The sequence below is a fragment of the Rhamphochromis sp. 'chilingali' genome, assembly GCF_963969265.1.
Source record: "Rhamphochromis sp. 'chilingali' genome assembly, chromosome: 17".
Lineage (NCBI taxonomy): Eukaryota > Metazoa > Chordata > Actinopteri > Cichliformes > Cichlidae > Rhamphochromis > Rhamphochromis sp. 'chilingali'.
The window spans coordinates 8279154-8423332 of NC_137944.1; the positions used below are offsets into that span (position 1 = coordinate 8279154).

Genomic DNA, 144179 nt, shown 5'->3' on the forward strand with positions numbered 1-144179 from the left:
TCTGGCTCCACACAGGTTTTTGGCCCTAAAACCGATGCATTCTCCTGTCTGTATTTTACCCACTACCAACACTTCAGCTGTGTATTTGTAAGTTTATTGGCTAAATCCTCCACTGTGTCCAACCAACTAGTTCTAAACATAGCCTACCTGATAATGGTTAGCAGAACAGTGGGTTTTTCTAAAAACAGCTCCTGATGGAGATTTTGCTGAGGAGATTGAAGCATAGCAGTAAAGTTAGAAGCAGTAAAATCAAAACAAATGGCTGAAAAATGCTATGACTCCAAACAAAATGATACAGTAAGCAATTTCTTCCCCCTAGAATAAAACATATTGAATCATTAGGTGGACGACCTCATCTGTTTGATTGTTTTGATCATGTAAGACAACAATCTGGATTCCTGATCTAGGTTTTCTTCTTGAAGACAACAATAAATTCACACAGTAGCCACTGTCTAGCTTGTTCTTGGCAATCAGGTACAATTAAAAAGCCATCTGTCCTGGTTAAACAACTCTTCACTGACTAATCACTTGTCAGATAAGGGGGAGGGGAGGATTATGTAACAAATGAATAAAAATGCCCATAATCTGCTGGATATGGCAACTGTGTGTTTAACTGCTGTCAGCAGCAGAGCATTAGTTTCCTCTAACAATTTGTTTGGTTCTTCTGTGTCTCTGATTCACCAAGTGAGTGCTGGATAACAGTTCTCCTGTGTTCTAAGCTTCACCTTCTGCTTAAAAACCCAAAGTCAATTGCTGCTTTTCTCTTGTGGCATTCTGCCATAAGCTCCAAGCACTCTTGATTAAAAGGGGAGCACTATTGATTTTCTTTTTTTCAGTTTTTCAGGCAGTTGCCAGAGCCCAGATGACTATATAGTCTGGGGAAAGAAAAAAAAAACCTGGCTGAATTTCCCGAGGTTATACAGCAAGGGCACCAATTTTCTGAGAGTCCAATATCAAGCTTGCATTGCTTATTATTGCGATTAAATGCGATATTTGTTTAATTCTACTATCAAGTTGGATTTGATAGATTTATGTAGGTATTTGTTTTTAATCCCTATCACTAATGAAGTTGAAAATTGTGTGAGTCTTAACACTGATGACCTTTTATACCTAAAGTAAAGTTACACACACTTGGATATTAGTTATATTTGCTAAAAAGCAAAAAACTACAACTGTTTGATGGTCCTAAGCAAAATTTTCCTGCTGCTTTCTGAACAGTAAAGTTGTTAAATAAAACCAAATACCGTTCTGTTAAAAGAAGTCCAAATGCAAACAAAACAAAAGAAAAATTGAGTGAAACTGCCAATAACAAAAACTATAATCCACCAAATGTGTTTATCACATCTGAATTTCACAAACTTGACAAAACAAAGAAATGTGTTCTTTCCACAGTACTACATTCATGTAGACTTCCAGTATAGAAAAGCTAAGCATACAGTATTTATCATTTTGTTTTCATTTCACATATAGTTTTTTTTTAACTATATGTTTAAATGTATTTATAGTTGGAACAGCTACAACAGCTAATGTTTCACTTTAGGACTGGCGTTTTTCATTAAAGATGATTTTAGCATTTTTTGGCTCTCTAATGCTAGTCAGCGGCTAAATTCCACCACTAAATGAAAAGTGCATTCAGTCTTGTTAGCATTATCTTTAGCTTCAGTTTCACAGCTGCTCACTTCCGGCCTACCCAGCCTTCGCAGTGTTGCCAACTCCTCAGTAAGGAAAACCGCTATTGGCTGTCCTAAAAGTCGCTAGAATTCGCTAAATGCATAATTATTTGCATAATTGGTCATGCTAATGTAATTGTAACCTCGGTTGTAGGTTTATGTCTCATTGTGGAAGAGACATATAGTGAGTTAAAAACGTCCTAAATGCATTTAGAATTTATTTAGAACTACAAATTAACTTTCTTTTAACAATTATTGTTTTTTTAATGTCACAATTCCAACCCTACTCCTTTATCCAGGTTTGGACTGGCAAAAGTGTCCCGAAATAGGCACTCTGATAGAGTTACTTTGTGTGTGTGTGTGTGTGTGTGTGTGTTTATAAGTAGTTTTAACCCTTGTGATCCACAAAACAACATAACAACAAAAGAAGAACTGACTGCGCTACAGTCAGTGCGGGAGCAGCGGCTTCGCTCATGCGCGATTCATTTGCAGTTTGGACGCATAGATGTGAACATCTGCTGCCCTGACAGCAGCTGAGGGAGGACTATCCTCCGCCCGTGAGCGCTTTGGCACGGGCGAGGTGCCCATGGCAGCACCTGCTGCTTGTTGAGAGTAAGAGCGATACGTGCTTTCCTGTCAAAAAGTCGTCATAAATGAGTCTCCCATAACACCAGAAAAAGTCACCAGATTTGTCGCTAGTCGCTTTTTAGAAAAACGTTGCTGAGGGGGTCTGAAAACTTGCTAAATATATCGACAAAGTCGCTAAGAAGGCAACACTGGGCCTTCGGAGGACCCGGCCCACGTAGACCGCGAAGACCGGGTCCTCAGGAGGATGCAGCCTATGAATTTGGACACACCATTACCAAAGACATTGTGTGAGACACCAGTAGTTATTCTAAAACTGCACTACTTTACACCCCAGAAACAACAATAGCATGTTCTGTAAGGACTTTTGCTACAGTGTGGAGTTAGCGAAACCTCCTCTGTTATCTTACTCTTTAGCTCGTTAGCTAACAATGCTGTAGCCTTTTCGCTCACGTGAAATGAGGCCACATTTGAAGCTTGTGTGTATGTTTGTTACTTCTCAGGGTGTAAAAAGATTTCCTCGATGGTTTAAAAAAAAAACTAGAGGGTCTCATCTGACTCCAGATCACAAGTTGCCTGGTCATGTGGCGAGTCTCATGGCTGGATCATCCCAAAATGCCTTCTCTTTCTCTCTCCTTGCGCCGTCTGTGCATGTTGTCTCATTGAGAGCAGGAGGTCTTCATTATCCAGGCTGGACACATGATCTTTCTGCTGAATCTCTGAGGAGCGCCAATATCTGTATCGTGTTTCCTTTACAACTCTCTGAGATGAGTGCGTTGGTGTGGCTACACAAACAATCGATTCGTGAAATATGATATAGTAACAAATTCTGGTAGTAAACTGAGTATCAGAAGACTGTGAGGCTATTGATTCACAATATCACATCATATAGAAGGGACAGCAGTTGCCAGGATCAATAGACCTATATACCCCAGGGAAATATAAAAAAAATAAACAGCCTTATGAATAAAAACACACTGCGGCATGTAATTTTGTCAAAGCCAAGGCATTTTTTTGTGCAATTGTGGTTAAAAGGGGTTTTCTTTTTTCCACAGAGAGATCTGTGCCTATGAGCCAAGCAGTTCCTGCCTCCTCTGACATATTTTTGGGCAACATAGCCCTGTGAGACATGTCAGCATACCTGTGCATGCTAACGAAAGCTGTCTTGCAAGAAACCGCGTCATAGTCTTTGGTTTTCACTTCAGAAGATCTAAGAACCTAACACCAAAGAATCAACTGCACAACAGGCAGGAAACATAAACAGTGTGTCTGCCTGAGGCCCTTCAAGGTAATAACAAGGCTTTCTTCAGCGCTACAGGCTAACATGCCTTCTCCAGGTAAACTGATGAGTGAACATGATTATGAAATCCACATTTCATCACTCTCCGGCTGCTCCTTTGCTATCTTGACGATGATTATTAGGAGAATTACACGCAGGCAGCACATGTCATTAGGAGGCACCATAAAAGAAGAGAAGCGGGCAGAGGTGTTTCACATAAAGGCCATATGGGTTTCTGCATCTTTTTAAGTGATGGTAATAAAACTTAGTCACCACCTCCAGAAAACCCCTGGCCAATAGGAGCCCACTGAACAAACTTTTTATGTGCCCTCCAAAAATGCTTGAGCATCCCCTGTGCCACTCCGGTTAATCCCTCAACATGCGCAGGTAGGACCGACTTCTAGGGAGGGAATTTCATGACCGCGGCTCCTTCTGCTTCTGCATCTCGACTGAGCGTGTCTCGTCACGGAGGGGGTGTGAAACATGGCCCTCAAAGTCTCCGGTTTGAGGAGGTAAGTATCTCAAATATCTGTCTTTCGGTCAGGGCTCTTCATAATTTTTTTTTTTATTATTTCCAAATTTATGCAGAGCCATTTCACACTAACTAATAATAAATTTGTAATCTTTATTTAGTAGGAGGAAATGGCTCCATTTTCTCTTTCTCATAACTTTATGGGTGTAATAAGAATCGTCTGAGCATAAATTAAAGAAATTAGACGTTTGTCTTTTAATCCAACCACATCTATGCACACGTCTTCGCTGTTTCCCTTCCGGCTGTTAGGATAAAAGAGTTCTTATCTGAATAATACTACCGGCTTCAACAGCACTGAACATTTTCACATAGATACTGTACTCCTCAAAGTTTTTATCCACACGTTTCCTGCTACAGTCAACTTGAATATGACTGAACCACATGGCCAGTTGCTTCATGGCCAACAGCGATCCATTCTTGGGTAATTAACACAAATGGGAGAGCATTAATTATGTCAAGAGTTGGCAAGCTGGCTTGCTCTCAGCATTTTGGGAGTGCCTAAGGGGTACTGAAACATGCACAACAGCAAAGGGAAAGTCTGTCACTTACAACCATGTCAAAAGCCAAAAGACGATGAATCGGGAATTCAGTCAGGAGTTAAAGGAGAGGGCACATCATTACCTAACTGAGCTGAAAGAATGATTACATGAAAGGATTGTTCTAGGAATATAACAGAGGCTTTGTCTTGTCTTCTGATGGTAGAGGTAGGGTTTTCTTATATATTTCACTTCTAACCCGTTTATATTTTTTCATCAATTTTTATCAGTTTCGTCAGTGACAAAGTAGCACATAAAAGATTTATTATTAAAAGGGAGTTTTTCATTCCCAACATCTCTATGAAGCGAAGCTTTCTCTTTCTTATATTTCTGTTGTTGTTTACAGAACTGTAGGAAGAAGCTAAATATAGTCAGATGGAAGACAAGCTTGATGAACAGTTATAGGAAGAAATCCTCCAAGGAAAACAAAGAAAAACTCAAATCATGCTTCAAAGAAAACACTTACCTGTCTTAGAGGAATTCTCTGACATGCAGGGCTATAAATTTACTTGCTTTCTTGCTGAGAGTAAGATGAAGAATCAATACTACTCTTTTACTCACAAGAAGCCAGTTTCGGAAAGATAGACTGTTGAGTGTTGCAAGATCAAACTAGGTACACTTTATGTGAGTGTGTCTGAATTCATCCATTGCACTGTAAACGCACATCTATCCACTGCACAAAGTTGTTGTGTGTCTTAAGTAGGATTAAAACTTTAAAAAGTAGAATTGAAACCTTAAACTTAGCTGATAAAGCTGCTGCTTTAAACTGATTAGATATTTCTGCCACAATAGAAAATGTTGGTGTGTCATGCAATATTTATCACGGTACTTTAAAGAAACCTACTATTAACAGCACATATTTCCAGTAGCCTGTCCTTTTTAGCTTCTGTTGTAACTACAACAACTGAACTCTGACTGCTAGATTTAGACATGGTTAACTTAGTTAGGAAAGGCTGAAAGATTGAAAGCAAGGTGAACGATTGCTCAAGTCTTGGCAAATTTTCCGCAAATGTCAGGCCCTTTAAAGTAAGAATAAAATCATACATTTGAGCCCCATATAGCTGCACTAGTCTAGAACAGTGATGGATTGGTGCTTAAGACAGACAGCCCACTGGGGCTCTGAAGATGCTCCTTTAACGTGAAGGGCATAGTGTTTGAGACCACACCTCTGAAGAGGCCTTGCTGACTTAGCCATTAGTCATTTCTTCAGACACTACACACACACTGGTACATATTCCTCAAGCAAACACACACATTAGCAGGAGAGTTCACACTCTAGAGGTGGGTTACGCCCTCAGTAACATCACCCCAACCTCATCCATTTCTCAGCTAGACAAGCTGCAGCATTTGCCTTCAGAGGAGAGGCCTCACTGTCTCTATCAGTCATGTTGATGACGGATTCAGAATAGCTGTAGAAAGCTTTCATAACGCAGGACACATAGAGGAAGCTAAAGCGGCCGAGTGTGATAATACAAGTGTGAACAAAATGTAGCACTGCTCAGACACTTCAGCTGTGAAAGATAACCTCAAAAAGCTGTGTAGCTACTGCTACTGGCGACCGTGGCTCAGGGGGTTGGGAATCGCATCTGTAACCGGAAGGTCGCCGGTTCGATCCCTGGGCTCTCTGTCCTGGTTGTTGTGTCCCTGGGCAAGACACTTTACCCTACTTGCCTACTGGTGTTGGCCAGAGGGGCCGATGGCGCGATATGGCATCCTCGCTTCTGTCAGTCTGCCCCAGGGCAGCTGTGGCTACAACTGTACACTCCACCAGTGTATGAATGTGAGAGTGAATGAATAGTGGTATTGTAAAGCGCTATATAAATCCAATCCCTTATTATTTATATCAGCCACCTTTGGCAATATTTAAGTAAATAGAGAGATACTTCAACTGAAAGTTTTGGTGAAGTATTTCATTGATGCTCGTATAAGTAATTAGTAAATATGCACATAAGTTCATGCCCTCATTGAGAAAGCTCTCCATATGAAGGATTAGAATTTGCCTCGGAGACAGCCGGGCAGAAATGATCTGATTTAAGTTAAGCACGAGTGGATGGAGCCATTGAAATACAGTTTGTTTGCCTGCATAACACATGATGATGCCCTCTGAGCATAGCGATGAAAAGATCAGCTTACCCCTGACTTGTAGTAATGGTTTTGAGGAAATAGTAAGGCTGCTTATTTTCTGACATCATTAATTCTCTAAATGAATTTGCTAAATGGTTCCAGTGTGAAGCTGACTGCTGGCCGCTTGTTGACATTCTAGACATACAGTTTTTGAGGTAACCTTGTGATGCATTTACTAACAGAATATATGTCTGATATATGACAAAAAGGTTATCTATCACTTTATGTCACCAATAGCTAGTTTGCCTGTAGTCAAACTAGAACATTTCATTAGAACAATGAAACTATGCTTATAAAAAACAGTTATGAACAAACCGATTCTAGACATCTGCATACAACACACAACCTTTGCAGAGGTCACGTCAGTGGCTCATACACTGTCTCATACACTTTAGTATGACTGGAAGTGTTTTTAAAAACCTAGCTACCTCCCCCTGGTGGCAATTAAAATTAATCCCGCTTTAACGCCCCTCCATGTTCATGTCAATTTTCAAACTTGGAAGCTGCTTACAACTTTTTCATTCAGCTTACACGGTAACACATTTGACATATAAGGAGCTTAACCAACTGTTTCCCAGCCTTTTGGAGCTGGGAAATATTGATAGTTGATAGTTTTTTCCCGCGCACCAGGCATAGTGTAATTGTTTCGATTTGTCCCTGATATGCTGCTTTCTTCTGACCACTACTCATGCTAGGGCCTTCATCTGGGTCGGATTTTCTCCAGGATCCAGGTCAGACTGATTACTTTTCTTTTCAACTATTTAACTATTTATCTATTGCTATTATGTGCTGTGTTGTTCTACTCACAGCATGACTATTACGTAATTGCTTCTTCCTCTTCTTCTGTTTTACTGGCAGTTGGCAACCCATTTAATTAGAGCAGGTAGTTGTACTGCCCTCTAATGGAAGAGAGTGTAATTGCTCTGCCTGTTTCTCACGTGGGTCGCTTAGAGCAGCGGTCCCCAACCTTTTTTGTGCCACTGACCAGTTTATGTCTGACAATATTTTCACAGACCGGTGTAAATACAACAAAATAAAACCAGTACCGTTGCCAAAAAAAGAAGATTTAATCATAACACAGAGAAAAAGACCCAGGGAAACGGAGTTAATGATAAAAGCATTTAAAAAATAACGATAAAAACCCTGAAAACCATAAATTTCACACCCGAGCCTCAACTCTCGCGGCCTGGTACCAAACGACTCGTCCCGGGGGTTGGAGACCGCTGGCTTAGATTACCAATCAGGTGAAACCAGATAATCTCCCACGGTACTCTTGATCATTTCTCATGGCACACCTATGTGCTGCGGCACAGTGGCTGGAAAACACTGGTTTAACCCCTTATTGAAATAAAACTGAAATGACTGTAGTACCTTTAAATTTACCATAGATCACTGTAATTACTGTAACGCAGTGAGATGACTGATTTATCTATGGCTCCGAGGTTTGGATTTCTCCAAATTAAATATAGTTGATCTTCAAATCATGTCGCAAAAATCTTTGTTCCATTCAAAATCTAAAAGGTACTTGTCAAACAATTTCTCCAACTTCATGCACCATCAACATCACATACAGCATTTTTCTTTTTCTCCTTTATCTTAACTGCAATGCAAAGAAAACACAGAGGTCACCTGCTACATGTTATTCATGTGTTGTGTTATAAACTCAGTCAAAGAGACCTGTGAGTGTGATACTGATGTTTCTCCATCATTCCTGAACAGAAAGCAACCGTGCCATCTATTGATGTCGGCTTACTCCCCCATCTGTGTGGCTCTTCTGTCCTTCCTCCTCACTCCAGCTTTTGGTCGTAAGTCACATTGCAGCACAGTGTGGAGTCACCTGACACAACACAAATCAGAGTCCCATATCTTACATGGATTACACCATTGCTGTGACTCTGTCTTATAAACACAAAGAAATAAGGTTACTGTTAACACCCCAATGCTGACCTTTGATAAGTCAGACTCATCATTAGAAGTCACAAATCAAAAGCCATAAATAGTATATTATTGACATATTGTGCCGGTCTGTGTGGTGGCAGTACATCGGATTAAACGTGCACTCTGATAATCGCGGCAGACTCACTCCCCGCTCTTGTTTGGGGCAGATTGTGCACCGCTTTGTGGAATTCGCCTCATTATCCAGGCGCACACATGCAGATGCACGTGGCATTTTAAACGTGGTTCATCTCCAGCTCGTTGCACTAATGACGGGCTTTCTGAGCGTAACGCTGCGGCAAGCAGTAACTTTTAACAACTTGAGGCCCACATGCACAGTCAGATAAGTATTTAGTGGTGGTAAATATCTCATTTCTCAGCAGTTTTAATGGGGATGTGGGAACGACTTCCAGATGTGTTGTGTTCACGCCGCTCGCTGTCAATGAGCTGAGTCAGCTCATTGACTGGGGAGCCCCTCTGGCTCTCACCATCTTCGTTTCCCAGAGTTATTCACGAGGATTTCCTCCTGAACAACTGCACTGTGAGGAGTCAGGATAGCGCCCTCCTCTGGCACATCACACAAATAGATTTTCTGTGACGATGAAAGTGTTTTTCACTAGAAACTCTATCAACTGTAAACCTGTTGTGATGTAAAACCTGTCCATTATTTTATTATGAGCATACAATTATAGAATAAATGTGTAATATTAATGATGAAAGCAGAAACAGGATGGTGGTGGGATGTTAGCAGGTTGTAATTTTGATAAATTGCTTCCACATTACCCCGCTAAAATGTTCCTAATGACTTGTGGCTTTTTCTGCCTGTTGTAGTTTCTGACCTTGGTGAAATATTCTGAACAGGGCGCTGAGAGATCTGTATTATAAATTTCAAACACTGCTTTGATTAGTCTGAACTGCAACTGTCTTAATGCTCAATCATCCAGCTAAGTAAATCCCAAAAGGCTGATTCTGTTTATCTGGATGTAGCATTTTCAGCTACATCCAGATGAACAGAATGAACCTTGTGATGTTAATCCAGACCTTGCTTCTCCTTTGTTGCTGTCTATGACAAATGAATGAACGTGGCCAGTATTATATATTAGCCTTGCCACATTTAAAGCAAACAACAAGTGCGGCAGGATTTTTTCTTTTCTTTTTGTCCCATCAGAACTGGACCTGAACAGACTGGATGGAGATTCTGTCTGCCCGCCAATAAGAAGTGGCCAAGATGACCTTCCAGGTAAAATACTTAGTGGGACACTCTTTGAAAATATACAACAGAAGCTTTAAAACAACAAATCCAAGTCTAGAAAATCCCAAAAGGAGAAAAGGAAGGCGGTGAGTTTAATTGGAGGAACAGGGTGGGCTGCCTAATGCCTCAAGATTTCAAATGAGGCAAATAAAATGTTCCACTTGAGTTTAACAAAACTGTAGAACAATACAAACTCAGCAGCTTGTAACCGCTTGGCACTGCTGCTCTGTTCACTCCTACACATCTGCTCACATGCTGCTCTGTGGTTTTAAGTTATTTACAATAAAGTAAAAAGCGTCTTTGTTTACATCCTGTTCATAAGGAAGAGTTTACACTTTAAATGTATGGAAAGACTATTTGGCAAGGATTGGAAATCAGCCTGCCCCATACAGTGAATGCACCTCATTAATATTTTATCCATGCAAGCTCCTGTAACTCCTGCCAAGTTAAACTGTGTCAATGTAAATACAACAAACATATGTAGTAAATGTACAGAAGCTGAAGCGACAACTGATTCGCTGCCTTGTCATAAGATCATTTCAAAACAGGCTGCACTGCACATGAAAGCTGTTTCTACAAACGAGCTATACAACAAAAGTGCTGATCACTACTTTATGCATGAATGTAACAGGAATGGTGTGACACAAAACCGCTAGCAATTATATTATTAGTGTGAGTAGATGTGGAATCACAGACAGTAAAATCAAAATGATTGTTATTGAAATGTTTAAACTTACATTAGTGCTCATGTTATGTGCAGTGCTAATGCTAATGCTATTGTTGTTCTCTTCACACTAATGGGATCAGCACTAATACTGCAAACCCAGTTCTGTTCTGAATATGTTGGAACATTATGCAAAATGTAAATTGAAACAGTATGCAAAGATCTGCAAATCTCGCAAACCAGCGGTTCCCAACCTTTTTTGTGCCACGGATCAGTTTATGTCCGACAATATTTTCACGGACAATATTTATGTATTGCTATTACGTGCTGCGTCATTTTACTCACAGCATGACTACATAATTGCTTCTTCGTCTTCTTCTGCTTTACTGGCAGATGGAAACCCGTTTAATTAGAGCAGGTAGTTGTACTGCCCTCTAGTGGAAGAGAATGTAATTGCTCTGCCTGTTTCTCACACGGGTAACGGGCAGTTTATGTCCAACAATATTTTCACAGACTGGCCTTTAAGGTGTTGTGGATAAATACAACAAAATAAAACCATTCATAACACATGGGAAAAGACCCAGGGAAACCGAGTTATCGATAAAAACGATTACAAAAAATAACGATAAAAACCCTGAAAACCATAAATTTCACACCCGAGCCTCAACTCTCGCGGCCCAGTACCAAATGACTCACGGGCCGGTACTGATCCGTGGCCGGAGGGTTGGGGGACGCCGTTGTAAACCCATGTTTTATACACAATATGTGATATTTGCTGCTTTTTTAATATTTCCAGCCTTTTACTGGCTCATCTAAATGTTTTTGAGACGTGTTGCTTCCATCACATTCAATCCTGCCATCGTGTCATTATCCCATGTAGGGTTTGATCTGATCACTCAGTTCCAGCTGGATGTTATTCCCCTGAAAGGTGTGAGGAAAGTGGATGGCTCCACAAACCTCCAGGTGGCCTACCGCCTCGACAAAGAGGCCAACTTCCAAATTCCAACTATGTAAGTAAAGCAGGGGCATCTTTAAAGAAGCTGATTTTTTTAAATGTCTAACAGCACCAGCCCTCATGCAGGTGTTGCATTATTACAGGTCTGGCACAGATGTTGCTGCTCGGCGAGCGGCGTATAATTGTTTGAGGAAAAACATGTCAGGACGTATTTGGCATCTCTTAGAAACACAAAGAGTCAGAGTATTTTTGGATGTGTTTGAGTGAGTGCAGAGAAATAGCAACTAAGACCCTGATTGAAGCTGTTTTGTCAGGATAAGAGAAAAAAAAACATAATTCACCACTTTAATAACTTTAAGTTGTACTTACCTTCAGACGTTTAGGTATGAGTGTACCATAGCATGTACTGACAACAGTTCTGGCTTCCTGTGAGGATCTTTGCTAGTTTGTAATTAAAGGTTAGCTGTAGTAATCTGGATGTTTAAAGGACAACTTTTTTAAACATCATTTTTTAACCATGATCTGCAAATGTTACCATGTTAACCATCATTTCCAGTAATAGGCACACAGATTGTGTTACTTGCCCATTTGTTTGTGTGGTGGGAAGCGTGAGAAGGGCTTCAATATTTCCCGTGGGCTGTCACGTTTTGTTTTAATGCTTCTAGTGTAATTACTCCTGTCAGTCCTTTTAATAATAAAACACAACTATAGTGGGCATTATTTGAAGGCTAAGTGGAATCCTACCTGGGAGACTAAGAAGTCACTCTCGGGGGCTTTCATAATGGGTCGCAGTCACTACACCAGTTCTCTGACAATCCAATATAAGTAAGCACTTGGCAATAGTGGGAAGCCACAGATAACTTTTAACGGGAACAGACCTACAGCAGGGTGGCCGAGTGGTTCAGTGGTTTACACTGTTGCCTCACAAGTCCTGGGTTTGAGTCTGTTAGCATGGACAATATTCTCTGCATTGTCTCCCGCTACTCCTGCTTCCTGCCACAGCCCAAAGCCATTGTTTGTGTCTCTGTTTATGGCCCTTTGTTAGACTGAGTACCTGTCCAGGGTGAACCCCACCTCCTGCGAGGGGTTTGTCTGCTAATATCACATCATACCTGAAATACCAGTTAGGCACTTGGCACATGGAATAGTTTAACCTCCACCTTTCTTGATGAAGATTTATGGGAGAAGAAATGCTTTATTTATGCCAAAGGTTGGGTTTACTGTGGTAAAGCAGACAAAACATGAAAAACAACTTAGCTCCATAAAATAAATATGTCAGTGTCACAACCCAAACAGTAAAGAAGGCATTCAGTAATAACAGAAATAGAAAATACAAAAAAGTGGAGTGGGTAAAGAGTATAAAAGGTAATAAAGAATATGATACAATAAAGAGCTGAAATCTGAAATGAATGCAGGTGTTGTGGCAGCAGAATTGAAGTAGATGTTAGAGAAAGTGTTCAGCTGCATGTCCAGATGGCCAGGATCCTGTCAAAAATGGACATATAGTAAACCTGGGCACCTGATCATTACAGCAACTAAACGATCAAGATTTCCCCGGTGACATAGCCTCTTAACATGGACCGACTCACTGCAGACACGTGTCGGGTCAAGATTACAGCTGGGGTTTCTTCTAGCCACATGCTCATCAGTCCGTTTTATTTAAAAACCACTTGAAGTCTTATGTTTAAAGATCTTAACCCTAACCCCAGATGCCCAATAACCTGGCAAATGTTACATGTTAATTTCCAGTAACTTGTCCTAGAACAAAATGTTACGTAAGCAGAGATGCCTCCTGTTGTTTCCCAGCTTGCCCGCTCCAGTCTGTTTTGGCTAATCTGTTCCTGGAGGCCAGCTTTCCTTTGAAGCTCTTATGTAAGTTGCTGGCACCCTGCATCTATGCCCCTTGGTTCAGTCATGCTAAATGTAAATACTTGTTTTTCCCCCCACCTCACAAGTCCAGTCGCACAAGCTGTGCTTTGAAGTCTTTGCTTCAGCTGCACTCCTGCTCTTGTCGTCTGCAGGGCAAAGGCAGCACATACTCGCAGCACTTAGCTGAAGAGAAAGCTCTTCATTTGTTTTATTGGGTTTTTATTACCTCACCTTAGTTATTTACTAGGTGGTAAAAGGCTGTAGTGCCCATCTATGAATGCACCACCCACTGAGATGTTGGTTTGTCAAAAACACAGAAAGCACCAGTCTGGATGCTAACCAGGGTAGCATATTGTGACTGAGCTACTGATTTATGCACTGAGACAGCCTCCCTCACAGTATCTGATTTTTGATATAATAGCAGAATTTAAAACCTCTCTTTGTTTCTTTGAAGTGTGTGCCTTTAATTTGAATCTCAAAGACAATGACGACAGGGCTTTGAGTTATTTTTACCCAAGTCTTGCACTTGATTTGATGGTAGTTTTGCTAAGTGCTGATCATAAATTAACTCTGACATCGGAAATATTTTGAGTGTTTTAACCCGGCTGGGTGAGTGGCGGTGCATTTTGGTGTGATTCGCAGAAACCAGAAGATTTGAACCCCTGCTCCTCACTTCTCCCTCAGACTCAACTTTCCTCGTGGCTTCCCAGATGAGTACTCCTTCATGACGACCTTCCGCATGATCAAGAACACCATGAGCAAGGTGTGGAACATCTGGCAAATAGTTGATGAAGATGGCTACAAGCAGGCCGGATTACGCCTGAATGGCGACGAGCAGGCTCTGGAGTACTTCCTGACAGGCCCCGATGGAAATCTGCAGACAGTCACATTCCCCGGCCTTTCTGTGCTCTTTAACACAAAGTGGCATAAGGTGATGATTGGCGTAGAGCACGACCAGGTCACGCTGTATGTGGATTGCCAGCCTGTTGATCAGAAACCCATCAAAGGCAAAGGCTCCATCAACACAGAGGGAGACACTCTTATTGGCAGGCTGGATGCTGATCCCAACGCCTCCGTAGTGGTAAGCAAGTATGGAGAACTGCCTGCTCTATTTAATAATCTTCACCCTCCTTACGAGCATTATCAGGGAAATTGTGCTCTTTGAGAACAACACATTCAGGTTTATGTGTGTGCTGAGCTCTGCTATAATTCTAAAGTGCTGCTGTCACGGCAATTCTGCTCAGCTGGGTCCCAGTAGGAAAAAAGGATGGGGATTGGGGGGGGGGGGGACTTAATCCCTGCAGAGAATCACATTGGTGGAAAAGCAAGCTCAACAACCCATATAGACAGCATTGATTCCAAGCTACAAAGAAGTAACAGCACCACGAAGAAGCATTTCAAAGCCCTTTCTTTTCTCAGTTTCATTTATGAAAATAATTCCACATGTTACCATGTCTTTTTTACAGTTTGAGCTCCAGTGGATGCTGATACATTGCGACCCAAAGAGAGCCCAGAGAGAAAGCTGCAATGAGCTGCCTCCCTCTGAGGTACAGTAGCAGAGACAAGGATCTGCTCAGCATCTGTTGTGGTTTGTGGTTTTACTCAGGTTGATGGAGCTTCCAGTATTTTTGAAGGGAAGCGGCAGAAATGCTGAGACAGAGCTGCAGAAGTGTAACAAACACCTCGCCAAGCAGTTTTACTCTTTAGCTCTTTATTTTTTATTGTCAACATTGAGCTGTTGTCCTACAAACATTTGTTGGAGGAAGAGCTGTTTAGGAGCTACTTTAAACCTACAGACTGTATATATAAACTGTGACACCACCCACTGGTGCCTGGACTTAGCATTTTGAAGTAAGGGTATTGGTTGCAGCCATATTGGCCTTCCTTTTTGTTGCTTGGTTAGCAAAGCATATCCACAGTTAACTGCAATATTTAAAGGGGAGTTAACGTCAATAGGTGAAAAACAGCCTTAAAACAAATGTATGTATTTAATGGAGAAACCAAACAGCCATCTTTATGCGGTTTTATTAGCGGAAAAGGGGTAACTTTAACCCTGTTACACCAAGTGCATCGTAATTGATACATGAGGCTTTGAGCCCTTTATTATATTATCAGTGTGATTTTTTTCTCCTGAAAATCTGATGTATACAGTCAGACACTACTATGAGCAATTAACTGCACAGGATGTGGCAAGAAAGAGGGGTTTTTTTTTTGTTTGTTTTTTAAAAGCATAATTAAAACGTATACGTAAAAATAAAACTAAAGTATAGGAATAGTTACTCCTTGTGCAGTTGACTTTTTCAACTGCACAAGGAGTTTTCCAACCCCGGGAATATTACTCTCTGCCTCAACAATGTGTCCCAGTTATTCTCTGTTTATAATTTAATTTATAATTAAATATTATGTTTCATTTCTACTGTGATTAATGAGATGGCTGCCTGCGATGAAAATGCCACTCTGCAGTCTCACATTTCGTGCTCTGTGAACTCTGCCGTGCAATGAATTAGGATTAGTGAGAATTGTTTTTATTTTTTTTTAATTTAATCACTTTCATCAAAATGTGACTGATTGTACACCCTGTGGACAGATTCATTTCCTGCCCTGGTGCACTCTATTAGCTCTCAGGCTAACACGGGGAGTGTGGGTACTGTTTACGGGGCTTTGTATTTAAATGACAGCATGACATCACTCACTGCCGTTGTTGTGAACCAGAGCGCTTTTGCTGACACTTTTGGTGAGGGTGGTGTGACTACTTTCACTAACTCTCCCTTTATCTGATTTCTCTTGCTTCTTCAGATGTATGCCAATGCTGAGGTATTTATTTTTCATCTCTACTTTCTTTTTGCTTTGTGATTTTAAACCAATAATCTGTTTCAGTGCTTCAGTTGCCTAATTGCCTTAATGCTTTGTTCTATATCTAATAAATGGTGGTGATATTATTTGTTTTTAGCATTGCATAGGTTGACCATTCTTACATTTGTACATCAAATCATGTGCCCAGAAGTGACTTAAAACCAGGTGGCACAGAGATAATTTCCATAGATTATAACTAAATCTGTGAAGAAGAAGCCTTTACGCTGAAAAAGACTTTATCTTCTCTTCTACACAAGTGTTTAGATTGAACGTTTAAATTCAGTTATCTAGCATTTCTCAAGTTTTCTGTGATAATATGTTAATTGTTTGTTTGTCTCTTCTGTCAGCCTGAAAAATCAATCCCAGGCCCCCCAGGTACCCCTGGCCCAGAGGGCCCCCGAGGGCCAGCAGGAGAAAATGGCAGAGATGGAAGAGATGTAAGTATTTCCTACTTCCATTAGCACAGAGTGAGTATTTTTCTCTCTTATTTGACTTCTTTTATTTATCTCTCCAGGGTCTTCCAGGGCCTCCTGGCAGTCCTGGCGCTCCTGTGAGTATTAAACGCAAAATGATATACTGACGACGTACCTCGAGGCTGCGTTCTCCCTCTCAATGTGTTTGTTTGTCATATGATACCCCAGGGAAATGATTCACGTCGCGGCTCAGTTACACAGTTTCAAAACAGATTTGTCTGACACAATATGACTCGGCATTGCTTACTATGATAACACTTCTTTGTAGACCAATCCTGTTACTTCTGTAGTGTGTCTCCAGTGAGAGAGTGTTGAAATAATCTGGGTAAATTAACTTCAGAACATCCACCTGGTCACTGACAGCTAACAGTTATTCTGGCAAAGTTTTCTACACTGAAAGTGTAACATGACCAAAGTCAGTCTGAAACCCTGATACTTTATCAGGACCTCTAACCTCTTGAATTACAGGACTCAGTGTGGGAACTACCCTCAAGTGGCTGTTAGAGGAGTTGCAGTTTTTGGATCTTTCTTGATGGCTTCTTTTTTTCACCCTGGAGGTTGCTCCTTAATTACAATCCATTCCAATGTTCATATATACTAACTTTAACAGTGCACACAGTGGTTAGAATTATCTCTTAACAACAGCAATGGGATGTGACATAGAGAAGAGGTTGGTGTGGATGAATGGGTCAACAAAACATTGGACTTTAATTCAAATACAATGTAAACGGAATATCAGTATAAATCTCTTTAAGACAAAAGTCTGGATTTCAAATGGAAAGCATCAGTGATGCTGTAGTAATCAGCAGCTACTAGGTCAATTCTGGTTTTTTGAAAAACATGCACAGTGCAGCTTGGTAAGTTACGAACTTAAAGGCACTTGTTACATCTTATTTTTTGTTGACAAGGGCCTGTGTTCATAAATACTTAATATCCAAGGGCTTCAACAGGAAAAGGGTCAACTTGGGTTAACATAAAGTTTTTTTTTAATGCTTTTCCTGTTTGGTACAGCCAAATTAAAAAGCTTATGAAAGAAGAGTTGTCAGGCCAAAATGCATCTACTGCTTCTACTTTAACTTCTAATCTTCTGAAGATGTGGTTGGTTAGCATATGGCTAAACACAGCAAAACCCAAATGCTAGAGATCTGTTGGATAGTAAGAGGTTAAATAGGTTAGTGTCACAGAATGCGGTGGCAGACTGTGGAGTAGCAGTGAAAAGGAGGACCCAAAATACAGGACTCTTATAATGAACAGTGGATTTATTTACAGTGAGTGGAAAAACAACATGGCTATATACAAATCCCAGCACTGTGGCCCTGTGGCGATTCTCCCTGAATCCAACATAGTGCAGATGTCCATGAAAGGTGAAAAGTAGCAACTCTAAAAACTCCTGTTCCCAACACCGTGACTCCAAAAGTACTCTGCTCTCCGATTCCCGGTAACACACAAACGCACTCAGGTTAGCAGGATTAAACGAGTTTTGACTCCAGGATCAGCGCTGACTGGAGCTCAGCCACACTCTTAAATAGGGCGCTCTTAACGAGGCCATCAGCTGCAGTTGGTGATGGCTGAGAAGCGGCAGGTGTGGCAGCTTCCAGCGTGGGAACACTTCCGGGTCGCAATCCCTCAGCAACCCAAAACATCCAGGAATATGAATGAACATAAACACACACAGGGAGACGGAGGAAAAAGGATACACAACAACCAAAACACTACATACGGAAAAATAGACATAAATACAGAAATACATGAGGCCTGGGTCCCTAGGCCCAGGCCATGACAGGCTGCGTCATATGGCTGCCTCTCACAGACGTTTTTTCCTGTTAAGAGTTTTTTTATTCCCACTGTCGCCAAGCGTGTTCTCATAGGGGGAGGGGTGTCCAAATTCATGAGCTGTATCCTCCTGGCGCTGCATTTATAGACCGATTATGTCACAGCGACGCGACAAAGGCTGTCCAAATTCGAAGACTCGTCCAAATGCAGCTGACAAATGCGTCCTCCTTTTCCCCAAATTTGAAGGATGGGTCGGGTGTATCCTTCGTCTTCCACCATATCCCAGAATTCATAGTGCGCCCCAGCCAATTCCAGTTTCCAACAATGGCATCAGCTACTTAGTTTTAATATTACTCTTATTACTCTTTCTGAGTCTGAGATATTTTTAGGCGAGAATGTAGCTGTGTAAACTTCAAATATCTGCTTGGTTTATCAAGACATCACATATTTGCAAAAGTGCTCCGATGTTTTCAGAGACGTCTGTTACCCACCAGCTCGATAGCTAGCTGGGGCGAGAACACCAAACTCCCGGCACATCGTTTTCAAACTCCCGCGGTCTTTTGCTACTCAGGTTAAACATGATATATAAGTCACTTAGATAACTTATAAATGTTATTGTTTGGCTTTTTTCAGTGTTTTATTTGTTTGTGAGTAAATCGGTTTGGCTGAGATTAAAGTTATAGTTTTAACACAGCTGAATAAATGTCAAACAGAAAACTGATTAAACAGAAGTGTGAAATGATCGAGAATTTACGCCAGTGTCCTGTTATATTTTAGATAGAAAGATGCAGGAGGGAGACAGCTGCTGACGCAAAAGGCTAGACCGTCCAATTTTGCAGCCGCTCACTTCCGGCCTACCCGACCTTCGGAGGATCCGGCCCACGTAGACCGTGAAGGCCAGGTCCTCAGGAGGATGCAGTCTATGAATTTGGACACCCCCAGGGGGTCATTTGCTTTTTGGGGTTTTCTTTGTATTATTGCAGGGTCTTTACCTGACACTAGGAAGCGCCTTGAGGCAGCTACTGTTGTGATTTGGGGTTATATGAATAAAATTGAAGTCTTAGTGTTGCAGTATACTTATCTTTCTTCTACCAGTTTAATTTGATCACAAGTAGCTTTGTCACAAATAAATCAATTTCCTCCATTAAACGAATGGCAAAAATAAAAAAAAGGGGGAGTGCTCAGTAGGTAGCGTGGGTGGGAGTTCTCATATGATGTGAATGCCACTTAATGTGCTGCTATAAACTACTTAATATAGCAGTGAAATCTTGACTATGATGCCCTGTTTTCTTTCATTCAATAATAACTGAGATGTCTTCGTGACTTTATAATAAAAGTGTACAACAATTAAGTTTCCCAAGAAGAGTAGGCTTTCTACTAAAATATTAGCATTTATGCTAAAAGAGAAATTTAGGAATAAAGGCATGCTAAGTAGCAGACACAAGCCTGGTTCAGATAAAGGCCTCATGTTAAGCAGTGCCTTTGTCATTCACAGTCACGCCTCCTTTGTTTCCGACATAGCCTTACACAAGCTCATCTTGCGGTTGATCGTCGAGTGCGGCCCACCTTTCATTGATTAAATGTTGACTGGCTCTGCCTCTGTGTATCTAAGCAACGGGGCAGGAAGATGCAGGAAGAAGATAAAACAGTTTTATTCTTGTTGTGTCTGTTTCCTAGGGCAGCAAAGGAGAGCAGGGGGAGATCGGTCTTCCTGGACAGAGAGGCCTGCCTGGTCTTCCAGGACCTGCTGTAGGAAACAGCACCTGACACACATTTTTTAATACCTGCCAGTGCTGCCTGTTTGTGTGTGTGTGCGTGTGTGTGTAAATATATGTATATGTTTCAAGCTAAGGATAAAAATGTGCTCGCTAAAAATTGTTACAAACATTCTGTGTTGTAGTGTGTAAGGATGCCACATTAATTTGACTGTATGTTGACTATCTGCAGGGTTCAGCTGGTCCAATGGGTCCCAGAGGGCCTGTAGGAGAGAGAGTGAGTCAACATTTACTTTGATTCAAATCAATGATTTACAGGAAATAATTGACAATGTACTGATTTTCTCTGCTTTTCATCACAGGGACTTCCTGGCTTTCCTGGACCTCCAGGTCCTGCTGTAAGTGGAAAGAATTCTCATTTAAAGCAACATATGCATATGGAAATGACACTAAATGACGACGATGTGATAAATGCTCCTTCTTCTGTGTCTCCTTTCCAGGGTCCAGCAAGAGAAGGACCTCCTGTATGTGTTTGCTACCGATGTTGATGTTTTGTTTCTCACATGTACATGGCCTTACTGGTGAATTATCTGGTTTCTATTCATGTCTGGCAGGGACCTCCTGGAAAACCAGGAACCCCAGGAGATGAGGGGAACATTGGACCAGAGGTCAGAATGTTTTTGTGGAATAGGTGTACAACATAAAGTCAAGTCCCATAAAAAGAGCTCCCACAGCTTGCTTGTGGAAGCATGTTATTGCAACCCATAGTTGTACTTTATTGCAACAATGATGTTGGTGAGAATTATGACAGGAGCTACACTGTTGAAGCTTGTGCATCAATGCCACGCTGTTTGGGGCAGCCATGTATGAAAATGTGTTTTTGTGGAGGTAGGAGGTAAAATGATTTTGAGACATTACTGCTCCAGCAATGTCTCAACTTCATATTGTCATAAGTTGGCTGTGCGAGCTGTTTATTGTGGACCCAAACACAAGATGCAGGAGTAAACAGGTAATGCTCATAAGTGCAAAATTCCAGGAACACACAAGGAACCAAGCAAGGGAATCCAAAAAGATAGAAATGAACAGGAAGCACGTATTATCAAGGAAACTCAGAGCAGGATGAATGTTAGGGTGTCACGCAGCTATGAGGGATGACACAACAATGAACAAGCGGAGACTGAGACAATAATAACAGGTAACAGATGGGACACACAGCTAGAGACATAATAAGATGGGTGGAAGTTAAAAGCAGCACAAAACTCAGAGAACGCCCCTTGCCAAAATAAAACAGGAAGTGCAACACGAATCAGCAGGGGGGATAGGATTACCTCGACACAGTGGTAGGATAGAAAGAGCACACAGGTGTGCGTAGAAAGACAAAGATGAGACAGAAGGAGGAAGTGAATAAAAACACAAAGGGAACAAGCTAAAAGATAATGTGAGAGTGACCAAACTAAGAATAGTAGACTCAAATAACCAGACTTGAAAATCAACCATAAAGAACCCACAAAAAAAGGATGTAAACGAGACTTTAACACAAGGGCACAATAACCAGGAAAGCAAATACGGGTTAACTAAGGAACACAGAAGCCAAAACCAAAGATAACCTCAAAGAATGACTTCAAATAGCAAGAAAAATACAAACAGGAAATGTAATAATACATAACACCAAGAAAAAGAGAATACTACTTTTTAAAGGCAAACAAACAAACCCAGAATAAAAATCAAAAGAATAAAGAACTAACTGAAAACCTTTTAGTACTTTTAAAAGACATCTTATCAGTTCCAAAACAGCCACTACATCAGAGAGGACCTACTCAGCTTAAGAAGTATAGGCCTATCTCTAAGCTTCCATTATTATCGAAAATTCTGGAAAAAGTAGTTGCAGATCAACTTACCACTTTTTTAGAAAAACATGAAATTTATGACAAATTTCAGTCGGGTTTCCGTAAAAGTCACTCAACAGAAACCGCATTACTTAAAGTCTCTAGTGACATTATGATGTCAGCTGACTCGGGAGCATCCTCAGTCATGGTTTTGGTGGACTTGACATCTGCCTTTGACACCATTGACCATACCATTCTGATTAACAGGATCCGGGACGTAGTCGGTGTGTCCGGTCTGACTTTGAAGTGGTTTCAGTCACACCTCTCCAACAGATCTTTTAGTGTTTTTGCGAATCGGTTTATGTCACATTCTAAAGATCTGACATGTGGGGTACCGCAGGGTTCAGTTCTGGGTCCTATTCTTTTTCTTTTGTACATGTTACCTCTAGGACTCTAGGACTCTAGTAAGGCAGTTCCCTGAGGTGTCTTATCACTTCTATGCTGATGATATTCAGCTCTATTGTTCTTTTAAGCTGATGGAAGTCCATAAACTGTCCTCTTTAATTAAATGTTTAGCTTCCATTGAACAGTGGCTTGGTGACAACTACTTACAGTAGAACTCTGAGAAGTCAGAAACATTAATTATTGCCCCCGACAACCAGATATCTCTAATCAAACAGCATCTTGGTTCTCTTGGCTCATCTGTTCACCTGAGCCTCAGGTACCTTGGTGTGATCTTTGATTCTGCCATGTCCCTAGAACAAAACTCTCGCCAGTTAATTAGGAATTGCCTTTTTCAGCTAAGAAACATCTCCAAACTGCGAACTTTGCTGTCTAAATCTGAGTTAGAAATGGTTAGATGGTTGGCTCGCTTAGATTATTGTAACAGTCTTTTTCTTTGTTTGAGCAAAAGGAATCTTGACTGTCTCCAGTTAGTCCAGAATGCTGCTGCAAGGCTTTTAACTAAGACACGAAAAAGAGAGCACATTACACCAGTGTTACGTTCATTACACTGGCTTCCAGTACATTTCAGAATTCATTTTAAACTCTTGGTACTGACTTTTAAAGCTTTGAATTGTGATGCCCCTGCTTACATTTCTGATCTTTTAGAACCCCGCGCTCCCTCTCGAAGCCTGAGATCATCTAATCAAAGGCTGTTGGTAGTCCCTCGAACATATTTTAAAACCAGAGGTGATAGATCTTTTAGAGCGGTGGCCCCCAGGTTGTGGAATGCTCCATCATTACGTTGCCTTGATTGTATTTATTCTTTTAAAAAGCAGCTTAAGACTCATTTATTTAGATTGGCTTTTAATTAGATTTGTGCTGTGTGTTTTATTATTAATGTATTTTATGTATTTCTGTTTTATATTACTGTGAAGCACTTTGTGGTTTTTAGTGCTATATAAATAAATTGATTTGATTTGATTTGATTAAATGTGTTATTGCAGGGTCCACCTGGGCCTAGAGGAGGACCTGGGGTTCCAGGGCCTCCTGGCCCTCCTGGCCCACCAGGGCGTGTGGTAAGAACCTGATCCAACACTGGTTTTATTATCATGTGAGACTTTATTATTTCATACATTTCCTACGTTATATACATACATGGTACAACAGCGCACATGGGGTTGTCTACCAATCAAGGTTGGTGGTTCGATCACCGGTACTTCCAGTCTTAGTTCTTAGCGATGCTAACAGCACACATTGTAACTAGCCCTTTCCTTGCGGACAAATCTCGTCCTGAGCTCAGATCTCTGTATGAAATCACGAGCATGTGATGGTCCCGCATGCAGCCGTCTCTTTTCACACATTCAAATCTGGAACATAGATTTCTGTGAACGTCTAACCCCCTGTGGCTGTTTTAGATCTCACTCTGCTGTGTTTTAGGGACCGCCCGGTGCCAGCAATGAGGGAAGTGGGGAAGCTGTGAGTGTTTTTCTGTCTTATATGCTGCCAAATTTTTCCTGGATGCATGGCAATTGGAGTGGTGACAGTGAATTTGTGACCAGAATGAGTCATGTTAAAAAGAGGCTGGTAACAGCCACGCTTGTTGAGTATCTGACTGGCTGTGTATGTTTATAGTGTCCTGCTGCCTGCCCTGCTGGACCCCAGGGGCTGCCTGGGCTACCAGGGATGAAGGTGAGGAATGTTAATGAAGGATGTTCAGTGATTCAGCTAATTAAAAGCCAAACCAGACATTTAAATTAGTATTCTTGTCAGACTGGGAGAGGTTTTTTAAATGTTTAGGTTATCATGGGACTGCAAAAAATCTTCATTTCTATTCCATCTAATATCATTCTGCAAGGCGTAGCTTTAGACTTAAAGTTTACTTAATAGGCTGTGAAGCTCAACATCTCATCATCCTCAATAAATATGGAATGACTAACATCAATGCATCGATAAGTGTCAGCAAGTCAGCAAGAATGAACTGTAGAAACTCAGACTCTGACGATCAGGTCAGGACATTATCCAGAGTTGTCCTTTCTCACATGTAACTCAAAGAGACTGTATATAAAAGATGGATTCAGATCTCTGGATGTCACTATTGTGCCAGCACCCACTGATTTTTTGATCTTAGCATGACATTAGCCAAATGTTATTTTTTCTGAGCCATATGTCACCATATTTTGATAAGCGAGTGGCATGCTAATTTGTCAGCTAACATTATCAACCGTGTTTACCAAACGAAGCACAGATATACATAGCTATAATTAGGGCTGCATGCCACGTTAATAACATAATGGAAATCCACACAACAAAGTTGAAGCATAGAGTTAATGGATAAGCAGACGATTTTATTTAAACCATTTTATTTGTCAAATAATTGCACTGAAACTGCTCCAAAAGGTACCAACAGCAAAAATAAGGACTCCTGTTCAGTGATTTGTTTTAGTGAAGGTGTGGCTTTGCAGACAGCGATCAGCTGCGTATGATTCAGAAAATAATCTGGAAACATTCTGTAGAACCCACAACAGCTTTTGTACCGTGCTGTAAAAATAGATAGATAGATAGATAGATAGATAGATAGATAGATAGATAGATAGATAGATAGATAGATAGATAGATAGATAGATAGATAGATAGATAGATAGATAGATAGATTGATTAATGATGTGATTGTTACCTTTAGGGACACAAAGGTCTGGATGGTGTGCCTGGAAAGGACGGCGTTCCTGGAGAGAAGGTACAAGCAGAGTGAAAACCAGACAGAGCATACAGTACATACAGTAGTTACCTTGTAGCAATGAGCTATGTTTCTCTACCAACAGGATACCAAGAACCATTTGTACACATGCTACAATCCACCTTCACAAAATGTGATGTTAATGTGTTTACACTTGCGGTTTTCCACAGGGGGAATCAGGAAAGCAGGGTCCTCAAGGACCACCAGGTCACATGGGAGATGATGTAGGGAAGCTTCTCCCTTGGTTACACTGTATTAATATTAATGAAATTATGTCTCCCTAAAGATATAAAGTGATAAATATCTACAAAATAAAATCTCTTTTGTCCTTATAGGGACAAAGAGGACCCATCGGAGTCCCTGGAACCGCAGGAGAGAAGGGAGACAGAGTACGTTTAACAGAGATGACACAGACATTTGGACCTTTGTACATGTAAATGAAAGCTAACTCTTCTCCATTCTCAGGGCCCACCTGGCTTCAACGGTGTCCCAGGACCCACTGGTCCTCCTGGAGCTCCTGTAAGCAGTCTTAGTTTGATCAGCTCCACGGCCTCTGATCTTCTGGCATTTGCTCTAAGAGCGAAAAAGGGATGTACTTTAACCTGTAACTAACTTTCTCTCAGGGTGTGGAGGGAATGCGTGGACGTCCGGGTTTGCCGGGGCCTAAAGGCGAAGATGTGAGTCCTGCTCTCTACCTAAGATGATTTATATAACAAATCATAATTCGAAAAGCATTTAAAAAAATGTGATTTGATCTTGTTTAGGGAGCCATGGGAGCTCAGGGATCACAGGGTCCTCCAGGGGAAAAAGGAGATACTGTAAGTAAGCTGGAAGATATAAAGTAGAAGTGGAAGAAAATGGATGAATGGTGAGACATTTATTTTTAGCACAGCATTGCTTAATATATAGTGTTTTTCAGGGAGGGCCTGGAAATAATGGCTTAGATGGAAGTCCTGGAGTTGATGGCGCCAAGGTAACCGTTATCCCCTGTGATCTTTTTACTAATAAAAGTGCATCATACTAAACTAAAACTCAATAATTGTCTGGGAGACATGGAAAGATTGAATTGGATGGGCCTGTTTGTAAAATATACAAGACAGAAATACATCAAATCTACAAGCTAATGGTGACACGTGGCCAAGAAAGGCTGACTCAACCAAAAATCTAAGAGTATACAAGTATTCAGTTAATTAATTAAGAAAGAAGGAAACACATCAAATATTATTATTGCATATTGCTATTAATGTTTGTTTTTATCAGGCTTGAAATGTCTGACAAAAAAATAACGATTAAAAACCCTAAAAACCATGAATTTGTGAATGAAGTGGGGACCGCTGGTCTACAACATATGGTGTCCCCCCCCCAAAATTTACCAAATTATTCTGCTGAATGCATCATGGGTGTAGTATGGCGTCCATTGGACTTTTGGCTGGCGCCATGTTGGTTTCTTTGGAAAAATCGTTGAACACACATTAAACAAAAGTAAACTTGTATACCGCATACAACAATCTGTGCACACTTTGCATCTCCTCAACAGGGAGAGCCCGGCACTCCTGGAGCTGTTGGTGTCAGGGGGATTGTGGGTATTCCAGTAAGTCAAACTTAATTTTTGTACATTCTGTTAAACCTGTAATTGAATTATATCCTCTGTGGTTACGATTTCCAGGTGTTAGCGTTTCATTGGGAAGCTAGTGACGCTGGTAAATTAAAGGAGGACGAGCTTCTCTCTGAAGCAACAAAGCTGGTCAGCTAAATAAAACATTAAAGTCAAACAACCTGCAGGAAGGGCAAGGGCACACCTACTGTTGCCTGTAAGGCTGTGAGATGAGAGGATACAGATGTGACTTGAATGGTAAATGTGAATTCACAAACAGCACAGTAGATAAAAAGACAGTGTTTTTACTATAGGCTGTGTGACTTATTTCCAGTGTGCTTTTACCTAAAGATTTTTATTACTATTGTTTCTCAAACAGTTATAAGTGTTACAAATTGATTTCCTGTTAATGTTAAGCAACGTTTTATGCTACTTCACTGCTATGCTAATTCCCTGATCCCATTTCCTGTTAATGTTATCTATTGCTTCTCACAGAAACAGACGTGAGGCAATGACACAAACATTTTCAGTTTGTTTTCATGACATGTTTTTGTTCCTAGGGTCTGCCAGGGAAGTCGGGAGTAGCTGGAACCCATGGTGAAAAGGTAATTGGAATAATCATCCATTTAATGAGGCATGTCTTTATAGCACATCCCTAATGTTATTGCAGCTGACAGCTTCAGTAGAACACTCTCTTTGAGGTTTGAGCTGACTTATTCAGTGCAATTCCTGCTGTGGATTTAGGGCAGCACTGGTGCAGAGGGACCTGTCGGACCAGCTGGACTTCCTGGAAAAACTGTGAGATTACGCTACCCACAGAACTCTATCCATGAGCCTCTAATTTTACAGATATTTTTCATCAGTTATCTTGGTTCTGCAAGTGATATTCACACTCATTCAAATTCATTTGGATATTTTTCCCATATAGGGTGGGCCTGGAAAAGATGGAGCAGATGGAAAACCTGGAGATAAAGGAACAACTGTAAGTTGACATTTTGTCCCCATTGCTTCATGATTTTTATATTTAAATTAAAAACAAGTCACACTTTTAGACTTTTCAGGTACGTTAGTACCAGCACATTCATGTGCAAACTGAAGTTGAGGTTTTACTGCTTCTTGATGTACAGGGTCAAACAGGAAAACAAGGACCAGTTGGGCCTGCAGGTCCACCAGGAATCCAGGTGAGATCCTGTCCATCCATCCATCTGCTCCCAGCTGGGCATTCCCAGAAAACATTCAAAGAGAAACACACAGGAGCCATCCTGACTATTTGTCTAAACCACTTTAGCTGGCTTCAACCAAAGTGAAGGCGCAGTAGCTCTACTCTGAACTCCATCGATGTGTGTGAGCTCCTCTCTCTATCACTAAGGCGGAGTAAACCCGTTTTAGCTGCTTGATTGGCCTGATGACATCAGTGTTGTCTCATCGTTCAATTCTATGTTCCAGAAGCGAGTCTTTTTGTCTTATTGTCCCAGGCACGCCTTTACAGCTTTACAGAGGAACAGAAACTTTGATGACGTCTCTGGAAGTTCAATTCAATTCAATTTATACAGCGCCAAATCACAACAACAGTCGCCCCAAGGTGCTTTATATTGTAAGGGAGACCCTACAATAATACATACAGAGCAAGCATGAACCACCTGCAGACAGGGCCAAGGAAGACAGGATAAAAGGAAGCTGACATGCTGTGGAAGAGAGACTGAGATTAATAACAAGTATGATTCAGTGCAGAGAGGTCTATTAACGTTAGGGGTGGGTTTTGATTATCGATTTATCGATTGCAATCAATTCTAGCTTGGATAATGTGATATCGATTCATTAAAATCCTGAATCAATTTTTAAATATAAATTCATTTTGCCCGAAACGCCAGAATCTCAGGTTAAACCTCCAAAAATTTCGACAACCAACAAAAACTTTAAACAGTAAATGACAGCAGTACACGGATTCTGCACAAAGACGTAAACACAACAAAGCGCGGACCCGGCGCATCAGAATCAGTGAGACGTCTGCTTTCTCACCATGGACATGCTGTCGGGACTGAAAGCCGACAGCTCACTGATTCTGATGCGTCGGCGGCTCCGCTCTTTGTGTTTGTCTTTTTTGCGCTCGATTCTGAAGCTGCAGGTTTGATCTCTCTCCAAACAACATTGACTGAACCAGCAGCAGAAGAAGATCCAAACTAGCTTCACGTTTCGCTTCACATAAACATCGTCATGAATTCCCTCTTACTTTTGCTGTTTTGCTTCCACCACGATAAAAATCACACTTCATACAGAGCTCTCCGTCTCTCTCTCTCTGTTTTCTGCATTATTCACTTGCTTATTACCCACCAGTCTACCGTTGTGTACAGAGCTGTCTGCCACTGTTTTTTTTTTTTTTACTTTTTTAAATTATGCAAAATTGCAAAATGCTCAGCTGTGTCTTTAATAAAACCTCTGTAACTTTGCTCTGTTTCACTTCAGCAGCATCAGGTAATGTTCAGATGTTGATTTATGGTTTTCTTTCTTCTTTGTTCTACTGCAGAGTATTTTTATCTGCTATAAAATCCCAGGCCAGGAAAATCTCCTTCATGTTTTTCTGTTTTATCCTCAGTTACTTTGACACAAAGGCATCTGCTGAGATCTTTATACCTTTGATTAAGTCTCACAAGTGTCAGCTTTGTTTTTATAGATATAAAAATATGGATATGTACTAATAAGTGATCAGAAATATAATATTTCTGACTGTCTGAGGCAAAATTTCCCAGATTCAAAACGAATCAATCGAATCGAATCAGGACCTTGTGAATCGGAATTGAATCGATTCTAGAAATCAGTGACGACACCCAGCCCTAGTTAACATATAGTGAGTGAGAAAGGTGACTGAAGAAGAAATACTCAGTGCATCACAGGAATCCCCCAGCAGCCTAAATGGAGATGTGTCTGTAACAGCTAATGATGAAGAGTTAGTTTCTGCAAAATTCACAAATGACATCATGTAAAAAGGTGAATCAGAGCAGGTGTTAGGGGTGGTAAAACAAAGCTACTTCAGCTGTCTCAACCCTGTTGCTCTGAACACACAGACATAAATATGTTTGTTGTATTTTCAGGGTGAGAAAGGAGCTAAAGGTAACCCCGGCGCCAAAGGACTGAAGGGCCATACTGGGCACAAAGGTGATCTGGTGAGACAAATTTCATTCTTTACCAAAGCTTAGAAATCTTATAATAAGAGTTTAGTGAAGAACATAATGTGTTGTTTAGGGACCTGTTGGACCAGTAGGACCGAAAGGAAGTCAGGTGAGTAATATTGTAATTTCCAGTTTATCTGCAAATGAACCTTAACGGTTCGTCCAGTAATTTGACTTTTTTGCTCAATCTGTTGTAAAACAGGGGGACAGAGGAATGCAAGGAGATCCTGGGATAAAGGGAGACCAGGTATTTGACTCATATGCTTAATTAAATGCAACAAAAATGTATTTTCTGTCGCTGGATTTGAGAGATGTTGATTTATCTTTATGTGTGTGTCTCAGGGCCCTCCTGGTGTTCATGGAATCAAAGGAGAGGTATGCATAAACAGTAGTCTGCTATAAAAGCTTGCCTAAGGAGCTTTTTACATGGAAAGTGTTTCATGACTTCTAACATTGCAAGCTTGGATTGTATATACAAACAAACAATTTAGAGCATTTGAATAGGTACTACAATCAATTCCCACCTTAGCATATGGTATAAAAAGCTTACAGAATGTTATTGAAGCTATTCGAACACTGAGTTGTGTATTGTTCTGGCACACAAGCTATCTTAGCTGATAGGGGCAGTATCCTACTGCTGACACATACAGCCTTGGTTCATAATGATTCGTTTTCACCATTAGCGTGGGGAGAAGGGCCAAAGAGGAGTTACAGGAGCCGATGGCAGACCAGGCCAGCCAGGACACGAGGGTTTGACGGGTCCAATGGGAGCTCGAGGGCTGGAAGGAGAGTCGGGCCTTCCCGGAGCACCAGGCCCGAGAGGTCTACCTGTAAGTGACACATTTAACCAGTATATGAAATGCATACACTTAAACCACATAGCAGACATGCTAGTGGTTCTAGAGATGGCAGCACCTGATCCACCAGTTTGGTTTGGAATAATCTCAGCAATTATTTCTAACGAATGAAACTGACAGAAACAGTGCAAATGCAACTGTTGGCTGCATCAACCCTTTGCAGTAACTTTGCAGTAATAGTATTCGTGATTTCACAGGGGCCAAAAGTGAGTGACGAGAAGCTTCGGGAAATGTGTTCAGCTGTTGTTGAAGGTGCCGTTTGTTCACCTTAATAAAACCTCACATTGAACCCAATGAAGGGTTGAGCAGTTAAATATTAAAACCTATTTGTTGTAATTCATTTAGAGCAATTAGCTGAATTTATGAAAGAACTCTCAAAAAAGCCAGCAGCCATTGGTGCCCCTGGTACTCCTGGACCTGCAGGTCTTCCTGGACTCCCTGGACCAGCTGGAGCTGCAGGGGCAGCAGGAGCTCCAGGCCCAATGGGTCCCAAAGGGCCTCCAGGCTACTTTGGACTTCCAGGCGCACCAGGACAAAAAGGTCAGTATGGCATTTCAAATGTTTTCACCTTTAGTAAAAACTGAGCCTCGGTTTTTAGCATCCTTTACTTACAGCTGTAAGTGGGTTGTTCATTATGTATGCGTTTCACCCACACCATGACAGATAAGCTGCGAGGCTGTGATAGCCTTTTGCTTCTTCTCTATTTTCTTGGAGACCTTCCAATCCTAGAGTGGCTGTAGTGGAAAAAATTAAATGAAGCCTTTAGAGAAAACAATGCTGTCAGCTCTGGCAGTATGCCTTTGTCTTTGCCAAAGCAAACGCTGAAAGACGTTATGCAGAGAGCTCTGAGGATGGAAGAGAGTCACTGATGCATAACATTATACAATCAATGATGCACTAAACAGGGCGGAATCAGAGTGGAGTCATTAAGTTTCCTAATTACGTGCCTATAGCTGTGCCTCTCCATTTCATCTCAGCATCAATGTGCGTGTCCCTGTGCAGGTGATGCCGGGGAGAGGGGAGACAAGGGAGACAGGGGAGAGGATGGTGTGGGAATCAAAGGAAGCCAAGGCGCACCAGGTGCACCAGGTAAGGATTCTTGTTGTAATTAGAGCAGAGCGCTGGTCACAGTAAACAGGGGGTCTTCGAAATGTCAAACTGAGCTAAAAACTGACTTTAATTTTTAATTCTCATTAAAAGTGCAGTTTTTGTAGCACGTTAGAGAGATAGCCCTCACATATAAATATAAATATATATACTGTACTGTATAAAAGTCATTCAACTTGCTCAAATACAGGCTTTATCTCACAGCAGGACAATTTATTTGTCAGATCATTCCATTTAAAATGCTCCACAAATCACCAACAGAAAGTACCACAGTGTAGTGACCACTATAGAGCTCCGCTGTGGGGCTCTGGAAGTAAAGATTTCATAGGGATTTTGATATTTAGCCATTATTTTATAGCCGTCCAAAGCTGTTGTATTACTTGAACTGATAGTAGACGCATAAATCTAATTGACATCAACCTTGTTTTTTAAAAATGCAATGTGAAATGTCGTAGAAAAAATAGTATGTTACTTTATTTAAAAAAGACCCTCAATAAAGCTTCGATAGCTCGCTATTCATCACTGATCAAGGACAACAGTAACAACAGCAGAGAGTCAGGGCTCTGTTGGGCCAACTATTCTTTTAACTATTCCTTTAAGTAGCAATGACTTCATTCATTTCTTTACAAATAAAATTTTAAGCAGTAAAGAAAACATTACTGTTATTCGCAGCCTTTCATCTGATGTACCATTAAGTACAGCAACTTTAATATGTTTTCATCTGTTAACAGGCCACAGGTTGTACCGCCGGCTTTTAAAGTGGTGATAATTAAACTACTTACAAAGCCCAACCTCAGATGTAAAGATCCCAGCCTTTACCTACTAGTTTGGCGTCCCCGGCACTGGAAAGAACAGCTGAGCCTAGTTCTTGTAAAAGGAAGTTTTTCCAAGTGGAAGCTGATGGGGCGTTTCTGATTGTTGTTCCATTGTAAGGTCTTTACCTTACAGAATAAAGCACCTCGAAGCAACTTTTGTGAAATTGAAATTGAATTGAAAAGTCCTACTCTACCCAAAAACTGACATCTCTGCAACATCTCCTTTTGGTGGAGCAGTTACTATGGAAACCAGAAAATTTCAGGTTGACTAAACTGCAAGAACAGTTAATACAGCGAGTTACAGAGCGCTGTACTTACTGAGAGCTAGGCCATACTTTACCACACACACAATTACACTGTTATAATTCAATATATACACAACAATGAAAAGGATACCATTTAAGAAGGTTAGAAGACATTGCTCTGGAAACTGGGATTTGCAATGGATTATGGGATGAGTAGTTCCTTCACCACTAAAAGTAATTGTTTACACAATCTTATACCTTTTCCTGTTTTTTTTTATTAGTATTTTTATCCAGGGAGGGGCAGCCTCTCTCAAAGTAGCAAAAGTATATTGTTTAGGGTCATACTAAGACAGGATGTTTCTAATTGTACCAACATTTATGCCAGTGAAAGACACAACGTACTAGAGACTTGTTTAATGTGTGCATCAAAGAACGAGTGAGTCTCAAATACCAGCTGAGCCAGATCAGCTGATTTAGTGTAAAACCTGAAAACACGACCTGGTGTAACAAATGTCGATAATGCTTCTTTTTTCTTTTGCTTGCCTGTTAGCCCATCATCTTATTTTTTAAACTGGAAAGATCCCAGTTCACCCCGTCCATGCTAGATATCTGAGAGAAGTTATGTGAAATATACTTTAAAATGAATGAAGGATGATTTCTGTGAGATATGGATCACATATGGATCACGTGTGTGTGGCTGTTTTAGTAGGTTGTTAATGTGCACCCGCAGTTTGACTTGTCTTAGTGTTGTGTCATTCATATTCAGATATTGACCACTTTATTCCTGGAATCCTAGAATTAAATGAACAGATGGTTAGGGTTAAGAAAGGGGAAGGTTCTACATTATACTGTTCTATGTGGTAATATGTGGTGATGAGATTAGTGTGTAATATTATAAAATGTAACAAAAGAAAAGTTTAAAAAAAAGATGAAGGTATAACATAGTTTTATCTAAATATCGAAACTGCACATCATCCACACCTTTATGTCTTTAAGGCATGGCTGTAACTTAACTAAATCATTTGTGTCGTCTACTTTCATAGATAAATATACCTGGATGCCATCTGCATAGCAGTGGTTATTTACCTATTGCCTTTATAAACTGCCAAAGAGTAGCATGTGTGACATGAAAAGTATTGTTCCTGGTGCAGAAGCCACTATATCTGACTTTTGCAGATATGGTTTCTTTACAAAATACCATTTTTCACTTTAAGTTGACATAATACTTAACATGTTTTTGTTTCCTCAGGTGCAACCGGCGCCCCCGGCATTGGAAAGGATGGTAGAAACGGAGACCGTGGTGAGACAGGTAGTCCTGGTATCCCTGGACCTGTTGGTCCAAGGGGGCTCCCAGGGTCTCCTGGCTTTTGTGACCCATCAACCTGTATAGGCAGACATCCTCCACTTTATATGGTTGGTGGGAAGAAATCCATTGGCTACAAAAACCCATGACACACCCCAAGCTCACTGAAACACTCCAAATCTCATCCTGCCAGTGACCACATTTCAGGACTTGTCAAAGCACGGTGATCTTTGGAAGTCTCCATCTGAACCATGGAACGAAGAGACGGACAGGGAAACAGAAGTGAGGCACAATTGGAGATTACTGGACAGATGTTAACTAACCCAACATTCAAAAACCGCTGTTACTCATCCTGGAGCAACTTCTGACTGATGGCAGGTCCAGGGCACACAAGTCACCCACCACAGTCATTCAATATCAATTCTGCTCTTTTAGCTAATATTAAAGTCTATTATGTGACCCATATTGAAGCGATCATGAGCCAATCTTATAGTGAAGCTAGGTTTTACAAAAAAAAAAACCAAAACCTGATACTAACATCAGACATGAGATTATATCTTCAACCTGCTATTTAATTTAGGATCATACATTTGTTCCCCTCATTTTGTCAAATCGATGATCTTGTTCAAATGCTGCAATAAAGTGTTGTGTTTTGAAAGTGTGCCATCATGAAATTCCACAGCCTTTTTTGTCCAGACAAAAAGTCCCCGGGTTATTATGGATATAATGTTGATTCAGCAAGGCATTTCACAGTTGCCTGGTTACAAAGGAAAGTCAACACCATCCTCACCTCTGTCTGCACAACACAAATACACTCACAGATCAAATATGACTTTTATGTAAGCGGTTAGGAAGGAGTCGGCATAGGAGCCATTCCAAGGACAACCCTTTCATCTAACAGATGTTATCGTGGCTCGGAGACATCGTGTTTATAGATGTGTACTGTAAGTGAATGGATGCTCAAGGTTCATGAAGCTTGGTATAGGAGAAGAGTGCAGCATGATTTCTATAATCAGGTTTAGACATAAAACATGATGGATGTCTCCGTCTTGGAATTGATTATCATGCATTAGTGACAGAGCAGGGCTGGAGCTCTTGAATGAATAACATAAACATTTTCATTGTAAAGAGATGAACATTCAATGAAACCGAATGGGTCTGCTTGTATTTCAGCATTACGTGAAAGAGCACGAGTACTGGCTTTTCAAATGACGAGGCAAAAGTCCGAGTTATAAAATGAATCTGTTCCAGTCTTTATTATACAGTACAGGTGTGGTTCGAATACTTACAATATGCTACTACTTTAAAATATCTTAGCACCGATTTATCAGGAAAATTTGGGAAAGGGTTGATAAAATGCAGTTAATTCATTACAACATGATTCTATTTGATCAAATCCTGATTAATTTAGCAGTATAACAGTACAAGTTACAGCCTCTATGCATTACAAATACTCTCCCTCACCAACGCTGATGCAACATCTGCTGATGTAACTGTAACGACCATTTACAAAACCACCAGACAGGTGGTTTGTTGCAATTTACAAATCGTTCAGTGGCAAATATGGGATAGGGAACATATGGAAATGGTAGAAAGTGCAGGTCACATAGAGCCATGTTGATTCTACACAGAATGCATGTTTTTGAAATTGCTGTCATGTACCGAAACTCTTAACTATAAGAGCTGCTCTGAAGGCACTGGTGGAGTAAAAGCTGAGACAAAAATAAGGAACAGGGTTAGCTTAGCATTTCTAAGTTAGCTATTTAGTCTACAGTTATGAATGACTCATTTTGGGGTATTAATGCAAGATAAATTCAAGCTAGCTGAATATCTAATCCTGCCAGAACCATGAACTAATGAACAAAATACGTAATTTTTAATTAGTTTAATGTTGCAGACATATGCAACAGCTACGGTAATATGTCAGACTTCTGGATTGAAGGATCCACAATCATGCCAGGGTTTAAACTCTGTGCTTGTAGCCGCACCAGTCAAAATGAACATTGCTTCCACATCTGAAAGTGAAGCCAGTGTGGAAGTGTCTTATACATGGATTCTTTGTCAGCGTATGGCTGCAAAAAGGTCCAGTTGTAAGGAAAGTCTATGAGGAAAATGACCTTACTGCTCACTTCATGACCTCCTTTAAGATGTTGATAATGAGTGTGCAGTCTCAATCTCTGGTTTACAGCCTTCTGCACACATGACATATATATTGTAATTTGCATTATAGAAAGAAACCAAGATAAAGCAGAGCGTGCCGTAAGGAATCGCCTACCCTGTTACTGAGAAGACACTGCTATATTTCTAAAAGTGATACAAAGGCTTTGCAAACTTGGCATCACCATGGCTATAATCTACAGTTTGCATCTACAGGCCTGTGCTAGATGGTTCATCCAATCATCTGCCAGGTAGTTTTCAAGAACGTGCAAGTTTTCCCCACAAAGACCGGAAGCTTTGTCTAACACGTGCGCTCTCTGTGGCTAGCTACACTGGCTGCTTGCTAGCTTTCAAGGCTAGGAACGCCCCTCTGGCACTGATACATTTTGCGAAGCTATATTTGATTGCTTGTGGAGTAAACATTTTTCTATTTGCAATATGACAATGATGTATTTCCATTTTCCAAAACTGACAGACTAACTTTAACTCAACTGTTTATGAAAACGGCTCTGTCTTCACTCTCTTCATAAATGATCTTGTGTTATGTAACCTGAGACAGAGATAATGACAAAGTATAATCAGCCATTAGATCATACTGTAAGATCTGTCAAGCTCACATTCAGATGCTTTTATTCGTCTTTATTTGAAGGAGTTTCTTTGTTCTTTTAAAACGAACATTATTTTTAATTGGTTCTAGATAACCAAGGTGTCTGAGGTTGGGAGGAACTCTAATTGGTCCGTGAGGGACATAAGATAAAGGGATTGTTCAAACTGTTACCACAACAGTCCGATCATCAAGATGCAAGAGATTGGCTCTCCAGTTTCAGGTTTCAGGGTACAAATAAGAACAGTGTGTGTTTTAGAGCAGGCCAGAGCTACAGGCACTTAATAAGCATCACAGAGACAGAGAGGAAGTGACAGGTTTAGGGAAAGCGGAGTGAAATAGGCCGCTTTTCAAGAAAGGTGAACAAAGGCTGCAATTACACCACCTCCTCAAAGCTGTTTGCTGTTCAGGTCTATGTGTAGCTCAGAGAGAGTGACCGGAGCCGCTTCATTAAACATGAAAGCACAAATTTAACAGCGACACTGTTTGCTGTCTCATCTTCTGGAACAAATCATTACATGGCATATATTCATGGTCAAAAGAGCAAACTTAAATGAAGTCCTTACAAAAACACAAAAAAACCCTAGATATCCACCCTTAAATGTCACATGCACAAATACAAACAAGACTTCTGGAATGAAATCCTTCAAATCTCACCAAAGCATGAAATGACATTGCAGAGATGCTAATTTGTGGGTTGTGACAAAGAGGCCATTCCTGCCGCCTTCAGTTTATTCCCAGAATAAAATCGTGTTTCCTACCTGTCTAAATGAACCAAACAAACTGCACTATTTTAAAGGCGCATTTCTCTAAAAGACATTTTATTTTTCCGTTTGTTTTTGCATCCGTGTGTCACCAAAAACAAATGCGATATAACAACATACATGCTGCTGTGGATGAAATGCAATTGATTCATCACTCGAACCGACACAAAACCCACTGCTGCTGTTTGCATCTCACCGTCTGCCACCGTTTTCTCCCAATCAATGGCCGGAAAAGTGACACTGAGTAATTACTGCGACTGTGTCAGTCACTGACTCAGTGAGCAGTGAATGACACGTGCTACCTGATGCTAACTTGTGAAGGGTGGCTGATGCAGAACGGTGTGAGGCAAGCAGCGAAGCACCTGACTGAGATGATTACTGATGAAATGATATAATATCGAATAGCAGGATCTTTACTCCTGATGTTCGGGCCGTGCCATCCGTGTTATCTTCCTATATATTTACAGGAAGCATGCAAGTGAGGAAAAAAAACTAGCTGCCCTCTTTATCCCATATTAGATCAGAAAGAAACTCCCACGTTGCTTAATCCCCATCCATCCCGAGCGTCGTACCAAAATCAAAACATAGAATCTGACCGGCAGCACCTGTGGCTTCAGCCGTCTGTACTGAGGTTAACAAAAAAAAAAAGTTCTTGATTCTTGATTAAGTTCATAAATACAGCTGGTCTCCCAACTCTGCTTGGCTCTTCTTCTTTAAGTCCCCTTCACATTTTTGTTGTGGGGCCGTTGTGCCAGGCTGGCATAGTAGGCACACTGGGTTGGGTCGCACTGGCCAGCAGGGCCCGGAGGTCCAGGCTGACCGTGGGGGCCGGGGTTTCCTGGCTCTCCTTGGGCTCCGGCTTGTCCCGGGCTTCCGTCTTTGCCGTAACCAGGCATACCTGCTGGGCCTGGAACCGGAAGTAGAGCATTAAGGAAACTTATTAGAACTGGACCAGCTCTTCTAAGAGTCAGAGTATGTAAAATCCTTACCTATGGGTCCAGCAGGACCTGGCTCTCCTCTTTCACCAATCCCGGGGTCTCCCTTCTCTCCCGTTGCTCCTTTCTCACCTGACACATACACAGGAACAGAAACAGAATGAACAACGTTTATCAGTTTTAAGGCGAGGATGTGGTTCTCTCCTGCATTAAGCAGCTCAATTCATCACAGATTCTCATACATTTACATATTTGTTCAGTTTCAGCCGTTAGATGTCTAAACCAGCGTGAAATATGGTCAGAGGCTGCTGCTGTGTGAAGCAGGTAGGGTGCTGCAGTGAACATCATGTTCTCATTATGCCTGCATCATCAAAGGGGTGAAAATGAAGCAAATCAAAGAGGAGGGGACTGCTGTCAGAATAAACCACTAAAACTCTGCAAGTTACGACTGGAAACATTTAAGGACGACAAACTAGAACAGACATTTATCACAGTTTCCAGACATTGCACAGACTAAATAACTTCATTAAACAAGATCATAAACACCTCCAACCGGTGGCAGCAGATAGCCCCGCCCCTCCCTGAGTCTGGTTCTGCTGGAGGTTTTTTCCTGTTTAAAAGGGAGTTTTTCCTTCCCACTGTTGCCAAAGTGCTCACAGGGGGTCATATTCTGACTCTGATTCTGACATGATTGAGGGGTTTCTCTCTGCACCTTGAGACAACTGTTGTTGTGATTTGGTGCTGTGTAAATAAAATTGAATTGAATTGTTTTCCAAAAGAGAATATAAATTTTTAATTTGTGTGACCACGGCTTTCTGCCTAGTCACATATAGTCAAAGTCTAAACCTGTGTTTGAATTCTCTTCTGATATTTCTTCTTCGCTCTCAGACTGAACTCCCACCAGAGCTGTCTTACGCACATTTACCTTTAGTTTAATTAAACGTGCATTTTGCCAACTTTCTTTCCTGGCTTCAAATAAGATGAACTTTATTAATACAGTCGCTCTTCTCCAGTCTTACTGTCCAAAACATTTAAGGCCCTCACAGATTTATATAGTGCTTACAAATCTAAACTACTCCAGCTCTTTTCCTCCTACACTCTCACCACTGCTTTGTCTGCAGCAGCTGTGTTACTTTCAAGTCTGTAATGTGTATTTAACTCTTTTTCCACCTAATATTACAGGTTTATCTTACTTTGTAAACATCAGCTACTCTGTTTCCAGCACACTTTCCATATTCACGATTGGTCAGATGATTTTGCTGCTGCGTTACAAGTTGATCACCAGTTTTGTGCAACCTTTTTCCTGATTGTAATTGTGAATCAGCTAACGGAACGATACGCTGGGCATGCTGAACTCGCTTCATCGTACAGGACTCTGCTCCCAGGTTTAAATTTATGGATATGTTGGTTTGACAACTAAACAAAAAGCTGCTTTGAAGAACGAAAAAAGCTGATCAGCTCCCACAGGATCAAACAGCATACTGACTCTGTATTACAGCCAGTCTGCTAGTTTATGACAGTACTGCATCGGCTTTAGAATGACTGCAATGACCTCAGTAGATAAAAATCCACTCGGGCTTGTATACCATTAATTTTAAACAGGATGCACGCAGTGATTCAGGCATTTAGCGTCTACAAACCCGTCAGCTTCTTTCTTTTTTCTCTTTCTCAGGAGACATTTTGACATGTCACAGCAGGGTGAACGCAGGCAGGATTGATCGGATTAACTATGTCCTGTTTACGCCGTCACAGGCAGGAAAGAAGGCCACTATGAAGGCCACAGCGACACTAGCTTGTGTAAAAGGAGCAGGGTCAGAATTCGCGTTACACCTGTGGTTACCTGATAATGTCATGTTGAAACAGCTGCTGTGAAGACGGCATGCACAACTTTTGTCTCAGGGAGCCCTAAGATGAAAGTTTAAAGGAGCAGCTGGTGTGAGGCGCACAAACGCAGACAGGACGAAGTCTCAACTCAACCACCGCTGTTCCACTCTCTCTCAGTCTCTGACATGAAATCTCTCTGGACCTCATCAGTGATTTAACAAGCACAAAAAAGGATTTTTTTTTAAAAATCCCACACTACATAATCCATCCATTTCTCACTTTAAGTTTTTATTTCATTCCCATTTGTTCTGTTATCTTCTCGTAGTTTAGCCCCATGCAGGAGTTTGACTTCTTTCTCCTCTGACACGCTGAAAGAAGCTCTACAGAGAAGAATGTAGAAACAGTGTAACAGTCACAACTGTGTCTCTTTAAGACAACCCAAGTTAATGTTTAGTGATGTCACTAGTATGTGTCACTGCCCTCTGTACGATGTGGGAGAAACGTGCTTGCACATGGACGTATAGACTGAGATGGACCTCATATCTTTACCTCCCTAACTCAAAGTAATATTATGGGTTGTATGAACACTGCTCGCTTCGTGTATGACAAGACTGCAGCCGTTCAACCGGGCCTTGTAAGGTTAGTGAAGAGTGTGTTTATTAAAGGAGAAGCACTGTGGAATTCCTAGTACCAGTGTCATCGGGAGTTTTTGACTGCAGCCTCCTCTCAACCACTGAATACAACCCACGTTACAGCAGGTCTAACTCTGTGTACCTCAAAGGAATTATTATCTGACATTCTAAATACCTAGATATTACTAATAACTGTTTTAAACTAGGAGGAACAATGCGGTTTTCGTCCTGGTCGCGGAACACTGGACCAGCTCTTTCTCCTCTCCAGGATACTTGAGGGTGCATGGAGTTTGCCCAACCAGTCTACATGTGTTTTGTGGACTTGGAGAAGGCATTCGACCGTGTCCCTCGGGGTGTCCTGTGGGAGGTGTTGCGGGAATATGGGGTGTCTGGCCCATTGCTACGGGCCATTCGATCCCTATACAACCGTTGCAAGAGCTTGGTTCGCATTGCCGGCAATAAGTCGGACTCGTTTCCGGTGGGTGATGGGCTTCGCCAGGGCTGCCCTTTGTCTCCGGTTCTGTTCATAATTTTTATGGACAGGATTTCTAGGCGCAGCCAAGTGGCGGAGGGCTTTCGCTTTGGTGGCCTCAGAATCTCATCTCTGATTTTTGCAGATGATGTGGTTCTGTTGGCTTCATCGGGTGGGGGCCTCCAGCTCGCACTGGAACGGTTCGCAGCCGAGTGTGAAGCAGCGGGAATGAGGATCAGCACCTCCAAATCTGAGGCCATGGTTCTCAGCCGGAAAAGGGTGGAGTGCCCACTCCGGGTCGGGGATGAGTTCCTGCCCCAAGTGGAGGAGTTCAAGTATCTCGGGGTCTTGTTTGTGACTGATGGGAGAAGGGAGCCGGAGATCGACAGACGGATTGGGGCTGCAGCTGCAGTAATGCGGACGCTGCACCGGTCCGTCGTGGTGAAGAGGGAGCTGAGTGTAAAAGCGAAGCTCTCAATTTACCGGTCGATCTACGTCCCTACCCTCACCTATGGCCACGAGCTGTGGGTAGTGACCGAAAGAACGAGATCGCGGATACAAGCGGCAGAAATGAGCTTCCTCCGAAGGGTGGCTGGCCTCTCCCTTAGAGATAGGGTGAGAAGTTCGGCCATCCGGGAGGGGCTCAGAGTAGAGCAGCTGCTGCTCCACATCGAAAGGAGCCAGCTGAGGTGGTTCGGGCATCTGACAAGGATGCCTCCTGGGCGCCTCCTGGGTGAGGTGTTCCAGGCATGTCCCACCGGGAGGAGGCCCCGGGGCAGACCCAGGACACGCTGGAGAGATTATATCTCTCGGCTGGCCTGGGAACGCCTTGGTATTCCCCCGGATAAGCTGGAGGAGGTGGCTGGGGAGAGGGAGGTCTGGGCCTCTTTGCTTAGGCTGCTGCCCCCGCGACCCGGCCCCGGACAAAGCGGATGAAGATGGATGGATGGATGGATGTTTTAAACTATATATCTCCACCACCCCTTCATCTACCTCACCAGCTGGCTAAACACCTGCCAGGATACAACAGAGTAGAATAGAAATATCCTTTATTGTCCCTCATTGGAGACAAAAACTGTACAGTTATTAAGTTTAATTAATTTAATTAATTATTAATTAAATTAAGTATTAAATATTAATTTTAAAAATGATTAAAAACAGAAAATAGAAAAAATGTGCAAATAGCAGCAGTGATATAAACAACTAGAACTAACTAAACAACTAGTGGGCTGCCCACTGCTTCACTGAGTGAATGGGTCAAATGCAGAGAAAAACAAGTAATTTCCCCATGGGGATCAATAAAGTATCCATTATTATTATTATTATTATTATTATTAGAATATAAACATCGTATTGCTTTTGTTGGGAGCAATGATGGTTAAAAAGTCTAACAGCTGCTGGGAGGAAGGCAGCAATGCTCCTTTGTGCACCCATGATGCAGCAGTGTGTCACTGAACGAGCACCAGTTCTCCAACAGCTTCATGCATGGGGCAGGAGACAATGTCCGAGACTGATGCTAATCTGGTTATAAGCTAACATTACGCCAGCTAACTCACACTTTTACACCATATGAGAGTTTATTCACCAAGCGTCTGTCAACTGTAGATCCACTTCAAAGAAAGCTTCAGTAAAAGCAGCAGTGCTTTGACAGACATTTTCTACAACACCTCAAGAGCTCACCTCAGCATCATGTCATCGGACAGAAGTGAGCTTCATTGACTCATCGACTCATATTTCACAAGGTTTGACAAACTCCTCCAAGGTAAATAGTTGTGGAAACTCTAAACCTGGGATTGAGATGTAAACAGCGATCTAACAGCCTACGCTCACTCGATAAACTCCAGTGTTTGAGTTCGTTTGGGGATAAAAATGTAAAATATCACAAAATACTGGCCACATTTTTGTATTCCTGATTTGTTGTTTTGATATGATTAAAATGTGTTAAAATATAGTATGCACAAAAATGTTTTATGCACAAACTGCAATAGAAACTGAGAGGAAACGCAAGATGGCCAACCACTATGCGGCACAGTAGGTGTTAACAAAATTTACACTGTGCACTCACAACTGGAAGCTCCGTCCATCTTTTACATAAAGTCGCTGGTTGATACACATTTTGTGTGTGGTCTGATAAGTCAGGCAGGAAATACTAAAACATGCTAGTGTCGTCATTTAGAGTAATTTAGTCAGGGATGTGTTTGGAATGCTAATATGCTAAAATGCTCATTTTAATGCTAATTCAGTATTATAGAAGCGCTTTATTTAGAAATTTAAAAGTATGCCTGTCGCTAACTTTAAAGATGTTATGGAATTCATCACAATGTTGAGAACCACAATACTTTTGGGTTTATTTTGGGTGTTTGTTTTGGAAACAACTAAACAACAATGAGCCGACGATCATAAGCAAACCAATAGCAGCAAACCAAACCAAAAAACATTTCTCTGAATCTTGTCCTACCCTTAGGGCCCATGGGTCCCCTGGGTCCTTCTCCTCCATTCTGTCCGGGCATCCCAGGTTCTCCAGGGGGCCCAGGGCGTCCAGAGCTGCCATCTTTACCCGGAGGGCCCGGAGGTCCGGGGCGGCCCGCTGTGCTTTTCACATGTGCTGGCTGCATCTGAGCCATGAGATAAGCTAATTTGGCTGGAAGCAGAAAGAAAGGTTAGCGTAATATATCTAGCAAGGTTATTCTCATTGAACCCAAATGAACAAATATCTCAAAGGGTACCAGAAGAACCCCTCACCATCCAGCTGTTTTGCCAGCTCCTCCTGGATGAGCCGCCTCATCTGTTCCAGTGACACTGACTCTCCCTGGAGAAGCAGAGATGCTAATGAAAAATTATCATCTGATGGTGCTGTGCATACTGCTGTAGGGCCGATATTGTTTCAGAGTCTATTTCAGCTGGGTTTATGACTCACCCTGGGCCCTGGAAGGCCAGGGTTTCCTGAAGGTCCTTGTGGCCCTGGGGCTCCGATTTCTCCTTGTGGTCCTGACATGCCCATCATCCCCGTGTGGCCCTTCCTGCCAGGGGGACCAGGGTTTCCCGGCATACCTGGCTCTCCTGACTGCCCTTTATCTCCCTTTGTACCTGGATCTCCCTGGAACAGATGTCACCATGTTTGTAAATGTTTAGCCTCGAAGAACATGATCCCAAAGTAACCAGCAAGGCAGCTGGGCAAAAGTTAGTGTTTTTTAAGATGGTTGACATTATACATGAAGTGTGCATATTTAAAAAAAACAAAAATACCCAAAACTAATTCAGATTTGTCTGATCTCTTCGTTAAGATCACTTCCTCACACGATCGGTGCTGTTTTTAGTGTAGCTGTTACTTTTAGATTCTGACCACTCACTTCACTGAGAACCATCTTCTGTTACAAACTGAATCAATTTTTGTGTCCAAGGCACATCAAAAGCAAGACAAAATAATAAAACACACTTCTATTCATATCTGCACATAAGAGCTCAAATGCCATTTCACACGTTATTGGTGGTTTTGATCTAACAGCATGTAGACCTACGTATCATGACACCTGCATTGTTTTAATAAAATGGTGCAGACACCACGCCTCCATCCTCTTATCACACACTTTAACACACTCCAATGTTCTTGCTGTCTGTGTCAGATTTGTTTTAAAGTGTGGCATTTAAAGCAAATTTGCCCTTACAGAGCCCTGTGTGGCTTTTCTATGGGCAACCTCACTGTAGACTGCCCATAGAAAACTGTGGTGGAGTAAAATGTTGGCCGGGTCTGTATGGGTTAGCCAACAGGTGAGCCAATAGGGCTGTTTATCAGCAAGCCGACAGTGTGGACATAAAAAGGCAAAAATGCTATGGTCCACATGTGGGCAGTGTGGGTTTGCCCTGCATTTACAGCCCCACAGTTCATACACACCCACACACAGGCATGTTTTCTATGCGATTATAGTGTGCTCAGCACAATAAAGTCATTAGTTTCCCCCTTATTTCTTTATTTTAAGTTTCTTTAAAGGATTTTGGGGGGAAACGTATAAATTCATTTCTAGCATATTTGTCTGGTTGACTCAAAATCCTGTGGCACATCAGTAATTGTCACACGCTGCTATAATGTGTAAGTGTGTATGTCGAAAGTGGTCAGCAAAACTGATTTGGTTTACACTCCTAGCGCTGCTCACCTTCTCTCCTTTGATACCGCGATCACCAGCTCTGCCCGGCACACCCTACAAAATACCACAGACAAGTAAATGTTAGTGTGGATATAAAGATGATACGTCATCAGTTCTCTTTTGGAAAGTCTTACCTGTTTTCCTTCTGGGCCAATTGGACCGGGCGGACCCTGGAAATCAAAATAAAAGCTATTATTACCCACAGCTGCTCGTATTTGCGAGCTGCGATTAATCTTTACATCAAAACATGAATATATAAATAAATAATCTTGCAGTCACCGAGGGGCCTTTAGGTCCACTGAAGCCTGGTAACCCTGGATTGCCCGGCTCGCCCTTGTCTCCCCTGAGACCCTGTAGGACAGCAGAGACATGTTTGTCACATGGCACACTGTAGATGAGCAGGGCTGCATCATTACTGCAGATTTAGCTGCATTTCCTGCTCAGCATGCAGCAGAGCTCTGGATGAAATTTTCATAAATATTGTGGCTTGAAAACATTAAAATTCATATTTTCTAACCAGCGCGTGGGCTCAAAGACAAGCTGCTTAATGCATCCACAGAGTGGAGAAACGTATTAATGCCCATTTTATCGACACTTTCTTTTAAAAAATGCTGTATTTTAAATCTTTGATGTGCTTCTCTATCACCTCTGCTCCTCTCCACTCACTGCACCCCTTCCTTTTCTTTGCGTGGTAAATCTGACATCTGATACCATTTTGGTCGATATCTGACTCTTCCTCTGAACATCTCCTTCGCCATCCACTGAAATCACTCTCCATCTCCTTCTGTAACCTTTCTGCATTCTGGTTGCTGCCCTCTTCCCTCCCCCGGGCTGCTCCTGTTGATCTGCTTCCTCTGCTGACTGATATCATCGACTCCTCTGATAACTTCCTGCATATCGTCTGCCCTCCAGTTAGCAACATTTAGTCCACCTCCAAAGATACCATCCTTCAGCCCACAGGTCGGTGCACAGGTCCTGCTATTCCTTCCCACAGCTTATTAACATTCTCGTTGCACATGATACCGACACATAAGCTGATTTGATTTCAGCACGAATCACTAAACAAACGCTCTGCATATTTCAGCCTTTTCCTCAGTACTCTGACGTTACCAACTCTACGTTTAGCTGTGACATTTCCAATAATGTGACACTGCTTTACAATAAACAGTTTGCTTCAGGATTTATTTACCCTCAAATAAAGGTTTGTTTATCATACTAATGATACGGCATTTAAAAATGTCACTGCTGCGAGGTGTTTTATAGCAATCATGATGATTTACTATTACACCTGATATTAAGGAGTAATTTAACACCAGCGTTTCACCTCTGACCACGCTCAGCATGCTCTCTCCTGTTTGGGCTCTCAGGTCCTACTAAGTGTATTTAAAACCCACGTATAAAAAAGGGCAGAGTACTTCTATGTGAAATATGACTTACAAAGCTGCCTTAGAATTAGAGGAATGGTCTCTCTGACTGATGCTGATGGTTGTCCATTGGGCTTCACTTCAGCTAATTTGACTCAATGAACTCTGAAACATCTTTGTGTAGTTGGTGCCTTTTGAGGAACTTTCATTGTGTTTTGCACAGACTATTAGTGGCTCTGTGTGTCTGCAGCCTATAAGGTTCAGAGGTTCAGTGCACAGAGGTTAACAGAGGTTATCGGCTAACACTAGCTTGCTAGTGTTTGTGCATAAATTTGGTGGCTGGGTTTCGCTTTTGGGAACACATTGCACATTGAACCTCTACGTAATGACTTTCAGTCACAAGGAGTTTGAATAGGTTTGGCACACGGAGGTTTGCTCTGACTCGGATTGACTGCAATCACTCACAGACAGATTGGTGAAGATTTACTAACAATAATGGTCACAGCAACTAACTGAGTTGTTGCAGGCTGGTCGCCATCTTCTAAGTAACCACATCGAAGGTGACTTGCACACTGTTGCATTAACTTTGGTTGTAGTGCAGTCTCCAACATCTGCTCTTCCTAGTGTTACTGTAGCAACAAGGGCAGATGCTGGGACCGATTCTACATACAAGGCTTCTCTTACAAAGCAAGAAGTATTGTTCATATTATGGCAACAAAACCATCACCAAGAAACTACTGGGGGACATCATGGTGGCTACATCTATCTCCAGTAACACTGTGAGGAATCTTGGGGTCATTTTTGCCAGGATATGTCCTTCGATGCACATATCAAACAAATATGCAGGACTGCTTTCTTCCATTTGTGCAACATTTCTAAAATTAGAAATATCCTGTCTGAGTGATGCTGGAAAATTAGTTCATGTATTCATTACTTCTAAAATGGAATATTGTAATTCATTATTATCAGCTCACCCTAAGAGCTCTCTGAAAAGCCTTCAGTTGATGCAAAATGCTGCAGCGAGAGTACTGACAGGGACTAGAAAGAGAGAGCATGTTTCTCCCATACTCACTTCTCTTCATTGGCTCCGTGATAAATTAAAATTAAAAATTTCTCGTCACATACAAGGCCCTGAATAATCAGGCTCCATCTTATCTTTAAGACCTCATAGTGCCATATCACCATAATAGAGCACTTTGCTCTCAGACTCCTGCGTTACTTCTGGTTCCTAGAGAATTTAAGAGCAGAATGGGATGGAGAGCCTTCAGCTTTCAGACCCTTCTTCCGTGAAACCAGCTCCCAAACTGGGAGCACGTTCCACAGAGGACAGGCCTGAAAGCTGAAGGGTCTCCCTTTCACAGAACCAGCTCCCAAACTGTCACTACTGAGCACTTAGCTGCACAATCTCATACACATACACCAAGGTTCTTTTTGCACATTTCTATTGCACTGTCTTGGGTCCACATCGTTGTCTTCTATGTAGTGTTGCACTGCCTTTGTTTTTTTGTTGTTGTTTTTTTTGGAGGGGGAAGGGTTGCAATTTTTGCACATTGCACTTTATGCAGTCCTGTGTTGGTTGTCTGTTATATGTCATATGTAGCACCATGGTCGTGTAGGGATGTCATCTCATTTTACTGTGTACTGCACCACTGCACATGGTTGGAATGACGGACACTGGCTCTACTTTTAAGATTAATCAGAATGAACGTTTTAAGCTTAAACAACTAATAAAGGTTACTTAGCTACTCTGTGACAAGCTTAGACTGAGTCTCTGCAACTGAGCCTGGAAACACAGTTCAGGAAAATATGCAAAGGGAATTCATTTAACTCCGATATCCACTTGGTAAGATGCTTAACCCTCACAACTGCTTCAAGTGAACTCTGAATGTAGATTCTGATTACAGTCAATTATGTTCAAAGCAGTTTAGAAAGGGATCATTTAATGGCCAGTTTGAACAGGACTGATAATTACAGCAAATGAAACCTGTTTAGCGTTCAAGTGCTCATTTGAATATTGTTTCCTGACAGACTCAAAATGTAAATGTGAACCAATTCTTTAACCGATAGCTTTGTCACTGCTGGCTTTTCTCCAAATCCTCACACACTCACATTTTCACTGTAAAATCATCCCTGAAGGAAACCTTGTGAGCCAGAGTTGTTTTTCCCCTGATATCAGGCACTCTGTGCAAAACCTTCCAATAACCTTGGTTGCATTCTGCATCACCAGACAATTCAGATCTTTTGTCACCAGAGACTCAGCTTAGGCGTGTCTCTGTGGGTGCGCGTCAAAACACAATTACTAGATGAGTCTTCTAGAAAATGACGATCACCTGATTCACTTGACTTTGAGGGTTTCTTTTCTTCAACTAGCAGCAACCCGGCCAACTCCCTTCCTCACTCAAGGGAAAGTGATGTTCCCTCCCCAGTCAGAGCAACATTGATGTTCCATCAAAATCTGACAGCTCATTTCTTCAAAAAGTCTCCTCTTGCCTTCAGTTTCATGTACGCCTGTTCTGCTATCACTGAAAATACTGCTTCAGCTCATTCATTCTCTGGGTGCTTGTCACAGAGTTAAATTAGGGATACGTGCTTCTTACATCAAAGGTGAAAAAACAGTAAAACTGAATGCAAAGATTTTGCAGAACAGGAAGAGGAAACTCACCGGTGTTCCGGGGAGACCTGATTTTCCTGACGGTCCCGGTTCACCCGGCTTGCCCTGGGATACAAGTTAAAAAAACAAGAAGAAGAAAAAAAGATATAATGGAAAAAAACTGATGAGGAAGGGCAGTGAGAGAAACAGCTTGAGTGCCACTTTATGTCCCTATCTGTCAGCGTGACACCGTGCTGTCTCTTCTCTGCATCAGACAGCCATGCCAGTGACTGAAAATGACTCACCGGCTCTCCTCTTGGGCCTAAAAGTCCTTCTGGCCCTGGAGGTCCCCGAAGACCCTGTAAGAAGACAACATTAGTACCCTGCATTCAAACTGGTTGAATGAATTTTATCGCATCTTTAGGCCAAAATGGGGGCCAGATGCTAAATATTAGCATCAGTGCAAAACCCTCCGTTCTGGAGTGAGCAGCATCTTTTCATCACTACAGTAAATGTGTACTGGCAGAAAGATGAAGATACTTATTTCTTTTATTGCTCGTATTATATACTGTATGTATTTTATTTTCTTCAGCCGTTTAACATTTACAATTTACAGCTGTTTATACCAATTTTTTTTTTTTTTTTTTTTTTTTTTAAAGCTCTGATTGGTCCCCAACGTCGCTAAAGCAGTTGATATCAGCGCAAGTGAGTAATCAAAGGTGAACAGTGCCAGAGATTTAGGTCCATTCTATAAGGTGTCACTGGCTCCTCTATAACACACGGACATCAACAAACGCTGGATTTCGTTTTTTGAGATGCTCTGCCAGGACTTTACTACAGCCACATTCAGTTGTTGCCCATTTCTGGGTCTTTTGCCTTCAGTTTGGTCTTCAGTAACTGAAAAACGTGCTTTGTTGGGTTGAGATCAGATGACTGACTTTGAGAAACTCTTGTGTTGCTTTAGCAGTACGGCTCAATACATTACGAAGCTTTGTAAAATTACTTTGTGCAGCATTTGCCTGAATCTGAGCAGAGAGTGGAGATTAATCACATTCTGAAATACAGTGTGGATACCACAATATCTACTGCTCACAGAAATATTGTTGCCATTTTCTTGCCTGTTGGACAAGTCGGCCGTTACAGGCCTCTGATTTATGCAGAGCGGTTTATAATAAAGCAAGCTCAGAATTCATTTAGTGAAAAGCTTCCTCAGCCTCTTTTAGCATCCGCCTGCAGAGCCTGCATTTGATGGGAAAAACCACGCTGCATCGCCACGTTGTAGCCAAAGAACCGCAGGTGTAAACACCAGTTCTTACACTGGAGCATGCTTTCCAGATTCAAGTAGCATCACGTGTAGCATCAGGTCATTCATTTGTGACCTGGCAGTTTGAGCTGCACTCAGTCGACTGTGTTGCTCAATAGTGAAAGAAACATGCAAAGGGCTAATTTGATCTCCTTACGTAGCATAGCCTTACTGGACCGCAGCCTCTCCTGTAGGAGGCTGTTAAATGGGAATTGTTGTTGTTGTAGGTGAAAAATATATTCTTACTTCAGGAGACGTGAGCTGTGAGAACATTCTGTCTCATTGCCTCACAGCCAGAGGATCAGCTTGGTGAAAGAGGTTTTTGTGAAGTGCTACTGCACACCGTGCCACAAGAAAAATGGGGGCATAACAATCCTGCAGTTTCTGAGTGTATGTGCGAGTTTTCACTTTGACGAAGAGAGAAAAAAAAACCCCAAAAAAAACAAAACAACTCTCACACAGTGTCAAAAGATAAAAACGGCACTGCCACGACTTGGCCGCAGTCGTTATAAAAGACATGATTAAAGATGCCGGTGATGGTGTGCCAGGAAGAAACTTTTTTATTATCTGCATTCCCTCAATCAATACATCTGCTTCCAGACAACATTAATGATCACAGTCAAGAGCTCAGCGACTGAGACAGAACGTGCTGGAGGATTTTGAAGGGGGTGACAAATGTTTACAGCAGGGGGGATATCAGAGAGCTGCAGTCGAGGCATTATCAGGGTTTATTTGGGGTTTTTTCATGTGTACGTTTCTTTCCTTTAAATGTATTGTCTGTTCCTCAGTGCGCCATAAGGGCTGAAAACTGAATATAATAAAAGCTGCATTTTTCCTTGTGGTGCCCCTTTCTGTATATATGTATAGTGCTTAATAAATGAATGAGAGCGTCATAAAAACAAGAAGAAATCTGTCAAACGTGTTTAAAACTAAGAGCTATATTGTTATCGTCATGATCTCTGGGTTTTGATTTTTCTGGAATCACTGTGTTTTCCTTTTCATGCTTGTGTGTTGTGTTCAGTTTTGCTTCCCCTGTCTTGTTATTCCTGATTTGTTCTTGTTCAGCTGTCTCCACTTTCTTAATTACCTTCCTGTGTATTTACTGTCTCTGTCCTCCACTACCCTTTGTCACGTCCTCTCCTCTCGCAGCGTCTTCCTCGAGTTCCACGTTTTCGCAGCTTCTTCTTTGTTTGAGTTTGTGAATTATTGAGTTTTAGGACGGCAATACAACTGTCTTTTAGTTTATTCTTTGTCTCTGATTTCTGCAACTGTGTCCCACACGACCTGCCACACAGCTGTGTGACAGTTATTTATTAGGAGAGTAACTGAATTTACATCTTTACACCTGAGTTTGAGTCAGCACTCAGAAATTAATCAAGCATAACATTCATTCACTAAAAAATGTTCAGTTTAGGAATGCAAGTAAATTAATTGGCAAATTATTGACAGTTTCGTCAAATAATAATAATATTTTGGGGTTTTTTTGTAAAACAGTACATTTGAAAATTTCTAGAAAACTAGAAAACGATAATGTTAAAGTTAAAAAACTGCACATACTGGTTGCTAATTCCCACTACTGTTAGTTTAGGGCAGCTGTGTGATAAACCTTGGCCTGAGTAGGGGAGAGCGGGGTAAGTTGTCACACGGGTAAGTTGTCACACTGTTCATAACTCCAACACTAGAGGCTCTATCTCAAAAATGAAATAGCCACTTTGTGTGACTTCTTCTTCTATAGTCAACCTCCTGTTCACATGTGGTCAAGACTGCTCTAATCTGAGGTGAGCACATCTTTTTTATTTTTTTGACCTAAAAGGAAAAATAAATCACTTTAAATTTTCTTCAGTACAACTTTATTAGGTATAGATGTTACAGATTATTATTTTACACAAAATAGAGGAGACATTAACGTGTCTTTTGATACTTCAGCTGATGTGCTATGTTGAGCTAACCCTGACATTTAGCCAAAATTAGCATAAATGTCAGTTTGGGGCAAGTTGTCTCATTAACTTTGGGGCAAGTCGTCACATGTGACAACTTGCCCCAGTACAAATAAATGCTCCAAAAAATTGTGATATTGTAATTCATTTGTATTTGTAATAAGGTTTTTGAAGAAAGGAAGGAGAGGCAGGAATTAAGGAAGGAAGGAAGAAAGTAAGATGGTTCGAAATTATCAACGAAAGACAGAGCGTGGCAGAACACCACCTGACATTATGTTAAAGGCAGTCAGGCAGGTAAAGATGCAGAACAAATCAATCACAAGTACAGCAAAGGATTTTGACATAAATTACCGCACTGCAATTACTGACAGCGGACTACCAACTCCAGAGGACATCCAGCCATATCCAAAAGCTGGCCGCCGAAAACCATCCAGCAAAGGAAGAAAACGACGCAAATCAGCAATTCTAACCGACACGCCAGTGAAGAAGCAACTAGAAAAAGAAAAGAATAAGGCTGAATCTAGCAAAAAGCTGTTTCAAAAGAGAGGGACGCGAGGGGGGAAAACATCTGGACCTATGAAGAACAACGCAGCTAAAAGAAGAAAAATAATTCAAGAGTCATCATCAGATGATGAAGAGTGCTTCTGCCTTGTCTGTGTGGAGCCATTTTCAAACAGTCGTCCAAAAGAGACCTGGGTACAATGCGTAAAATGCAACAAATGGGCCCATGATGCTTGCACCTCAGGCCAGGCAATTTATGTGTGCCAGAATTGTGACTATGAAGTTGAGTCTGATTAATCAGAAATAAGGCATCTGTTTTGTTCAGAGGATAAACATGTTAAGTAAAGCAAGTTATTTGCAGCATTCCATTCAGTTATGATGGATTTATGTGCAAGCCAGAGAACATTTGAGTTTAAAGTTCAAACTAAAGTTTTCTTTCTACTTAATGTTTTGATTAAAATGTGTATTGGATTGAAATAATTGTTTTTTTCCAAATTCTCTTGGCATAATTGTTCAAATTTCCAGTTTTGGTTTGAATTTAACAATTAAAATCAATAATCATAATTAAGTATTTGTGTTCATATTTTAAGATAATCTAGTGTGACAACTTACCTGCCGATGGGGCAAATTGTCACAAGTGCACATTCTCCTTTCAACAGTCTACAACTCCGTAATGAGATAAGATATGAAAATGTAATCAATACATCATATGTGCCCGAGACTTCCGTCTTTCATTTGGTGAAACATTTATTACGTTGTGATGTATGGTGCTCAGTAAAAGTTAGTCAGTGTGAAGAGTGTGACAACTTACCCCGCTCTCCCCTACTTCTCTAAAAAATGCATTAAGCACTTAAAGTAGAAAGGAAGGAAGCGAAATTTGATAAAACCCACCACGTACCTCTTTCCCAGCTTTACCGTCACGTCCAGGTGATCCCGGCTTTCCATCTTCTCCCTGTGCCACATAACAAAAAACATCAACTAAACAAAGAGAGAATATGAAGGTTACATTACGATGACTCATAATGTAACCTTTGCTGCTTATAAGAATAACACAACACTGCAGACCAGAGAGCTTCCTGTAAGAATCTATATGATGCTTCCAGACTACGCTGAGACATTCTGCACTTGTAAAATCTACTTTCAATTTTAAGATTGAGTTTAATTTACATGGAGGTGATAATGAAGGGTAAGTCTTGTGTCTACGGCAACAATTCCTCTAATAAGCTGTCTGCAGAGTGGCTGCAGGGCGAGGAGGCTGCCTGCCTCGCTGTGACTCACTCAGACTTGTCTGTAATGAGCCATGCTATTGGTCACGGGGCTTTGACAGAATCCAGAAGAAAGCAGCAGGTGTGATGAGTCTCTATTAAAACAGGTGTTTAAAAAAAAAAAGGTGAGCCTCTGGGCTGGTGTCAGATATGAGGTGACGTTGCAGTGCGGCGAGCTAAACAGCGAACGTGGCTGTGTGCTATACCCTGCACCCCTGCTGTGAGTAAGGCTGTTGAGCCAGAGACTAAGTAACACTCCTCGCCAGTTTCACACTGCATGCATTTGTGAGCAGTTGAGAAAGTGACGGTGCGGCAGTTTTCAAAGCCACCAACGACGACACTCGTGGCTACATTTGTTGTCCTTTGTCGCACCGTCACTGATTATATTTGCATGTTTTACTTGGTTTTTCTTGAGGGTAACATGAATGCAGCAAGTCTGCACAGACACCAAGATTATTTTGGGTAGTTGTTTCAGGACCCATCACGCTGTCTGGCAAACTGCACACCTCTTCAGGAAAAAAAATGCTGTCACAAAACATAAATAAAACTGCACTGGTGCAGATTTTCTGCTTTTTTGCACTGCCAGAATCTCAAAATGGTTTTAGCTCGCATTTTTAAGGTCAGCTGTTTATGCGCGGCCTTGTGAAGTAAAAGGAGAAACTGTGTCCCGTCTTGTTGCTGGAATCTCTCGGTATTTGTATTCTTTAGTCGTGGCATTACAATAGTTGATATAGTCTGTAATGCGGTGGGTTATTTTACTTTGCTTTAGGAGTCTGATACTGCATGAAAAAGGAAAAATAGCTATGTTTTAGTTAAACTGAGGGTTAGACTACCAGGCAAGCTCAAGATAGCCAGCGTTTCTTTGTGGTAACTGGCTGAAAGAAACGTTAAAGCCTCAGTAGGCGACAGTATTGCAACGGTGGTTATCAACTTCCTTACGTTTCATGTGTCAGTTATTCAGTTAAGTGGAAAAGATAATAAACAGGTATAGAGAAAATGAAAAATGTCTTCAGAATTATCCATCATGTCTCTATGTGTTACTCTCAAAAGCCAGATGTCTTTAAACTGGTATTTTGAAGTTTTCCTTTGGTCATTGGCTGCGTTTTAATCATTATGATTTCAGTCTTTGTACCTGACCATTCATTAACACTGACCTATAACTCCTTCTCTTTCTCCTGTAATGTCTCTAACATATTATTCTTGTTTAACAGCGCACCTCTCTGCTCAAATACATTAAAAGCAAACCAACCTTAGTTCCTGGAGCTCCAGGTTCTCCTCTGTGGCCTTTGAAGCCCTGGTTAGAAAGAGAAGGTGCAGCGAATCAGTCACAGCAATTTGCATATCACCAGGTTCTTCTATCAGATCTACTGCTGGCTACTTACAGGGAGTCCCCTGAGCCCTGAGTTTCCTGGGGGTCCAGTTTCACCTTGTTTGCCCTGAAAGGAAACACCTTGAGTGAGTATGTGTGTATAAATAAATACAGACAATATCTTCCAGTTAGTGTTCAAACTTTTTATGCTCTGTGGGTCATTTCCATCAACTTACAGGTTCTCCTGGTTCACCTGGTCTGCCATCTTTTCCCATTTTGCCAGGCTGCCCCTGTGATAAAGGAAAACAATTATTTAGGGTCTGCAGCGTCAAAGACCCAAAGGCCCACTTATGGTTTTATATTGTTGCCTAAAATAATCACAGCATCCAGCAGGAACTGCATATTCATGATGCTTTACGTTCTCATGATTTTTCTTACTATCAAGCCAGGAAGCCCTGGTGGTCCCTGGATTCCTTTGAGACCCTCTTTGCCCTGGTGAAAACAAACACAAAAACGGGTCACCAACAAAAAAGAAATGATTAATAGCCATTATTACGGCACAGAACGGTGACCTACACGCTAGAGGGAAGCGGGTTGTACAATAATGACACATGGGTAATGGGCTCTCTGAGCAGAAAGTACACAGGGTGCTAACCGACCTTTTCTCCAGGGGGTCCTGGGGGGCCCGCAGGCCCAGGCAACCCATCGTTACCCTGAAGAGGAAGAGACGATGTCAGTGGAGGTCAATATTCACTTTTCACGTATTCTGACAATGTTGTAAACAAGGCTGAAACATCGACTTACAGGTGTACCCATTAATCCAGGAGGACCTGGATGACCAGGAGGCCCCGGGTGACCCTATTAAACAGATAATGGTCATTAAAATCGAGCTGAAGACTTTGCATTGGATGTTTCTTCAAACACAGCGAGAGGAAGGTTGGAAATGTCACAGTGGAAAAACACACCTTGTCCCCTTTGTCTCCGGGGTTTCCAGCAGGTCCTCGATCACCTTTTACACCCTGTGGTGACAAAAAGAGAAAAGCATTTGGTTGGAAAAACGTTAGGCTTGAGAAAATAAAGTTCAAAATATCTCCCTAACGTCTGAATGATGTAAAAAAAAAAAAAAAAAAACTGATTGAAGCAGCTAATAAGTTTGGCAGTAAGTGAGCACACATGCCTTTCCTCCATCGGCTCCGGGGGCCCCTGGAGGTCCGGCTAGTCCTGGCGGGCCCTGCAGTGACACAGCAGACCATCAGTCTCTGTCCGAGCCAACAGTGGCGAGCACCGTCGCTGGTTGCTAATCGCTCACCGCTACCCCCCAGAGGAGGCCGAGCTAATGATGCAGACAGAGCCTCGCCATCCGTCACCTGCTGTGACGGATGGCGAGGCTCTGACCTCATGACTCACACAGGGCAGCAAACACACACTTTATAAAATGTGCTTAAATACATGCTTTTACATTATAATAGACTTTAGGCAAGAGAAGTGAAGTGAGGTCATTCACTTTAATTATGACATGTTAATAACTTTGACCCACTTGGTATCCATCTTCTCCATTTTTCCCAGCAGGTCCCTGTTGTCCTTTATCTCCTGGGATTCCTGGGAGTCCAGGTGGTCCCGGTGGTCCTGCAGGGCAGTCTGAGCAAAACTCCTAAAGATGGCACAGACACGCTGTCATCAAATGATCCACATATCAAATCATATCAAATAATGGCTTCTTACCTTTGGGTCAAAGTCTGGGGCTTTTCCCTGGGAGACAGAAAATAAATGAGTTAATGGAAACAAAGTAACATCAAGGGATCTGTGCACAAGCCAAAATTGTGTCCAAAAAAAGTATCATATATATATAGAATATAAACATCTTGCTCCAAAATGAATTCTGCGTTCTAGTGGACTCTCAAGATTTCCAACTTCAACTTTAAAACTAGATTCCAGAGTTTTATTCCCATTTCCCCGAGCTGCAGCCAGAAGCTGACCATTTACATTAGTGACACTCTAAGGTTGACTTTAATCTTTAACAAGAATAAAATGTAGCCTTATAAAGTTGGTAGGATGAACATGTTAACACAAAGCAACATCCATTCAGCCGTGCATCTGTTTCCTGCCAGTTATTTGGGTCCAGGTCGTGGGGGTGGCAGTCTAAGCAGAGGAGCCCAGGTCATGGCCTCCAGGTCTTCTGGTAAGATACTGAGGTGACGTCAAGGCAGAGAGGACACATAAGATGCCCAAACCACCCAAACTACTCTGAGCCCCTCCTCAATGACTAAGTTCCCTCATCCTTGCTGTACAGCTACACCTGAAAAACCTTCAGAGGAAGCTCGCTGACACCCCCACAATCAGTCACTGCAGTCAGCGTGTGGCCATCAAACAAGAGCTGGATGCAAACCAAGGTTTTAGACCGACGAGCAACAGGCCTGATGTTTTGTACTTACTTTGAAACCCCCATACACTGCATGTAGTTTTCCAAACTCCCGAGCATGCTCAAACAGCAATCTGAGTAGTAATTTAGTCTCTCTCCAATATTGCTCTCATTTTATGTCTATTTTGTGTCATGTTAAAGTCTGAGAAACATATTTAGCTGCTAAGCTTAGGCCTTTTTAGAACCTTTTCATGAAAAAAAGCTGCGACCAACAAAAATTGCTCTGATAACTCACATGATCCTAGTGATAGTGACAGGACAAAGTGTTCTCATATCCCGCTTTATATTTAATGCATGCACTAAAACTAAGCAAACAGCTGGAGAAACAGAAGCTCTGATGTAGCCTGGTGTTCTCTCGCTGTGTGTACTTACAGGCTCTCCTGGTGAGCCCTTTTCTCCTGGCCTTCCTGGCAGACCCTACATTTGGAGAAAAAGCCACACATTACATTTTCTATCAGCTGAAGATCACAGGCATGCATCAGCATCCACCAAAACTGTGGTTCACTGCAGAGAGTTATACAAGTCAAGACAAGTGAAGCATAAATGAACTTATTTATGAGTAAATATTTCAGTGTTGGACTTACATTGTGACCTGCTGGGCCTTGAGGACCAGCAACACCTGGTGGACCCCTCAAACCCTTAAACCCAGAAATGCACGTTAAAGACGATACAATAATAGCATGGAGTTATTTAAAAAATGCTTCAGTAAATATTCACCACAGGTCCAGATGGTCCAGTTTGTCCTGGAGGTCCCTGTAAACAAGAGTCATGGTGAAATTTGTGGCTAACGTTAAAGCAACATTGTAAATCTTCAGGATCTAGACGATGAGATGTTACATTTCCAGTAAAGTGTTACATATTTTGGCATTAGAGTTTATCTTTGGTGCTTGCAAGCAGAGAAAAAAAATTAAACAAAAATACGATGGGCATTAACAACACTCTGCCGCCGGCGCATCGAGCCACCTGGGGGGCTCTTCAACTGGTGGGGAAGATTGTCACATCTTGCAGGAGCTTTCCTCTCCTCAGGAGCTCCCTCTGCAGGAGGGGGAGATACAGGAGAGGTGGAGGAAGATCTCAGCCTGGGTGTTTATTGTCTTATGTAGTCTGGAAGATGAGTGGATGGTGGGGAGGGTGCAGTTTTCTCTGTGGTGGGGTTGGGTGGACTGTCCCAGGCTCTGTGGGGCCAGGAGGCGCTGCTGCACTGGGCCCCGGTCTGGATGGGCCTGGGCCCCCTTTCCCTGGTGGGTCGCGGAGTATGGGGGTGCCTACTGGGGTCAGCGGGGGAGCTGGCCCCAGGGAGGGGTCACTTGCCCCTCCCTTCCTTCCCTCCCCATCTCCAGCTGCCTCCCTCTTCCCGCTCCACCACAACCACCCACACATGCAGGACCTTGGAGTAGGGGTATGTCACCAGGGTGCAGAGGAGGCTAACCCCCCCCCCCTCTGTCCCCTTCTGGCTGCCTCTGCCTCAATTTTATCCCACAACTTAGACATTCACATTACTCACACTCTCATTACACATACATATAGGATCTTGGGGGTGGGCACGATACACGGAGTCCAAAGTACCATCAGGGTGTATACCCCACCCCTGGCGTCGTTGCCCACCTCTCAATTTTGAATACACGTAGACATTGAGGGCCAGCAGGAGGGACTATGCGCTTACCTGCTGCTCTCTGGCAGGTAGCTCCATGCCCTCCTGGGTTTTAAATGCACCTTAAAACACACATGCATCAACACTACAATGAGCGGGTGGAGGGAGGTTTGGAGTCTTCTCTCACCCCCATTCTCTGCGGCCTGCTGGAGCGGGGGGGCTAGGACTAGGAGGAGGAGTTGGCCGTCCAACTGCGGTCTGGAGTGTGGGGCCTTCCTGCTGCTGCGGAGTCGGGGCGGTCTGCCTCCCCCCACCGCAGGGAAAAGGGAAACACCACCTGGGTCTGGGTGCAGTTCCCCCCTCCAGGGGCAAGAGTACCTAGACCCGGTTTGTAGAGTACGCTTTGGGAGTGTGATCGTGTGTACAGCGTCTCTTTATGTCTGTCTCCACGTTGGTTGAGTGTGGAGTAAGTGCATATGAGAGCATGAGGGTGGGAATGGATGTTTGTATCTGTGTGTGCCTGTATGTCTGTGTCTATATGTCAGGTTGGGTATCAGGCGCCACCTCTCTGGGGACACCTCAGGCCCTCCAAGGTTTGGAGGCCTATCTCCCCCCACCAGTGGCAGACGCCCTCAGACATCGGTGCATTGGTGGTTCTTTGTGTCCGGGGATGGGCGTCCGGGTACACACCGGCTCACTCCTTGGCGGCCGCTTATCGGGGCCTGGAGCCTGGGGCTCGCTCGGGCCACTTCGGAGGTGGGGTGCCCCCGGCCTCTCGGCCTGGGGCTCGGTCACTCAGGCACGGCTGGCTGCCGGTGGAGCTCACGGGCGCGTCACTGCAACTCCCCCTGGCTTCTGCTCCGCGGCTGCTGAGTGACCCCTCATCTGGGACTCTCCTCAGCTCTTTCTGGGACAGTGGCGCGGCTGCCCCTCTGTTGGTCTTCCTTGGTCTCTTGTGTTCTGGGGGCCTCTGGATGTCTGGAGTTTTGATCTCCTCCATACCTGCTTCATGCCCTGGAGGACGGGGCTGTGGCCCCCCCACACCCTCTAGCAGATCATTACATGAAGGAACCTTTTAAAAAAAAAACAAACGCGTCCATGCTCACAGGTGTACACACGGGTGATCACACCCACAAACTACACCCTTTTTGGCTCCTACCTCAAAGCACACTGTGTTCTGTTGATCTTATGTGCTGCACAATAATGTTTAATATTTAGTATTTACTGTCATATTCCCATATATCATTGTGATGTTGTTTATTCTATTACTCTTGTTCTCTTCTGCTTGTTTTCTTTTTTCTTTCTCAGCAGGTGATCCAGGTGATTGATATATGCATTTTTTTTCTCTGCCCGTTCTGTTGGTTTTTGTCTTTTGCCCTTCTCCCCCGTCCCTCTTCTCAGCTGTTTCTCTTTCCCTCTTTCTTTCTCCCCTTCTTTCCCCCAGTCAAGTCTGTCCCGTATTCAGTAAGTGAAAATAAAATAAACAATAAAAGGTGAATCACTGTCTCCGCTGAACTATGGACACGCACACACATACACTTACACTGATAGGCACTCACTCATCCCCCCTCCCTTTCCAACGCCTTCGATGCTTGTTTCCGGCGAGGGAACACGGCGGGTCTGTGTGCCGCGCTGGAATGATAGCGCTGTGCAGGGTGGCTGCTGTGTTTCTTCGGATTACTCCTCACCCCCCACCCACCCCTGTGGCTTGTCATGTCTTCACAATGTTGTGCTGTGGACATTTATGTGCTTTTTTGTGCAAAGGAGTTTTTTTGTTTCCTGTTCTCATGCTGTCCTACCATGGAAGCACAGCATGAGTAGGGGTCTCTTTTTTCCTCTTGTACTTCCCCACTGTAATGTACATTTCAATGTTTTTCTCTGATTCTACCAATCTCCGACCTGTATCCCCATGTAATGTTTGTGCTATATGTGTAAGGTCGGGGGGGGGTCCCATTTCACTGCAGGGCAACCTGCATGTGACGAATAAAGCTTTGATTGATTGATTGATTGATCAAATGGACCATTACGGCAAGGCTGGGATGGTCAATTTGGTAAAGTAAATCCATTTGGGCATCTTTTTTTGCCTTTAGACAATAATTCTGATGGCAAAAGAGCCAAATGGGACAGGCAAAAAAACAAAAAAACCCAAAAAAAAAACCAACAACACTAACTTAGACGGGTTACCAGTGATCTGAAGGTCAAAAGGATCACTGTGGCGTGGTGTACGTACCATTTGTCCTACTTTGCCTTCTCCTGCAGGACCCCTGTCCCCTGGTAACCCAGGTTCTCCTCTTGACCCTGGTTGACCCTGGGACGAAAAGAAAAAGCTAAATTTATTTCACCCTCCAGCTGCCAGTATGTTTAGCTAAGGTTCTGGCGCACTGCATTCAGCAATGATTGCCAAACCCAGAAATACAACTTTTTTCTGAGTGACTGGGGAAAAAATGAATAAAACAAATACAATCTAAGACATTTCTGTAGTCAGAAGAGAAAACGTCTCGGTGATGAGGGTGAGCAGTTTGACACCATAAATCCACCAAATGCCCCTTCCCAGCCTCACGCGTGCTGAAACTTTCACATCAAGCTCTTCACAACAAAGAGGCAGTCATAATCAGAGCGACGGTCACAGAGCAGTGGACACGGGAATTGCTTTTGCTGCTTTCTACAAAGATGAATTGTTTTTTTCCTCATTCGGGCAACAACAACTAAAAAAAAAGAACGTTTTTCCACATCAACAAAGGAGCACCTGTGCATGATAAACCGGAGCAGCTGAGGAGACCTAGAAAACTCTTACAAACTTCTGAAATGACATTACCTTCAGCCCTGGGGGTCCTTGGATTCCCTGTGGCCCCGGGTCTCCCTGTAATACCACAAATAAAATTGGTTATTAACCAAAATATTGCAATTAAACATCTTTGAATAAATCATTTATGGTCCACAAAGAGCTCCTATTCTTCATGCACGTGACTGTATCGAGGCCTCAGGGCCGCACCTGGCAGCTGTAAAAGAAGTAAAAAGAAAAAAAAGGGGAGTGAAAACTGCTGTGAGGCAAATCCGTTGTGCCCCTCTGCTGTTTTAATGTTATATGTCTTAACAATGTCCTTCCTGTTTGCTCTGCCCCGTCAGCAGGACGGCCACATGTTTGGATCACGGTGAAAACTGATGAAGACACATGTTGAGCTCCAGCACAAAATGTGCCTACTCAGGCTTGTTTTCTGCCTCATACAAGTGCTCATATTACGCTGCGGTTCAACAGGCAAGGAGATGTTTACAAGCAGAACACATGTGGAAATACAAAAGACTGTTCTGAGGCACAGTCACACGGGAGAGGTAATCCTAACCTCGATAAGCATACATTTCTGTTGTTAAAATGCAGATAGACTTCATAAGATTTGCCAAGTGTCAAATAATAATCAAATAAAAAGAGAAAATAATATGGTTTGGCAGTGTTCACCAGGATAATTCTCCCAAACTTTAAAGCAGCTGAAGGTAAACTGCTTAGGAATAACAAATAGGAAAAATGAATAAAAATTCTATGCAAAATTCCTTAAAATTGCAGTTCTTCTAAAGGCCACTTGAGGTTGGCTGCAAAAGTGAGTCAGCCTCCAACATTCAAATACCAACTTCAGCCTTGAAAACTTGTTTACAAGCCGGTCATGCACATCTTTAGAGCTAATTTTGTCCTCGGGTGGGTGTAGCCAGTAGCAGTCGGCTACACCTCTTGTCTGTGTTTGTGCCATTCTGACCATTTCATTTGAATTATTGGAAAAATATTATGGATGCTATGTAATAAAGCCCTTACAAAGAGCCTGTGCTCTAATTTTAGGTGTTTTTTGTTTTTGTTTGTCCTCTTTCTAACTTGTGTTAGCTGGCTCCATGGTGTAGCCTTTGACAGTATAAGAGATGGATACAGCTGCCATGGTGATGGAGATGAAAAAAATCTTAATGTGATACAGAAGGGCTGAAATCCAGACAAGTTGATCTATTCTAATCATAATTGTGGCACTGTCCTATAATATGATATTGTATTAAATGACTTTAAATATCATTATATTTGTAGGATGAACTATGGTAAACATTCAGTAAATAACATAGCTGTGCCTTACATTTTGTCCATCTTTCCCCTTCCCTGGTAGTCCAGGAGGTCCAGGCAAACCAGGCTCTCCATGTGGTCCTGCGAGACCTTGTTGTCCTGGTTTTCCAGGTTCCCCCTAAAATAAATAATGGAATAAAAAGATTCTGCTTTTGTCTCTCAAGTCAGCAAAGCAGATGCCTCAGATACTTTTTTTTTCTGTTGCTCTGGATTCTGAAAGTAGTCAAATTCAATTCTATGTATGATCATTTATTATTTTAAATCTCAGTCTTATAATTATTATACACCTTGTCCTTCATATTAAAACTGCAGAGAGAGTACAAAGAGCTCTGAATTGCTACTCCTACATGTAGCTGCTGCAGCAGGATTCAAATGAATTCACAAACTGAAACAATGATGGAGGACATACAAGGTCACTCTTTTTCTCAGCAGTCTGTTTCTCTGCCAATACCAGTCTCAGCAAAGTCCTGATCCTGTCAAATCACACCCACCAAACACACTCATGGATTTTAAACATAAGTGACTGACCTTGTCTCCTCTTTGTCCAGCTGGACCTGGAGGCCCAATAATTCCCGGTATGCCCTAAAACATAAAAATAATTCTTAGCTTAATTTAATAATGTGTAGTATAAAGTCATAGGAAGCACTTGCAACAGACATAAATGATCAGAAAGAAAAGACTAACCACACTTCCTGGTAGTCCACGGGGACCCTGAAGGCCAGCTACGCCAGGTGGACCCTGGTAGAAACACAGAGGTCATCGTCATCCTCTATCGTACAGAAAACGTAGCGCTTGGTGTTAAAAAGTGAATCCTGTTAGATGGAACTACTTACTGGGTCTCCAACACGCCCAGTCTCTCCAGTGAGTCCAGTCTCACCCTTTGGGCCCTGGAAGCAAAGCAGCTAATCAGAGATATTCCAGTCGGAATGACTGTAGCTTAAAACGAGTGAGGAGATAACAAGCTTTGTACCGGTAGTCCAGGTGGTCCCTTAAAACCTTGTTCACCAGGTAGTCCTCTTGGACCCTACAGAGAAGATGCATCAATTTAAAAATATATTAAAACATTTCTCTTAAAGCGTTAAAAGGGCTACTCTAAAAACGAATGAAGAATAGTGATGATCCTAGATGAAGACTTAAGACTTACTGTCATATGCTGCCTTAAGAATATGAGTCTGTTAATTTCAGCACATAATTCATGTTGCCTATTTAATGCTAAATATACCAGTGCACTCTGTTCTGCTGCACCTAATATACAATATATCAGCAAAGCAGAGAGAACAGAGATTCAGGGCACTGCATGACAGTGTCAAATATTTAATTTACTTAGCCAATTAAGGGAAGTCTCGGGAGCTCTCTCACTGTAACAGGACATCCTCGCTGCAGCAACGTCAAATCTCTACTGGCACCTAGTGGGATCCTGAGCGTATTGCTGGTTGAAGCTTGGTTATGTAAAAAGAGGAAGTGAAAACTAAACTCACCATCTCTCCTGGTTTCCCTTGTTCCCCTTTCTCTCCTTTCTCTCCAGGTCTCCCCTTAAGGTAAAAACAAGCAATGAAATAAATGGCAAAAATGCAGAAGATGAGAAGAGTAAGAACAGTGTTTATACTGATCAGGCATTATGACCACCTGCCTAAGGTTGTGTCTTTCCCCCTTTTTTCTGCCAAAACAGACCTCGGTGAGGCATGGACTCTACTAGACCCCTGAACATGTGCTGAAGGTGTGATGAGGTATTTGTTACCAAGATGTCACCAACAAATACTTTAAGTTGTGCAAGTTGTGAGGTAGCGTCTCCATGAATCAGCCTTATTTATCCAGGACATCCAACAGATGCTCGGCTGAACTGAGTTCTGGGGAATTTGAAGGTCAAGTCGATGCTTCAAAGTCATTGTTGTGCTCCCGGAACCATTCCTAAACCAGTTTTGCTTTGTGGCAACAAACAGGACAGTCCATGGCCCTGTCACTGCTTCACCACTGTTCCTTCCTTGAACCACATTTGATAGACACTGACCACTGCAGACCAGGAACACCCCACAAGAGCTGCAGTTATGGAGACGCTCTGACACAGTCGTTATAATCTGGCCCTCGTCACACTCGCTCAAATCCTTACACTTGCCCATTTTTCCTTTTTCTAAAATGTTCACTTGGTTCCTAATGTATCCCACCCACTAACAGCTGCCACGATGAAAAGATAATCAGTGTTATCTGCCTCACCTGTCAGGTGTCGAATGTTCTGTCTGATCGGTGGTATATAATATGTAAACATGTTTATTTATTTTTTTTAAATCAAGCAAATTGAAAGAAAGAAACAAAAAAACAGCCATTCTTCACGGATTTGATTCTGGAGTTTGTGAAATAGAAGAAGCGTACTCACAGGTTCACCAGGCTCAGGAATGACGTTTGCAACCTGTGAAGAAGAAAGCAGGTGACATCTCACCACATCTGCACTCTATTACAGTTAACACGAACACAAACAGCAGAAATATTACTCACATTTCCCGGAATGCCCGGCGGTCCCATAGCTCCCACTTCACCCTGAGGCAGGAGACAATATGTTCAGAGTCTGGATGCTAATTACCTTATTACAGCTAATACTGCAGGACGACCATTAGTGAGACAAATGCAGCAGCGTTCCTCCTATTCCTTCACTTTATTAAGGTGTCCAAAATATAAAAGTGGTTCCAGATTTTTTTTTTTTTACCTTGTCGCCTTTTTCACCTTTTGGCCCAACTGGTCCTGTCTGTCCTCTCTCTCCCTATGGGAAACAAAATATTCATTTTTTAAAACAGATCTCAGATATTCATCCATCCATCCATTCGCTTCCGCTTATCCTTTTCAGGGTCGCGGGGGGCGCTGGAGCCTATCCCAGCTGTCATAGGGCATATTAATGCATATTAATACAGGGAAGTAAGAACTTTATAATTGGAAAGTCAGTCGGTCTCAAAATGGCATCTGGGAACAACCAACGGGCCCCAAGGGTTCCCAGGAGGTCACCCAGTCCAATTAGGGACATTCATTTTACTGGAGCTGACTTTAATAGAAATGGTTACATAATGTACAAAAGTGAGGTAAGGACAGTGCCCCTTGTTTGCAGAAGTAAATCAGAGATATAGCTGTGAATGACTGTGAAAGCTTTGAGAAGCTTACCGGCACGCCTCGGTCACCTCGTGCTCCAGCAGTACCTAGCTGTCCAGGAGCACCAGCTTCCCCCTGGAAAAAAAATTAAACATTTCAAAAAATATGCCAAAATAAAATGTATCCCATAAAATCCAAATGCCAAATAAACAAAAACGAAGGCAACTGTGAGCTCACTCTCTCCCCTGGAGGTCCTCTTGGTCCAGGAGGCCCTTCGTCGCCCTGCAGAGAAAACGCACTTGTTAACATGGCGGTTTTCTGAATAAATAACACAACAAGCACAAGCTCAGTGTATTTCTGGGTAAGGTTAATCACGTCACCTTGGGTCCAGGCTTGCCAGGAAAACCATCTGCTCCACGCTCGCCCCTGAGCCCCTTTAGAGACACAAGATTATAATTTAGATGTCATACTTGCAAAACTCGTCCCAGCCAAAAGCATTTTCCAGGCATATCACCAGCCCCGTGGCACCAATGAGCCCACTGTTTACCAACCAAAACATATTTTTTAAAGTTTGCTTGTGGTTTCTGTGCAACTTTTCTTTTATGAGGAAGCAGAGTTCGGATGAGCAGCCTGGAGCTCGCCTCCAAAGTTGCCCAACAGCCACAACACACACAACTCTGCACAGAGTCTCACTCGATGTGAAGAGTCTCCCAATCAAATGTACCAAAGCCCTGAGATTTGCAGCAACGGTAAAAAGAGAAGAATAGACTTGTTTTCTGAGATTTTGTGATTTTGGATTTGTTTTGCTTTGTCATTTTATCTTTTCTCATCCATGCGGACACAGCAAAGACGTAAGATTTAACTAAATTTATGAATATGGCTTCTTTAATTGATAAGTGTCCCAACACACGTAGCTGTAGCTTGTAGCTATCTGCCTGGCCTCATCTTTGCTAATTCAGTTCCACTGTGTTTCTGCTGTTGGAGAGTTTGCAATGTAATGTAATTATCAGGCAAATGACATGATACAGCCCATCAAAGAAGCTTGTGCTTCAGGTGTGGTGAGAAAAATTACAGTATTTTATTAGCCTGTAGCTTAGCGCTAATTAACAGAATGTGCTAAATAATACACCCATATATTTATGGATGGAGTGTGGTTGGTTAGCATCGTTCAACTGCTTGTTAATGCAAATATCAAACCAGCCAATAACCTGGAAGCACCTCACTGCATTAAGCCATGTAGTCAAGACAACCTGCTGAAGTTTAAACTGAGCATCAGAATGGGGAAGAAAGGTGATTCAAGCAACTGTGAACGTGGCCTGGTTATTGGTGCCAGATGGGCTGGTCGGAGTATTTCACACACTGCTGATCTACTGGGATTTTCCCACATAACCATCTGCATGGTTTACAAAGAATGATCTAAAAAAGAAAAAAACTGTCTTGTTTAAAATATCTTCTTGTTGTCAGAGCAGAATCGCCAGATTGCTTTGAGTTAATGGAATAGAATGGAAATAACCTTTATGGTCCTTCACTGGGAAAATGTGTTCCAGGAGCAAAGTGATAGCCAGGTGGAGCATACAGATTCACACAAACGTAAAGAATATAACATAAAAAACAATAAATAAGAGTGTATGGGGCAAATTTAGAGTGCTGTACAGTTATTAAAAATAACACATTCAGATTCAAAGACATGTTGAGTAGGATAATTTACAAAAAGATGTACAAAAAGTGCTGTAAATGTAATTCAAATAACCAATTATTACAACTAAGGTATCAGAGAAGAGAATCTCTGAACGCACAACATGTCAAACCTTTGGTGCAGAAGGATTAAAGCAGCAGGAGACCAGTCCTGTCAGCTAAGAACAGGAAACTACAGTTCACACAGGCTCACCAAACTAGATCACAGAGGATTGTGAAAACGTTACCTGATCTAATGAGTCTGAATTTCTGCCGTGACATTCGGATGGTAGGGTCAGAATTTGGTATAAAAACATGGAAGTGTAAATCTACCTTCTATCCACTGCCTTCTTCAAAATATGCCACAAGGAATTAAAGCTATTCTGACATCAAAAGATGGTGCACATGGTACTAGCTGTGTCACTTTTAAGTCCAAAAGGCCAGTATGACTGTTACCACCTGCAAAAGCTGCTTAGCTATCGCAGCCCAGCCACAAAGCTTTCAGTGCACATATTTGTGCTTTTGTTAATGCCGGTGGTTTTGAGCTTGGACTTCAGTCAGCAAACTGTTAATGACTTTTTAAAGTGTTGACGACTGTACACCTCTGCACTCGGTGAACCCAGCTGTGGACCCTAAATGCTTCCACTTTGCAATACCACTTACAGCTGAGCGATGGTGGGCTCGTCTTACAGCATCGTACTCAAATTCAACAAGCTCCTTAGAACCATATATTCTTTCACAAATGTTTGCAAAGGCAGACTCCATTACTGCATGCATGGCTTGACTTTATACACCTGTGCCAATGGGACTGGAAACACCTGAGGTGTGGGCTAATATTTTTGTCAATATAGCGTATATCCTGAAGGCTAAATGGAAAATTATCTTTACTTATATCAGTTAAGAATATATGCTCCAAGATTTTTTTCCAGTATATTCTGTGGTTTAGTTATGCTGACACTCAAACTTGGTTCATAATTACCTGAAAGAAATGGTAAAATGGTAAAAGCCTGAGAACCAAAACCCTTCCTTGTTGCTAGCTTGTAGCTTAGAGACTCACCAACATTAAGGGGTCACAGTGAATACATGTAAAGGTTTTTTTTCTTCAGAGATTATGTGGAAGAACACCACAAAAATATGACTAACATACATTAAGACTATTATTCATGTCTGGCCTTACGTAGATGAAATTACTAACATGTTAGCAAAGAGTTGTCTAGTTTTCAATTCTAGCGGACAAAAAGCAACATCGGTATTTCTCTGAAGCTTTTTGTGTTGGCACAAGTATTTACCAAATAAAACCTCTCAAGATTTGTTATTTTTTCACAAATTCCTCACAAATAGACTCAGAGTTTATTGTTCTTTATTGTTCTTAACATATCTACTTCCCCTTCAGCATGTCTACGCAGACGATATCCAGTTTCTTTTAAGCCAAGATGTTTCTAAGCTACAGATTTTGAATGAGTGCTTAGATTCCATTAACGTTTGGATGGCTGACAACTTCCTCCAACTTGAAGAAGGAAAGACTGTCCTTGTATGTGCCCCTGATAGACACGTGCCTAAGATAATGAATGCTCTTGGTCCCCTTGCAACATTTGTGAAATCGTCTATCAGGACCCTAGGGGTCATTTTTGACCTGGCTCTCACTCTGGATGTTCACGTCAAATCTCTGGTTTGGTCCTGTTTTTATCACTTAAGGAACATTTCTAAACTAAGCCCTATTGTATCTCTCACTGAACTGGAGATTGTCATTCATGCTTTCATTTCATCACGACTGGACTGCTGTAATTCACTGTTTACATGTTTAAACAAAAACTCTTTGGAGCGTCTACAGATTGTTCAAAACGCTGCAGCAAGACTTCTGACCGAAACATCTAAGTAATCACACGTGACACTGTTGCTCATACAGCCGCACTGGCTCCCCATTGAATTCAGAGTCCATTTCAAGATTCTGGTACTGACTTATAGAGCTCTTCATGGACAAGCACCTGCCTACATCATTGAACTTCTACATCCCTATGTCCCCAGCAGGTCTCTTAGGTCATGTAATCAGGGTCTACTTGTCATGCATCATACAAGGCTGAGAACCAAAGGAGACAGAGCTTTTGCCACTGTGGCAAAGTGATATACAAATAAAGTTTTACTTACTTCCTTACTTAATAGTTTGAATGCCAAAAACTGCTCATTAGCTATTTGCTTTATCAGTTAGCAAGTTTCTAAAGTTTCTAACTGTAAATGTCTAATCTGCTGCTGGAAACAAGGCTGATCTGCAGAGTGAGAGGGAACAAAACATAGAAACGTTTGGAATTGTGAAACAAACAATAAGCTAACCGTAACCATTTTGATTAGCACACCTTTAACGTTTGTTCATCGTAGGCAAATCTAAAAGTTTCACTCACCATGGCACCGTCACTTCCAGGAACACCATCCAGGCCATCTTTACCAGGAATACCCTTTGAAAATCAGACACCAGATGCTGACGTTCGGTGACACACACACAGAGGAACTACCAACAAACACTTGGCATTATAAGTACCAGCATGAAGTTTTTATTTAAGCCCTCAAAAGGTTAACTCACAGGTTTTCCAGCCTCTCCCTGTTTGCCTGGAAATCCAATTTCACCTGGCAGACCCTTCCGGTGAGTGAAAAAACACAAAGGCATCTCATCATGTTTTGAAGCAAATCTTCCTTCACTGCTAAATCTTATGAGCAAAAATAAAGACTTTCCTTTCTAAATGTCAGTCACTTACAGGAGGTCCAGTGTTTCCTTGGTTTCCTGGTGGTCCAGGTGGACCCTGAGGACCCTGAAAAATAATTTTTAAAACGTCTGGAAAAAGTTGACTTGATCATATACACAGTTATTTAGGTGTTTAATGAAATAGATCGGGCAATGTGCCAAGACCTTGTTTTCTTTTCTCTAAATCTCTAAATTTGAATTCATTTTAAATTTTAATCATATAATTTTCCAGAAGGCAAAGTTCAAATCATTAGCGCCAAGCAGCCACTAGAGGGGAGTATTGCAGCTCAGTTTACCACCAATTCAACCTTGGCTAGTGCTTGAACACAGGGGACATGTCTGTTTGGCTACAGGGAGCAATTTGAGAAATTAATTGGTATAACCTGTTGGCTTTAATTTAGCCTGTTTATTTTCTCTCTATTAAAACATACAATGAAGAGACCTTTGAGAGCACTGCAGCAATTTTGTGCTTTGTGGACCACAACAAATATTGAGCAGCCCACATAATTTAAATAGCAAATTATTCCTCCTCAGTTCTCCGTGAGAGGTCATCGGGGCCTTACAGGAAGCACTGACATAAGATGTTCATAAACAACACATCAATGTAAACAGAGCTACATAGAGGATGATGCTATGGCAACTTAAAATGAGTATTACGTTTTTCCAAAGCAACATAAACAAAAGATGCTTTTCCCAACATATTGTGATTTTTGATTTCCATGTTATTTTTAAAGACTGTATGAGCTAGAAACTTGGGACTCATTTAAGAAAAGCCTGGTGGGAAGCTGCTTTTTTGTGAGCCTCTATGCTGCTCACATGTAACTGTTAGGGTCGAGGTAATGCTGGCTGGTCTCATCCATGAATACAAGTAGGGTTAATATGTACTGTATGTCTAGCTGTGGCTGAAAAAGAAGATTTGGTTAGTACGGCAGTCTCAATGGACATATTTCATCCAGCACCGAGTCCTGTCCACCAGAGAGCGATGGCTCACCAACAAATCAAAATGATGCTAATCTCAAGACTTTTTTATAGACACTACTTCATATTTGCATTATTGCAATTGTTGAAAATAGAGTAGGAATTGAAATTGTACAAAATGAGGCAACATTTTGTCAGGATTATTTAGAATGGGGGAGATTTACACGTATTTTAATACAGCATATGAATGCTGTATTAAAATACGAATCTGGAAGTTCATTTCTAGTAATTTTTTGTAAAGTAATATATATTTGTTTAAAAAATGTATTGCATTCACAGACAGTATAGAAGATGGTCCACGTCTAAAAATTTCTTTTTAAAGGGCCACCAGGGGGCGATAGCTGTGGTTACAAAAAAGCTTAGAAGTGTACTTATATTTACATAGTCGTCCATTTGCTCATTCATTTCCGTCATTCAGTCAGTGTCAGATAGGAGATTTTTCCAGGATGTGCTCATTGTCAGACCCATCTCAGGGCTTCAGAATGGGACTTCACACACCATCACTGTAGCTACGTTCATCTTTTATACTATTACAACTTTTTGTAGCTTTGTTTTTATAATAATGCTGTATTTTTACTAGAATTTACACATGGGTAAATACATTCGGTCTGCACATCTCTCGTGCATGCTGCAAAATCCAAATTGTTCTTACAGCAGGTCCAGGAAGGCCATCCACCCCTGGGAGTCCACCTTCACCTTTCCTTCCCTATAAGATAACAGTATAAATAGAACAATGACATGAACAAATGGTAACAATAATAAAATAATCAGCACACAATTGTCTTAGTAACATCTGAGAAATGTGAGCTTATATTTGCTACTGAGGGGTTTAGAAACTTTGGAGTTCAGAGTGCAGTACTCTGAGCTATTCTTCAAACACAGCAATCTTGAAAACAGCTTTCAGACCATAAAACTGGGAAATAAAAATGGGAATATTTTAGTCGAGCCTCTTTCATTTGTGATGCTTTCTAGAAATGATAAACTTGGTAAATATTACAGGGAAAATAGAAAGCTCAGAGATTTTGGTTAAACTTCAGTAAGCTGCTGATGACAATGATGTCGTCTCTGCCTATGCTCCTCTGATGGTCTCATTTTACAAGTTGAGAAGCTGTTCCTTAAACATTAGTGTATCCATCTGCTTTTATGTGGGAAGGTTGAGCAACACTAATCCAGTAGACAGCATTTCATTTCACTTCTCTCTCCCCAACCAGTCGCGGCAGATGACCCCGCCCCTCCCTGAGCCTGGTTCTGCCGGAGGTTTCTTCCTGTTAAAAGGGAGTTTTTCCTTCCCACTGTCGCCAAAGTGCTTGCTCATAGGGGTTTTTTCTCTGTATGTATTATTGTAGTGTCTACCTTACAATATAAAGCGCCTTGATGTTGTCATTTAGCGCTGTATAAATAAAATTGAATTGAACTGACTTTACTTTGGGCCGTATCGCTGTAGATAGGTAAAATCTCATAGTCATGTTGGGTGTAAAAAAGTGTAAAAAGTAACATGTTAAATGTAACAATGTAACAATTTGATTTATTTAACACATTACTGTACTAAATTCAGAAATTGCATTCCAGTTACAATTACGTCATTAGCTGCATTCTACAGGATTTTCAGTTATCGGCATGCCAGGCATACAGAAAGAAAAAAATACAATTTAAACAAACATTGGGATACAGTCAGCTGATTTCACTTTATAAGAAAATGATGGATAGGTCTACAGAGGAGATATGGACATTACATTTAATAAGAAATAATGAATGTAACAATAAAAGAAAATTATTTACGATTATTTTATGGAGTAACAAGACGGACTGTAACAAATTACTTGTTCTGGGAGTAAATGAGTAACGTACAGCATTACTTTTAAGAAAAGTAACATGTGTAATACATTACTTTTACTAGGTAATGACCCCAGCGCTGTCTAGAAGGTATGTTTGTATTAACAAAACCAAGATGTGAAATTGTTATGGGTTCTAGCTGTTATGTGTAGGGCAGCACGGTGGCGTAGTGGCCTCACTGCAAGAAGTGCCTGAGTTTGACTCCACCATCTGGTCAGAGTCTTTCCGGATACTCTGGCGTCCTCCCGCAGCACAAAGACATGCAGTTAGTGTGGTTCTGTTAATTGGTGATTCCAAATTGCTCATAGATGTGAATGTGAGTGTGAATAGTTCTCTGTCTTTATGTGTTAGACTAGTGACCATCCAGGGTGTACCACGCCTATCGCCCTGTCGTAGCTAAAACAGGCCCCACACACCCTGATGATGATAAGTGGAAGAAAACCGATGGTGTAACTGAGAAACATTCGTTTTGGGGCAACTCACATTTTCCCATTAAAGCTATGGTCAAATTATACTTAAATCACACATTTACTTCATGATTTATTAATGAAATATCATTATTCTCACTATGTAGAATAATTTTTCACAAAACTTTACTGTTTTAATCTTCTTTTTTTTTTTTTAAAAAAGCCTTTTGTGATGATTGCTGTTGTTTCTCTTGCTTTCACATAAAACTACATGCTGCCAGATTTTTCTTAATAAGTTTGTTTGTTAATCCTCTTCAGTCCTTTAAGATAGTCAGTCAGCATTCCAGGCTTCAATCAGCGATCATATAAGGATAAAGGTGAAGAAACAGGACTCAGCAGCACTGAAACCAGACAACTGATGACTGCTTTTCAGCAGTGGAGGTGAAAGCAGCTCAATCTATACCTACTCAACCATATGGCCAACTCTATTAGCACTGGCAATAGTGGAGGCGAGGCCAACCCATTATCACAGCTCAGAGCCTAGCTTTAACTCCCTCACCTCCACACACACACACACACACACACACACACACACACACACACACACACACACACACACACACACACACACACACACACACACACACACACAGACTGTCTCCCTGTGAATCTTCAGAGTGGGTTTAACAATCCAAAACCTGAAGAAAAAAAATAGGTCAAACTTCTCACAGTCTGTTTTTCTGCATGACTCTCTTGGAAAGTACCCCATGAAGCTGCAAAGTACTTCAGCAGGACTTCCACTGATATCATAAAAAAAACAAGGCTACATAGAGGGATGTTTTCTACATATTCTGAAACATAAACCCAGTGTGGCTGTTTTATTAATGCTGTTTAAGCATAAATATTTTGGAGGTAGAGAGTTTGTCTTTTGACAAGGTTTGGCTTGACTGTGTTACCCAGCTGAGCAATGACAAAGTCACATACTGCTGATAAGAAGTTCATTACTCCCAGTAGAGAAGGGAGGGGAGAGGAGGTCAATGTCTTTGTTAATGTTTTGGAGGAACAAATTATGTAGAACTACTGTGTCTGTTTTAATTACAAACTGCTGTGTAATAGAACCAGTGTTGAGAAAGAGAGAGGAAGAAATATACGAGACACATGGGACGAGTTGTTAGAGAGCACTGATAAAAGCTACAGCATAGGCTCTGACTAGCATGAAGAATAAACAGCATCTTTCTTGATTCCATATAAAATCAAAATAATCCAGCTGGAACACGATAGGTTAGGGACTAAACAGCCAAAAAATATAAGTTACAGTTTTTCTCATGAAATCTTTGCAAATGATTTCTTTTTAAGAAATTCTCAAAATGTGGTAAGGATAATATTAATCACATAAAATATTTTTTTACTGATTTATGTTTGTTAGTTTGTTTATTTGTGAATGTTACTGAATATCATAATGATGCAGTATTGGTCATGATGTATCATTGCTCATAACCTTAACCCTATCCTTACTCTATCAGAATATATGTGTACACTACCAGTGTATTTGTATATGATTTATAGTAAAGTGCAAAGTTTGGACACACCTTCTAGTTTAATGATTTGTCTTTATTTTTACTACTTCCTAGCAATATATAAACATAATTAAGTAACTCTAAATATGTCTTATATTTTAGATTCCTCAAAGTAGCCACCCTTTGTTTTGTTGACAGCGCTGCAAACCCATGACCTTCTCTCAATGAGCTTCATGATGCAGTCACCTGAAACGGTTTTCACCTCACAGGTGTGGCTTGTAAGGGTTCGTTTGTGGGATTTCTTGCCTTCTTAATGGGGCTGGGACCATCAGTTGTGTTGTGTCAGGTTGGTACACAGCTGACAGCCCTATTTGACAACTGTTAAAATCCATATTATGTCAAGAACCAATCAGCTAAGTAAAGAGAAACGACAGTCCATCATTAATTCAAGCACTGAAGGTCAGTCTGTCTGGAAAATTGATAAAACGCTGAATGTGTCCCCAAGTGCAGTCGCAAAAACCATGGAGCGCTATGATGAAACTGGCTCACATGAGGACTGATCCAGGAGAGGAAGCCCAAGAGTCACCTCTGCTGTTTGGGATAAATTCATCTGAGTCACCAGCCTCAGAATTAGGCTCAGATTAGATTCGAGCCCAGATAAATGCCACACAAAGGTCCAGTAGCAGTCACATCTCTACATCAACTGTACAGAGGAGACTGTGTGAATCAGGCCTTTATGCTCAAATAGCTGCTAAGAAACCATTAATTAAAAGCAACAAGCAGAAGAGATTTGTTTGCATCAATGGAAATCTGCGCTTTGGTGTGATGAGTCCCAGTTTGAGATCTCTGGTTCCACCCGTCGTGTCTTTGTGTGAAGCAGATAAGGTGAACGGATGGTCTCTACATGCATGGTTCCCACCGTGAAGCATGGAGGAGGAGGTGTGATGGTGTGGGGATGCTTTGCTGGTGACATTGTTGGGATTTATACAAAATTGAAGGCACACTGACCCAGCATGGCTACCACAGCATGCTGCAGCGACATGCATCCCATCCAGTTTGCGTTTAATCGGACCATTATTTATTTTTCAACAGGACAATGACGCCATATACACACTTGAGGCTGTGTAAGGGCTATTTGGAGCAAGGAGGGGAGTGCTGGAGTGCTGTGCCAGATGGCCTGGCCTCTACAGTCACCTGACCTAAACCCAGTCAAGATGGTTTGGGATGAAATGGAGGCAGAATGAAGGCAAAAGGGCCAACAAGTGCTCAACATCTCTGAGAACTCCTTCAAGACTGTTGGAAAACCATTTGAGGTGATGACCTCATGAAGCTCATCGAGAGAATGCCAAGAGTGTGCAAAGCAGTAATCAAAGAAAAGGGAGGCTATTCTGCTCAGTACGTTTTGCAAAAAATTCGTTTTTTGGTTTTCTCCAAAATATCCGGCTGGGGTTTGAGTTTAAAGCTAGGATTGGGATCGTGACTGATGATGACTTAGACCTCTGAAAGCATTTAGTCAGATGACCTTGAATCCTCCCTTAGTTATGCTGCAACAGGTGTAGTCTGCTGGGGGATTCCCATTGAGTGTTTTTTCTTCAGTCGCCTTTCTCACTCACTATGTGTTAATAGACCTCTCTGCATTGAATCATATGTTATTAATCTCTGTCTCTATTCCACAGCATGTCTTTATCCTGTCTTCCTTCTCTCACCCCAACTGGTTGCGGCAGATGGCCCCGCCCCTCCCTGAGCCTGGTTCTGCCGGAGGTTTCTTCCTGAATTAGCTAGATCCAAACCCAAACCCTAGATAGATTGCCTGTGTCCTGAAGGTGTTAATCCTCTGAGGCCTCATCATTGCCCCCCTTTTGTCGTTGTCTCCCCTCCCTCACGCCCAACCTGTTGCAGCAGATTCAGTTTAATTCAATTTTATTTATTTTGCACCAAATCATAACAGACACCTGAAGGCACGGTGAAGACCCTACAACTACACAGAGCAACAATCAGATGCCCCCCCTGAGCAATGCATCACGACTTGTTGTGATTTTGAGCTACATAAAAAATTTGATTTGAACTGAAATGAATTGAACTGAATGTCATTTTCAAGCTGAAACACTTCCTGTGAGTTTAAAGTACGTGTATTCACTCAGTTGCTAAAACTGTCAATGCCATATTCAAAAGTAAGGTGAAAAAACAAAATGTGTCCGAGTTCCACTGTAATTTAGTTTAAAATTGCTGAGTTACATAAAACCAAAAATACAATTTGGCAATGTAATAAGAACAAAGAAACACGCTGCTCCTCACATGACATCTAACCATGGGGCACAGCTCTATCTGTGTCCTGTGGTTAGAGCTGGAAACAGAAAGTCAGATGATGCAAAGATAAAACAATCATCAGGTGAACTGATCCTCCCCCGGTACAGTAAGGTGATATTCTGACACCCTCCCAACAAAATGAGATTCTTACCCTCTGGCCAAATTCTCCAGGGTTACCGGGTAAACCTTGTTCACCAGGAGGACCCTGAGGAATAAATCACCAAAAATTAAAACCGCAAAACTGGCATGTTAATAAATTGTTGAGCATTGCATCTGATTGTGGGTTTTCAAACAACAGCAACTATCAAAAGTTAAACAGGAGGAAAGTGGACGGAAGGAAATAATAAATCAGGATCCTTACAGGAGGCCCTGGATGTCCTTCAGCACCTGGAGGCCCTTGTGGTCCAGGCTCACCCTGAAACAGGTCAAACAAACATGTTTTATTACAGTAATAGTGAAACATTAGTGAAATGAATCATCAAACTTTTCAATACAAGCTTAAACTTTAAAACTTATAAAGGCACGAGTCCGACATGAGATCCTTTCTATACATTTAGTTGGGTAGTTTATCATGCATTTGATTAAGCAAATTAATATATTCTCTTCAATCCATTATTTCCATTTACTGATATCAATATTGGTTAGTTTTATAATTCCAATTTTCATAAAATGCCATATTTCACTTACTTTTCATGCACAAAGCTACATTTTCCAGAGACCAAATACACCAAATTATTCATAAACAGCATATTTTGTGAGGGATATTTTTATATTGGTGCCTGGATCTTCATGCTGCAGTAACAATCTGCTTTCAGTGAAACTGTTAAACAACTGCTCACCTTCTCACCCCGTAAACCTTCTGTTTGTACCTGAAATTAAAGCACTGAATAAATAATGACATCCTCACTTGGATTTGTGAAATTCATTGATAGTTACTGTGATGAAAAAGTGTTTGCACAGTGTATGTAATTTCTTTTCTCAAAGAAAACAATATATCCATCAGTAGTCATTATTAAGCTCATTTTCTTCATCCCATTAAGAGATGTTAAAACTGTTTTTAACCCATCAACTGAAATAATCTATATTTTTAGATATAATAACAAGTGTTGTCAAGTTTCAGCTAAAGTCCTGCACTTCACTAACAGACACAGTGATCTCGCTTCCTGTCTTTTTATACACTTCAGTTAAAAACACGACGATCACTCTTTGATGATCTGCTCTGTCTATAGCAATAATCATTAAAAAATAGTTAAAATGCAACATGTGAGGTTTAAACGCATGCTGCTGTAACCCTGCTATCTTCATCATGACACAAACCTATGATCCTTAAGAGTATAATTCTTATGTACCTTTGGTGTATTTTTGGCACTTACCGCATCCCCAGGTAATCCGGGAAGACCTCTCTCCCCCTGTGACATAGGTCACACAACAAGGACAAACCCATCATTAGAATCAAGAGGCTCTCAGGGCAAAGTCCCTTAAGGGATATGATGACGGCACAGCGACAACCATAATTTATGAGATGAGCTGTGCGGATGCTTACTGCAGGCTAAAAGAAAGTGAAACTTGTGGGTAAAGAACCACGGCAGCTCTTTGTGCTTGTGTGTGCATTAGTGTGTGTGCAGCTGGGTGTGGTAGAAGCATGTGCGTTCCACTGGAGGAATCATCAAAGTTGGTAATTACAGACAGACAAATGAACTGCGTTTTAGTTTCTCAGACAAATGAGGGGGCAGACTTTGATGGTGCACAGAGGAGACTGAGGAATGTCTGGAGAGAGCAGACGGTAGCTTGGGAAGCTTTTGATAAGTCTTTGAAAGAACTCATATCAGCAGCACTTAAGAACATTACACAACAGTATCATCAACTTGTAATCAGGTGAACAGTGTTCCAAATACAATAAAGGTAAGTGGGTGGGCGTACCTTGTCACCTTTAACCCCGTTGGGCCCAGGTACTCCAGTCAGACCTCTCAAACCCTAATCAATAAAAGAAAAAAAACATAAGCAACAAAAACGGTGACGGACCAAATGTGTCACCGACTGATGTCGCCATCAAAAATCAACACTTACATCCTTCCCAGGAAAGCCAGGCTTTCCAGTTAATCCATCAAGACCTGGCTCACCCTGAAATGGGAAAATTACATTTTCTCTTTTAAAATGTAGGCAAACTTCAAAACCCAAGATAAAAGAACCTTCGAGTAATGAATAAAGAAGGAAATAAGAAACAAAAAACATAATAGCATAAAATCATAATAGGACAAAAGAACAATAGCTCTTGTAGCTAAATGCCACAATACTGGGGACAGTTTCACACAAGTTAATGCTGACTTACACATGAAAATGTGTTTTGCTTAATAATATCAAATTTACTTGCATAATAAATTACATCCAGTACTTCCTATACAAAAAGTTCTTCACTTGCAATATACAATATCAAGAAAGACCTTCAATAAAAGGTCTACACTACCATCAGGTTCCTCCACCATCACCAAGTATAAGACTTGTTATTAACATGTCCTCCGGGCCTCCTAGATATCTCGACATAGTGGCTTTGGTTTGAATCTGACCAACCACAGTCGTGGTTAGTACGGACGTGCTTAATAAAGAACAGCTTTTTCAGTCAGCAAGCACAACTTTAAATCAGTCCTGTGTGTCTCCTCCAAACCACCTATTCCCTTTATCGCTTCACTGAGGTAAGGACTTTGCCAGCACTTTTCAGCAACAGGGAATTGCTTACTGTCTGACTGAACAGCTGATGGACAGCTCTAAAAGGGGCATCAGTTTGTCTGAATGGGCCTATATGTGCTTAGAACCTGCTACTCATCCCCATGACATACGGCAGAGTGATCAGTGGACTGATTTGATGCACAGTTCTTTATTCGAACCACGTTAAAGACGTTTAGCTTGAAGTTGAAGCTGACCTCTGAACAAGAAACACTGAGTACAAAAACAACTCAACACGAAGCAGAATTAAATAGTTGAAAACAACTGTTGATTCAGGGAAATAACCTTTCACTGAATTATTAAAAGCCTAAATGACATTCAGTGTGATGGCAAACAGCTCCTAGAAAACTTAAGACATCAACAAAGCTTCAGCGAGCCTGAATGAAGTGCATTATATCCTGTAACGCCCCCACAGAATTCCAGACAGGAAGTGTGGAGAGTAAATCAAGGAAACCACATCTGTTTGCACAATTACGCCTCTCAGTTCTCAGTTCCTCTGAGAAGAAAAGTCTCTTTCTGAAAAGTTAAGCCCGTTATCAGGATTTGCAGTATGAGCTGGTGTTCTGCGCAGGTTCAACCTAGAAACGTGGCCCAAATCCCAGGACATGCTGGGAAAGCAAATGAGCTAACTCTCTTGTGACCTTCAGCAACAACTGTTTTAAAGATGTAGTTCGTATCTGCTGCAGCGGAACTGTGTGGCCAAGCGATTAGTGGCTGCAGCAGGAGGCCCCCAAGCAGGAATATGTGAAGAGTGAAGCAACTGTTTAAACTCTATCAGGTTGCCGGTAACCTGGTCAGGTTCACGTCTACCTCTTTATATGGAATTTTCACAAATTTAGTTTACCCAAATGGAAAACTTTAATTGTCATTAAAGTGCATTTAATACACTTTGAAAGATGTGAAAGGTAAAATCTTTTCGTTTCTGAAACTGTGTTTGTTGTAGCATGTGGCTACAATGCAACCTCTCCATAAGCCTAAGCCGAAGTGGTTTTAATACGTGACTTACCCTGGTTCCCGGTGTTCCCGTTTCACCTTTTGTACCCGAGTCACCCTATAACAAACCAAAGCAACATAATTATTTTTATAGAAATAAATTTCTATAAAGTGCCATCAAATCAGACCATCATTTGGTGGAAGTTAATTCGGATTATACTTACAGTGACACCTTTTGGCCCTGGTGCACCAGGAATTCCAGCATCCCCTTGAAGACCCTGTGAAATAAACAAAACAAATACTTGTATTAATAAAAGTTACTGACTTCCACCAAAGCATCGCTATTTCTGACTCGAGCATACTGAGGCTCGCTGGGGTCGGCTGAAACTCCAAAAGATAAAAAAATAGCTTCTGTCAGTGATAAAAATTATCCCAAGAAACCCTTAAATGTTGACTTATGACCTTCTGTCCACAAGCTACCAATCTACAATGAGCAACTTTGTTGATGTTGTGACATGATCAAACATTAAAAGACCTTCGCAAAATTAGAGAGAGAACCTCAATGATCAGATGATCTCCTATGAGGAAGCAATTAGTGACAGTGGGAAGGAAGACGTGCATTTAAATGGAAGCAACCTCAGGCACAAGTTTCTTGTTGAGAAACAACAAACAATAAAAAATAATAAAGTGCTCAGCACACTGGAGTCCCCAGGCAAACTGAGCCTATATTACCATAACGAACAGATGGTTCAGGGTCAAACCTTCTTCCTTCATTTTTGATAAAGCTCTAATGATAAGCTTTATCAGAAAGGAAGGTTTGAAGCCAAATCTTAATAGAAGACAGAGCGTCTGTCACCTGAACTGAAAGCTGGTTCCACAGAGGAGCCTGATAGCTCTGCTTACTTTTGAGATCTCTGGAAACTGCACGTAATCCCACAGACAAAGTGCTCTGCTGGGATAATATGATACTATGAGGTCCTTGAGCTATTATGGGACCCTCATTCAGAACTTTGTATGTAAGTAAAGACCTTTAAATCTAATACTGGACTCAATGAACAGAAACTAGTATGATTTCTCTCACTGTGACATCTTGGATAAACTGGACGTTGTGCACTGAACTTTTAGAGCAGCAGTGTTGGGGAGTAACAGAATACATGTACTGTAAAATACAAAATATGAGTAACTGTATTCTGTTACAATTACTGTTTAAAAAGGTGGTATTCAGAATACAGCTTCTTTCTTGAAATAAATGGATTACGCGCTCTATTTTTGGTAATTCGACAGCGGTGGAAACCCAAACAAAACACACATTAAGAGGCTCTAATGCCCGTGTCTCAATTTCACAGCCCATGTCACCTCTACTTGCAGCCCGCATAATGATATGAAGAAATATTTTTAAAAATTATTATTCAAAAAATAATTTAATATGAAGGCAATAGGCAGAGTGTTACAGGCATAGCCCTAAAGAATGTAGCCTCATGGACGCAGCTGTTGTAAGTTATTAAGACTCGACTGTACACCGTGTTCGTGTTTTCCTCCAACACAATAAGTTCTGTTGGAGCAGTCTTTCAAAGCCTCTCTCTGTCTCTTGCTAGCAAAGTTGACCCAGACAACAAAGTAAAGCTAGTTTTCAGCTACGAGCCCGACATGGAACCGACGTATTAGCCAGAGGTCCCTTTACTACGGTTCAGAGTAAAGGGACCTGTTTTATATACGCGCTGAATAGTTTTCTATACGAGATCGCTGCAAAAAGTGCAGCCTTACCTAATGCCCACCCTACTGTTACTCATTTTATATTAAGATTTAAAAATCTAGTTGCTATTGGCATGGTGAGTAACCTTCAGTAATAGTAATAAATCACACAGCAACAGTACATTCATGTAGTTGTAAAAAAGCATGATAATATATTAAGTAATCCAAAGTATTCACAATACGTTGCTCTCATTGAGTAACGTATTCCCAACACTGTAGAGCAGCCTGATAATAACAAAATATATAGTCCAGCCTCAAAGTTCGTAAAGCTATGAAGCAGCAGTAAAAATGTTTATTTATGAACTGAGCCAGTCCTAGGAGGTGTTCACTGTTTTTTTAATAATCTCGTATATCCTGTGCAGTGATGCTCGTTCGCTTCAGTCTTGGGCAGTCTGTCACAGGCCAGTGGCCCAGCTTGAGCCCGCACCCATACTCCCATCTGCCTGACTCCCTCACCAGATGCTGCAGCTTCATCCAAGAGAAAGTCACCCAAACTGGCAAAAAATCAATACCAGCTTGAGAGGAAATTGTTCAAAAAAACTTATGTACACTCACTTAACAGAACAAGTGCCTCTCTGAGATTGATGCCAAAACCAGATTAGCTTAAGGTTTTTTTTCCTTTTTTATATGGCCTGAAATTTATTTAAAACCTTTTCAAAACTGCATGTGCATGTGCAGTCACTCGTGAATGGATTAAAAGCTGGAAAACCACATTCACCCACCCTCGGTCCAGCTGGACCTGGTAGCCCTGGATCACCAGCCAGTCCTGCTTCACCCTGATTATGAAAAAAACAACAACATTTGCACAGTCACAACGTCTGCGTTTTGAAAAGGAATAGAAAACAAAGGTCAGAAAGTTAGACGATTTCTTTGAAAAATTTATAATTGTTACAGTTTTACCAAATAGTGTTATAAATACATGCCAATAAGACGTTATTTCAAAATAAAACAGAAAACTGTCACATAGAATCCTCATCTACTTTTGAGGATTCTATGTGAACTCATCTAGTGTCCAAACAAAAACTGTTTTGTTTGGACACTTGGAAATGATGAATAAAATATAAATACACCATTAAGAACACCTGTTATTTCATGAAAGAAAATCAGTAAATGCCTTTTTCTAAACATCTTTTTATTTTTTTAAATATGCATATATATTTAATACTGTAAATTTTGATATACGGTATAAAAATAAAGGTAACACCATAGCTGTATAAGTTTGCTTCTTACTGTGTCGCCTTTGTCTCCAGTTAAACCATCAATGCCTGGGATTCCACCAACTCCCTGTGAGATGGTTGAAAACACACAATCAGTACCAGTTTGGCGCCGTTTAAAACTCTAAATAAAAGTCAAAAGATTTCCAGGTCTCCAGGTTCACACCTTCTCTCCTTTTTGTCCAGGAGGACCTGTCAACCCTATGCTGCCTCTATCACCCTGTGAATACAAAACAAGCGTTAACGTCTATAGTTCAGTCACAGTAAGGCATGCAGGGGGGCCGGGACAGGCGGCGGTGACGTGCTGTCAAAAAAAATCAACCCAGCAGTATCACAGAACATGGTTTAGTACCCGATGGATGGACAGTCAATTAAACACAAAGAACAGGAGATGTATTATCACTGCACACACAGTAACACACAAAGTTAAAAGTTATACACAGAACACAAAGACTCACATAAACCGAGACAAACAAAACACTTTTGAGTAAAGGTTCGGGAGCCAGAATATCCTTACAGCTTCACCAAGACCTGCTATGGTTTGGTCGCACATTCGACCAAAGACTCAAGGAACAATGGCTTCCCATTGTCCTCAGAGCATCACACTTTTGGTTTGTACACTGATGTCATCTTCTGTGCCAAGGAATCCCGCGTCTGAGCAAAAAGTAATGGCTGTTAAATTACACGGTACCATGAGGTCTCACCCACCGCAAGACTTCCCTCTGCTTCATAAACCACTTTACAAGTCACAGGAGGTTGCCCTTTAATTATTTCAGGCTTATATCATATTAGCACACGTCCTTTAGATCAGCAAAAGGGACTCCTGTTCTGCTGCACCCCATGGCAAAAAGACATGATCCATAAGAAGAGTGCTGCACAGGGAGCAATTAAACCAGTTTTGATTTCGCTCCCCCGCCACGTGCTCAGGGAGACTCGATGACCAGCTCAGCCACTTTGAACCGCAGCTTAAAGTCAGTTTACGTCACGTGTTTGCATCAGGTTTCGAAAAGCAGCAAATTGCAGCCTTCCCATGGAGAAAGTGAAGACAGATGCTTGCGCAGTAAGAAACAGAAAAAGCAGCAAGGCGCATTAAAGTTCGATTTAATGCGCGTTTTATCAAACCTGCAAGTTTTTCTTTTTTCAGCTATAACAAGTAGAAAAGTCAAATAAATGTATCATGAAATGACTTTTGCTGTCGCTCTGACTGCACTGCCCCCCTGTAGTGCACCTGTATTATCCAGAAGAATTTACAGGTGTGTTCTCAAAACTACCAGGATAACACTTCTCGTCTTTTAGATCTCTAGGGCATTTTTAAGTGTCCCTTTCAGTGCAGTGTGAGAGGTGAATACCGAGAAGTTTGTTTCAGGGAATAAATTACATCGTGGGACTCCCGGCTGGCACTGGAAGGCAGCACAGAGGCTGTGATTTGTGCAGACTGGGTGGGCGTCTGCACTGGCTCCCTGCTACATATCCTCTGTGGTAACCTGTCCTATAATTCATACATCTGTTACTCTGACAATAAGAGATGTATGAGCAGGTTCCTAGACACTCCCAGGAAAAAACATATAGAAAAAAAGGCAAAGCCAAAAAGCGAGATAGCAAGAAAGACTTGAATAAAAAAGATCTGAAGGAGCAGATTAAAACATTTTGTCTACATGCATATAAAATATGCACAATACACAGACAAACATGTATCTGGGTTAAGATGATGCTCATGCAGAGTTGTGAAGGACAGGTTTACTTACCTTCTCACCTCTGCCACCTTTGACAGAGTTTATACTGCCCTGCAAATAATTAACCAATAAGGATTAATTATTATCGAGGCTGAAAGAAAAGCAAGAAAGCTTGAAAGCATAGCATGTGACGTGACCAAGACTAGTTTATTTACAGTGGGGGAAATAATTATTGGATTTGTAAATTTGCTCCGATCATAGAAATGAAGGATTTTTGTGCTGAAATAAGTATTTGATCCTCTAAAGTTTGTCTGTGTGCCCATGTGGCAATCAGTTTTTTCCAATCCAACCTCTTCACCAACACAGGCAAGACCACAGAGCTGTCCGTCACGCTCTATGTAAGATCTTACCTGATGGGGTGAGGATGATCATGAGAAAGGTGGTGGATCAGCCTAAAACTACACATGAGGAGCTTGTTATTGATCAGACGGTGGCTGGGACAACAGTCACTGGTAACATTTAAATGATTCAAAAGGAGGTTCTGGAGAAAATGCTGTGGTCAGACGAAACTAAACTCAAACTCTTTGGCAACAACTCGACCCAACTGAAGGAAGAGAAATGCTGAGTATGTCAAACACTCAAGTGGCAACATAATGCTTTTGCACTGCACTGTACAGGAAGACTTGAATCTTGAATGAGAACCTCCTTCCATCAGCCAGAATACAGAAGATGGGTCATGAAAGAAGCACATTAAGGTCACGGAGTGGCTTAGACCTTCTCCGGACCTCAATTTTATAAATTTGTGGAGGGACATTTGAGTTGCAAAGTGGTATCCAAGAAACCTAAATGATTTTGAGAGTTTCTGTAAAGAGAAATGGGTTCAAATCCCTCCTGAGATGTGTGCAAACCTGGAGACCAACTACAGGAAACATCTTAATGCTTGCTTGCCAACAACACTTCTCCACCAAATACTAAATTATGTTTTGGTTAGAGATCAAATGCTTATTTTTACTCAGTGAAATCATTTTATAACATTTATGTAATGTGTTTACATAAAAATCATGACTCTTTCCTTCTTTGAAAGTGAGCAATCTTACAAATTCAGCATAGTAATCATTTCCCTCACTGTACTCCAAAAGGTTTGAAGCTATCTTAAAAGTAAAAAGATGTGACTGTGGACATTTTTAAGTTTTCATACACTTTGTCCTTTTTCTCCTTTGAGTCCAGGTGGTCCGATAGCACCCTTAGGGCCAGTGTCACCCTGAAAAAAGTAGGCAGGTTCACACAATAAAAATAAAGCCGAACAACTATAATGAAAGTGTAATCCTTTATCACAAACACTATAGAACTGAAAGGCAGTGGTAGATGACCTTTTCACCCTTAGGACCTGCAACACCGGGTGCACCCATGCGACCCTGTGAGAAATGAAAACACAGCCGTCTTTTGAAAGCCACTGAAGAAAGGATTCCCACTCATCCGTGGAAATAATAGAGAGGGATTAGGCGTGGTAAAATCAGCGGGGCTTTACCTTTTCTCCAGCAGGGCAGGAGCAGTTCACTTGAGGGCCTCGTTGTTGCTCAGCACTGGTAGGTGTTGGCGTAGGGATCTTGTAAGGGGGAGCCTCTGTCACAACCGTCTTAGGGCACTGAAATGAAGCAATTTATTTTGATAAAACTGGATCATGATGCTGTGATAGAAGAGACAGGCATCTCTGATTAAGGCTAAAACTATTCAGACCCACACTTTTAACTTTTAAAGTAGCTCCTGCTTTAGAAGAAATGATACCTATATGGTCTATACCTTTATGATGAGCTGATGATGATCAGTGCCACTCCTGGGTTTATATTAGTGCTATTTGAAGGTTTGCAGGCATCCCTGTGATGGTAAATGGTAAATGGCCTGTATTTATATAGCGCTTTTCTAGTCCCTAAGGACCCCAAAGCGCTTTACATATCCAGTCATCCACCCATTCACACACACATTCACACACTGGTGATGGTAAGCTACATTGTAGCCACAGCCACCCTGGGGCGCACTGACAGAGGCAAGGCTGCCGGACACTGGCGCCACCAGGCCCTCTGACCACCACCAGTAGGCAACAGGTGAAGTGTCTTGCCCAAGGACACAACGACCGAGACTGTCCAAGCTGGGGCTCGAACCGGCAACCTTCCGATTACAAGGCGAACTCCCAACTCTTGAGCCACGATCACCCCTTAGGACCTGCAACACCTGTGATCTAAAAACTGACGCTTCAGGATGCTCAACTCTGAAACATTTCATTTCAAAAGTGGCTCTGTATGATGTCATAGAGAGTCACAAGCACACACTGTTTAAATCTTGTGTTTCCGAAGGTTAACCAATGAGAAGGAAGTGGGAAAAAAATGAATGAGAAAAAGCTTCAGACAGTGGATGAATTGAGGGGCTGCACCAGCAACCAACATAAATAAGAACTATTTTGAGCTTTTGTGATTCATGCAAAGTTAATCTAGTGGAGTCCAAGAATTAAACATTAGCATGACAATTCACTTATGTGTACTCAGCTAGATCCTATAGGCTGTTTAGTTGTGTCTTAATTACCTAGATAGCAAAATTAACTAGTTGTAAGCTGGTGAGATTTCAAATGGTAAATGGACTGATTCTTATATAGCGCTTTTCTACTCTCACGGAGTACTCAAAGCACTCTATACAACATGCCTCATTCACCCAATCACACCCATTCTCACAAGCACTTTATCTACACTTAGTGCTTTCTAACGACATTCATACTCCGATGGATGCATCGGAGAGCAAGTTAGGGTTAGTATCTTGCCCAAGGATGGGCAAGATACTGTTTGAAAAAGCTGTATTGTACAGAGTTACAAAGTAACAAAGCTACACTGATTATTCAAAGTAGCTTAGCTGTTCAAGCTACAACTGAGCTGGGGGGGCACACACTCATGCAAACTTGATTATTTGGATGTAACCTTTCCTTTAAACACAAAGCATCCCATCTTGTGGTAGATGTATATTTCTATGCAACCAGGAACCTCCACGGCTTAGCAGCAGCATCTGAAAGACGCGTTTCGCTTTCACTGCAAAGACGCAGACTCTGGGCCTGTTGGCCTGTAATACTTACAGGCCCATTAGGTAGATCACAGCAGGTTTCCAGCTCGGCATGCTTGGAATCGCAGTAAATCATCATTCTCTGGAGGTCAAACTGTATGTACACAGATTAACAACAGGTCAACTGCAGAAAAATAACCTTGACTGACATGAATCACACTGTTGCCAAAATGGAGGTAAAGACTCACATCAATTGGCACACTGTCATACAGCCTTTTCCCAATCACTGTCTTCCCCTGGATATCAATGTCCTCTCTGTCTTCTATCGGCAGCGTCTGGATGTGCTTGCAATCCAAGTACAGAGACACAGACTTGGACTCCACACTGAGGGCAATCTTGTGCCAGTTGCGGTCAAACAGGTTGTCGACTTCAGGGTTTTTGAACACAGCCCTCACAGCATCTTTTGTAAGGCCCACAGCGTTGTACTCCACTGCCTTGTTCTCACCGTCCAGACGGATGGACACCTGACAGGTCAGAAGCACAGGGATGTGAACTGAAACATAAAGGAGCTTGTTTTCCATAGGGGGAAGTAATGAATGTACAAAAATAAATAAAATATTGGAATGAAAAAGAGAAGTCAGCGAGGTGAGCCCATTCGATGATGTAATTCTCCAAGTTGGGCCACATGCAGAGACAGGTACATTTGTCACTATTTACATTTGACTCACTCACCTGTGGAATTCCATATTTGTCAAAAATCTGCCAGAGGTACCAGTCTTCACGCCTCGAGGTTTTCCTGAATTTAAATGTGGTCACAAAGGCATATTCGTCTGGCAGCCCTTGACGAAACACATCTCTGTGGAATAAAAGTACATTATTATTACTGCTTTATTTTTCTCTTTTTAGTGGATGTGGTAAACCAACAGTTGCATTGGCTGTACAGCAGTTGAAATATTAATGTATAAGGTTAAACACAGTCCCAGTGTTTTACCTAGCAACCAGTGTGTTTGTAGCTACTCTTTCTGCTCTTCTTAGCAGTTTTACACTGACTTCTTATATTCAAACTGTTGCCTGTGTATTTATAGAAACAGCAAAATAAAATAAACTGTTCACATCTGAATTAATATTTATAAAGGAAGAGCTCAGAATTCTGTAAAATTGGAAAACTGGAAAAACCTTTCAAAGAATAGGATTAGCCAGGATGCTCACTGGTTAACAATTTGGGATTGACACCTTGTTAGCCAAAATCATTCTTTCACAAATCCAGCGCTTGTTCTTCTGTTTCAAAACACCACGGTGGTAAAAATGTGCACCATGACAGTTCAAAAGGAACTTCAAAAGTCAATGGGGGATGTTACTGTAGTCAAACCTATTTTTTAGGCTCTCTATGGCTACAAGTAGCAGACAGTTAGCTTAGCATAAATACTGAAAATTGACAAGGCTAGCTTAGCCACCAAGTAACAAGTAACAAAAAAAGGTTTAAACTTCACCATAAACTGTGTTTTGGTGCTTTAGTTTAGACATTTGCGCCATCAAAGCAGAATACTAGTTAAGGTGTCTTTATTTTTAGCTTTAAGAGTTAGCTAATTTTATTTTTACTGTAGCGTCCTATATAAAAAAAAACAGTGCAGACAGAAAACACTTAATGAGACAAAAACATTTGACAAATGGGGAGAAGACATCCACGTTCTCCTGGTTGGCCAATTCTGAGCCTTCAAAATGACTTCCCTTTATCCCTTTATGGATCTCAGGATGTCAGGAATAAGTCTAAAAAAGACTAAATTGGTGCCTTTAGTACTTAAGTAGATGGCTAATGGTTGTTTATCACATTTACTGACATTTCATCTGGCTGTGTTCAGATAGCGACATATCAACTCTAACTCCATAAGGTTAATATACAGAAGATGTCATTAATATAGCTACATGGTAATGATGTTTCACATGAGATTGTGTCATAATGTATTGCAAGTTGGTCTTAGTTGTGTTTGGCTTTGAATCTCCTCATTGTTGGAGTTGTTGTGCAGGAAACATTTCCTTTTCAGCCAGAACTGAGATTTAAAAGGATGAATTTTTGGAGACTTCAAAGACTTCATTTTTGCCACTTTCATGTGCATTGACAGGGCTCAAAAACAAGCTGAACTGTTTAAAGCATAATGGGCAGGTCACTTACTCTGTGTTTTGTACTATAGGCATGGTGCCAAGGCGAACATATGAACTTTGTCCATCTTCATCTCTGGCTCCCAGAATATCTCTCACGTTGAAATAATCCATCAGGTCAAATCCTGCAGCAACACAGTAAAAAAGCCTAGTTGGACTCCACACACACATAAAAAAATCATGCCAGGCTCTCCGGTCATGAAGTTGAGTTATGGCTTTGTCAGATTTCTAGGGGGTACACTGAAGTTTAACTGGGTCAGTCCCACCACACCCTGCATCGACTGTGTTTTTGACTTTTTGATGAATTGCTGAATTAATGGACAACTGGAAAATACAGATGTTTTCTGGACCATTTAAATATTTGTTAGATTTGTTGCCAGAGTGGGGAAAAAAAGCTCGTTTCCACTGGTGGTAAGGTCCTCGTGTGAGTCTGAGAGAGCGCATCTGTGTGTACATTGTTCTGCAGCGTGTGATTTGAAGTGGTGTGACCACAGACCATAGTTAGGTGGTTTAGAGAGGACACTCCCTTGTACAACAAACAAGTAGCTGTAGCTATGGCGATGCCAGTAAGACGAGCGCTTGTGCAGCACTAATGCTGCCAGTGTGTCCAGCAGCTCTCACTGAAAGCTGGTGGTTAGCCTATGTTGTGTAGTCTGAGCTCTCCGGAAAGCAGACTGCGGCACGAGTGAGTCAACAGAATGAGAACAGCCTCAACATTTTCCTGCACAGCCCTAGTTATGCAGCAAAATCTGTGTGAGACGTCTAGTGGGAATAATAACAGCAGCGCACTAATCTTTCAAAGAGGAAACCACAGCATTAAGGTGGTAATGCGAGAGTCTGGCAGAAAAGCTCAGTGGATGTCATAGGAAATAGCTTGGAAGCAGGTGGTTAAGCGCACACTTAGCCTGCCCCTGTGTCATTAGCAACAGAGCAAAAAATAACGTTAGAATCAAAAGTCTTCATGACAGATATAACTGATCTGCCATCAGCCGCACACAACAGCTGCTTTATCTGTCAGTAATTTGCCTCACATGCACCGTTAACAATTATTTTATTCACTCAGCAGTGGGTGGAGACTTTCTCTTTGCTCAAACGCATGCACAAGGAAACATTTCTCATTGTCTTTCATTCATTTGATTATGAAACAGCTTTATTAGTTAGGTTACCTTTACTGGCCACCAGATGGTGCTGTTTCTTTGCTCACTTAAAACACAAGAGTCATCAATTTTGCCTTAGCTTTCTTGTTGTTTGTTATTGTACGATCTACTGTGCAATATAAAGCGCCTTGAGGCGACTGTTGTTGTGATTTGGCACTATATAAATAAAATTTAATTAAATTGAATTGAGCGATTCAGTCGTCAGTATATTAGGTAAATGGAAAACACAGCTTCAAACACACACACATTCTTAAGCCTGACATTTAATGTGAGTCATCTTTAATTTTCTCACCATGTTCATGCAGAAAAATCCAAAAAGGATTTGTTGCTGTGTTCTCATACCTGAGACTTTTGCCTTATTTAAACCATGGGATGGGATACTCGCAAAATCCCCCCAGTCTCAGTTGGGTTATTTTTAAAAAGTCTTCTGAGATACGTGTGATGTAAAAGGGCTCACCTTCCTTTGCTATCTGAAAGAAAACACTTTGAGTAGTTGACAACTTAACGAGTAAAAACGTAAACCTTTGCTGTACAAGAGCGATGTTTGCTGGTTATCAGTTGCTCGAGGAAGCCACGCAGCTGTGAGTTACACTGGCCTCGATTCTCCCTGTCACTGTGCTTGCATCGTGCACACCATGCTGTCTCTGTGGCTCTTTGGGGCCAAATCTGAGCACAAAGCTGTAATTTGAACTGGCAGCAGATAGCGTATAATCAACCCAAAAAGTTATTTTGGACAGCCAAAAACGACCACTGGGGTGATCTGCGGCAAAAGCCAGATGAGTTCACTGACTGGGAAAGGCGAGCGCATACACACAGCATTCTTTTGATGGGAGCAGATGGCAACATTTGTACAGTAGATAGTGAGCGCCGAGCCACGGAGATGCTCCGCAGCCTCTTGTGTGTGCTCGGTACCCCGAGGGGGTCTGACTAGACAGCCCGTGATAAATACAAGTCTCATTCAAACCGCAGGTCTCTTGGCTGTCAAATCATAATAAGTGGCAAATAGTCTTGACATTTAGCAAAGAGAACTGCACTCCCTGTGCACCAGCACAGAGGCATTTGTTGTGTAATTATAAGAAGGACCTGCAGGAGTAGCAATGATAAACACCGTGTGTCTGTATGAAGAGAAAATCTCAGTGTGCTTACCCGCAAACTGAAAAAAAGTACTTTGCTCAAGCAAGTTTGACATTGTACATCTTAAAGTTAGCTGCATTTACAGAGCGACTGCAGCTTGGAAATCCCCAGACATCTTTATCATGTCAGAGCGTCAGACCTCAGACCGCTGTGTGATAACATTTCGCCCCAAGTGGGGCCCACAGCAGGTTTTTGCTCGTAGAAAAGACCTGATTGTGACACAACTGTCTGTGTTAGATTCAAGGTAGAGAAAATAAATCAATAAGCACCCCTGTGCTGTATCTACTGGTGCTAAAGTGAAATAAAAACTGAACATTTTCATTGAGCTGCCTTTGCTTCCAGACAACACTATGGGAACAGTTAAAGCATAGAACATGAGTAATTATGATGGAATTTAAAATTATGATAGTGTTTAGCTGTAACTAAATGTAAAGCAAATATAAATCAATGCAGTGTGGAGTGTATTCATGGCCTGTTCCACAGTATTCTATAGTCTGGGTACAAGAGAAGTATTTCCCATAGAGTTTTCCACTGGAACAAGATCTGACAAACAAATCTTTGGTCAGAGGATTTATTCCAGTACGAGTGCTTAGCGCATCTGACAAAGTGATACATCTGCTTAAGAAAGTATCAGTGGCTTTCAGTGATTTATCAAAAGTTTGTTCTAATTTCTTTTGCGGCTGAGAGAAAAAGCCAAACCACATAATTAGCACTCGCCCAGTGACGAGGATGTGATAATGTGTCCTGACAGCAGAAAGTGACGCTGTGTCTAATCATGAAAACACTCTTTCAGTCAAAAAGTCAGCGTAACTTTTTAGCAACTCTAAGAGGATGCATCAGGGATAAAGCTTTCTCAAAGGGTTCTGTACTTTAGTCCAATATATACTCTTAAAACCTGACTACAGTATGAGGGGAAATACTGTTCATTTAGCAAAACCGAAATACAATAAACAAATATGCACTGAAGTATTTAAGTTCAGTTTTACTAGCTCGTAATATTTCACAGAAGATCTCTCAAATAATTGTGAGAAATTAACCGATGATTATAAGATTATGTGGTTAAAGTACAGAGTAATCAGGCAGGAATTACATGCCACTGCCATTCGCTGGTGCATCCAGTAGTGGATAGTTAACAGCTAAACCATAGTTTTTCTCACCAGGAAATAAATGTAGTCTAAAAAGTAGACTTCACATCATAGCTCAGTGTGCAACTCCATATTGATGTTGCACTTAATCACTGAATGTGAGAGCTGTGGATGCCAGCAGACTGACAATCTATATGGATGCTACAGAAAAACAGCTCCATGTTGGGACGTCTGCAAACACTCGCCTGATGAATTTACAGGTTCAGTAACTCATTTCATTGAAATTTGAAATCAAATTGAATTTTAAAAGATTTAATATTTTGGACTGTTTCAAATTTAGGATTATCCTGTGCATGTTAATTGTAAATCACAAGTTATTAGCTAATGAGACGTTCCTCATCTCATCTGAATTTTGTTAGTTTGTTGCTTTTTTATTAAACTAAAAAATACATCTGGGAACTTTTAAAAGTCTGTTGTTGACAATTATCTACAACTTTACTACTATTTAAAGTCCTATTCATCACATTAAATCAAGGAGCACTAATGACCCTGTCTCTCAGTAATTGACTTACGCATTCCATCAGTGGTTTAAAGCTGTTTTGGAAGCAAAAGGAAATATAGATACTGCACATGACCCTCGAGCTCACAGGCCTCTTGTAGAAGACCCGAGTTTGAAGGATAAAGACGGCCCGACAGGAGCGAGAGGGGAATTTAAAAAAAGTGGGCTGTTATGTTAAATAGTAATCATTGTCATCCATCTTTGATTTGCAGATGTTGCATCAACAAACACAAGTCTTAAACTTAGCCAGTTATTTTTTGTCCAAAACAGATATATTTGGTTTTGTTTTTTTATTTCATTTCATTAATGTTGTTATATTTGAATTCATTGCCAGCTGGTGTCTTTCTGTTTCAAGTTTCCATGTTATGTCTGTGTGGTTTTCCTCCCACATGTCTAAGGACATGCAGTTTTGATAAACTGTCCTTAAGAAGTAACGTGTTTTTGGCTGTCATTCAGCAGCCTCTTCAGGGTGTACGCAGTGAGGTCCAGTAGAGTTGTGATGCTGACCAAAAGATATACAAAAAAGATGGAAGGATGTCCGGGTTTTAAGTAATTTTTTTTTTAAGAAATCAAAGTCTGTCTTTCCTGAATAAATCAACAGAGGACCCTGTGCCAGCCAAGTATGTTAAGAGGGAACATTTCTAAAAACATAGCTTTTCGGTGCTCTTACATCTCTTTTTCCTTGAACCTGGACTTAGCACGAGTCCAAACACTCATGCCTGTGCATCTGTTTTTTCTCTTACTGTGATGGATGTGGGTGGGAGACACAGACAGGAACTGAGATTTCCCAGAACACACTGTTATAACTGGTGGGTAAATGGTTTTCAAGACCTCAGAGAAGAACCTTTAACACAGCAGCGTGGAATGTGTGGACTAAAAACATCTAATGATGGAGCGCTACATGCTAGTGAAACAGCAGCTTCACTGCTAATCTTAAAAAGAGCAGCGCCTTGTCTTGACTCTTGTTTGTGACTTCCATAGCCTGGATTTCAATAGTGAAGCTGCAATAACAAACACTGAGTGTACTGAGAGGTCACGTCTTTCTACAGATAAAGTGGTGGCGCCTCAAGTGGTCATCTGAAAGGTTTGAGTTTGATGCAGATGAAATGGATAAACTCTTCAGAACTGTTATCTCCCAGAAAAGGATGGTGACCTCGCTTCAGATAAAGCTGAGGAGTCTATCCTAGATAGAAAAGTAAGTTCAAGTATCTTGGAGCAAGAGATCAACGCACCAGCAGGTCAACCATACTGGTAAAGAGAGCCGAACCATGAGGTGAAGCTCTGAATTGGCCCACTGTCAAATTTGATTTTGAAAAAGACGAGTGTTTTGTTTTCACAAGTATATTTAGAGAGCTGCCAGCAGCCTCCTGGTCATGAATTAAACCACTTCACTTTATATTCTCATGGAAAGAGAGAGAAACTGTGTGTGAGAACAAACTCTTAGCATGCAATAAATGTTTTTGGAAAATGTAGGAAATGCTTTCAGAAATAAAGACCTGACCTTGTGGTTGACACGTATTGCAAGTGCTGCATGTTGCTGTTAGGAAAGCAGCAGTTTGCACATACCTGGAACCTCTTCAAGACCATAACTGGTGCTGCCGGGCTTAAACCGATCAGGTTGAACCTTCATATTTGGACACAGCACATCTGAGGAGAAAGCAAAAATAATTCAGTTAGACACGCTCGTGCTCTTATTGGACCATGGGGAGAAAGATATGGTAACCCTGTATCTTCCTGTTCAAAATCGAATCACATGTTACTGTTTTATTAGAAGAAGCAATCAGCGGGAAACGTTCTGAGGGGTCAGACGTGAGAGATGTGAAGTGGCATATTGTTAAAGGAAGCAGTCGGATCATTGAAAGACATCTGCGATGAGGGGAGCACCAGCGCAGACAGTTCTGCCGTTTGATATCTGGGGATGGGAAGCGTGTGGATGGCCGAGTGACGACTGAGATGGCTTTTATAGTAGGTGGGGTGACAGTGTTATATTTCCACACACGCGCAGCTCAGTGATGACAGCAAGAAAGGCAAACCCTTCAGGTTGGCAGGAGAGACATTTTCTGTGTCAGGATGCCAGCTTCTGTGAAGGGTGCTGTCTAGTTCCATATATGTAAACGTTTGCTTAATGTGACCGGCAGTTTCTGAGGATCTCGTCACTCCTGGTTAATCCATGGATACAGATAACCCTCATTCATATTGATTTTGCTGGTTCGCGTGAGTTTACGTTTGTTTTTCATTTGTTTGTTTTTTACTAAACTGTGTCATAAAGCACACGCACTAATAATCACATGTGAGCGTGCTGACACACTAAAGAAATGTGAACACGGCAAACTTTATCCCAGCCAAATGTTAATATGTCAACAAGGCTTCACTGCCTTCCCATAAACGCTGGGTGGAGGACATAATGACACACCTCAAAATAGAACAACTCAGGTACAGAATTCAGGGCTCACTTAAGTTCATGAAGAGCTGGTGGCTATTTCTTATTGTGCTGGAATAACGTCTGTTAACTTAATGTTGATTTGTTTTATCATTTTAATTGTTGATTTTTTATTTCTCATTGTACTATAGTGTATGCAGCTGGATGTCTGGCTATTCACAGAACATACAAATACTCAAAAAACAAAAAGAATCAGTGCAAATATTCAAATACAGTCCTGTGCAAAAGTCTCACTCCACCATCATTTATTCTTTATATTTTTATTCCAAGAACTTTTAAAGCTGTCTTGAGCCATAGTTTCTGGAGGACTTTGAAAGTTTTCCATCATACATCGGTTGCTTTATTACTAATTTTCATTTTTAGTCCAGTCTTTGAGTCTTTTTTTATCGTTTTCAAAGGAGTTTGTTTGTTTGCTTTTTGTTAATTAAGCCAACTAACCCTCACCTATGAATCATTCAAACATTAAAGTAGTGCTGTGTCTAGACAAAAAAAGCCAAATGTGACACAGTTTAACAAGCATAAAATACTACTTTCACACCATTAATGTGATTCCCAAAGAGCTATTTGATGGAAATTTTAGCATTACACTGATAGTGTAATGCTAAAAGAATTTAACAATACCAGTGATGGAGGCCTCTTTATGTGGATTGTACGAGCATTTATTAACATCACTGACTAGGATCAAGGCTAAGCATGATAAGGGGGAACCATGAAACATTTTAAAAGTAGACAGAGGGTGTGTCAACAGCACCAGTGATAGTGCATATGCTTGCTAGCATGCTAGCAGTGCACTTATAATTGAAGACTAACCATATATTGCATATGTGTTGTGGTAGCTCTTAGGCTTTATGCATTAAACGATTGTTTACAGGCAAATGTTCACAAAATGCAGTTGTTAGTGTGACCATCATTGCAAAACATTGTAAACATTATATACCACACAAGTGGGTACATAGAATCTGTTAACAGAAATATCACGCTCATTTTAAACTGACATTAGCATTTGGCTCAAAATAATGCAATGCTATGCATTGTACCGCCTCAGAGCTGCTAGCATAGTTGTAAACTTAGACATGCAGACTTGCCTTTTTATGGTGGTTCTTTTGCTCTAAGTGCCATGATAAACTTTCCACTCTGTTGATTGCTGAAATTAAACCGCATTTTTATCAAGACAAATCTGTATCCTCCACTCTTTGAAACTCACCCTGATGGGCTCCCTTGTGTTAACTTTCAGTCAACAGCAGCAGATCCAAATCATGTTACCCTTTGGAATCACTATATCATGAAACCTGTTATTATGTCATTGATTTGTCTAACCCTGAATGCTATCCTGAATATATTATCTGACAAGTGAGACACTCCAAATTCCCTATTATTTGCTAAAAATCCAATTTGTTTTCCAATTCACAGCTGTAAAAATCTTCACTGCAGAAAGGCTTTTAACCTGTAGCACTGATTATGAGCGCCTGTCAGCTCTTGAATACTTTATCATGCCCCAAGTAGTAGAATTATTTCAGTTTCTTGTGCATTGTTTTTAATTTGGGCTTGACATTTTTCATTGGGAGCAAAGCTGGAGGAGACTGTTTTTTGCTTGTGTCTGCTTGTGCCTTAATTTAAAAAACAAAATTTTTAGACGTTAGATAGGACCTTTGGCTTATACTGTTCATAAAGCCAAATTCAGCCAAAAATGACCATTCTATAAAATATATATAAGCACATCACTCATTTTTTTTAAAGACAGTGATGACACTTGAGCATGCTAAATACTTGAGCTACCCTCAGATTTGTGGCCCTAAGGCTATAATTTGGCTGTGAGTTAAAGTGGAAGCAGTGTAAAACTTGCCTTTGGGAATGAATCTCTGATACAGAAGTATCATCAAAAATGTATGCATTGCATGTGGCATCTGTTTTCAGCCATAAACTGGTAAATTATTCATTTTTGCTATTAGCTGTGTTTCCTGTCACTATTATAGCTTGTGAATTTTTAAACACCATCTGGGTGCCCCTTGTCTGTTATGTGGAGAACGGGCATGTAAGGTCAAATATGCAATCTTAGGGTTTTTGTGTTCTTAGGTGAGGCCACACATGCTCTGTCGAATCAGTGTAGCACAGAATAAATAGTGTCCATTTTTAAAACTATAGATTAAAAGGTGAAAACATCTAACATGGACATTTGAGCCACTGTAGCTGACCCACTTGAAACATTCGAGCTATAATTTTCTTGGTGAAAATAACTCACATCGCTCAGGCAGCCAGTTTTGCTGACCACTGATGTACTTGGAGGCTCACCCGTGGTGATTTTAGAGATTATAGAAAGAAAACACTGAAACTTTTTTTACCTGACTGAATTTAGCCTTTGGCTTGCTGAAGTTGATAAAGTATGGTTTAAAAATACAATCTTATCGGGTGCCTTGTTCAAAACCTATGAGTCAAGAGTCAGAGGTTACTGGCTTTAAGACAAAACTACAAGCTGCCTTTAAAGCACAAGGGGTATGTAACTTTGTAACATGATACCCCCTCAAAAAAGAATGAAGGCATTTTAGTCTTACTCATCACATTCTTGACAGGAATCACTGCTTTTGCCTGACAAGTTAGCACCAGGTTAAAATAAAAGTTGAGGGTTTGTCATTGCTCATCCTTAAGCAAACCATGTAATCATGTCATTTCCATTTTAGTATTTCTTGTTCGTGGTTAAGACTCATGGCATCCCTTTCTTTCCAGTCTGGCTAATTTTAGGCAGGAATTTTAAGCGTTGGCGCGGGAAGCATCCATCATCCCCATAAAAATGCTAGCAAACGGATGGGTCCCTGCTTCGCTACAAAGCTAAAAACAGTTGTTAAGATAGAATATTATAAGTCTATTTTAACTGATTAAGTTAGCAGTGTAAACTGTTTTGTGTCCATGTTGAAACATTTTCTCAACACACCAGTGGAGAAAGCATTGAGGTTAACACTAAGACAAGCTTTTTTACTGCTAAATGTCTCTGCAGTATAGCAGCAGTCGAAAAGGCAGCTGTACCACAGATATGTCTTGGTCGGGAAACTGTCATTTATGAGCTAATTTTTGCAACAGCTTCATATTCAGTCACAAGAAGTCGGGATAGCTCAGTGTGCATGTGCATCTCTGTGTGGTCGGGGTGGGGTTTTGTGGTTAGGGTCTTTCCTCTTTTCACAGTGGTTAAAAGGTTAAAATAAGAGTCAGTTTGATGAAGTGCATATTGCAACTGAGGCAGGCTGTTCAAAGTATAACTTCAAAAAGAAGCCATGCGGCATGCAGTGTGAGTGTTTTGTTGGCAGTGGTCCCGATGGCTGACTTACTCTCACACAGCCTCCTCCTCAGCCTGTCCCTGATCTTGTCAATGGCATTGAAGTCTGTAACGTGGAAAACATGGGCATTCTTTGGCTCCGCTGCAATCTCTTCCAGCTCCTCCTTCAGAGCCTCCCCTATGCCCACAGCAAACATCCTGATGTCCGCTTTGGCAGCTTTCTTGGACGGCTCCAAAACATAATCCTGGCTTCGGCCATCTGTGAGAAGAATGGCTACCTTCTGAATGCCTCTGGCGACCGGCCTCGCTCCATTCTGCACTGTGAAGATGTTGCTGGTTGTGTAGTTGATAGCATCCCCAGTCATTGTATTTCCCCCCAGGTAGCGTATGTTGCTTGCAGCTCGCTTCACATCTTCCAGGGTCTTGTGTTGCCCTAGGTTGAACTCAGTGGTTGGTCTGTCACTGTAGCGAACCACGGCTACTCTTGTCTTGTCAGGTGCTACATCAAAAGACTCCACCAGGTTAGACACCCATTGCCTAATCTTCTCAAAGTTCTCCTTTCCAACACTGGATGAGGTATCCAGGATAAAAGCCAAGTCATAGTGGACGTTTTTACAACCTAGAGAAGGCAGATGCAGCAAGGATTTTAACACATACAGTAAATGTTCTAAGGCTGCTATTACAACAGAAATTCTAATCCTAATGGTCTTACCTGCTCTTTGTGCTTCCACCTTCTCACTGGAAAGAGTCAAGGCCAGGATGACCAAGACCAGGGTGATCCTAAATCCCAGTCTTAATTCCATCTCAGCCTTGGCTTCAGTCTGTTTTGTTTAGCTTATTATAATCATCAAGTTGTTCAGTCTGTGGAGAGATAAATAAAATCATAATTCAGTTCAATTCTATTCAATTTAATTAAAAATATTTATATATTTCTATTTATTGCATTTATATTTATATTGCATCTTGCCTATTTGAGAAGTGTTTGAATTGATCTGTGAAATGTATAGTTTCTGAAAAGTGGCCAATTGACACTAGCTGAAAAAAACAAAATCTACCCTAACTCCAGATGGGTCAGGTAGAAATCCCTCTGAACGCTAGACCTATGCAATCAAAAAATGGGATTTACCGTATTTTTCGGGCCGTAAGGCGCACCAGATTATAAAGCGCATTAAGTAAAACAAAGCAGTCAGATAAGTCAACTTGCTTCCTCCACTTCCGTACCATTGATTCATTGATGTTGAATTCTATCACAGCTGCTCTATCCCCATGTTGTTGCAGTATGTTAACAATTAACCTCATATTGTGGATGGATTATCTCAATTGTTCTCCTGACTGAATCTTGGCCATGCAATTGCATTTGTCCCTAACAATCGGGAACTCTCACGTTAACCTTTATCGAGTGGAGAAAAGTTAGCGTTCATGCTCCAGCTTCACTGTGTTTGTTATGTTAACATAGCTGTGTCGCTAGCGATCACGTACCACATTATTATATACCAGCTAGCCTAACTTCAGTAACCCTACAGACATCACTGCTGTTTAGTTTTCTGTCTTCATTTATGTTGGAAGTGATAGCAGAGCTGTACGTTTTAATTTTTTCACAAATCTCTCAGTCAGAACATGCTATATCCTGTTTAGGTGGAAACTAGCAAGCTAACTTCCGGCTAACTTCTAACTCCGTCAGAATTTGATATATTATGTTTTAATGGATGCCTGGATGTTAAACCTTTTGTTACACCTGGTAAAGCAGCAACATTGACCATTTTATTAAAGATGATTTGACTTTGTGACTTGAAGCAGACGGAGTTTTGGAATAGTCCGCGAGGCTCCTGACTACAGTAGCCGTAATGCTGCGACAATCCATCAAGCGGTGTGGCTTTTTATCTTCGCAAAGTCATATTAAAACATTTTTTAACAGATTTTTGAGTGCCACGTACCTCATAAAATCGGTTTGAGGTCAGTAAGCACAACCAGAATTCAAGGCGCACCGGATTATAAGGCGCACTATTGATTTTTGAGAAAATTAAAGGATTTTAAGTGCGCCTTAAAGTGTGGAAAATACGGTATTTTCTTTACAAACAAGTCTTTACAATCATTTAACAAAGAAGGCAATTGTTAGCGTTCCAATAGCTACAATTTAAACTGCATTAGACACCTTATATGTGTCAAAGAAAAATAAAAATCTCATCTCCACTATGGTCCAGTATTTTACTGTCTCCGCTTTGGTATGAAAGCTGGAAGGAAATGTCGTTCATTCTTAGGACATGATAATTGAAACCTAAGACTAAAATACACACTTTTTTGTTTTATAGCAGCAGTGAATACTTCATCCAGAGAAAAACTGGACTTGGTAAAGAGTGTTGGAATTTGCTGCATATATATCAACTCCAACCACATAAGGACAACGTCAGGTCTGTGATGTTTTCTGATGATAAACTGCAAAAGTTAACCAAAGTAATTTCTTACTCTTTAAAACATGCATTTAAACACACATCTAACTGCTAGAGTGCCATTTTTACAGGTTTGATCATGTTGTAGAAGACATCAGTCTGCCTCTGTTTGAATCATTTTTATGCTGTTGTCTCTGGGTGGCACTGAGAGGAGCCTGTCTTTTAAACAAAATACTATTCTTGGTCTTATTTTACACAAGTGGTTGTGTTGCCTGCTATTAAGATTGATGTGTGGCTGACTGTAGCCATAACACAGGCTCATCCTGATCTCATTGCAGGGGGTTTGTGGGGGAAGTTGAGGAAAGTCTGAGTAATGCACAGCTTGGAAAGCAATAATATAAACCATCTTTTACTGTTGGGATATTTTCACTCAATTGTGCTTTTAATGTATGTTTTCCAGAAAGAAAAAGATACATTTTTGGTGGTGGATAGTAACTTTTAACTTCCAGAAATAAAGCAGTGCTGTGTAGTTTTCCTATAACGGAAGGAGCAGGTAATTCACCTTTTACATTCCTAACAGTCATTAGAAAACTTGATATTGATATATATATTTTTTTTAAAAGAAGCTTAAAACACATTATTTTAGAAGGTTTTGTGTCTCAACAATCTGGAGAAGTGTTGGCAACAAATAAACATCTCTGGGGTTGAAAAGTTCAGCCAAAATGTCAAACACTTTAGTTGATCCATCAGGTAGCCATCAGTGAGTCAACATAGAGTCCCATGTTGAAATGCCCAACTTCAGTGAAGAAATTAACATGTTTGGTTCAAACAAAAAACAAACAAAAAAAAAACCATCATCTTTTGGGCATTTTGGATAGTTTGTCCCTTCATAAAAACTACAGAGGTTGTTGAACTGAACCAAACCTCTGGCTGCTTGTGATGATTTTGCATCACAAATCCAAGAAATAACTTCAGTTTATGTGGGTAAATATCAGTTTGTTACTGTACGTAGCACTGATTAACAGGTATCTGCATCTATGTGTTGCATCTGTACATGCCCTAAAATGCATGCAACTTATCAGTCCAGTCACATCTCTGAATAAAATAATTTGTTACGCAAAAAAAAAAAACTCAGTTAAAATGGTAATGTTGAGGCTTCAAGATACACGCAAACAGTGGCTATGCCCACTCTGTGGTGGGTGCTGGACTTCACTGAGCACATTAAAACATTAGGATTGCTTATGTTATAAGGTAGACCTTAGTCACATACTGCCACTCAGTGATAGTTTCAAAAAAGTGTGATGCAAACTGGAAACAAAGACTATTCGGCTGCTAAATAAAAGTTGTTTCTTACAAATGAAATTTTACTTTGAAGGCAAACATTCTCTGTAGCCAGGTTGTGTAAGACTTGTCACAGTTTCACAAGTATTTGCAGACAGGTCAGCATTTTCTATACAAACTACAGTGATCCTAGCAATCTGCCAGCAGCCAACGAACTTGCAATGAGGTTTTCGGTTCAACCTTGTATAAATCTTTTGAACCAGTTTCACTTAGTGATGCCAAGCACCTTCCTGCAGCCACTCATCAACTGCTAGGGAATACACTTTTTTCCTAGTGACCAGGCGATCACCAACTGATCTGGCCTTGGCAACTTTCATGAAGGAATGAATGGGAGGAAAGTTAACCGTAATATCCTTCGAGCAGGTAGGTAAATTTTGTATCATCTAAATAAAGCTAGGCTATCTGTTTCCAGTTGTTATGCTAGGCAGAGCTAGTCACCTCCAAGCTGTCAATCTGTTGATTCAGTTCTTGGCATGAAAACCTGACAACCGGTGTTGTCCAAAATGTCAAGCTAATCATTTACTCGGATTAGCTAGACTTTTTAGGACTATAGTGGAGAATGAAGTATAATGAAAGAGCATTAAGTAAACGTAACTACAGCAAATGTAAGAATATATTATTTTAAATTACAAAATGATCTAAACAGAAAGTCAGGAAATATTGTGGTGGGACTCGACAGCCTGTTGACTGTGCTTTAGCTTCTATGTAGTCTGTGACATAGAAAGTTCACTGTGGGTTGTACAAACTTCTTTAGCGTATGGTATTGCCCTTATCTGATTCTCCACTGGGCTATTTCTGCTACTTGGTTTCAATGTTGCTATTAATGAATAAAACAGGCACTTTAGCTAAATTACTGTAATTGGTCCAATTAGTGTGCATTTAACATCTAAGAAATTCAGCCCAAAGAGCAATGAAAAAAAACTACAAAAAATCTCAGCTGCTCAGCTGAATGACATTTAGTTTCAAGCTCCTAATCGTCATTACTCTGTATGTCAAACAGATTATAATTTATCGTTCTTTCATCACTTATTATATAAAACGTGGAGCTGAATTAATCTGCAGTTTTACGTAGCTACAGTATCTGACGTGAAGCTAAAAACAGGATATCAACATCCCAACCTGGGACCAGATTCCTTACAAACAGCACGTCTGTATCACCAGGCCTGTTTCCACTTCGTCTCTTGATGGTTGACCTGGGACTGCAGTGTAGATGTCTATAACAGAAGCACCACGTTTATCATTCCCGCAATGCAAAAAACAGAGAAAGGCCTTTTTTTTATGTGCAACCAAAGGAGAGGAGGGGGAAAAAGTATGTTTTCTGATAGCAGATCTGAGCAACACATAAACACAAAAAAAGCCAATAATTCAGAACTGCTAAAGAATAAAAAAGCATTTCAGAGGCGTTTTAAGGAAGCAGAATACGCAGTAATACATGGAAGACTTCATGACTTTTTTCCCCTTACCTGGCCTGTCACTCAGTCAGTGTCACTGGAGGTGTCTCTCTTTCTGTCTTTGCCTCCAGCGCTCACACCCTGAATCAGCACTGGGAAAGCATCATTATCACTTGATAATAATCCAAACTGTCACCCCTGCAGGCATCAGAACTCACGAAGGGATTATAATATAATCCAGGGAGACAATCCAGTGCAGAGTGTTGTTAAAAAGTGAGGTGAGCTTCAGCAACCTTGTGGATGAGTGGACAAGGTGGGAGGGAACTGCAAAGGGGGAAAGTGTAGGGTTTCACTTGGGGACGAGGCAGCTTCTACTGTTCTTGACTGGGCTGTGCTCTCACATAAAAAAGGCAAAGAGGCACAGCCAATTATAGAGCCAACTTTATGGATATTTTTGTCCTTTTTTTCCTCTCTGCCTCTCTCTCTCTCTCTGTCCTCCGTAGCTGCACCCATCTGAGGTGTTGCCCTTAAAGTAGAGGCATGGCTTCTTGGCAACCACCTCAACTGTCCAGCCGTTGCCACTGTTATAGCCACAACGGAGCCGCCCTGGGGCTGGCGGTGGGCTGGGCCTTATTGGCTTCTACCAGCAACACACTTTTAGAAAAAGGCTGTATTTAAGTTGGGGAAATGATTACAGAACACTTGTGCTTTCAGCTTTGTGTTGAATGGCTGTCCTTGCACTGGCTTATAGTAAAGCTCTGTGATCTATATGTTATGCTGTTTTTCTTGGTTTACACTCATGTCAGACCGCACACATTTCATTTAATATACATTTTTATCATATGAAATATATACTTGTATCCAAATTGATATGTCTCCTTGACTTTATGGTTTCTCATGTTTTTTTCTCCCAATTTAATGTTTTTAATGTTTTTTTTTTCTTTCCTTGGGATGTTTTAGTGCTTCCTTTTTGTGACATCCCAAGTTTCCTCAGATAGGATGAAATATTTATTCATGTTTGAATCAGCAGAAGAAAATGGATGGATAATTGGATGGATGGGCTGTGTATAAAAGTACAGTGCAGGTGTGGGCAATTCATTTCCCCAAGGGGCCACATCAGAAATCAGGACCGCTAAGCTGAAATCAATTCTACTCAACATTAATTTTATCTCTTTATAAACTGTTACTGGTAAGAGTAGATGTTGCAATTAAGGAATGAGAAGACAAAATATTTGTGGTAAAAATGCCAACATTCTATCATATTACAGCAACATTCGCAAAAGCAGTTCTGAATAAAATGTGTATGCTTTCACAAACTTTCAAAGACTTTCAACTTTATTCAACTTGGTATTGCATTTTCACTTGAAGTTACTTCATCTTTAGTTCTTGTTCCTTCTTTAGTGAGAAAAGGTTAATCTGTGCTTGAACAAATGGATTAACGTCAGTGATTGAGGTGAAAATTCAAAAGACAGTACAGCAACAGCAAGGTCTGCCTTCCATTCTGTATCTGAAAGCTCTTTGCCTTTCTTCTCACAAAACATTTAAGTCACTTCACTGAAGTCAGAGGTAAAGCCATGTGCTTAATTTGTGGAGAGCACATTGCAAAGTTTTAGAAAGGTTATGGACCTGACAACAGAAATCTGTGAGTTGTGTGTGAAGAAAGGCAAAGAGCTTTCAGATACAGAATGGAAGGCAGATCCAGCATTTGCTATACTGTCTTTTAAAATTTCACCTCAGTCAAAGTTGTACATTACAATACATTAACAAATGTATTAAACCACTTGACATAAAAACAAGAAAACACAAAGATTTTCAGAAATCTGTCGAGACTTCTTTAAAACTGAACATTATACTGTTATTTATCAGGCCAATCACATAAGTTGAAGTTTGTACACCCAAATTTGAGCCAGCACTAGTACACTTCTCTGAGAAGCCTCAAATTAATTGAGCACAGCATACAACCACTAAAAGTAACTTTGTAACATATGGAACTAGTATATAATTTTAAAAAATCTGTTTCTTTCTGTTCAAATGATACATTTGAAAATGTAGATATCAGCAATATTTCTATTTTAGCTTTATTAAATTCCTTTTGATTAAAGAGTTTTTACATGTAGTGTTGGATTAACCTTTACAGAAACATAAAAAATGTTTTTGGTAGTTACCAGTTTTGTTCATTTAGGTCAGTCTAATGAATGTGTTAAGCGCTCAATAACTATTTAACTCGTCATTTCTTATCAGTCTTATACGAGCCACTTAGCGACAATCAAACAGCCGGAAGTGGCCCGGGCAGTACAGCATCCAGAACTCGTCTCCAACCACCCAAAGCTCCCAAAAGTCACCAGATCATGTACAAATGAGAAGGTTGATGGTTCGATCTCTGGCTGCTCTAGTTTGCATGATAATGTATCATCGGACAAGATACCGAATTGCTCCTGATGCATTCATTAGGAAAAGTGCATCTGTGAAAGAGGCATGTTGAATAAAGTGATTTCACTGCTCAAATAGAGTACTATATAAGAACCAGTCCACTTACCTCTCTCTGTTGGCATACCTGTCAATCAAAATGTCCACCACTACTACCATGACTTTAAGTCTCACCAGTATAGGAATGGAAGAATTACAACAACAAAATCACTCAGTACACTTGTTATGAAGCAGAAAACTCCTTAAGTTGGACATGCTGACATGGCCATTTGAAGGGATTGACTCACTTTTGGAGCCTGCCTCGAGAGGACTATGAAAGAACTACAGTTTTGTTTTTTTGTTGTTTTGTTTTTTTCATTTATCATTGGTTTCATTTTTTCAGCCCTAGAGGCTGCCACTTGGACCAAACACATTTTTTTTTACCAACCATCCAATCCCATTTGATAGATAACTGTGCCTGTGCTCTGATTTGACAGACCGGTGATTCAGTGTGGGCTCCAGGCACTTGTAGAGTTATTGCTGCTGGGCCATGAGCCTTTAAATACATAAAAAGTTTCCTTCTCGTTTTTTTTTTTTAAATATGAAATCACATCAACTATTCTGAAGTTTTAGAAAGGCTTTGATTTACAGTAGTAGAAGACTGCTGTGATTCACATTTCTCTGTACAGTGATGTCTTTATCATGCGTGGTCATGCTCCTCGACAGTGACCACACAACACTGTGGTCATGCCACACGTCATGTTTCGTGCAGTTGTCTCCACATGCTTTTACGCCACCTTAGAATACAGCCAAATCTTGTGCGGCGCAGTCAAGGCACCTTAATGCTCCAAAGTCAGTATTTGAATGTCATGGACAACAACATTAGCCATTCCACTGAGCCCTATTTACAGTGTCTTTGTAGCTGAGGCAAGTGAGCACAGGCCGGGCTATGTATAGGCTCAGTGTGAAGTGGATGAAGTAGGCTGACGATTCAGGGCAGATGCACACGATGAGTGATGGTGTCAGTCTGAGAAACCGTCTGTCGCCTTGTGTGAGAGGGCTAAAGAGTTGACCAGCATGTTTGGTGAGTGAGAGGCTGAAGGCATCATGTAGTGTTGGAGAAAGCCATCTGTCATGCAACCGACAGCCAGGCTTACTGATACAGGCTTACTCTCACAATGTGCTTCCAGTTTTTGTCTGAGAGTTAGTGGTCGAGCAGACAATCTTTAAGAATGAATTTCTCACATATTTTACCATTTTATCTTAGTGAAAGTATCATGTTCATTTGGCCTATTCAATTCAATTTTATTTATATAGCGCCAAATCACAACAAAAGTCGCCTCAAGGCGCTTCATAGATACAGAGAAAAACCCAACAATCATATGACCCCCTATGAGCAAGCACTTTGGCGACAGTGGGAAGGAAAAACTCCCTTTTAACAGGAAGAAACTTCCGGCAGAACCAGGCTCAGGGAGGGGCGGGGCCATCTGCTGCGACTGGTTGGGGTGAGAGAAGGAAGACAGGATAAAAGACATGCTGTGGAAGAGAGACAGAGGTCAATAGCAGATATGATTCAATGCAGAGAGGTCTGTTAATACATAGTGAGTGAGAAAGGTGACTGGAAAGGAAAAACTCAATGCATAATGACAGGTTGTGTAAAGCGCTTTGGGGTCCTTACGGACTAGAAAAGCGCTATACAAATACAGGCCATTTACCATTTTGATAAAGTCTACTCTCCACTGCTGTGTAATCAAATTATTGTAAATGTGTGTAATTATTTGGAAAAAGAAAAGTTTTGAGTCTTTTCTGTGAGAAACCAGCTGACCTGAACAACATAGCTTGGTTTATGCCACATTACTTAAGAGTAGCATGTACGGTACTTAAGAGTTCTTCAACATCACATCACAACATCGCAAAACTATCGTCACACAATTTAGTATGACATTGAATTCTTTTAATATTTGACTAGTGATTCCATACAAGCAGTTTTCATGTTCCAGTGAGCATCTATAAGTCCTGAAAAAGGCCACACCCTGAACAAGCTGCCATCCTATTGCAGTGCTAAGACACAGAAATATACAACCATTCACACTCATGTTTTCCAGTGAGAAGTGAAAATAAAGTTATGGCTCTTTCCTTATTTATTTAGGTAAAAGATTCAAAATAACTGGCAGGATTTATTATTATGACTTTAATCTCAGAATTCAGATTTTTTTCTCAGAATTCTGGAAAAGAAAAAAAAGACGTGCCCACTTTTTCTTCTGGTGGCCCTAATCGTCTTCCGTACATTTGAGAGGAGACCTGTTGTGCTGAAATTATGTCGACCAGATCAGGTAGACATCAGTAACCACTGTTACATGTCAGGCCAATTCCAATGATTCACAGATTTGTGACATCTTCCTGTCTGTGAGAGCTCACAGCTGTCCTACTGTCATCATAAAAGTATTGGAGTTCTCCGGCACTTTATGCATGTTTTCTGTTGAATTACCCACATTCCAGTTTAGATTCACTTATAGAATATCCCAGGCTCTCTTCGACTTCAGCTCCTCATCTTTTGAAGCTAGGAGGTTCACATGAGCTCTCTGTATATTTCTCATGACTCCCTTGAAAAGCATCTTTTTGCCCGAACTTTTCCTGGTGCAGACTCGTCTCTGTCCATTCTCAAAGATGGCAATCTCCTCCATGATGTCGAGACTTGTTCAGAGACATTTTTTGATGACAGAACAGAGAGCATCTCAGTCCTTGAATAACTGAGTTTTTAGTCAGATGATTGGTGGAAAAGAACTCAAAAGTATGAAGGAACAAATCATGTGTTTTGTCCTTATGTTTATTCCAGTTTTCTGGTCCCTGCCTGCTTTTTCCCACAGACAAGACTATATACAGACCAAAGACAGTATAAAAGATGGATCATGTTTTACAATCCAAACAAATGTTGAATCAGATTGTGAACCTGAACGCTCTCCAGCTAACAACTTGTGATTAGCATACTGGGGATAATTCAATTCAGTTCAATTAAATTTTATTTATTTAGCAGCAAATCACAACAACAGTTGCCTCAGTGTGCTTTGCATTGTAAGATAAAGATCCTACAATATTACAAAGAAAACAGAGAAAACCAGAATAATCTCCATGATGCCCCATCAGCAAGCACTTTGGAAATTTCAGAAATTTCAGAAATTAATTATTTAATCAGTATGACCTGAAACCCGCAACTAGGGTTATAAAATCACTAGCAGTGTTTACAGGGGTCACAGTTTCAGAGAGCTGAGAGTTGTTTTCAGTCCGTCTGTGAGCCACACTGGTTTCAAAACACCTCAATGGTATCTGCCACTGAACCTGAATGACAAAGACAGCTACTTTCTGTACCATAAAACTTCTTACTGTTCCAGGGTATCACTCTTGAGGGCCGCCCTTCAGTAGAGTCTGTGAAATTAGTTCTTGTCATTGTTGACTTGTGTAGTGTTGTACTTAGACTGCCCTCAGAGGTCAAACACACTGCAGCTTAAGAAAAACTGGCAAATAGAAAAATGGTGCAAAGACAAACAGAACACAATGGATGTTCAATAAAACAAGAGAAATAGCAATAAAATGTAATAGCTGCGGAAGTGAAAGAAACCAAAACATACTGAAGATCGCACTGAAACAAGGACTTTTACTAGAAAGTCTGATGTGATGTGTAGAAGGTTCTTTACTAGAGAGGTTAACTTCTTAATATACAAACATGTTGTTTGTGCTTTGTTTTTTCTTATTATTGGGGTCCACAAGAGACAGCACTGCATATGCAGATTTTTAATGAGTGGAAAAACACTGCAAACAGTTATATCATTGATTTTGTTGCAGGTTTGGCTTGAAAAGTTTTACTTTTCTTGTTTAGTGGCTTTTATTGTTTATTCCTGGCCAGAGGTCACAGTTGGCATAGACTATAACCCTGAAAAAGCTTTTGAAGCTTTTCCTTTGGTGTTTATAAGACGCTGACTCCAAGCAGCAGATTTTCACTGCAGTAAATCTTTCAGTAACTGCTGTTTCTGACCACTTGGGGGCAGTGGAAAGAAGTTTTGGATCCACAGTCTCCTTTTTATTTCTAGAGCAAACATAGCACTTAGTTACCAAAGATAATTTAATGAATAAAGCAGACAGTATATAATGGCAGTAATGACAGTGAGCTCACGGGTTCATACTTTGGGGTGAGTTACATCTCTAATGTTACCTGCCTGGCTCGTTTCCAAAAGCCACATTAAAGCACTTCCAGGGTGGAGGAGTGTGATCAAACAACAACAAAAAACTCAGCTGGCATTCAGAAACTCCTGTAGCTGCCTATAGGTCGAATTAATTCTGCTTAGAAAAGCAGAATTGCTTTAACAAATCAGAAAGAATGATAATTTAACAAAACAAATGCGCTCCCGACCTATCTACACATCTGATCATAAACCAGGTTTTTTTCATTGCATTTTCTGTTTTTGGGCCACAAAAAAATCTTGATCCGGGTCTTTGTGCCAACAGCATGTACAATACACCCCCGAGATTTCATAAGGAGCTATTTTCACACTGGAGACATTTGAGTTAATAAAAAATAAATAAATAAGCACTGCCGAAGAGTAATCATTATGTTGTACATTCCTGCTTAAAATACTAGAAATCAGGTTTCCAGTTGGAGTACATTCCAGTCTATACCAGTCCTCTGCATGTGTGTGCTTTATGATGACATCATCCTATTTTATTAGAGACATTCCAGAGGGACTGCATTGTTATGCTTTGCGATCAAGGCTTTTTTCCTCATTAATCTGCAGTTAGCAGCACTTGGCTTCAGACTATAAAGTTCCTGTTCTCTGCTTCCACCTTCAGCTGACTGTCGGTTCAGAGTGCAGCTTGCTTACTGCCATCCTCCTCGTGGCTCTTCCTGGCACTTCCATTCTCCCAGGAGGCTGCAGGTGCAGGCGGCTGTTTGATGCCTTTCCCAACATGTGGCTGTCCTCGAAGAAGCCTCTCTCCCCGCTGCCCTTTGCCTTGGACACCTTGGACCAGCTTGCGCTCATCTGCTGATAATCCTAGTGTTGACGTGTTTGAATTGCACTGATCCTCTTCTAGGCATTGTGCTCTAGGCAGCCTTAGCCGCCTCCAACCTGTCTCCTCCTGGAAGTTGCCAGGGATGTGGCACGCCGCCTCTCTGCCACATGCAGCCTGAGCTTTAATTTGAGGGAAAAATGAGGGAGGGTTAGGTTTGCTGCACAGAGGAGCTGGGGTACCTCGACACACCACATCCTCCAGATGCTTGTGTCCATCCTGCTCTATGGGGTTGGCACGCGTCAGCTGTGGCCTTGCTGATTGATTTTGCTGCTGGGCTTTGACTGGTGCAATGGAAGCAGAAGGAAATGCCTCTGCTTTTACCAGTCTTTGCCTCATGCATGATTTTGCCTTCCTCGTATGGGTCCCATCCAGCTTACAAGAGGCTGGGTTGGGTTCTTGGTGGATAAACTTAAGCTTTTCCTTCTGAGCCTCCTTCACCTTCTCTGGCAGCTCCAGCGGGGCAAGTTTCAGGGGTCGTCTGAGGGCTTGAATCTCAGTCTGGTTTTCTACGTCAGGCTTCGGAGACTTGAGAGCTAACAAGTCCAGCTGTGGCAAGCCTTCCTCGGTAGGCAAGGAGGTCACAAGGTGACCCGCTGCCTCCCTTTCATGGCCCGGTGTCTTGGAGTTGCGGCCCTTTTTAGCAGCTGGTCTCAAGTTTTGACCATTCCGATGCAACGTGGTATTTTTAGCTTGAATAGTCAACATTTCTTCTTGCTGCAAAACACCATGAACAAAAGACACGTTATTGACTCAGATGAATCATACAATAAAAAATAATGTGACTTCTACCAGTTAGAATTTTGAAAAACAACTTTTTAAGAAGACGTTTGATGGCAGTTGCGTTACTCTAAGGATGATAAATCATTTCCGCAGTTAGGCTAACCCATACCCTTCTTTAAACTGAATTTTCAGCTGTTTTCTAAGAAGAAAATCACAAAATATGCTTGTTTGGTATGTGGCTGAAACATGTTCTAACTCCAACCGGGTCTCTGATGTCTCGGTGGATGTTAGGATGCTCATTAATGTTAATATGGGCAGTAACTGGGAGAGCCAGGTATCTCTGTAGCTCTTAAAAGCTCATTAGGATGGCTGTTTCGAGGAACTGTTAGGCTCAAGCCATTCTGGAAAATAACTGAACACCTGGATTCGGATCTATTTATTAACGACTGATTAATATTTACAACTGCCAACTTGAACATCTATAATAAACTGAGGAACTATTTGCTTACTTACAGCATTGGCTGTTTTAAATTTAGAAAGTCATCAATACAGATCCCTACTTTGCAGTGAGCGTTGGCTGTGGTCATAAATACACTTAATGGTGCTGTCACTGTGATCAGCATGGAAATGTAATGAAATGTTAACACATTTGTTTTTCAAATGCTGCACAGTGTCCTTTAGAACAGTGGCCACAAGCCTGAAGGCTGGGAGAACAACAAAAGGCCGTGAGATGAATATTCAGATGGAAAATCAGGAAGTTTGTGATACACGGAATGATTCCGTCTTTAGATCTATACAGTTTTTTATATACAGTTTTACTGTATACAGTGAATCTTATTAAAATATTTTTTTAGCACATGAAGGGAAAATTGCTCTTTATATGACAGAAGAACTGTTGATGACTTTACTTTGATCATATCTGCACATATAACTAAATTAAATAAATGCAACAGACAAAACTGTCTCTCAACACATCCAGTAAGATAAATATTTTCTGTTTTCATTCTTAACTTCAAAAGTTCCTCATTCCTAAGGCTTTTTAAAAGTTTATTACACTCACATCACACGCTTATGCTGCTGGGTTATTACTGCACACCAGAAATAAATAAGCTAGTACAGTTCACACGTCTTAGCTTGGGATTTTTTTTTAATTATTAATGAATTAAAGAAACATAGAATGAGAAGCAACAGATTATACTGGAAATAGTGCCTGCTCGACCAACTACACTCAAAAGAAACAAAAAGGCTTACTTTAACTAATTCAATGACATATAATTTTTCCATGTAAAATGTTCAATTTAATGAAATCTGATCAAATGAAACTTAGTTGATTGGTCTACTTTCAGTTTTTGCCGATCACATAATTTGAATAAATAAACTTTTGGTTTTTTGGAAGTTTTTTTTCGTTGTTTCATCTGGACAGTTACTGTAAAGTCATTGCTTATTATTTATGCATTATTAGAAGGTGATCTAAGACATAACTGTAAAACATGACTACATCTGCACATGCACGTTGACTTTCTCATAGATAACAAGTCACTGATGAGAATCAGTGTAAGGATACTCACAGGTTTAGCAAACATCTCTTGCTTGAACTTTTGTTGAATCATATCTCGCAGAGAGGAGCGTTCTTGTTGTCCCTGCTCCGTTGGACCGTGCCACCCGGGTGAAGGCAGTGCCACTATAGTTGCAATGGATTTTAGCAGCCTTAATGTCATTATACAGATTAGGGTCACAATAAGGCACAGTGATCTCTGCTGATCTCCAGCTTAGCAGCCAGTGTCCACACTCACTCTGAGTTCTTCTTGTTTGTTTTCATTCCCCCCAGCAGGATTTTACGCTAATAAAAAATGAGTAGCACCTTTCTGCTCAAATTATGACTGAAAAGTAGCAGTTATTTTCATTTTTCACTGACCACCAGATGGTGCCAGAGACAACCTTTAAAGAGTACTGTGACCTCACTTTTGCATACATAACAGGGCCAGCTGTGAGCTGCAAGAGACCTGCAGAAATTTGATTCTAACTTATCAAATATTAATATAATCATAAAACAAACCATGTTTTCCTCCTAAATAACAGTAAGTTTCCATTTGCACACATTATAAAAGAGCTGCTTTGCATTTTAAGATTCCAACACTTAACACATTACTATCTGGAAAATCTCTGAATACTCACAATATTATGCCGCATACATACAGCTGGAGCAAACAGGGAGTTCTGTGACAATTCGTAACCGATTGAGCTAAACATCACACAGCCTCGCGTTACATGAAGATAAAGGTGACACTGACGCAGGCTAAATTCACAGAACCTCTCTGGAATGTAAAAACGTCTGTCCAAGTTTCCTAAAAACTGAGCACCTGAATGGTGATTCTGCTTGAATTATTAATTTCATTTTGTTTTCATCTCATATGCACTGTCACAAACTGTTTGGGGTCACTAAGAAATGATCTTGCTTTTAATGTTTTCATGTTTTTACATGCAGATGCATTCAGTCTCCTTTAATCATTGATCATTTTTAATGGAATATTGGCACAAATGTACAGCAGCCATGGAGTTTTTGGTTGCTGAAAATCCGGTGGAACATTGTGTTACCTAATGCAAGTTTATCAGGGTAAAAGGCTGATCGATCATTAGAAAAACCCTTTTACAATTATGTTAGCACAGCTGAGAACTGTTCTGCTGATTAAAGAAGTCGTCAGGCTAGCTGAATGTCCGGAGCGTGAGCAATTACAAAAACAGAGTCATCTTCATTTGTTTTAAAGAAACAAAGGATATAACTCAGCGGACATGACCTAAAACATAAAAATTGTATGATATTACTTTATACTAGTCCCTTCTTAGAAGCTAAATGCCTTTAACCAATGCAGAAAGAGAAGTAGGAGACAGAACTAAGCATGAATCCCTTACAGGTTCTCAACTGGCAACATCATTAACATGTAGCAACGTATCCATGAAGCCACAGTCTCATTGTCAACAGTGAAAAGGGACGTATTGCATTGACAACTAGAGTGCTAAAAGTCTGCAAGGAGATCCTCTGAAGAAGGCAAACTTTTAAATGCTTATTTCTAACCTCGTCAGTTTCTTAGGACATTTATCTGATGTGATCATAGCTCCAATTCACTTTGCAACTCACCCAATTAATAGATTTTCATAAAAAAAATTCTCCAGACTTTTGACCTTACCCCTATGTCGTTATAAGAAACTAATAATGCTGCGGCGCAAACAGCGTTATATTCATATAAAGCTATTTGGTGATATATATATCAGACTGAACGTATGACAGATCATCTGGTTTGAAGAGTCACACATTTACTTACCAATGTAAGACGGTTCCTTTTGGTGATACTATTACATCATCTGCAGTTCACACAACACATTGTGGGATTAAAAATAAGGTGGGCAAAGAACAGATGTTTTTGTTAACTGAATTCAGCTGGCTGTGGTGTGGATATGTGGCCAAAGCTGAAATTCCTCTGATGTTCACTTCAGGCTGCCTCCACTTCACTCCAGAGAGTCACTGAAATGGACCGAGCAACCTTTATTTTTGTAGCCCTTCTTAATGAAATGATCAGGAAAAGCATCCTTTGTAAAATTCTCCTAAATCCAACATGTGGAGCGACCCACTGTGGCAATCCCTTGTAGACTGTCCAACAAGTTTTAGTTTCAGTTTTGCTGAGTGAAAGTCTGGTATTGTGTTAATCTGTAACTCATCTCAAATAAGCAGTTTGTGTCTGTGTAACAAACGCTCTACAGTTTATGGATATAGCTAGCTAATCAAGCCTGCTAGCTGTCTCCCAATTTAACATACTAATCCAGCCCCTTGTCCCATTATTTGTCCCATTTACTCCAATAAAGCAACATGTGGGGAGGTCAAAATGCTAACGTTGAGGCTTCAAAATTCAGAATTAAAATGAATGGGTGTTGTCATGTGTTTAATTCTATCGCGTAAATGTATGTGGTTTAAAACCCAGTGTAATACTTTAAATAAAGCCCGCCCACAAAAAAAATATCAATTTAACTTCACTGATTACAAAAAAACAAAAGGAAATGTAAAAGAAAATGAAATTTACTGCATGATTTGTAACCTTTGCATTACCTTAAGAAAGGGGCGCTGAAGGTGCTGTGTAGACATGTCTGCTATATTATCAATCTTCACTGGAATTACACTTTAATCCCATTTCTCTTCACTTCACACGTAATTCTTCTCTTTTTCAGTCTAAATATCTTGAGACAATCAAGACAAGACAATGATGTGCTGTGTGCTGCCTGCAGGAATATTTGCAGATCGTAATCACCCTCCTTTTGCAGCTTGGTTTAAATTTTAGCTCTATTGCTCCGACATCAGCCTCATTCACTGTATTTAGAAGCAGACTTTTCCTAAATGGATGAGACTTGTGTGAGATTAGTTGAACCATCAAATGTACAGACAGACTCAATCATCTTTTTTTTAAAAAAATCTCCTGTTCTCCATTGTCTTGTTCTCTTGCATCCCTCCCCTAAAAACGAAATGTCAGCACCTGCTTATTGCATCATATTATTGGTGTGGTGGAGTTGGTACCACTGCAGAACAACTTGGCTCTGCTTACATGATTATTTGAGATGCAAAATTACAGGCTTACCGCCAAGAGAAGGCCTCAACGCCCCTCTGCCACTGTTCTTATTGTGTCGCCCTCTGTGTTGCCTGACGTTCAGGGCTGACAGTATAATTACTACGGTGTGGGAAGAGGATAAAAAGGGACGTTTGTTCATTCTCCCACCTACTAAACATCCAGCTGCACCACATGAGCCACTCACAGAGAAGAAGGTGGCGACTACCAGAAATCCTTCATAACATAAAATTGAATGCTTACAAGCTGTACCTTATTACTGTGTCATGTGCAGAGGACTAAACTTACTAAAAGGTTAAGTCCCAGGCGTCTCTGGCTCTTAAATAGTTTTCATCGTACTTATCTAACAGACAGTTCAGAATTTATATTTAAACAAATGTGACTTCTCCTTTGTGGAGTCCCTCAAGGCTCAGTCCTTGGACACCATTCTGTTTCCTATATATGTGTTGTCTTTGGGTGATATACTTTACAGTTTTAAAGGAATTTCCTACCATTTCCTACCATCTCAACAGCTTCTCCTACCTCAGCTCATGTTTTTATGCTATCACTAATTGGAAGTGTTTAAATTTCCTCGAACTCAACTCTGATAAAACTGAGGCTTTTGTTCTCTATAAAGAATCTTGGTGTTATTTTTGACTGCTGTCTGAATTTTGAAACTGGAAATTTGAGTGCGCACTTCAATTTTCTCCCGTCTTGACAAGACACATACTTGTCTTTTGTATTTCTCAGTCCTCTCTTGGTTGTCAACTGGTCCAGGATGCAGCATCTAGGCTGCCAACAGAAACTAGCCAGTAATCACATAGAACCAAATGTTTCTGTTATATTATCCTGGTTTGTTTCGGACCAACCAAGTGCTTGTTAGAAACAGGGTTTTTTTAGAATAGTTATGTTATTTTGTGCTTAGTTAGGATTGGTGTTTGTTTTTGTTTCCCCCTATTGTGTGTAAATGGTTTGGCCAAACCACTACAAAGGTGACCCTCCTGTGTCTTTGTGTTTAGGCTAGGTTGCCAGTTAAGTTGTGTCTACTTTGTTTGTTTAAGCTTCTGGAAGTTACTTTTTTATTAGAGTTATATTTAGTTGACCTCTCTTATGGGTCTACTAATTATATTTTGAACTTTGTCTTTCTGAACTTATTGTGGGGGTTAAAAAAAATTTTAAAAGCCCATTTCTGAAGACATGTTTCCTGTGTCTTCTATGCTTTTGCTGCTTGGTCCCTCACATGTGTCTAACCTAAAGCAAAACCATACCACCAAACATGAATAAATGAAGAATGGAAATTACCATCATCTTTTCATTGCAGTGTCCTTTTTTGCTTTCTTGTCATAGGAACTGGAAACAATGTCAAATAGCCAGTTAGGCTCTATGCAAAGCTGACCTTGGAACACCTCTAAATCTCAATAAAAAAGCACATAACCTTAAATATTCTTGCTAAGTATCTTTGTTTCTACTCATTTGTTTTCTAAAATGCACAAATTTGGACGGCTAGTTTTTCCCCATGGTTTTAGTTTTTATAATAAATTAAGCTATTATTCAGCTTTAAGCAGTCCTGGAAGTGATATCAATAATCTCATCAGGAAGAAACTGAATGAGCATATTTCTCAATAGGTTAATATAATCCCTTTAACATGGACACTTACGGAAATAAAGTAAAACTTAAATATTTTAAGCACGGGCATGGTGATTTGGTTTGCATACAATTATCATTTATTTTCTCCTGCAGCTGAGATTTGCTCTGATCCTTGCCTGACCACCCAAGTACTTAAGACCTCTCTCTTCATAGTTTTAATTCTTAATTTTTTTTAACCAAATACTTTGGTTGCTTCTGGCTTAGAACCTTCTCTAAACTTTCTCTTAAAAGATAAATCAACAACATGTTATAAATTTTGAGAAAAACTGATCACAAATTAGTTTGATAAACTTGCCTGCAGCTGTTTAATGAATATGTAACAATGAAACTCCCCGGACTGGATTTTGTTCTCGAAATGAAAAACTCTTCTTGGATTTTGGTAAAATGACTTCAAAGTTGGAGATGTTAAGCACTTACAAGAAGACAGAGGCTTTCAGAAGGAGGCTCATCATTTTTATTCAAGTGTGTTATGGCTTCACCCAGGCTGTTCAAACCCAGTGAGTCACCCACACCAAATCATGCACACACACTCACCAAAAAAAAAGGAAAGAAAGACAAAAGAAAACATACAAATGTAAAATATTATGTAAAATGTTCATTGCACTCTGAACAAATCTCAACGATCTCTTCTCTAAATGTTGAAAAGAGAGCCACACCAGAGAGCACTGTACAGACATCAGTTTCAAAATTGCAACAGAGGACGTCAGTGGCCTCAAACCACATGATTACCAGCAAGATGGGCTATAATCTCCTGTAAGGAATATGGTACATGGTATTTTTTTGTTCATCAGACCTACAGAAGAACCTATTGCAAAGGATATTTCACAAATAGAAGTTATGGAACACACTTTCTATTATTACACAGATAGTAGTGCAATTTGTGTCTCTTTGTCCCTGTCGTAGATAAACATGGCACTGTTGACAGAGAAATGGCCTGCACATACTGCCACATGCAGTAAGGAACACCTGGAAGCCAAGCATGGCCACATACGGGATGCCGTAAAAAGAAGCAGCAGCCAATGACCAACGGGAATCAAATCACCTCCGTATCGTATGACCCCACGTGGCAGAAGACAATATGCAGCCGTGTTTGTCTGGTGAGAGCAATGGCGTGTGCGGCTGTTTCTCCGTGCCGTCTGCATCTGTTACAGAGTAACATTCAGTCGAGGACCATCAGCGTGACATGTGACGTGGTGGTTGAAAAATCAGAGTAATATGAACGCGTGTGGGAGGGGGATGAAAAACGATCTGACTTGCAGCTCATGAAGATTAAATGAGTTAATTTGTTTGCTTCTTCCATTCAAAAAAAAAAAAAAAAAAAGATCCATTATGGCTGATACATTCCCCAGAAATGCTGCTTGGAAAGGTTTTACTGTGAAAGTGGAAGCAAAGCAGATGCCACTGATCACTTAGTGAGCGTAGATATTTGGTTAACCCTATCAGTGTTCTGGTAATGATAGATCTCGATAATGGTAACGATCATTCTGGTGTACTGCATTCTCAGAGTAACAGGTGAGAGGAGGAAGCACTGAAACGTCTCAACAACAAAGTCCAAAAAGAACAGTTGTTTTCTCTTCAGTGTACTCTTCAAGTACATTCAGATAACCTTGAGCTATATTAAGGTTTCATATTATCAACAAATCCCCCAAAGAGATCAAAATCAATGATGCATACAGCTGTCTCACTATCTGACCTTATATATTTTTGTGACATTAAGCTGGAATTCCATCATCCGCTTCCTTGGTTGATTGGGATTATATGACTAAGTAAAATGGGGGAAAACAACAACAACCACAAAAAGAAAACGGGGGACTTGGAGTAAGAATCATGAATCATCATCACCCTAAGCTAAGTTTGTTTGTGCATTTTGGATGGCTGATTTTCTGGCCCTGCTCTTGTCTCAACGCTCTTTAGCTAGAAATCTATCTGCCAAGCATCAAACAGCAAGCAAAGTTCTTAAGGTGATAACATCCAAGAAACCTTGGGAGCTGCATATTTATCTTGGGAAAGAGTAAATATTGTTCTTTTGTATAGATCAGTAGATCTATTGATCTATACATGACTCCAACTGTAATGTTAAACATGTTTACTGGAGAATCTTTCTCACAACATATCCTTTTTCATTGGCAATGTACAAAGATATTAAGTAGCTGTTAGCTTAAAACTGACGCTCCTGACTCTCAACGTTGACTGCGGGGTTTGTGTGTTTTAGCTTGCCTCTTATAGCTCAGTGACGCCTCATTGAGGCCACCCTAATTGAGACTAGGAAAAATACGTGGTTACTCTGTGATTGTGTTTGTCAATCAATTGAAAGTAGTTGCAGCAACCAGCTGGTTACCTAACCTGTGTTAGCCTGGGGGCCACTTTCAGTTACAAGGCGATTTTGTATTTTGCAGTAAAATGACAATTTATCATTTTATCAGTTTATTTCTATATTATCACAAACAGATGTTGGTATGTAGTTACCAGCTTGACCCCATTCAATTGCAGACTGATAGCAACAAGAACAAGAGCTCCATGTTATTGCTGATACATCAGGGTCGCTTTAAAGATGGCATCTCACTTCAAGTGGTCGCGGACTTGGTTGCACACAGTCACAATCAATTTGTCATGTCGCCATCTCTAACCACTGAGTGGCTGCAGCATTAGCTAATTGAAGTACCCACATGCTACCAAACATAGCTAAATATGGTTTTAAGTTGATAATGTCAGCTGATTCTTTCAAGTTCACAAAAAATAGCTGATGCAGCTTCGAAAATAGGCTGTATCAGCTTTGCGTCAGTATTTACCCCTTAGCCGTAAAAGGCTTTTGGGGTATTGTCATTACCCTGCTGTGTGGGCGAGCAGATGGCGTGAACACCTAAGTTTGTGAATGAGGTAAAAATTGATGCCATAGGTGTATTTACTAAAAAAAAATCTCAGCCGAATCTGAATCTCAGTGACCTCAACCCCAAAAGTCAGACGTCAAGTTTTCTGAAAATCTTGTGAATGCAACAACTTGATAGTAAGGTGACGTAGGATTCTAAAAACTGCTAGCATAGTTGTGTCTTCTAGGAGGCTGAGGGGAAGCATTGGCTATGGGTAGTGTTTTTAATTAATACTATAAGTTTTCTGTGGTTGTGGCCTGTTGTGGGTTATGTTGAACTTTCCATGTTATATCCTTTAAACCTGTCAAATAATCACACTCCTTGTGTTTCTTGCACCATCTGACTTCATTGTGGGAGGTTGTGGCAAAGCTCAGCAATTATCTCTGAAAGCACAGTGTTACTATTACTGAGGAGTAGCGACCCAGCATTATGAGAAGGATACCCAAGCTGCTATACACCACAATAATCTTTTGAACCATTATGAGATGATTGTGTCTTTTAAAAGTTAGGAAGTGATTCAGTCTGCTTTGTCAATGAGTGAGTGCCTGACTCTGCGTGGTGGGGTTCAGATGTTGATTTCCTTATCATCATACGACTTATCAGGACTGAAATCTGTCTCTATGTAACCGCATCTGCTCTATTGTTAGCCCGAAGCCAGACTGCTATAGTCTAACAATAGATTTGGTAACGTACAAACAGATCTGCTGTTGAAATGTGCCCACTTTAACAGAAACACTGACTGCTGTTTCTTCAAGGCACATATGCTGATGTGTAAAAATACATATGCATCTCAGCCATGAAAAGGCTTGTTTTTTTATTCCAAAGATTGTTATCTAAATATGCTGTACAAAATGTTTAAAAGCCAGTAAAGTTCCAATAATGAAACAATGCTTTTAGGGCTTCTCTTAGACTCCATGCCTATGTTTGTCACGACTGAATAGGATCCATAGCTTTTTACCGTTTGCCCAAACAGAATGGCATTCACCTTGTGAGGCATGCTCAGCTACCCAGGAAATTAATAAAAGCCTGTTAAACACAAGGCTGCAGAGAATACTGAAGGTCACGCTTTAACTTGAAAGTTAAAGTGCAGAAGTTTTACCAGGTTTCCAGGAGTATTCATTGATTTTTACATGACATAACCTGCTATGGGAATAAAAAGGCTCCCAGGCCTGTGCAACTTAAAAAAAAATTCTCGCCATCCTGCTCCATACTTTACAAAGAATATACACTTAAATTTACATTTGCATGTTAAAATGCATTTTCAATTCTGACTAATTTACATGATGGAAATTTAAACACATGTGAATTGGACCTTAAAAACAGGCTGGTAATCAACATGAACATCCAGAGTTAATCAAGTATTTCTTAGCCTCATGGCAAGACACAGGCGTCAGGGAGATGATGTTTCTAAGTTGCATTTCTCTGAAAATTTCAAAATGAGAATTTGATATGTACATCGGTTTGTTTGGCCTGTGCGCTTGGACTTCTTGGATTGCATTCATCACCTACAGGAAATCAAGAAAAAGGGGGTTTCATTGAAAATTTAAATCTTTTTTTTTCTTTTTTTGAATTAAAAGTCATAAAGCGAGGTAAATAACTGCTGGGATTTATCAAAAGTAATGTTCATTATTTGGTAAATCATTCTTAATTGTTTGTAATTAACATAGTTATAATGGAAAAAATCGATCTGCCCATTGAAGTTCATGCACTTCCTCAGATCAGCCTTTCGACAACAAAAGAATCCTCCCTCTCCATTTTCTTCTACTGTTATTTTACTGAGAGTGAAAGGATCATCCTGGTGTTATCAAGCTTGCCTTATTCACAATCTTGAGCTGTCCCCTCCTATTAATTCATTCTCACTATTCAGCTTTTCCCTCCTTGTTGATGTGTTTATCACCTCGTGTTTCCCTAATGGCTCCAAAGTGTATCCAGATCTCAAGAGTTGTCAGTTCAGATCTGCATGCCTCCCCGTCACTGTTTGCACTCGGGCTCTCAGTCCTACGTGGTTACATTTGTGCAGGTTTCAGAAGCACGCTCAGGGTTAGCTGCTACAGGCATGCATCATGTACTATTCAGGGCTTTGGAGCATGCTCATATGTGTCTGTAATTAAACATACACTGCTTCTAAATTCAGATGGAGTAATTTAATTGCACTTATCAAAAATTCCACCCTCTGGGTCCGCTTACACTCATCAACATCACGGCACGGTAATGCCAGCTTCATTAATCTGACTTAATTTGTGATTTTCAAACATCCTATAAATGATCTTTTCTCAGCTTAACTCATAGATCCCCATCTTGATAGTTGTGACCGACATTTCCCATAATGCTCCAGTTTACTTGCCATTAAGAGACTGAAAATAAAAGCTGGCCATTACTTCCAAATATCGACAGGGGGTGCTGACTCCTCTGGTTGCAAAAAGGACTCTGTGAAGTTCACGTAAAAATGAACTTACTGCTGATTTATGATCTCAGTAAAGGTTGTCTTGAGCTTAGGATCTCAATAGTTTAACATGATCATTATTTTATCAAATGTGGTTTCATTTATAGAAAAACAAATGATAAAGCAAGGTATACTTTGCACATTGCTGATGTCTCATTAAAAAAAAGGGTGATGTCATCGTGAATTTTCCCATCTTCTATTTAGAGTCTATGATCTTATGGTGCTCATGAAGCTTTTCGAGGTATAGAAAAACAACCCTGCTGATGTCAGAGTGATGTTATTAGGGGTAACTTTTATTTTTATGTTTTAGCGTTAGAATTTGTAAAAAAGTCACCATTCGAGGTCAAATGAAAGATAGGTTTCATTATGGAAAACATAAGAGTCAGTTGTTTCCGGGTATTGAGCCATATGAGAGACTAAGAGTCTGAAATTGTGCTGCATCTTTAGTAAATTGAGCAATATTTTTTTAGAATCAGTTTTATGTGTGCCCTCCAAATGGCTGGAAGCCAAAGCACTGAATCATCAATTTGTTATACAGTTTGTGGCTGCACTGGATTGTTATCCATTAAGGCAACTCCTACTACAAAAACCTGCCTTTAAAAACATTTTTAACCATATTTGAATGCTAATTATCTGCGCAAAATCATGAATGCAGAGAGAAGCCTCTGCACTTTAACTGAACTCATATTTAGCATGAATGTCAGCGGGAGGGAAAAATCATTATCAGACTCTGGGTACGTTAGACCCCAAAAGTGGAAAGTCTGTCTAAATGGAAAAGAACTGAGGGCTGATTTGTGTGTGTGTGAAAATAAAGCTTTTATGGCCAGATCTGATGTTTCTAGAACAGGAGGAAATATCAATAACCGCAGCATGATCCTTTCTGATCAAAGACAAACAGATGCCTTTCACACAAATGTTCTGGAAAAGAGACGCAAACAATGTCACAAAAACCATGGCATACTATTAAATGACAGCTAATGCACATGCTAATATTGGCAACAGTATTTTGGCTTGATGTGTCGTGAATCCGTTTAAATACATGATTGCTTATAGAAAACAATACCTGATGCTTTAAGTCACTTTAAATTCTCTGTCTGCAGTGAGGCAATGGAAACATACATAACGGTAAATGCTGCTTCAAGTTATGGTGAAACAACTCCCTTTGAAAAATAGCATTTCCCCCAGTGTGCATCATTTGGTATGTAACCAAAGGTTAATATATCAATTTCTGTAGTGTAAATCTGTAATAAGGAAAAGTCTTGCAGTTTGTGTTGTTTGGTTCTTAAATGGAGCAATCTCTTGAAAAAATAGACATCCATGCTTCATGCTTTGCATCCCCTTGTGTCCGCGCCTGCTGTTCTTGAATAGTTTCCCAAGAATACTTCGATTTCATACAACCAAACTGGAGGGAAAAAGTGCTGAAATAAGATTTGGTAAAGGAGCAGCATTGGAAATGTTTGACCTTGTGTATAAAACTTATGGTCCTGTGGTTGTTGGGGTCTAGATAGATTTCCTTCTCCTCATGAGCTGGTGATTGTCTGTGAAGCTGTGAAGGCCTGGAGACACCGAGCTGATGGGCGAAGGGAAGAAGCTGTTTTTCAAGGTGCTGGGCGAGATCTCCTCAATCCTATAGGAAACCGAGTGAAAGTACTGGTTGGGGTTCAGCTGTGAGCTGAATGAGTTCTTGTGGGAAAAGGCACAGCCCAGGCCTCCCATCCCCGGGCTAGGGCTGTCATGCGAGTGATAGTGCATACAGGAGCACACTGACTGCAGATCAGTCACTTCTGCGTGGTATGGCTCCCGTCGCCGCCGTGCCCGGTGCAGCGATTCATCTTGGATGTGGATGATCATGCTGTTCCGATTGCCGGCGAGTGAGGCCCGTTCCTCGGCATCCCGCCGCTCATCCTCACTATTCATAGTCAGGAAACGGAGCACCACTAGATTGAGGAAGGCCCCGATGACCGTAAGGCCCACCAGGATGTACATGAAGCTAAAGGCCACATAAAGGGGTTTCTTCTGGAGGGCCCGATTCTTTTGAAGGGCCACAAAGTCCCCAAAGCCAATAGTTGTTAATGTGATGAAGCAATAATAGTAAGACTGGAAGAAGCTCCAGTCCTCATAATGGGAGAATGCAGCGGCCCCGATGCACAACGTGCCAATGCAGGAGAAAAATCCCACCGTCACCATGTTCTCCATGGACACATCAGTGATGCGCATGCCGCAGCACTTCTTGATGCGTTTCAGAAGGTACTTGACAAAAGTGTTCATCCTCTCGCCCAGGCTTTGAAACATGACAAGAGTCAAAGGGATTCCCAGGACGGCGTAAAACATGCAAAAGGCCTTTCCTGCATCGGTCCCTGGCGCCGCGTGCCCGTAGCCTGAGAAGAGAGCAGAAAGACAGCAGAAATTAGTGATGCGGAAAGACGTCAAGTCCGGGCTGGTTTTGATGCCACCAGTGCTATTGTAACTGTATACTCAAAAAGCCCCAGATCAGCTTTTGTTGACAAACATGACCAAGCAAGAAATCTTCTAAAGAGTCTGCAAGCAGTGCCAAAAGAGGTATTGAATAGGCACATGCCACAGAAATGCGTCTGCTCATTAATCTTATTTGGGCTCAAAGATTATGGCAGGAGGGACGTCCAATTAGTCTGAAGTTTCCGGCGAGGTAAAACAGTTTGGAGGAAGGATTGGAAAAGAGTCATGGGGGAGCCAGTGAAGCTTTTAGCTTAATTAGACTTTATCTTTAGACCACAAGCTGCTGACTCACACACAAACAGACTATTGGAAATCAACCTGTGGGGCAAACAATAGGATTGATACACCATATTCAACTGGGTTTCTAAATGAAGTGTAATTGATTTTAAGTGCATGAATTGTAATTGAATGTTACTTCATAGACTGCAATATGAATGAAACTTGTAGAGCGTCATATTGATTATCTCTCCTCTAGCAAAGCCTTTAGCTGCAAGTATTAAACACCAAAGTCCTAGCCAAGATACACCCACCATCAGTTGGCATGTGTATCGCTTCAACAACTGACCTTCAAACAGAGACATAATATTTTTGGTGTACTGTATACATAAAAAAACATTTAATGTTCTGTGTTTTGAATTTGAATTGTGATTCTGTCTTTTCCCATATGCCCGTCCACCCACACAGGCATGTGTTTAGCTAAGGCTGAAAGCAAACTTGGCTGGATCAATCTGATTTGCAATCGAAGCATTTATATTTCCATATGCAATGTGTGTTCCTGACCTGAGGTTTCATTAGTGGACTTTAAAGAAATGCATTAAGCAAGATTTCAAATGTTGCCTTATCCTATGGCAGAGTTTAAGTGGTTGAATTTTTTTTTTTCCAAACTGCACTGTTATTATTTTTGCGCGTAATATGAAAGGAGCCGAGTGCACTTAAGAAATTAGAATTAAATTATCACTAAACAGCAACCTCCCATGCTATAAAAAACAGCCAGTATGGTGCTGAAAGTTAAAGTTCTTCAAACTGAGGCTAACTCCAAAAGGGAGCTAATGACAACCGATCCCTCTGGCAAAATGATCACTTTTACACCAGAAATAAACAGGTTCACAGCAAATATTCTTGGTTTCAAATGCCAATTGATAAGACCACTGCTGGTGGTAAATTTTTTAATATGTCATTCTTTAATTATTTATTCAGTTATGCTTTATCAAGCGTCAGCATGTTTTAAGCCTATTCTAAGCCTAGCCTATCTTTGCTAGCTAAAATTCGCATTGCATTTATTATTACAGTGAGTTTATGAAAACACCTTGCTAACCTAGCTGATTAGTTTGATTTATGGTTCTCAACCAATCAATAGCTCTCATTGGATTTATGTATCTTTTGGGGGGTTTTTTTAGTTTATTATTTCGGTTTTATTGTTAGCATACTCTAGCTTCAACCGCTCTTTTATGTAGCTTTTTTGGGTACAATCTAAAAAATTCCACAGCAAGTGGGTTGGCAAAGTGGAGCACTGAGCCATACAAATTAATAAATAAATAAATTAAATAATTAATAAGAAGATGAAGACCAAAATGTGAGAAAAAGCGATGTGGATACTAGCAAAACAATGCAACCGTAAATAAATCCAAACATGCAAACAAGCAGATATTTGCCAATCTGTTCCACAGCCACAAGTGCTCCTGCCTTACAACAAAAAACAAAACACAAACTTGATTACACAGGTTTAAGTTTGCTTTAAATAATCTAAAATAATATATAACCACTCAACCCAATAATATGTTATACACATCAAATTTCCCCGCTTGAGATTAAAACCAGAAATCCTGCATATTCGTCTTGTCTGATTACACTTACATGACACACTTACAGTATGTGTCATTTGACTTAAGCAGCTTGAAGCAGTGATAGATCTTCTTGATGATACAATAAAAGTAATAGCAATCGACGCGAGGATTAGTATCCACATCAGCTTTGTCGGTATCTGCGACAAAAGAGCAATTACAGATCATATCTGGTGCCAAGCATTGGCATTAAAGTGGCTGTCTAATTTTTCACAGAGACGTCTGAGATCTGCTGCTTGTTCATTAATGAGAGAGTAAACTAAAGTTGGGGGGAAATCAAACCCTTTTCCCATAACTAAACAAAATAATATATACATTAATCTTGATTTTTCAATTCGCCCCGAGCCTGATAATCAAACTCATACAGTGCAAAAGTGTTGGCTCCCCACACGATATGCAGCAGGATTAGGGATGGGTACCGGTGTCCGGTGCCATGATGGCACCGGTTCTGACATAAACGGTAGTAACCAGACCGAAAAGCAGCGCACATTTTGGTGCTTTATTTCGGTGCTTTTTTTTTCCTGAGCTGTGCACTTCTAGCCAATAATTTTACGTTTCCGAGGATAGTAGGCGGGTCCAGGTACGTACTTTTAGAGCAGAGCTACAGATTAAAATGTCCAAGGCGAAGCGGTCAAAAGTCTGGCTGTACTTCACAGCAAAATATGCAAACTCAGCAGCCTGCAACAAGTGCTTTAAGCTGATACTGTGATACTGTCAAAGGAGGTAACACCTCAAATCCGATGAAACACCTGGCGACGCATAGCGTTTTTTTTTTTAAAAGCCCAGAAATGCGCCGTATGATAGCTTGCTGCGAGACCTCACACCGAGCGCATCTACTGTGCGTGGGTTGCCTGTTATCTGACCCGGAGTTAGCAATATCCCCCAAAAACCCCGAAGAGGAGAGTCCTGGCCCCTAGCCCTGCCAGTGTAGCAGAAATGATGACGGATGATGATGCAGCAGCAGCCGTTCTTCTCTGCGTGAGTAGCTTAATGTTCGTGTGTAATTTACGTTGAGTAGGCTAACCACGTTATTACATTAATGCATGTAAAGTGAACTAACAAACCTCATCATAGCTACATGCGTCTGTCTTCTTGTTTGATGGCAGATACTCCCTTCACCCTGGCCAAAAAGGCTAAAATGACCAAAGAAAAAGTGGAAAACAGCTAAACATGAGAGGTTTTGGATAAAGTTTGTGTTTTTTCCATTGTTTAGGCACTGCTTCCAGCCAAGAGTGATGCCATATATGCCCCATAGCTGCAGAAAAGGCTAACATTGTTATCTTTTTACAAAAAACCAGCTGAACATGAGAGGTTTTTGGACCAATTTTGTGTTCTCCATTCTTTAAGCACCGGTTTGAGCACCGTTTGAGCACCGGCACCGTTTCAAAAGTACCGATTTGGCACCGGTATCGGATAAAACCTAAACGATACCCATCCCTAAGCAGGATGTACTATAATGTTGCAGCACAACAACAGACCACACCTAAACATAACCTTACTGCAGAGAGCCCAGACCAGCCATGCTTCTTCTTTCAAAATAAAGTACTGCTTACAATAAATTTCACTTTAAGAATGTGTATTACTGACTATTGTGAAACTCACAGGAAACAGACAACAGCCTCTCACTTTATGACAGCTTAAATTGTTTTAACAGGTTAAATCGATTTAATCCCCCTCCCAACTTAAATGGCATTAATGATGAAACGGAAGTGGGGGCAGTATTGTTAGTTAAATAAAAGTCCAGTATTTCGAATTTCCGTCTTTAAAAGGATTTGAGCTTCCTGAGTAAAATCTAGAAGCAGGAAACTTGGGTAAAAACACTGAGCGTAGGTGTTTGTTTTGCATTGCAGCACAGCTTATTTGAAAATTCTTTCCGTGAAGTTGGAAGAGTGTGCATAAAGTGTTGCTGCAAATGAGCCGACTGAATCTGTTGAACAATGAGCAGTGATTACTTTAAATATGGACTACAAAAAGATACGTTTAAAAAAAGGAAAATAAATTTTACTGCAGACTTATTTCGACACAGGTATAGTATTAATGCAAATATATATCATGCAGATCTGCAACTGCTTAATCATGCGATTATTATATACATATACATATACATATATTATTTACTAATTATTGCAGGAGAAAAAATATTTTTCAGGGTTAATGTCATGTGGAAAATATAGCAAAAACATGCCTGTGGCATCTCAAAAGTCTTAGGCAACTCTAATTACATCTCAGGACAGATTTGTATACCCAGCCATCTGTCTTTTTCCAATCTTGCTCAAAATTAGCAAATTAATTGATATTGATTCTTATTGCTTAAATTTGTTCTCAGCGAGTAATTAGGACGTAATGAATTACAGCAGCAGCTGTGAAGAAGTGACAGCTTTCATTTGATTACAACTCGACAGAGTATGTATATTACCACAAATGTCGTCCACAGATGATCCTTCAGCATTATGGGCTGCACTCGAAGACATTATGCCAACTAAAAACTACTTCTGTTCAGTCATTTGAGCTTCCTGTCACAGGCTTGTTGAAGTGTGATAGGTATTGGTTCAACTTCTGCCAACAAGGCTCGTGTGGATTCTCCTTTTTTTATTATTTAAATCTGGACAGATAAGCACCTAAATGTCAGTCTGATGGTGAAAGCAATGTACTATTAAAAACGTGGATAGTGATAAGACCTGTTAGTGATAAGACTAATGATATTAAAAGGGAAAAAAAGCAAAAAGCAATAAAATCATATCCACAGTGATGTCCTGTCAGTCGGAGCTCTCGTTGCTCCAGCATTCATTAGTGTCCTTGCATTTCCAAGGCAATAAACAGAAGATTAACAGGGCTTTACAGGGATTCAGAGAGATGACCTACAGACCTACAGAGTGGATATTAACTTGTAAAAGTAATCATCTCTGACATTTATTGTATCAAATAATATCCACTTGGGTGCCGTCTATCTTGGACTGATAAGACGATGCATCCAGGAAAGCTTATCGTTTTTCTAGTTTGTCCCTGCTGCGTAACTCCTGACACACACGAAAACCATTTCCAAGCTCGAAAAAAAAAAAGTTGTGAAATGTCGGATAAACTATCCAACTGTCTTAAAGTATTTCTTTGATGTTGCTGATGGGCTGTGTGGAGTCCGTGACAGCATTGCACTGTGTAATCTGTTTGTCCTGTTATAATGACTCTATTATCTCTCGTTGTCTTGGGAACAGACATATTTGCTCTGCCACGCTGAGCCTGTGCCATGCACAGGTGCTTTGTGCTCATGTGTGCACAGGTGAATGCATGTGTTTGTGCGCAGCACAGCAGAAAGAGAATCGTACTTTAATGAATGATAAAAGCATAGGACAGGAGCCCGGTCACGCTAATATTAAACATTAAGACGTGTTATGAAAAAGGAGGGTTGTGTTTCTGCAGGACTTCTCAAGGGGAGGAAGACGAGACTGGAGCTGCAGCAGGCGGGATTTGTTTGTAAAACACACCGGCCTTATCAGCCTGGAGCACAAAGTGACTCTGAAACGTAGACGAACTCACAATCCATTCAGTGAGATGCTGCATATTTGCAAAATGTTGATTTGATATGACTCATTAAAATATCTTTGAGAAATTATCTCCTAGACAGGAATCCGTTAAAACGTTTTAAAATTTCAGGGTTGCAATAACCTATGTAGCAGCTGATTGCATTGCTTTAGTAACAGGAGCACACTTTCTATTTTAAAGCATTTCCATAAACAGGGTACACGAGGAACATCTGCTAACATGTTAAAAGAAGAACAAAGAAGCTCAGTATTCTGTGTGTGATCTTAGCGTCTCTCCTAGAATATTTCAGTATGAACACGTTTTCTGTATCACTGCACATCTGTTGACTCAGTCTTGAAATGTTTGAACAAACCGTAGTGGGATGTTTGATAACACGACGACACAAAAGTGCCTCCTGAAAGTCGCGTCAGTGTCGTCTGGAGTGGGAGGAGGTAAAAGCTGCAGATCAGTGCGCTTTCATGTTACATCCTTTTTCTACAACCAAGCCACGATGAAATTAGTCTGCGAATCACCAGCCATGCTATTGTCTCTGTGAGCCTTTGCTGTCAGGGTGCTGATGTTCAGCAGGTGTACTGTTCGACATCTTAGTTCAGTTTTGCTAATTAACGCCACAGCGCTTTTCTCATGGGGGGGAAATGTAATTAGATTTGCAGATACTGGTCCATAAAGCAACAAGCAAATTAAAAATTCCCACAATAAAGAAATAATACAGAACTTTAATGTGTGTACCAAGTGCCGTGGCACTATGGTGCATTTCCATCCATGTTTCACAGTATGCATCGAGGCAGCGTGTTAGTGTACATTTCAAGTGGCTTTTTATCTGAAATTAAAGGAGTTGTTGAGAGTGCTGATCAAATCACACTGGCTTGTCAAACAGCAAACCCGGTGCTAAATAACATGAAGTGTCAGAAACCACATCTTTGCTTACGCTTGACATTTCATTGTATAAATTGTTTTTCAAAGAAGGCATTGCATATTACTGCATTTTGCATCTTTTACAAGAGCAAATCTGCCTCCAGCCCAAACCTTTTACCAGTTTAAAACATTTGAAATGAGTGACTATTATCGGTGACAAATAATATATAAAATATACATGATCTTGAAAACCTTCTATTCAAAGGTTCTATTTGGCCCTAATCTCCTCACTGTAACCTTCAAAACTTCAGTTTGAGTTTAGAAATCACACAGCCTGTCTTTAAAAAAAAAAAGGTTTTCTAAGTTATCTTTTTGATACAACCTAAAGTTAGGACCGGTGACCCTGAAGAGCACTTCAATTATGCCGCTATAGGCATCACGATGCACACAGCATCTCTCTTCTATGCTCTCTGCATATTTACACTCTAAAAACTGCATGCTGTTAGCATTGTGTGTCTCTGTCATGTAAGTCTGCCTCTCTCTGCCCCTGGAATTGGATGTGCTAACAAAATGCCAACTGTTTTACTCTTGCTTCATAAGGATGTTTGGTTTTCTCTCTATAAAATCTTCGTCTGAGACTGTTGAAGTAAGTTAGTGCTATAAGGAAAAGAACATTAATAACTAAATCATATTTGCACACTTTCTTCTAGATTTTAAGGTTCAATATCAGGAGCCAAAACAAAAAAAATGTTTTTCAAATTTTACTGTTTATTCAAGCTAAATAAAAGCATATAATGCTTTCTGACAGGTTGCATTCTGTAAATGTCATGTAAATCAGCAGCATAGCAGTACTAAGGTTTAGCACTAATATAAAAGGTCAAGGAGTCTAGAAAAGCACTACACAAATACCAGCTCATTTCCTAGTGTGAATGAATAGAAATCAGTAATGACATCAGTACATAACTTACAAAGGTGCATATTTGCACCCCTGCATTAGGGTACAGAAGTAGTCTGATCTTCATAAGGTACAAATCATCCCAATATATACAGTGATCTAGATGACAATAAAACATATTATTGGGAGTATGTTAGTATGACTCAATCATCTACCAAAACAGTGTTTTTCATTTTCATTCAGTTTCACGACAAATATGAGACAGATACAACGATGTATATCACTGCATTAAATATATACACAAAAGAGTTGCGTATAACCCTTTAAAAAAATGTAAATGTCTTTTGAAACAATCTCAAAATTCAATCTATAAGCGAACAAATATATCACACCCCCTGTTGCTCAGCACACTCACCTCCAAACTGCTTCTTATGTTTTACACACTTCTGAATATACCAAAGCAGCTTTCGTGATAAATTTGGATGACTCAACCTTTGTTTGGATCCAATCCACTTTACTATGACTTCTTTTGAGTGTCTGCACACACCCACAATGTGAATCCATAGGTCTCTGTGAGTGTGAGTCATTGTTGCTTAAACTCGAAACTGACACAGCTGGCTGCCTAAATCCAATTATTATATCATTCTATTATTATAATTCTTCCTGTATGGGAAGAAAAGGGACCATCCCACAGTCATAGACTGGCTTAATGAATTAACCACCAACCTACACCCTGAAAGAATTGTCAGTCTCTGATCTGCTCGTGAGTCAAACGTAATCCTTCAAATAACACAAATCTGGAAAGTGTTTGTCAGGAGCATTAAATATTCATGGGTAAAAATAAAATTAAAATAAAATATCAGAGTTAAAGTTTATAGAAAATATTCTTAGGATCACTTAAAATGAATAACATTTTGACAGAGGACAACAGTCCCAAAACTGTCTTTTAACTGTGATGCTTAAACCCTGTCAGCTGCTTGGAAATTGATCAGTTAAAAGATCCCAAGAGGTCACTGAAACCTTTGAGGAGTTTTAAAATGTATTATATGCAATGGCCTTCACAGTCACATGAAGACCTATAGGAAATTTTAGATTCAAGTGTTTAACAGCAGTGTGCACCACATTAAGGCTCTTTCTATACTCATTATACTCATTATACATCGCTTACATATTCCAATATGTAAAAGGGCATATCATTTACAGTGTTGGCCAAGTTACTTGAAAAAGTAATTAGTTACTAATTACTGATTACTTCTCCAAAAAAGTAATCCTGTTACTTTACTGATTACTTGTTTTCAAAAGTAATTGGTTACTTAGTTACTTTTTAAAAACATGACACACAACCTGTCATAAAGTAATAGACCCGTCATCCCAACTCTACTTTTTTCTGCATAATTCTTCATTTAAAATTGAATCTAATGGAAAGCCTCTTTTAGCTTTATGCACATTGCATTAAGCAAACATTAAATTCTAATAACTGTCTTTGACTTGAAGAAATTTGTTTAACATTTAAACCTATTTTCTGCATATTCCAGCATATAAAATAATGTTTTGTGTTTACACGCTTTCAAATAGATGCAAGTAAAACACAGCAGAAAATAAATAAAATAAAAGATTCTGCACAGTCATACTCTCTCCTGCACTCCATATTATCCATTGTTGATCTGCACACTTCTGTTGCTGCCACGGGCGTCGCACGTGCTTACGTCATTGTCATGAGACACTCTCACAAAATCACGACGGTTTAGTAACGCAGTAATGCAGCGTGCTTACAGGAAAGTAACAGTAATCTAATTACTTTTTTGCATAGTAATCCCTTACATTACTCGTTACTTGAAAAAAGTATGCGTTACTGTAACGCGTTACTGCCCGTCTCTGATCATTTATGTATAGAAAATATAAGGGAGTTCTCCAAGAGAACCAAGGTTACAATGTAACCATGTATTATGTCATATTGTACATATAGTACAACAACTAAAGTAGTTACAAACTTTGTTAGTGCTGTTCTGGTTTATCAGACATTTTTTACTTTATCCTCTTCCACGTAAACCAGATCACTGCTGACTCATCAAAGGTACGGCTAGGGCCAGGGTTTGGTAATGTCCGCCATTTTCAATGGAGATTTTCCCTGTTTGGAACATCCAATAGGAACATTTTTCAACAGAAAAACTGCATGCCAAAATGTAAGAGACTTTATTCATAACATGAACTTTCTGAAAACGTGAGCATTTAAAACATAAAACAAAACCTAAACTTCACCCTAGATGTGCTACGTGATGGATATTAGGAAGTTAAACGACCACCTGCTGCGTCGGTAAACAAGGCAGATGAATCAAAACCATAACAGTGCAACAAAGCAGTTTCATTTTTATTCTATTGTATTCTCTACCTACATTTTATATGTTACAGTTTGAAATCTGATTTTGCATCACATTGGAAATGAGGGCATGTATTTTTGACTGGAACGAGAGAATAAATTATAATGGCAAAAAACAACAATAATTAGAGCTAGAAAGTTATTTTCTAATCATATGATTGTCTATGCAAAGAGACTGCTGTGAATGAGCAGCTATTTCTCTATAGGTTGTCTTTCATTTTCACACAAAGCTGGTTATATAACATGTATCATCCATAATTCATAACACTATCAAGGTAGTCCCTCGTTAGTATTCACATACAAGATGGATAGTAACTCTACAAGTGTCAAGCAGTTGCTTAAACCAACTGCCTTTTGGTCATTTGATCCCGAGGTTAATCTGCCTCACATTATTTCAGGTGCCCTGGTGGCATTAATTGCTACAGGCCATGGCATTTTAATGAAGGTCAAGAAGAGCAGAGAGCGCAGAGGTGAGAACACCTTGTTCAGCTCTCTGCCTGAGTCTCCACCACGTCACCAACAAGAGCTTAATGTGTCTGGGAAGTGGAAACACCATGGTTACCTGCTACAGGCAGGGAACCTTTCATTATCAGTGCTTTTTGAAACACAAGTCTCCCTACAATTCCACTTTGTTATGGTACCATAATGGTTATGGTCTTTCAGCTGCGAGTCAGCTTAACTCTGTTGTTAAGGAAAAAAATGTCAAATGTAGAATTGTACACTTACAAAGAGGCAATTCCACTGATATCAGAGATGCCTGCCAGCCATGTAGAAAGATCGCATTTACATTTTAAGTGTTTTGTCCAATGCTCTTATTCAGAAACTTTGCGTGAGTGCAGTATGACAGAGCAGAAAACATATAGACTGAAATTACATTCACATTAAAGTCAGGAACCAATATTTTTTGTAAAACAGTGCTTGTTTTGCCTCTTGCAATGACCAGTGTACATAACAAATTTATGAAGCATCATGTTATATGTAAAAGAAAAGAATAAGCAGCTAACATCAACTATCACGACAAGCAAGGGTGCTACATGGCTTACAGAAAGTTAAATTTCGAGGCAGGGAACATTTAGAACATCCTGTTCTCAAGTCCTGATAAGGATTTCAAGAAATTGGAAGTTACAAAGGTGGAGATTTACTATCAGCTCTAAAGAAAACTTTCCTAAAAGCATTTGACCACCGTCTTCAAATCATATGAAGCAGGGTCTTAGGCTATATAGCAGAAGACGTGTCACATGGAAACCTCCTGGTGGTGTTTATGCTGGACCTCTTTTTATTTGAGAGTTCTACACAGAACCTTCTGATGGCTGTAGTAATCACAATGAGGAAGAAAGGTGATTTAAGCGACTCTGACTATGGTGAGTGGTTCTCATGCCAGAGGGGTTGGTCTGAATACTTCAGAAACTGCTGATCTACTGGGATCTTCCCACACAACCATCTAGGATTCATACAGAATGGTCCAAAATAATGTGAGCAGTGACCAGCAGTTCTCTGGGTGAAAATCCTCCGCTGGTGTCAGAGGTAAAAGAATAGAGAGAGGAAAGCAACAGAAACTCAAATAACCACTTGTTACAACCACGACATGTCCAACCTAGAACCAGGCAAGGCTATGGCTGCAAAAGGCCCACTGGGTGCCACTGCTGATGACTAAGAGTGGGAAACTTAGGCAAAGATTGTGGCTCAAGACTTGGAAGTTCGCCTCGTAATTGGAAGGTTGACGGTTCGAGCCCCGGCTTGGACAGTCTCGTTCATTGTGTCCTTGGGCAAGACACTTCACCCGTTGCCTACTGGTGGTGGTCAGAGGGCCCGGTGGCACCAGTGTTTGGCAGCCTCGCCTCTGTCAGTGCGCCCCAGGGTGGCTGTGGCTACAATATAGCTTGCCATCACCAGTGTGTGAATGTGTGTGTGAATGGGTGGATGACTGGATGTGTAAAGCGCTTTGGGGTCCTGAAAGCGCTATACAAATACAGGCCATTTACCATTTAATTAACTAACCATTATTGGACCATAGAAGAAGAAAAACATTGCGTGGTCTGCTGAGTCTTAATTTCTGCTGCAACATTCAGATCATAGGGACCAAGTTTGGCATAAAAAAACAAAAATGCTTAAATCGAATCTGAATGAACAGTGAGGCTGGTGGTGGTGCTATAATGGCGTGGGGGATATTTTGTTGGTACACTTTAGACACTTGAACATGACACTAACTTCACTATACTCAAAACTCAAATGATCTGTCCAATGACCAGATTTCAAAGCGCTTTGAGTGTTCAGGTAGAGTAAAAAAGCGCTATATAAAAACTAGTCCATTTACCAGATTTCAATCCATTCCTCTTCATTATTTGAACATTACAGCAACCTCTAGTAGACAAGTTCCTGTTTGTGAATGACACCTTCCAAATTTCACTTAGTCATTTAGATCTATTTGTTATGGTCCAGACAGGCATGTGTTTTCTTTTTGGGGGGTTTCCCTGCTTTTGCTCCCTCTCTCTTGTTCACAGGTGGAGATGTGGGCTGGTGTTCCTTCAGGCTCTCTGCAGGCGAAGCTGCTTTCTATTGGGAGTTCCTTCCACATCTGTGTTGCACTGTCTTCACCTCCAGATATGTAAGAAGTGACCGTGCGTTACTGCCCTCTGCGAAATTGTTGTCACCAATATAGTGGTAATTTATAGAGGCGGGTGGATCGAGCTAAATATCGATAGTATCGATACAAACACTAGTGTTGGTATCAGGTCGATACTAGTGAGATAGGTTTGATACTTTTTAACTTTTTTATAAGTTCAGGATGTAGCTCAAGGAATTGTGTTAATTTTTTTTTGGATGAGAGGAATGAAAAAATGTACCTCAAACATGCACTATGAAATGTCTTTGCCTTGACTGTCACGTCTATTTTATTTATAGTCTATAGCACATTTAATCAACAGAAGTTGACCCAAAGTGTTTTAGAGACAGACACATTCACGCTCCAGGTCTAAAGAAACCCCAAAACAAAATGAAAAGCTGAAAATGTGCTTTGTTGTGTTAACTAATTACTTTGGAAAGTAAAAATCACAATGATTTAGTGGTCATAAAATGCATTCAGAATTAGCAAATTGATGAGTCATCTCGTATGTACACACTGCTCTCCCCTACATAAGCTGCCTTTATAAGTTAAAAGTATCAGTATCAGCCATACTGACCCTGTATTTACTTGGTATCATATCAATAAGAGTATCGCACAGTATTAATTAGGCCTTCCGTGTTCTTAGTGTTCGTGCTTTTTGTTCATTTAAATCCTTTTCTGCTCTAGCATCATCTCCTATTTCAGCTCCGCTGTACCTTGACTCATATTTTCTTCACGGAGTCATCTGTGCAGTTGAATTGTTTTTTCTAAAACTGACTGCCAATCAAGAAAACTGCTACAGACCTGCCTGCGCGCTCCACCAAGTCATCAACTCTGCCTCCAACACCCACCTCACTGACAACAGCCCTTCCAAATCCGCAGTTCCAAGAAATGTCAAGTGAGCCACTCTTTTTTTGAGCTACCCTTTGGATTACTTTCAAACCCACCTTGGCCTCTATTGAGTCTATCGCTCGTCTCCTGCCCCACTGCCATAATGAACTCACCCTCCTGAGTCATTAACCTGTTTTTTGATACAGCTTCTCTTCTGTTCAATAAATGGTTTAAAGCGCTAGTCAGCAGTCTGACTATGCTTATTGGGTCCAGATAACACTTAAATATGACAGAATAATCTGGCCAGCCTCCGGACCCTGCAGACGCATTCCTTCTATTAGGTCTACATGACCAGATTTTGGCTTCCCTGGTTGAAAAAATATGTTCCACTCACCAAAGCCTACACCAAATGTTTAACACAGTTCAATACATAAATGCTAAGACCCCTCAAATGCCTCCCACTGAGTCACCAGACCACTTTGCCGCAGTCCTCCATACACAAACACACATACCACCCACAATGGTAGACCGAAAGAGCTAATCAAGAGCTCAAGGCGGCACTGCGTCTCTCTTGGAGCTCCCCTTTAGCCTGGGTTCAATACCCTCACAGAACATTAACTTCCTTGTCCCATCACATCACCTTTTGAAACCTCAGTAGGTTATTAGCCTACACTATTCCCATCCAAGAAAAATAAATAATGTCACAAGCAACCATCTTTGCTGTTGCTGCCATATCTGGAAACACCAAAGCAGCTCTTCTCAGAACCATGGAGCACAACTGTCATCTGGCTGACAGGAGGACAACCCCAGCCCCCCAATATAAGCCAGGTCAAAGAGTTTGGCCGTCTTCCAAAGATATCCCTCTGAATTGCAGAAAGAAAGAAATTATTGGACTATTTGAGACTGACAGTCTGCAGTTTGCCTAAAACTCTCAGCGCCAATGAAAATCCATGCTAACATTCACAAATAAAACCACTCCTTTCCATCCCATCTCTGTCCAGTTTGTTCTCAAATTTGAACAAAAATGAATTTGGGACAATTGTTGCCATTGTTTAAAGCACAGGTGTTGAACTCCAGGCAGATTGTCCTGCAGATTTTAGATGTGTCCTTGATCCAACACAGCTGATTTAAATGGCCAAATGACCTCCTCAACATGTCTTGAAGTTCTCCAGAGGCCTGGTAATGTACTAATCATTTGATTTAGGTGTGCTGACCCAGGGTGAAATCTAAAACCTGCAGGACACCGGCCCTCGAGGCCTGGAGTTCGACACCCCTGGTTTAAAGAATCCATTTGGGCTGTTGCTATAAATGTGACAGTGAACTCTGTCTTGGTCACATTTTGATGGCCCAGCCACCTTGACCGGTACTGTAATTGTTCCGTGAATTTTTCTGTCACCCTGCTTCTAATACAATCCATTATTCCCTCTTGTAAATGTGTCTCAGTTTGCTGAGAGAATAATGTGTAACACACATGAATACAACACCCCAAACAAATGTGACTTTTTGGAAAAGCAACATCAGAAATCGCCTCATTAAAAATAGATTGCAATAAGGGATTTCGAGCACCAGTCGACTGCGATATTACTTCAGTTACTTCATCATATCAAAACCTCACATTGCCTGCATTCTCACTGAAGCATTTCTTGTCAGGAAAAGTTCTCAAGGTCAGAGAAACTGTTCCACTGCCTGCACCAGTATTTACTGATAAATAAAAAGAAATTAATTCTGTATGTGAATTGTTATTCCCCTTTTGTTTGCCAAAATGAAAATCTGAAATTAGCTTAATTAAGAGCAGTAAGCAGTCTATTGCACAACTTACACTAAGTCACATTTGTAGTCCCTGAATCTTCTGTTAGCTCTGAGTTCAGTATTTTCTTAGGGGTGGGGTAGATACTATATAAAAGAGAGAGCGTGAGCTTTAAGCATAGCAGCCTGAATGCTAAAGGTAGATGCAAACTGGGTATGTAATCCATCATATAAGTAAGTCTTTGTATGTCTGCGAAGACTGTAATTCTCTACGTGACACTAGCAACAGAGGATGCAGCTC

At 40.8% G+C, this 144179-nt stretch overlaps 3 protein-coding genes across 7 annotated transcripts in view; 1 reads left to right on the forward strand and 2 right to left on the reverse strand.

The window, feature by feature from the left end:
- Positions 1 to 3906: 3906 nt before the first annotated feature.
- col9a1c (collagen, type IX, alpha 1c) lies at positions 3907 to 34959 on the forward strand. 3 transcript variants are annotated; one of them, XM_080864022.1, is made up of 39 exons: positions 3908 to 4046; positions 7422 to 7457; positions 8446 to 8531; positions 9830 to 9901; positions 11458 to 11587; positions 14086 to 14482; positions 14868 to 14948; positions 16198 to 16215; positions 16602 to 16691; positions 16769 to 16804; positions 20178 to 20249; positions 20448 to 20492; positions 20578 to 20613; positions 20716 to 20739; positions 20830 to 20883; positions 23490 to 23561; positions 23923 to 23961; positions 24118 to 24174; positions 25166 to 25219; positions 25390 to 25443; positions 25555 to 25608; positions 25685 to 25738; positions 25843 to 25896; positions 25984 to 26037; positions 26139 to 26192; positions 26757 to 26810; positions 27374 to 27418; positions 27558 to 27611; positions 27742 to 27795; positions 27941 to 27994; positions 29903 to 29974; positions 30054 to 30089; positions 30183 to 30227; positions 30323 to 30355; positions 30664 to 30810; positions 31035 to 31089; positions 31183 to 31377; positions 31840 to 31926; positions 34254 to 34959. In XM_080864022.1, the coding sequence occupies exons 1-39, from the start codon at positions 4018 to 4020 to the stop codon at positions 34454 to 34456; spliced, it is 2886 nt and encodes a 961-aa protein (XP_080720148.1). In that variant the 5' UTR covers positions 3908 to 4017; the 3' UTR covers positions 34457 to 34959. The 3 variants fall into 3 exon arrangements, with proteins under 3 accessions (XP_080720150.1, XP_080720148.1, XP_080720149.1); XM_080864024.1 differs by lacking the exon at positions 7422 to 7457 and having other exon boundaries at positions 3907 to 4046; XM_080864023.1 differs by lacking the exon at positions 16198 to 16215.
- Positions 34960 to 35553: 594 nt separating this feature from the next.
- col22a1 (collagen, type XXII, alpha 1) lies at positions 35554 to 107456 on the reverse strand. Of its 3 annotated transcripts, none has more exons than XM_080863779.1 (66): positions 107055 to 107456; positions 106730 to 106805; positions 102576 to 102724; positions 101916 to 102482; positions 97725 to 97805; positions 92237 to 92348; positions 90799 to 90922; positions 90315 to 90590; positions 90140 to 90220; positions 88553 to 88669; positions 88395 to 88439; positions 88223 to 88285; positions 87097 to 87135; positions 85518 to 85571; positions 85368 to 85421; positions 84860 to 84913; positions 82610 to 82663; positions 82459 to 82503; positions 80799 to 80852; positions 80652 to 80705; positions 80105 to 80140; positions 79571 to 79600; positions 79093 to 79146; positions 78883 to 78936; positions 73320 to 73373; positions 71703 to 71756; positions 71531 to 71584; positions 71352 to 71405; positions 67662 to 67715; positions 67519 to 67563; positions 67354 to 67416; positions 66908 to 66961; positions 66700 to 66741; positions 66581 to 66613; positions 65688 to 65741; positions 65180 to 65233; positions 65043 to 65096; positions 64894 to 64947; positions 64738 to 64791; positions 64223 to 64327; positions 62932 to 62976; positions 62347 to 62424; positions 59243 to 59278; positions 59110 to 59163; positions 58898 to 58942; positions 57829 to 57855; positions 57644 to 57757; positions 57284 to 57337; positions 57072 to 57125; positions 56911 to 56964; positions 56766 to 56819; positions 56545 to 56598; positions 56343 to 56396; positions 56180 to 56233; positions 56047 to 56091; positions 54431 to 54484; positions 50097 to 50150; positions 49864 to 49917; positions 46117 to 46188; positions 45972 to 46007; positions 45847 to 45891; positions 44613 to 44792; positions 44438 to 44504; positions 44154 to 44336; positions 38822 to 38899; positions 35554 to 38739 (listed from the first exon to the last, which is right to left on the reverse strand). In XM_080863779.1, the coding sequence occupies exons 3-66, from the start codon at positions 102664 to 102666 to the stop codon at positions 38546 to 38548; spliced, it is 4860 nt and encodes a 1619-aa protein (XP_080719905.1). In that variant the 5' UTR covers positions 102667 to 102724; positions 106730 to 106805; positions 107055 to 107456; the 3' UTR covers positions 35554 to 38545. The 3 variants fall into 3 exon arrangements, with proteins under 3 accessions (XP_080719905.1, XP_080719903.1, XP_080719904.1); XM_080863777.1 differs by having other exon boundaries at positions 106711 to 106805; XM_080863778.1 differs by lacking the exon at positions 106730 to 106805.
- A 20753-nt stretch (positions 107457 to 128209) lies between these two features.
- The window catches only part of kcnk9 (potassium channel, subfamily K, member 9), a 43475-nt gene continuing 27505 nt past the window's right edge, over positions 128210 to 144179 (reverse strand). Inside the window, exon 2 of the mRNA XM_080863531.1 lies at positions 128210 to 129097. Coding sequence (XP_080719657.1) covers positions 128220 to 129097 — 878 coding nt within the window. The 3' untranslated portion in view covers positions 128210 to 128219. The remainder of the gene's footprint in view (positions 129098 to 144179) is intronic.

What these genes read in the sequence shown, in the direction of transcription:
- col9a1c (XM_080864022.1), top strand. Translation starts at nt 4,018, where the DNA reads ATGGCCCTCAAAGTCTCCGGTTTGAGGAG. An exon ending in CAGGGGAAAAAGGAGATACT is followed by an intron (nt 26,038 to 26,138) that starts GTAAGTAAGCTG and finishes AGTGTTTTTCAG; the next exon opens with GGAGGGCCTGGAAATAATGG. An exon ending in CTGGAGATAAAGGAACAACT is followed by an intron (nt 27,796 to 27,940) that starts GTAAGTTGACAT and finishes CTTGATGTACAG; the next exon opens with GGTCAAACAGGAAAACAAGG.
- col22a1 (XM_080863778.1), bottom strand. Translation starts at nt 102,666, where the DNA reads ATGGAATTAAGACTGGGATTTAGGATCACCCTGGTCTTGGTCATCCTG. An exon ending in CAGGGCCAAAAGGTGTCACT is followed by an intron (nt 82,504 to 82,609) that starts GTAAGTATAATC and finishes GGTTTGTTATAG; the next exon opens with GGTGACTCGGGTACAAAAGG. An exon ending in CAGGGCTTCCTGGCTTGATA is followed by an intron (nt 56,397 to 56,544) that starts GTAAGAAAAATC and finishes CCTTTATCACAG; the next exon opens with GGGCAGCCTGGCAAAATGGG.